Source organism: Nuphar pumila, chromosome 9 (genome assembly GCF_984573655.1).
Source record: "Nuphar pumila chromosome 9, dmNupPumi1.hap1.1, whole genome shotgun sequence".
In the NCBI taxonomy this organism is placed as follows: Eukaryota; Viridiplantae; Streptophyta; class Magnoliopsida; order Nymphaeales; family Nymphaeaceae; genus Nuphar; species Nuphar pumila.
Window position 1 is genome coordinate 3,770,839 of NC_143257.1, and position 144,179 is coordinate 3,915,017.

Genomic DNA, 144,179 nt, shown 5'->3' on the forward strand with positions numbered 1-144,179 from the left:
TACAAATATTGGTAATGTTTTGAAATTTATATATGATTTCATCATGAAAATTTCAAAAGCTAAATTAATGCTGAAATGTGGTATTTTGAAAATATCACCTAGTTTGAGAATAGCATATTTTTATTAAGATATTTACGTGATTACACAGTTGTTGATCATGTTATATCCTTGTGTCTGTGTGTGTGCATGCACACCAATACTTTTCCAAGTTTTTCCATAGAAAACCAGATTTTCAAAAATATTTTCACATTTTCTATTGTAGAAATTGTCAGGAGAACACAACAATAGCCCTATCACTGTATACTCTGTTGGATGAAGACCAGTGTTGTGAGAGGCGTACGCCTCAGTACCTGAAGCGTACGCCTCAGAGGCGAGGCACACGCTCAAGGTACTGAGGCGTTGCTGTGATGCGCCCCTCATCAACCTCCGACCAGTTGTGACCACCGACCACCGGAGTTGCTGTGCTGCAGCTGCTGCTCAGTCTTCTCTGACCACCGGACGACCGGCATATCCCTCGCTTCCGTACCAGCTGGGCGGGTGGTCCTTCTCTTACTGCCTCCCCTCCCACCGCTTCACTTCCATTCCAGTTGTGAGAGGCGTACGCCTCAGAGGCGAAGCGCAGGCTCAACGCCTCGCTTCGCCTCATCGCATTTAACAACCTTGATGAAGACACTTGATAGTGCAGGGCTTGAAAACATGATGAGCTGCTCGTAGTTCAGCCTGTTCTTAGCTTATAAAGATCTTGTCAGAACTCGTAAAATAGGGTTGCCAAGCCAAACATGGACAAGTGGTACTCAACTCAGCTAGGCTCATACAGGTTTATTAAGTAGTAATGAATATATTCTAGATATATCTCATATCACATACTGTAGCTAATCAAAGTGTTTGGCTCGCAATCAATAGGTTTAGAGTTCAAATTACAGAACAAATGTTTACTTTATGCCCTTATATAACCCTTGCCTCAGGAAGTCACCACGCCTGGGCTTGTGCAAGGGGTGACGTCCATGAGATTTGAACCTAGGCCACTGGCCTAGGGCCCATCTCAGGCTATTATTGGATTTTTTCATGAGAATGATTGGAAGTTGTTACAATCTTTTGGCAGTTCTCCTAAGAGTGAAAAAAATACTAGTTAAGATTTGTTTTTCCTTCTTACCTTCTATTAAAACCATTTAGAATGCAAGAAATACAGGATTAAAACATTTTTCCTTTTTTGCTATGCAATCTGTTAGGCAAGACCACCACTGATTAAAACATTTAGAATGCAGCTATGAGCTGTGGACCCATATGGATTTAGGTTGAGTAATGGTGTGAGCTAGATTTGATGTTCAAATTTTAAAGCAAATAAGGAAATAAAACCTCCAAACCCAGCCTCGCCATGTTAAGATAAATAACAATCATAATGTAATGGTAATTATGAGCACCACATGCCCACAAGAACTTTGCTTATCTGGTATGGGTAGGGCTGCCAACGGATGCAGTTTGTATCTGGTACTTGACCCGAACCCATATTTCATAAGCTGGTTTTGTCATCTAGAACGGATCCCACCATCTTATCCATCTCGTATTCAATCCTAGCCATCCAACCAACAGTTAGCATCAGTCCAAATTCTCACTGGGATGTGGACTAATATTAGTCATCCAGATGCATCAGTTGGATGGTTAGGATCAACATAGATCCATTGACATCATATGTAAAAGATGAGATCCTTTTTTTTTTTTTCATTACCTAACTACCAAGCTTTTCCCAATTCTAGAAACTTTTTGGTAAAAAATCAAAAAGAAGAAAGCCAGTTCAGTAAACTAGAGGGATGCACTAGCATAATTCGATCCTAATTTGAATCCAGGTAGTTGTAGTCAACCCATATCCGAACTGTTTATAGCTAGCTAGCGAGCGAGCGCGCGCGCGCGCGCGCGAGAGAGAGAGAGAGAGAGAGAGAGAGAGAGAGAGAGAGAGAGAGAGAGAGAGAGAGAGAGAGAGAGTATAACCATCAACATTACGAGACATTGAACTTGCCAAAAAGACAAAAAGGCCTAAGACATGCCAAGAAGCCCAAAAAAGAAAAATAAGATACAAAATACAAAATACAAAATACAGGTAATCGACGAGCATCACCCTGGATCCGGAGGGAGCCATGGTGAAAGATTGTGCTGAAGATTAGGAAGGCTGATGCGCAGAATGACATACACGTCTGCCAAAATAAGATTCACTAGTTTATTGAAAACAACCGGAATATGCCGAAAAATGGCGCTGTTTTGGGTCATCCAAACGGCCCACCAGGACGAGAGAAGCCAAGTTCGTCAAATAATCCGCCATTTGTTACAATGGTGAACTGGATGAGGACCCCACAACAAGTCGATGGCGGACGATTCCTAGCGCACGCTGACCACCAGCTTATTCCAGGTGACCTTGAAGATGTTTTGAAAAACAGGGCACTCCCAAAAAAGGTGAAACACAGATTCTTCGGCCGCCTCACACAACACACATTTACTCAGAAGATGAAATCCGATGGATTTGAGAAAGTTGTCAGTCTGCACCCGATTGTGTAAGATGAGCCATGACAGGAAGCATGATCGAGGAGTTGGTCCCTTGCCCTAGATAATGCTCGTAAAGAGAGAGAGAGAGAGAGAGAGAGAGAGAGAGAGAGAGAGAGAGAGAGAGAGAGATGCCACTGTAACCAATGTCTCACGTGAATCCAACTACAACTTTGTGGATTCAGTAAAGCAAACAAAATCCAATTAATAATAGAATCGGGATTCTGTTGGCGATTTTCCATCCGAATATGGAGGATATGATTTACATGTAAAGAGTTGGATTTTGGTGCTTGCCTTCTCAAACCGGAGTCCGAATCCGATTATCTGAAAAGACTGGATTGGAAGGGTTGGCCAAAAGATCCGTGTATCTCTAAACCTTGGATCTCAAATTGAAATTTGTGATCTGACCAATCAAACGATCCCTTTAATTTTATTGTTGTTTTGGCCCACGTTGGGAAAAATTAAAGTCAAGTGAGTCAGGTGGATATTTTCTGACCTGCTCGGTTCCTCCAGTCTTTTAAAAGTAGTTGCTCTTACGTTGGAACAATCACCAATTTAATTGGGAGGATGACACCTTGATCCAAGTTAACTGATAGGATTAGCTTCTTCGGGTCCATTTGGATGTTTACCAACACTGGGTTAGAAACCCAGTTTTCGAGATAGGTGACTTTTGTTAACGCCCAAAACCCAGTTTCCTAAACTGGATGTGAGTCATAACTGGGTTTTGATTCAGTAATTGAAAACCAGGTTAGGGTGGATTATTGAGTGAGTCCAGATTATGGTGAATTGGATTTTATTAGTCAAAAGCTTACATTGGGGCTTTTATATATATATATATATATATATATATATATATATATATATATATATATATATATATATATATATATATATATATATATATATATATATATATATATATATATATATATATATATATATAACACCCATGGGTAGCCGGTTATAGCCCACGAGCTGGCCCAACCTGACCCAAGATTTTGTCGGGTCAAGTTTAAAGCCGGTTTGGGTCGGTCTTTCTTCTGAAAACTAGGCAAAGATTTGAACTCACCAGTCAGTTTCCATATCGTTAGTTTGTGAACAAAGCTAATGCAGATTTGGGTAATACTTGTGCAAGTGAAAAAAAAAAACATCATCTAACAAATGTTTACATTATACATCATCAATGAGAACATTCCTTTGAAGTTCAAACTTATTTCACTTAATCTAGTTATTGTCATCTTGCTTGGTTTTGAATCAAGTTGTTTTTCCCTTGATGGTCCGAAGCTACTGATTTTATGCAGCACCTTCAAAGTGTTGGTTTGCAATAAGCAAGCATGGTGTTGATGTATTGCTGCCCATGATTATACTCTAATTTATATCATGAGAAATTGCCTAAAAGTTTTAAACTTTAATTTCTTCTGATATTTTTCAAAATATTGCGATTTTTTCATAGAAACATAAATATCGCATTTTAAAAATGATATTTTCGTTTTTATTAGCTATTTTTCATAAAAATGCATGTTTTTTTATTTTTAAATATTTTTATTTATATTTATTTTAAAAAATATTTTTTATTGATGATATTTATATTGAAATATTAAAAATGATATTTATTTTTTTATAAGATATTTATCATAAAAATGCATGTTTTTTATTTTTTAATATTTGTATTTATATTTCTTTAAAAACCATTTTTTATTGCCGATATTTTGTAAAAAGAAAACATGAGTTTTTTACAAAACTTGAAAGAGTATGAAGATTCAGTTATTCCAATAATGGTTTCTTATTTATGGGCCCAACAAAAAATGAGCTTACTCTTAAAATAAATTTTGCTTGTTTGCTGCTTCACAGTGTGTAGGGTTGTATGCTCGAGTTGCTACCTGGATCCTGTGTACAATAAAACTAGTCTATGATTCACTAGTTTTGCAATGCTATAAATGTTTAATGCAGGGCTAGGTCTATGATCCTGGGGGCGTTTTTTTTGTGTAAATATATATAAACAAAAAACACTTTCACAAAGTTTGCATTGACAATTAATCACGGCAGTTGCCCATTTGGAAAAGCTATTGCCTTCATATCGCAGTCACAAATATCGACGACATTTGGAAAATATCGTGAAGTTAACACCACATTAAGTGAACAAGGCAAGATTAGGGATGGCAGTGGACCGGGGGAAAGCGGGGCCCCGCCCCGCCTCGCCCCGTTTGGACCGGGGATGAAGGGTATGAAACTGGGATGGAGGCAGGGGTGGAGGATAAAATCCATCCCCGCCTAATCCCCGCCCCAACCACTTTTCCCCGCAATATCTCCGCCCCGCCCCGCCTCATCAACGTTTGGACCGGGGATGAAGGGTATGAAACAGGGATGAAGGCGAGGGTGGAGGATAAAATCCATCCCCGCCGCGGAGGTGGGGCGGGGGTGGAGGATAAAATTTTGAGGCGGGGCGGGGGTGGAAACCTTGTCCCCTGCCCCGCCCCGCCCCACTGCCATCCCTAGGCAAGATGGGGTTGGGCAGACCCCTACCCGTTATACAATGGTACCATTACTATTCGAGCTTACAACCTCCCAACACAAGGTGACGTGCACTAGCTGCTCCTACCAAACAAGTGGAGTCCATTCTTTTACCTTTAACAACAAGATATTTTAGTTAAATTTAAAAAACTAGACCTTGATGGGTTGTGACTTATCTGCCGTCATATTAGCCCTACACCACCTAAAACAAATATTGGTAATGTTTTGAAATTTATATATGGTTTCATCATGACAATTTCAAAAGCTAAAATAATGATGAAAATGTGATATTTTGAAAATATCACTTAGTTTGAGAATAACACATTTTTATTAAGATATTTGCGTGATTACATGGCTGTTTACAAAGACTAGTTGGTCCTGATCGAAAAAAAATTGGCTGATTTAGTGAGTCAATTTACAATCACCCAAATCGTATCTTTACCCTTGCGGGTTCTAGATAAACCAATCATAAAATGTATCATGATAGCTTCCCACTTTCATTGAGGGATCTCAATCTGCTGCAATAAACCACTAGATCTCTCATATTCTATTTTCACATGCTGACAAGTCAAGCATTTCGAATCATAAGTCAAGCAAAGACCCACTGTTGCTTTCAATTCTAGGTCATAAGCAATGTAGTTTCTCTAATTAACCTTTAACTGACGGGATGCATACACGATAACTTTTTTATGTTGCATAGAATACACCCGAATTCTTGAACTTTAATGGATAAACTTTTGGTATTTTAATAGGTGAAGACAATATTGAAGTGGGAGCAACACAAGAATATCGGTAATATTAAGAGTTTTCTTGAACTAAATGAATACTACATGCATTTTATATAGAATTTCTCACGGATTGCTCTATCGATGATGAAGCTTCTTCGTAAGAGAATGAAGTTTGTATGAAACGCCAAGTGTAAGTGTTACGACAATGAAGCCGTACACGATACTTCAAGTACTAGGTTTTAATGATGAACAAGTGAATCAACTGCAATGAAGAAAAATGACAAGAATTGAAGAAATCAATGAAGAATCTTTGAAGACTAGTGTGCAAATATAAATTTCATTAAATGTCTTAGATTCTTATAAGAGCCTTACTTAGAGTGCATGTTTCAATTGCATTTCACCTAAAAAGTCTTTAGAAAAACTTTTCTAAAAGAACCCTTGATGAAAATCATTTTAGAAAACTCTTTACTTAATTTTTCATGTTTATTAGTCGACCAACAGACTCACCTGTCGACCAACTTTTTTGCGTTAATTATTCAAAACAAAAATGTCAATTTTCTGAATTAGTCGACTGAAGGTTTTCATAGTTGACCAGACAGAATGCTTGATTTCTAAAAATTTAGCAGCAGTCGACTGAAGGTTTTATCAATCGACCGGACCGAACATGTGTTTTTAGAAAAATTTAATAGCAGTCGACTGAAAGGTTTTTCAGTCTACTGATGATATTAACAGTCGACTGAAGGTTTTATCAATCGACCGGACAAAACATGTGTTTTTAGAAAAATTTAATAGCAGTCGACTGAAAGGTTTTTCAGTCTACTGATGATATTAGCAGTCGACTAACTTTTTCTTTAGTCGACTAAGTTTCAAAATTAAGAATTTCAAACGGCTTTGTTAAATACATTAGTCGACCGATGATAATTGTCAGTCTGCTGATATTTGAATTTCAGTCGTCTAGTTTTGCCGTTTTTTCTAAAACTTTTAAAAGGCGTGTCTTTTCATTTTTCAAACGATTTGACCATTAAAAAATGACTGCTTTGACACCTTTTTATACCCTCAACGTATGAAATGTTTCAATTATAAATATGAGTGCATTCCACACTCAAAAACATCAAATCCAATCGAATTACTTTGAATTACAAAGATCAAATTCTTTGCTTTTCACTCCTATTCATTCAAGTATTCGTTTTCTCACTCACTTGATATTTTCACTCTAATTTTTAACTCAAATTTCTTTGAGAGACAATGAATTCGTGAGTTGAGTATTTGAACAACCTCAAAAGCCAATCACATTCTATTTGCATTCATAAGAAGGACTCGTAGGTTGATTGTAAGTTGATTATTTTATTTTTCTGTAAAAGGAAAGGACTCCTTGGTTTAAATGAGTTGTTTGCTTTCAGTATGATTGTTACTGAAAGTGAGACTGAATTTGGTCTGTATGTTCTTGTTGTTACACAAGGTTGATAGTGAAAATCTCAAGCGAATTTTGCTTGGGGACTGGATGTAGCCGAACCAAGATAAATTCTTGTGTTTTTTGTGTGATTGCTTTGCGAATCTCAAAATCCTTCAAAATTCCAAATATGATATTTAAAAGCACTATTCACCCCTTCTCTAGTGCTCGTTGCCTCGATCCTATAACACTTTCAATAAGAAGAGTTTTTAGGCATTTAAAGAGAAGCTTACAACTGCACTACCATCAGGGCAATCTAGCTTTGTTGTATATACACTACCCATACTAGATAAGCAAAGCTCTTGTAGAAATATGGTGCTGATAATTACCATTACATTATGATTGTTATTTATCTTAACCTGGCGAGGCCGGGTTTTGAGGTTTTATTTCCTTAATTGCTCTAGATTTGTACATCAAATCTAGCTCACACCATTATTCAACCTAAACCCATATGGGTCCACAGCTTATAGCTTCTTCCGAACTTGAATCAGAATTAGATAAGATTGGGTTTTGAGTCTTACTTTTAGACCCAATCCAAAATCGGGTCTAATAAGACCAGATTAGAACCTACCTGGTTTACACCCGCATCTAAAAAGCCCATCAATTCTTTTTTCACTTTTATATTTGTCTCTTTAGTGTACTGTTTTGTCTTTTGATCAGTGATCTTGCCTAACAGATTGCATAGCCAAAAAGACGAGTTTTAATCCTATATTTCTTGCATTCTAAATGATTAAAATTGAAGAAGGAAAAAACAAATCTTAGCTAGTATTTTTTCACCCTCAGGAGAACTGCCAAAAGATTGTAACGGCCAATCATTCTCATGAAAAAAAATCCAATAATACCTTGAGATGGCCTCTAGGCGGTGGTCTAGGTTCGAATCCCATGGACGTCACCCCTTGTGAAAGCCGAGGCATGGTGGCTTCCTGGAGCAAGGGTTACATAGGCTATGCTGATAGGATAGTGGTCCTAAGTACCCCAGGCAAAGCCGTGGCTAAGTCTCTGGTTGTGGGGGTGGTTTCTCTTTTTAAATATAAAAAAAGTTATATATTCTTCAAAGAAACTATGATCATGATCATGATCATGATCATAAAATGGGCTCCGATCCAAGCTGAAAGATCTAAAATCGAATATTTCTTAAAAAAAAAAAGGTACAAGATTTAATAACGGTTCTGGTTAAAAAAAAGCAAAGTAGACTTGTAATTCTGCCTCCTCCCACCTTTAGGATGTGCAGTAGTACTTTGGACAAAAAGTGAGGCACAAAAGGAGACATGAATGAAAGTCTTCGGCTGTCATAGCATTAAAGGAGGCAAATAATCTACACCTCTAATACTACAACACTCGTGGGCCTCCCTTCGTTCCCTTGCTAAATAACATTGATTCAACTCTTTATAAAGTGATGGAATTATTTATCAATTTTCGATATGGGATTGTAAGTTTGTGCCACGCATCACATTTGTATCATATATGACCATTATTTTAAGGTGAATTGGGCTTAACAAGTTTAATCACGGGCAGCAATACATCAACAGCATGCTTGCTGCATAATGCGCTGCACAAAATCAGTAGATTAGAAAAAATTCATTCAAAATCAAGCAAGATCTCAAAAACTAGATTAAGCCAAATACGTTTGAACTTCTAAGGAATGCCCACATTGGTGATATATAATGTAAACATTTGTTCTATAATTTGAACTCTAAACCTACTGATTACGAGCCAAACGCTTTGATTAGCTACAATATGTTACGTAATATGAAATATATCTAGAATATATTCGTTACTACTTAATAAACCTGTGTGATTCGAGCTGAGTTGAGTACCTGTTGTTCCATGTTTGGCTTGGCAAACCCTATTTTACGAGTTGGAACAAGCTCTTTATAAGCTAAGAACAGGCTGAAGTAGGAGCAGCTCATCTTGTTTTCAAGCCCCTATACTTGGACATTGGAAGGTATTTTGGCATGAGGCACACAAGTTGTTAAAAGAGAATGTGCAGCCCAGTACTTGTTGAAATGCATATAAGACCAAGTGTCTTCATCCAACAGAGTACAGTGATAGGGCCATTGTTGTGTACAATCTACAATGTCACAAATTAAACTGATTCTCCAGACAATTTCAACAATAGAAAATGTGAAAATATTTTTGAAAATCTGGTTTTCTAGCTGGGAAAAAATTGGAATGGATCCAGTTTGTATCGGGTACCCGACCCAAATCCAAATTTTTGGGTAGAGGCATGGAAAGTGCCGGCTCAACCCTAACCCCACTCAAGCAATATGCGAGTTTGGTTTGGGTCCTCATCTTTGCTGGGCACTCGACCCGACCTGGCTTTTTTGCTGAGTGGCTGACTTTACCTGAGTATTATATACATATTTAATAAAAATAATTTTTTAAAATTATGCGAGTCCATGTTTGAGATTCTATTTTGGTGACCCAACAAAACCCCAACCCAGTTATTAGTTAAATTGGCAGGTCTGGGACAACCTTGACCAGGCCCTTACCCGACCCTTTGACAGCCCCAGGTATTGGTTACTTGTAAATGTTACCAAGCTGAAGGGAGGTCATGAGTTCAAAACCCACAGGTGTGTGTACCTTGCTGCTAGGCCAAAGCTTGAAGTACTTCCTGATGGGCATGGGCGACCGGGTGTTTTTACACTAATGAGCTCGTGAGTGAGAGAGAGGTGGTTTTCTTCTCTTACCCAAAAAAATTAATACCACCTAGGGTGTTGACTTGATGGTGAAGCCAACTAGCTGGGTCCAAGGCATGGCGATGTAATCGACATTTGACCGAAATTAGTTGGACTCCATAGCCAATGTCATATCGGATTAATAATAGATCCAACTCGATAATGAGAGTTTTGCACCTGAATTTGAGTCCAAATCCAACCACCATTTGAATCTGACTAAAATCTAAACGGGAATATGTATAAATGTTGGATTTCAGGCTAGTTGGATCTATTACAGTTTTGGGTAATACTTGTGCAAGTGATAAAAAAACATCATAGAACAAATGTTTACATTGTATATCACCAATGGGAACATTCCTTTGGAGTTCAAACTTATTTCACATAATCTAGTTCTTATCATCTTGCTTGATTTTGAATCAAGTTAGTTTTTCCCTTGAGGGTCGGAAGCCACTGATTTTGTGCAGCAAATTCAAAGTGTTGGTTTGCCAGCATGGTGTTGATGTATTGCTGCCCATGATTAAACTTTTGAAACCCAATTCACCTTCAAATAATGATCATATATGAAACAAATGTGTTGTGAGGTTACAATCCCATATTGAACATTGATAAAAAATTCTATCACTTTATAAGGAGTCGAACCAATACATTTTAGTAAGAGAACGAAGAGAGGCCCGTGAGTGTTGTAGTATTAGACATGAAGGCATGTCGTTGTCACGTCTAATGCTACAACACCCAAAGTCTTCCAATCATGTCTCCTTTTGTGTTTCTCACTTTTTTGTGCAAAGTAGTCCTACTGCACATCCTAAAAGGTAGGGGTGGCAATTTATGACACGACCCGCCAACTCGCTTCTTAGCCGGGTTTGGGTTTGGCTTAAACGGGTTCGTGTCGTAAACGGGTCGACCTGCCTAACCCATTTATTAGACGGGTCGGGTTCATGTTAGGGGTATGCCAACCCGCCAACCCGTTTAATAAACGGGTTAGGCGGGTCAATCGGGTCAACCCATTTACCCGAACCCGCCCACCAACCCATAAACTTTTCAACGTAAAACTCTAAACCCGACCCACCAACCTGTTTACCCGACCCGTTTATTAAACGGGTTAACCGTGTCGTGTCAGGTTACCCGTCTAATAAATGGGTCAGGTTTGTGTTTGTCACGGCCGACCCATTTTAATAAACGGTCGGGTTCATGTTGAGGTATGCTGACCCACCAACCAGACGACACGACCCGCCAACCCGACCTGATTGCCACCCCTACTAAAAATTAATAAAAAGGAGGGGAAGCCACATAATGGCTAGCTAGAACGTGAAGTGGTAGAATTACAAGTTTACTTTGTTTTTTTCAAACCAGAACCGTTATTAATTTTTTTACCTTTTTTTTTTAAAAGAAAGATTAGATTTCAGATCTTTTACCTTGGATGGAAACACATTTATCTTTGGTAGCACAATAACAGTTTATTTGAAGAATATAATATCTTTTTTTATATTTACACAAAGAAACCACCCCAAGACCAAAGACTTGGCTGTGCGCTGGCTTTGCCTGGTGCACTGATACTATCACTGTCATGACAGCATAAAACTGTTTGCCCTAGGGAGTCACGATGCTTGGGCTTGTGCAAGTAGTGACGTTCATGGGATTTGAACCTAGACCACTTGCCTAGCGGCCTAGGGCCCATCCCACTATGTCAAACCTCTTTGGGGGCAAATATAAAAATAAAAATTCAATTAGATTCTTCCCATTTTCTAATGGCCATAGGGACAGGATCGCAAAGATCCATATTTTTTCACCAGTAAAACAGATTTAGTGAAGGTTTCAATATTGAAAGCTTAAGAGTACAAGCATGGAGACATGGTCATACCCTTTTTTTTTTAGTTTAATTTTCTAAAAAATGGAATAAATTTTCAGACATGCTTGGTTTTCAAGACCCTTTTTTTTTTAATTTAAAGACATTGTGATTAGCAAAGGCTTCGTTTGGATCCTTCAAAAATGATGATCTCAGGCTATTACTGTCTTGAAATATTGGATTTTTTTATGAGAAATATTATTGGATGTTGTTACAATCGTTTGGCAGTTCTCCTAAGGTTGAAAAAATAATTGTAAAGAATTGTTTTTCCTTCTTATCTTTAATTGCAACCATTTAGAATGCAAGAAATATAGGCTTAAAACTTTTTTCCTTTTCTGCTATGCAATCTGTTATTCAAGACTACTACCGATTAAAGGACAAGACAGTACAATAAGCACACAAATATAAAAGAATTGAATGCGCTTTAGATGAGGGTGTAACCAGGTCGGGTTCGGTTCTTAATGGACCCAATTTTGAATTGGATCTAAAAGTAAGACCCAAACCCGATCCAATCTAATTCGGGTTCAGATCCGGATGCAGCTGTGAGCTGTGAACCCATATGGATTTAGGTTGAGTAATGGTGTGAACTAGATTTGGTGTTTAAATTTAAAGCAAATAAGGAAATAAAACCTCCGAAGCCAGCCCCGTTAGGTTAAGATAAATAACAATCATAATGTAATGTTAATAACAGGACCACATGCCCACAAGAGCTTTGCTTATCTGGTATGGGTAGGGCTGTCAATGGATCCACTTTGTATCGGTTGCCTGACCTGACCCGAACCCAAAATTTTGGCTGTAGGCATGGAAAGTGCCGGCCTGACTCAAACTTGACTCGAGCAATATGCGAGTTGGGTTAATTGGGTCATGATTTTTGCTGGGTACTCGACCTAACATGGCTTTTTTTCTGGGTAGCTGACTCGATCTGAGTACTATATATATATATATATATATATAATACTACTACTAATAATAATAATAAGAAAAAGAAGAAGAAGAAGAAGAAGAAGAAGAATAAATTTATAAATTTATGCTGGTCCGGGTTTGAGATTCTATTTTCGTGACCCAACAAAACCCCAACCCAGTTATTAGTTATATTGGAAGGTCCGGGTCTACCTTGACTCGGCTCTTTCTCGACCCTTTGACAGCCCTAGGTATATGTAACTCGTAAATGTTGCCAAGCTGAACGGACGTCATGAGTTCAAAACCCACTGGTGTGTGTACCTTGCCGCTAGGCCAAAGCTTGAAGTACCCCCTGATGGGCAAGGGGGACCGGGTGTTTTTACACTAGTGAGCTCGCAAGTGTGGGAGGTGGTTTTCTTCTCTTATCCAAAAAAATTAATACCACCTAGGGTGTTCACTTAATGGTCCAGCTAACTAGCTGGGTGTATGTACCAACCGGGGCTCCAGTTGTCTGGTAGGAGCAGCTAGTGCACATCACCTTTTGTTGGGACCTCGCAAGTTCGAATCCCAATGGTTTGTATAACTGGTAGAGGTCTGCCTAACCCAGCTTGCCTTAAAAAAAAAACTAGCTGGTTGTGTTGCATGGTCGAAAATAGTGAGATAAAGAAGAGCAATGTCATATTCTTGCAAGCTAAATACTGAATTCATGATTATTCACAACAATAATCACACACATCTCAAATTCTCTCGGTTATCCTGCTCTCTCAAAATACTCCAAGACTTTTAAATTTTGAAGGACTAATGGGATGTCAAGGGTAGGATGTAATCCAACATCTGACCCGAATCTGACTGCAAGTAGTTGGACTCCATAGCCAATGTGGGATCCCATTAATAATAGATCCAACTCGGTATTGAGTTTTGCATCTGAATTTGAGTCGAAATCCAACTAACATTTGAATCGGACTAAAATCCAAATCCGAATATATATAAATGTTGGATTTCAGGCTAGTCGGATCTGGATTAGGTTTTAGCTGATCCCATCCAATTCGAAATCCAACTCTGGATCTGATTAGATCAGATCCAAGTAAATTGAATCCAGTAGATCCAAGTAAATTGAATCCAGTAATGCCTATCTGAGCCGAGTCCGACCTGTTTACATCCGTAGAGGACTACATGTTCAATTTAAAGGTATGGCTTGACATGCCCTTCTAAATCTCTTATCCCTAGAAAACCAGATTTTCAAAACTATTTTGACATTTTCTGAAATTTTTCTGGAGAATGAGTTTTGTGACATTTTCTATTGTAGATTGTACACAACGATGGTTTGCTCCTAGTTCAGCCTGTTCTTAGCTTATAAAGAGCTTGTTCGAACTCGTAAAATAGGGTTGCCAAGCCAAACATGGACAACTGGTACTCAACTCAGCTAGGCTCATACAGGTTTATTAAGTAGTAATGAATATATTCTAGATATATCTCATATCACATACTGTAGTTAATCAAAGTGTTTGGCTCGCAATCAATAGGTTTAAAGTTCAAATTCTATTGCTTCCAGCATTACAGCAATGCATTTTTTCTGTAGATGGGACAGCTTGAACTTGGATTAATAGGTCTAGAGTTCAAATTCTATCACTTTCAGCTTTGAAAGAATGCATTTTTTGTAAAAGGGTAAGTTTAAACTTGGTGTGTTTAGTTCTAACAATTCATAAGCTCAAAATTAAGCTCAGCTCACTACAAAAATAAGCTGAACTTGAACACCTCATGTTTAGTTCGTTTGGCCCATTTATCAGCTCTCCATTTTGAAAATAAAATTGCCAACATATATAAATGAACACATATGCATGTGCGCGCTCACACGTCACACATACTTACAATTACACATACACATATACACATACATAGATGCAAAAGCTCTTGTGAACACACACAAAAAAAAACTTCAAACATGCCCTTTATCTGCATTTGATCCATTAGAGTTGGCACTGTAATAGGTCTTATGATGGCTGAGAAATATGTGAACATTAATCTTTGAAGATTGTGAAGATAGTACAGAATGCAATTTGTTTTAATTATAGTTATGATTTTTTACAGGAGTTTAAGCTATGATCACATACAAGCAACTGCAAGGAGTCAGAATCAGTCAATGAGCATGTTTGTTTTCCTGGTTATCTGATTTGTGGAAAGACTAAAGTAAAAACTACAGGAATGTTTAATTTCTTTTTTTAATTTATAAAAGAACTGTTGAGATAATCATCACCACTTATTCCAATGAATCTTTTATGCTTAAATTTTCTGTTTTTATGTGAAGTGCATGTGAGTGACACCTCGTCATTCTCTATGTATCTGTTCTCTTCTGATTTATGAAAGTCTGATTATTTTTCCATCAAAAAAGATAATCATAACCACTTATGACTTTGAACAAAATAGGGGTTCAACCTTAATCTTCACCAAGTTTTAGATTCTTAAATTCTTTCTAATTTTGGCTCTTAAACAAAACAATGTGCCTCCTAACTTCAATAATTGGCACAAAAAATGTGACTCATAACTACAATATATAATTGGCAAACAATTGACTCATCTTTATACATGAATTATCCAAGAAGAAGAGCATTAAATTGGACTATTGTAGCAGTTGTGTCTATCTCAAGTACATATCAATGAATGGCACCCACACGGCCATTTTTTTTCCTGGCCACTTTCTCAGACCATGCCTCATCACCATATTCATTATTATCCCAACAACCGAACCATGAGTCCTACTAGGTCAAGTTCCTACCTGCTTCGGACCCATTTATATATCAATATTGATCGAGTGGATTGTATCTTTTGGCAATTTCTTTGGTTTTTTTATTTGTTTGCAGTGATTAATATCTTCTTCTAATTAGGGTTGAGAAATTAACTAGATGAGCTACTTGTGGTTCGACTTGTAAAGATCTTGTTTGAACCCATGAAATAGGCTCGTCAAGCTGAATATGAACGAGTGCTTGGCTCGGTTCGACACGTATAGGCTCATTAACTAGTAATAAATATTATATATATAATTTATATTATACCATATAGATGGTTGAAGTGTTTGACTAGAAAGCAATAAGTTTAGAGTTCAAATCTTATTGTTTACAGCTTTAAAATAATATATTTATTATTTTGTAAATTAACCAGATTAAGCTTGGCTCCGAAGGTTTAGAGTCCAATTTTTATTTTTTTTAACTAGCTGGCTCGAGTTTGGCTCCTTTAATCCGGGCTTGCCATGAGCTCGAGCTCCACTCAGCTTTTGCGGCATGAAATGAGCCAAGCTGGAACACCCTCTGTTAGTTCGTTCAGCTAGTTTACCAGCTCTACTTATGATGCTTGTTGTGGGGGTGAGATGCTCTTGTCCAGATGCTTAGAATATATATTCAGGGGTTATATTTGGTGCCTTTGAAGGTACCAAATTATATAGAACTATTGAGCAAAAAATCATAGGTTCAAGCTTTATCAACTCAATCTGACCACATATATGTGTTTGCTAATTAAGGATCAAACCATGAATAGTGTTATTTCTATAAAAAAATATGATTTTTTGAGTCATGAAGTTTTAGTGCATTGTAGACTGTTCATTTCTTAAGCCCTTAAAAAAATGTGCTTATGTGACATTCATATGATTCAAAACTCATTGCTCACTAATTAAACAAACATTGTAGATCGCACCCATCAGATTTAATTTACACAAAAAACTAAAACGTATGAATTTCAGCTCAAGAGTTTCATATAATTCGGTGCCTTCAAAGACAACGGATATTAACCCTATATTCCAACTCTTAGTAGCTTATGCCTATGTCCAAAACATGCTGGTCACTGAGATGTCTACCACCAATTATTGAACGACTCCAAAATGGTGGACCTTAGAAGGCCCAAGTTTGTCAAATGAATGGAATATGGTGCATTCATACTGGACCCAATTAGTGGCGTGCCCTATCTTCTATCTTAATTTGGACCTCATGCTATGCAAGTCTTCCTTTGATGTTATCATATCTTATATTTAAATGGGTCAATCCCCTTTGGGATTGATTCCTTTCATTTTTTTTTTTAGATAATCCAAGGAAAAACCTCTCATCACCGATCACACATTGGCTTGCCTCCAGTTGGTAAAACCCTTGAGGTCTCTTTGCCCACCGGGATTCCACCCGTGGTTTTGAAATTGTGATGTCCTGTGAACTTGGTGACATTTACAAGTCAGCCCCTACCAGATGAGTTGAGCTCTTGTGGGCATTGATTCCTTTCTTTTAGTTAATATATTTCTTTTGGAAAAAGACAGAGTTGTTAGCCAATTTGCATCATGCAGATTTTGAGGCTCATTTAATTGGTTGTTCTTTACATAAATGAAAGAGGTGAACTGTTCCCACTTCTAGGATTAACTAGGGGTGGCGAAACCTGACACGACCCGCCAACCCGACCAGCCTCTTAGGCGGATTCGGGTTTGGAAAAAACAAACCCGTTTAATAAACGGGCCGACCCGCCTAACCCGTTTATTAAACGGGTGGGGTTCGTGTTAGGGGTATGCCAACCCGCCTGACCCGTTTAATAAACGGGTTAGGCGGGTGGGTCAACCCACCAACCCGACCCGCCAACCTGTCGACCCGCCAACCCGACCCATGAACCTGAGAACCTGTTTACCTGACCCAACCCATTTATTAAATGGGTTGGCGGGTCGTGTCGGGTTACCCATTTATTAAACAGGCCGGGTTCGTGTTTGCCACAGCCAACCTGTTTAATAAACAGGCCGGGTTCGGGTTGAGGTATGCTGACCCGCCAACCCACCAACCCGACACGATTGCCATCCCTAGGATTAACCATGATAGCCTTTCATCAAGGTGAAAATTTGGTTTATATTAGTGCACATACTGCAAATCTTCTGCAGACATTTTGTTTTCTCCTTGGAGTACTTGTGCTGGGACGATGCATATTCAAAACCCAATGATACAGTTGTATACCTGGTAGGATCTGTGTAATGCCTTCAAAAAGAAGAAGAAAAGTACTTCCCTTAAAAAGTGGAGTGATCACCTTTTAAGTGATTGCACCAACCAAAAGGGGATAGCGTCCTCTTCTTAAAAGTAGCTAATGCCACTTACCTGGGCTCGTGTTATGCATAATGATGTCAATGGATTGTATTTTATCTGATATCTGATTGAATTTGACTTTGTTTAGACAGATTTGATAAGCAGAAACCATATTCGATTATAATCGGATGCTGATATGGTTTTGATTCTTTTTATCAATTTCGATAAACATCTAGATTTGATGGATATCCGAGTTCTTTTACATGTAAAAAAGTGGATTTGGTATGAGCTTCTCACCATCCTAGTCCGAATCTAAATCTGACTCTGTCTAAGTCACATTCAGATACTTGGATCTAGTATTGGCCACATCAGACCCGAATGCAAAGTGTTATTGAAAATACAAAATTTTTTTATGTAGCATGTTATTTTTTCTCGTTTTGATCAAGGGAGTTTCGTGTGAACTGGCAATGGTGATGCCATTACCTAATTTTTAGAAGGAGATGCATGAGATTGCCCGATCCATATTTTGGGCTCAGAGCACAACCTAGGGACAGATAAGTCTAGCATTTTCTGTTATTCCAACCTTGTGAAAAAGGATTTCAGAAAAGAGATCTCAAGCCTAGAGGCACGTTCTTAAGATCGTTATCTTTAGAACTTCAATCGCCCCACTCCGGAAAGTCCGAAGATGCGAAAAGGGGTTTGATGCGACTGAGTTCCCAGGATACAACTAGGCTTGAACCTCCAGAGAGTCACTGCTTCGCAAGGACAGATGATCTCTACCACACTTGTACTCTGCAAGCCAAATCGAGAAGAAGAAAGAAGAGGATTTTGGAGAGTCAGAAAATTCTTATCCCTCAAAAGACGAAAATAGAATATATTTATAAACTTTTAGAAAGGCCAAAACGTTTTGCGATAAATGAGATTAATGGTCATAAATCTGACGGTTTGAAAATAGGATGAAAAAGTACCTGAACGGTCACCCACCTTTGACTGTCAATCAAAGGCCTCCAAAACCGCCCAACAGTCACAATGCAACATTAACTCGATATGCATGCAACTTAAAGCTTTTCAGTGCACCATCAAAACGCCACATTGCGCCTCAAGCGCCCTTGTGCACGCGTGTGTGCGCGTGTGCGCAAACGGCGCGTCCGTTGCTGCGCGCAACAACGTCCGCAATCCATCTAAAGAATCAAGGCTTACCAAAGTAAAGAATAGATAACAAACTCTCTATTTAAACATCTTGAAAAACTTTTCTCTCTTAGATATGGGACTAAACTTTTTCAAAACACTTTTGGTAGTTATCATTAATATTTTAAAACTTTCCTAACATTTTCCAGCCTAGTGACACAAAAAATATAACATCCTAAAATTCAAATATTGAATAGAGATAGCAAATGAGTTGAGTTTCTTCTTATATGTACACCGAGAAACCGACCCCAGGATCAGAGACCTAACCATGCTGGATCTGCCTGACATACTTACGATCACTGTTCTGACATCGTAAAACTCCTTGAGCTTGCCCCCAGAGATTTGTCACACTTTGGCTTGCACAAGGAGTGATGCCCATGGGATTTGAACCTAGACTGTCTGCCTAGTGGCCTAGGCCCCATCCGACTGGGACAAACCCCTTTGGGAGGAATGACTTGAGCATGAGATGTTCAATCTTGGCTGGTATTTGTGGTGGGCATAGGCCAAATGACCTGATTCCAGGCTAGAGCTTAATAAAAAAAATGATAAAAAAACCTTATTCCAAAGCGGGAGTCCAATAGGATTTGCATGTAAGAATGCAAATGGTTCGAATCCGCAACTAAATACATGTGTGTAGTGGGATCCAATTGGATCTGAAACAACCAAAATTTGCAAAACCTCCATCTTGGTTGTCACATGTTGCATTCCTGTTAAAGACTGAGTTATGTGAAAGGAAATTCCCCAAAATTGCACTATTGCATAGTAAAATAAGCAAAAACAATCCTTTTCAAACCAAAGGCTAAAAATGATATTTTATTACCTAATATGTCTTTTCTAAAAACATGGGACTTTTCTGAAATTAGGCAAAAGCTGGGTCTCCAATTGGAATTTTCTTGGAGAATAATGTTATGCAACGACTAGGAAGAACCAAATTTTGATGGTTTAAAAATTGAATATCAAGAGAATATTTTTCACATAAAATGCATCACAAACGAGGGTGGTTTTTTTAGCTAGTGAAGCTTTTTTGCTCATACCAAGTCAAGACAATCAATCTTTTGTCATAAAAAAGAAAAGGGTAGGCCAATCAATTACATGATAGGAACCGGTCACTCTATCACTCGAATCAAATAAGGGTTAGGCCAATCAAATAGGGGTAGGCCATGAATGGCAAGAGAAAAGCCTATGTCCCCCCCCGACCCCCAATCTCCTTTGGCCAATTCTAGTTTATTTACTCTCTCTCTCTCTCTCTCTGTGTGTGTGTGTGCCAATCCTAGCTTATTTACTCTCTCTTTCTCTCCTTTTGCCAATCCTACCTTATTTACTCTCTCTCTCTCTCTCTTTGTCAATCCTAGCGCTAGATCTGATCTTGATGTCGGTTTGTATTAGGACCTGGAGGCATCCGGAAGTATTTGTTAAGGAGGAGTCCTTTGCGCTAGATCTGATCTTGGGGCCGGTTTGTATTAGGCGCAGCAAGAGGTGGAGGTTCATCTGGCGGACGTGGTTGCTTACCTCTTGGTGGTTTGTTTGGATGGCGCGAAACGATGCTCATTTTCGTCATATTCGAGTTAACATTCAAAACCTGATGCATAAAACTTTGGTAGATGTTTATGCGATCTTGCGTATGCATCTTAGTGATCTTCCACTCCCTCCTGCTGATGCTACCTATCCTTTGTCACACTCTGGGCACGCGGCTATGGCGTGAGCCCATTTTTATCTGTCTAATGTTCTTTTCTTTTGTGCTTTCTTTATTTGTTTTGGCTTTTGTTCTTGTTCAGTTCATGGGTTCAACATTTTGTTGATCTTCATGAGTGGTAATGTTGAATTACTTTCGGCTCTCTGTCAATCCTAGCTTATTTACTCTCTCTATCTCCTTTAGACAATTCTAGCTTATTTACTCTCTCTATGTCACTGACCAATACAAAATACACATGAACTCATGCTGTTCCCCCAAATATTCCTTTTTGCCAATGGATATCTCCAAACCGATATTAGGTGTGGATTGTGTACCCAACCACAAAGGGGTACAAAACAAGTCATAGAGTCGGTCTAACAATCATTTTATGAACGCTTTTTTTTCCTGACAATGACGTAGATGGCATGAGCTTTGGATGGATTCAAGAGGGTTTAAAGGGTCTTAGGTATTAAATGGGTCAGTTTAGCTAGGTAGATTTTGGGTCAGATTTGGATTGAAAAAAATAAGGCCAGAACTAGATTGGAGCCGGGTTTGACACTTCAAACCAATTTGGTTGGCTAGGTTCAAAGGGAAAATGACCAAATGGGGTTAACCAAACGGGTTTCTAAACCAATTTGTGTGGTCAAACAAGGGATTAGTGACGGCTCCAAGTAGTCACTATAAGTAATAGTGATGAAACTTATAGTGTCGGACACTAAGCCATCACTATTACTTATAGTGACGGTACTTTCTGTTTAAGTGACGGATTGGAGCCTGAAAATTTAACAAACAATGAATCAACCGAGTTCGAACTCAGTGGTTCAAGATCGCAGTGAAAGTTTAACAAACTAGGAATCAGCCGAGGAAATTAGAAAATTCAAAAATTTATAATAAATTAATTGAAAGCAAAAAAAATGTTGAAATAACTTGAAATAAACTGAAAACAAACAGATCTAGATTTCAACTCAACTGCATACTTTAGATTCTACTTACGTCATCAATATATAGATAAGGGATTACAATCTTTATGATTTCAAATATTTGTCTTATTAAGCACCGAACTAGAAAAGCATCCAAATTCTTCTAAACTGAGAAAACGAGATACAGATCATTTACTTAGATCCAATATCTATTACAAATTATCAAAAACATGAAGTAAATGACACAATGAACCCTGATCGCTTGGCTTTGCTCCTACAGCAAGATGTAGCTGAAACTGAGAGTTGGGAGAGCCAACTCACTTCCATCTCCCCTCCCATTTCTCAAATCTGAGGCCTCAACTAGCGATCGATCAGTATAGAGGATTCAGTGAATCCCCATCTCCCTCTCATGAATTCCAACTCTCAACTACAGCCTAAAATGCACATTGGGCACAATCAAGCATGTGGAGATGCAACTGCTCTTTATGCATTTGATTTATTAAGCTTCAAATTGTAATTGGTGAAGATGGTGTAGAATGCATTTTGTTTTTGTACTAGCATTTTTTTAACTTGTAATGAGTAATCCATATATATGGCAGAGAAAACTGCAATGGACAGTAAGCATACAATGGGCATGTTGGCTTTCTTGGTTATCTGATTCAAAAGGAATGACTAAATCAAAAACTACAAAACTATTGAGGCAATGATGAGCACAGATAAGTCGTCCAAAGGAGGGTTGCAGTCTCAATCTTCTCCAAGTTTTAGGTTCCAAAATATTTTTATCATTTTGGCCTCTTCTTACAACAGAAAGAAAAGATTAAATGTGCCTCCATAACTACAATAATTGAGACACATACACACGACTCATCATTGTTAATGAGTTATCCATGAAAGAGAGGATCATTGCCTTGTAGTAGTTGTGTCTATCTCAAATTCATATTAATGATTGGTACCCACACGGACATTTGTTTTTTCCTGGTCACTCTCTCAGACCATGCACCGTCACCATCTTCATTATTGTTATCACAATTGAACCATGGGACCTACTAGGTCAAGTCCCTACCTGATTTGGTGCCTGACCAAGTTGTGAGCATAGTTAGCAATATGTCACCTCTGGAAGGATCACCTCCCTGATTGGCACCCACTGTTATATGGGAGATTTTGTACACAGATTTACTGTAATTTTTTACAATTAATGAACTGGTCCTAACCCCAGCTTGACCATAAAAAAACAAAGTTAGCAATATGTTAAATGGAGCAAAAACTGTCAAATACTGAATACATCATTTGAAAGATCTCACATTCAAAAAGACGGCATAAAAGAATGAATCGCAAAAAAATCGGCAAACAATATTACGTACGGGTTCAATTTGGTTTTAGTTTTGTAAAATGGGGTAGAAAAACAGACATACATATGAGATTTTTCTATGAGAAACAAGTTAGGATATATAGGAACAATGAGATTCAAGAACCATTATGATCTGAATTCAAGAATCTGTAATTGTTTTTTTTTTTTAAGTATTTTGTTTAAATATAAGTTTTCATGTTCTAAATGCTTATCTCAAAAAAACGTGTTTTTATGCCATTTTTTTTGAAAAAGACAGTTTCAACTGTTTTTCTTTTTTGAAGTTTTATTGAAAGGAACACGTTTTAAATGGAGTTGTGAGTGGCTAATGGTTTTGAGATCAGACCCATATCAATCTTGATCAAGTCACTTATATTGCATCTTATTATCATAACAATTGCCTTGTTTTTTGTTGGATCGCTTTTCGGATCATGCAGTTTCACAATCAACATCATGAAATAAAGCAGGAAATACAACAATATTGAAATCATGATTGACAGTCGATCAAAACAAGAATAGGGAGCAAGCATGACGGTTTCTGCATAAAACCAAAATCCAGACAACAACATATGCACCGAACACAATAAAAACAAGAAAATCATGTTAATACTGTGTAAAAGGCTAAGACGTACGAAAGTACTCCTCTTAGAGAAGATTCGCCCCCACATACAGTGCAAACAGGGTCCAACGTCCTTCCCCCAGGATACAATAGCCTCGATGATCAGAACGGTGCACTCCGACAGATCATCCTTCAAAAACAATATCTACGAACCGATGTTGTAGACAAACCCCTTTCGGGATAACTCAGGAGAGAGTGAGAGCAACAGGGAAAGAGAAAATTGCAGAGCTCTTCTTCAAAAATCAGTGCGTCTAGGATCTGCGTAACCCCAACCCTAGTTAAAGAATCCAAATATCCACAGAAACTTTGAGCAAAAAGATACTTTGGTCTTGATAGGATATGGCCCTAAAGGGCAAATTACCCGAACCCGGCTTGGGTCGGCGGGCAGGCGCGCACATGTGTGTGGTAGTCATCCCAACCCCTTGTTCTTAAGAACAAGTGTAAGAGTTTACATGTGGGTTATAAAGCCCACAACAAACTCAAACACCATCAATATGGGACTATTCTACGTCATCAAAACCAAACTTTCTCTAAAACACCCCACGTTTCTTCTTTTGAATTCTCTCTCCCCTCCCTTCTTACACCTAACATTTTTTTCTTCTTGGCTAATAGTTATTAGTATGCATTTGAAATTTGTAGTTGGAGTCGTGCACTACTCATGTCAAGGTGTGTAGAACATACATGGCGATCCCTGTTGATGTGCAAATTAATAGAATATATTCCTTTCTTTCTAGTTTGTTCCTACCTTCCTTCCTCTTGTGTTAATACTTTATACACATAGGCGGAGCTGGGGGGGGGGGCTGGCGGCAGGACTGGGCTGCTGCCTCCCGAAACAGTTAATTTTATTTTTGTAAAAGCCCAGTCCTAGCCCAGCCCTAAATGCAGTAAATAGTTTGATTTGTCCATATGAAATAGATTTTTATTAATAATTGTAGCTATTTTTTATTTTATCTCAAAAAAAAAAAAAAAACGGGGGCGCTGCCCCCGAACCCCCAACTATCAAACCAGTTTTTTTTCCTAAACCCTTGTTTGCGCCCCCCCCCCCCCCCCCCCATGAATCCTAGCTACGCCACTGTTTATACATACTGAAAGTTGAATGAAAACAGGAGTCTAGTCTATTAAGAGGATTGAGGTGTAGGAATAGAAAAGACTCTTTTCTGATAAAATACAAATCCAATGCAATATCCTTTCATTTATTTATTTATTTTGTCTTGAGAAGATTTTTCATAGCATGATTTGACAATGGACTCAAAGAAAAGAACTGCTAAAGCAAGCAAGGCCTCAAATTTTAGCTCAATGGTTGATGCCCATATTCAAAACATGCTGATCATGGATATGTCTACCAACAATAATTGAATGACTCCAAAATGATACGTGTTAGAGGAGCCAAAGTTTGAGAAATGAATGGAATATGATGTTTCCATACTACTGGACCCTATTTGGTGGCGTGCCTTATCTTCTTCCTTTGCACCTTGTGTTATAAAACTTTTCTTTTTGATGGTTGGCCATACAGCTACCCATCAACATCTTATTTATTGGCTTAAATCCCATGTAGTTTTCCTTTCTCTTTTTTCGTAGTTATTTGTTTGGAAATGGAATAGGTGGAGGACAAGTATCAGAATCTAAAGAATTTGAGGCTGGTTTTGATTATTCTTTACATTATTGAAGGAGACCCTTTTGAAGTGGTTTCCTTTTTAGTGTCAAGGTGAAAAGTTTGGAACACATATATGGTAATTGGAGGTAGGGGTGTCAACAGGTCGGGTTTACCTGGATCCGACCCGTACCAAACCCTATAGGGTCTGGGTATGGTGATAAATAATTAAAAAGAGCCGATTAAGACTTGGATCCAGACCCGAAGGTCCGATTATAAATACATGGATTCGGGTATAGTTTGTGAATTTTTTTACCAGAGCCGATTAACTCATTAGCTATATGATCTGTAATTTTTTCAAAGGAATACTTAAAAAAACACCTAATGTCTCAGCTGTTGTCCAATATTAGGGTTATTGCATGTAGTTGCCTACTTTATCTGAATGCATTTCAAATAATCACTTGAAATATAAGATAATATTTTTATCTTTTCTCGTTTTCTTTTTCTGAATGAATTAAGCAAATATTGTGATTGTACTGATCAGATGCGAGAAATTGCACCAAAAGATTTTCAAATAGAATATATTGTCTGGGCTATATGCACCCAAATAAACTCGAGCAGGTGCAATGTAATTACACACTTTTAGTGTGCTGCTGCCCTTGATCATTCTCCATCATTGCTTGAGCCCCCCCCCCCCCTACACACACACACAGCTGACAGGTTGTATCTCAAAGATGGAGGGTGAATAAGTGCAGCAGCACACAAAGTGTGCAATCACATTGCACCTGATCCTCCCTCAATAAACTCGGTCGGGTTTACTGGGACTTGACTCGTACCAAACCCTATAGGGTCCGAGTATGGTGATAAATAAGAAGACCTGATTAAGACCCGGGGTCAGACCCGATGGTCCAATTAATACATGAATCTGGGTATAATTTGTGATATTTTCCTATTAAAACTGGCAATTTTTCAATGTAAAAATGATAAAAAAATAGTATTTTACCAGGTATTGACCGGGTCTGGTTCATGTAGGTCTTATTGAGTCCGGGTATGGTTTCTCTTATAGTGGGTCTGATTAGACTCAGGTCTGTACGTACCCGATATCATACTCGAAAATCGAGGTCAAGTCTGGTTTCACCTGGATCTGAACCAAACCCGACCCATTCACACCCCTAATAGGCACCTCATTATAAAGGAGGGTAGAGGGCGTAGAGCAAGAGCCCTCCTGTGAGGTCAATTGTACAGTTGATGTGTCCCGCATAAAGAGCCAATTGTTCCTTTCTGCTTAGGCAGTTAGGGGCTATACAAGTTATCCTTAATTCATTTTTATTAAACAACTCATCTTATGGCAACTTATAATTCTTTGTTAAATAAATTCATAAGTCATTTTAGGCAATTTTTGACTAAACCAAAGTCAATTAATTGATTGTAATGACAAACATATTTTTGAAACATAACATATAAGGTAGCCGGTTAAATGTAATAATGAAAATTGTAGGCAGCATTTTGTAAATAGATTATAAATTAGGTGTCTTTTTTTTTTCCAAAAATGGCGACAAGTGTTCACCTTCTTTAAATAATAAATACATAGAGAATAACTTTTGATAGAAAAAATGGTGAAAAAATCAGGTGCAATATGATTGCAGAAATATTTCTGCATTAAGCACCTGATCACCCTCCATCTTGAGGACATGGCCTGTCAAGTGTGGGACCCAAGACCTGATGGAGGGCGATCCGGTGCTTAATGCACAATTTTTTGTGCAATCTTGTTGCACCGAGCCGGACTCTAAAAAAATGCACCACCCCACCCACTTGCCTTTTTTTCTCTTTTTTTTCCTTTTCATTTTTTATCTGTTAGACTAACTCTATGACTGGTTTTGTACTAAGGGAACCAGCTCAGGGTGTGGTTGGGTCCACACCTAAGATTGGTTTGGAGTCATCCATAGGGCTTGGGTTCAGTTTCACACTATTCATCTAGGGTTACTTTTGGCCTAACACCTACTTGATTCCAAATGAATCTAATGATCCAGTGACCAGTTCATATCATGTGATTGATTGGCCTGGCCCTTTTGCCCTTTTTTCTCATAAAAGATTTATGAGAAAAAAACATACATGCAAGAAGGTTTTCATAAGATATGACAATCAATGTTCTACAACTTTCATAAATATTCAAGCCAAAAAATTTACATTTTCATAAAAAAATGATTGCTTGTTAACTAGTAATAATGAATATATTTTACATGGGTTTTTTACGTTATAGAAAAGTAAATGGTTGGAGTGTTGGACTTGTAGGCAAAAAGTTAAGAGTTCAAACCCTATTGCTTACAACTTTGAAAAAAACATTTATTTTGTATATTAATCAGTCAGTTTAAGCTTGGAACAATAGATTTTGAATCAAAATTCTATCATTTGTAATTTTGAAAAATTCTGTTTATTTTTGCATTTAAAAAAAAAACAGTTTACTTTTGCCTTTTTTGAAAAAAAACAGTTTATTTTTGTAAACCAGCCAGCTCAAGCCTGCCCCAAAGGGGTTTAACCTAGTAGAAAGTGTTCTCGGTTCAAATCCCATGAGCATCAACCCTTGCACAACCTGTACTGTGACGACTCTCTAGGACAAGGGATAAGCCCACAGAGTTTTAGGCTGCCAGGACGTCTCTTCATTCCTAGTTTAGGGGTGTCAACCCAACTTGGACAAAACCCTATAGGGTTCGGGTATGGCGACAAATAAGAAGACCCAATTAAGACCTGGGTCCAGACCCAAAGGTCCGATTAACACATGGACCCGGGTATAATTTTTGAAATTTTATATCAGATCCAAACCCAACCAGAGTTCCGATTAAGACCCACAAATTTTCAATGTAAAAATGGAAAAAAATATTATTTTATCGGGTATTGTCCGGGTCTGGTTCGTGCAGTTACTATCGAGTCCAAATATGGTTTATCTTATAGTAGACCCGATTAAACCCAAGTACAGATGCATACCATACCCGAAAATCAGGTTCAAGTCTGATTCTACTTAGGCTCGAACCAAACCAAAAGTGGGTGGTCATGTTTTAGTGTGAGGTTTGATGTTGTCAGCAAGGACGAGAGTGACCGCAAGCGGACGAGAGTGACCGCAAGCGGACGAGTCACGGCTGCCAACCAACCCACATTCCACGTGGGTCCCACCAATTGACACTTATAGTCAAATCCATGCATGGTCCCCACAGATGGTGAAAGGAAACCGGATTCCATCCCTTTAGGGCAATGTTGTCTGTATCGGTATTGGCTCTGAATCGATTTGCCACCGATCCATCTGTATGGGCCGATACCGATACTCAAGTGAATCCTTCTGTTTCGGACCAAAATAATAAGAAATTATTACGTATCAATTATAACGTGACACATGTTAAAACCATTAAAAATAATTTTAAATGTTTTTTAGTATTTTTTATATTTATTAAAAAATAGCCGATTCAGGCTTGCAGCTTATATATCGATTTTTTGCCGATACACCCTGATACTTAACATTGCTCTAGGGTAATTTACGACACATGTGTGCACATCATAGTGACAAATATCGTGAGATTTATAAAAATCTTGCGATAATATCGCGAGAAAATTCCTGAAAGTTTAAAACGGTAATCTCTCGCGAGATTTTTAAAATCTCACGAGATTTATGAAAAAACATAAATACCGTGATTTAAGCACGATATTTACGTTTTAAACAGCTATTTATCATGAAAAAACATACATTTTTATTTTTAAATAATTTTATTAATATTTTCTTATAAAAAATAAAATTTATATTTTTTAATTTATCTTTTTTATTGTCGAGTTTTTGCCAACAAAAATGTGAGATTTATAAAAATCTATCAATTTCTTGTGAGATTTTGAAAAACGAAAAATTACCGTTTAAAACGTTTGTCACTATGGTGCACATCCATCCTAAAAATAGGAATTTATGAGAATTTAAAAGTTAGTATATTGTAGGCCATTCATTTTTTTCAATCCCTACAAAATCTTACGTACATCTTAGAATAATATGATCTAAGCACCGATTTCTATTAACTTAAACACTTGAATCACATTTGGGATCATTTTTTTTGTAAGGCAAGCTGGGTTAGTCCGACCCCATCCAGATACCTCTTAAGCCCCATGTGGTAGAGGAATTCGAACCTAGACCTTCAGCTTGGCATAGGACCCCGCTTACCACATGGGATACTACCTCGGTGGTATCTAGGTGCGGTTTTAGATTAAGAGAAGAGATGGAGTGTTGTGGTCCGGAAACTCTCGAGAGCGAAAAATGTGTTTGTGTTCTTGGAACCTAATTACATTACCCAAACACTTTGGAGGACTTGGTATTCGAGAAGTGGACGGATGGAACAAGGCTCTTGTTGGACCAAGCGGGACCAACTCTACTTTGTTGGATCCAGTATGGTTATAGGGTCTCACAAATGAAATCCCAAGAGACACAAAAGTTAGTGGGCTCATAACTCATGAAAAATCTAAAAACATATGCATGGAATTATATATTAAACATGAGCAGGGAAACAGCTACCCAAGGGCGGTGCTTATAACCCCCTGCGTAGTAAGGAGGGATCCGAGAAAGTCGAATCCCCCTTGACTGATGCCGTCTCCCAAACACCAATTCGCTTCTCCCTTCTTCCCGCATTGCGCACACCGCAACCCTAGTGAACCTAGGTGGGTCTGGACACATCTACATGGTCCCCCTTCTAGTTGGTCTGCACAAGAGCAGATCAGGTCTAAGAAATCTATGACATAAAAGTGAAATCTGAAGAAGGCACCTTGGATGCCGTTCATCATCAAGATGACCAACACCCCCATACCCATCAGAAAGATTAATGGTCCCTACCTACATAAGCCTTGCAAGGCTTCATAGTGCCATTCAATTTCTAGAGTGGAATCAATTGAGGAATAATTGATGGCTGAAAGTCATCCAGAACATGAAGCTTTTGGTAGGTTTTGGGCGTTGTTCATCTTGATGATAAGGGCATCTAAGTTGCCTAGGGCTGTCAAGGGTTCAGTTTATATCGGGTACTCAACATAACCCGACCCGAACCAAATTTTCTAGGTATGAGCATGAAAAGTGCCGACCCAAATAATATTCGGGTTCAGCCGAACCTGACCTGAGCACTATGCGGGTTGAGTTTGGGTCATGATTTTTGTCGGGTACCCAACCTGACCTAGCTTTTTTGCTGAGTATCAGACTTAGGCAGGGGCGTACCCTGATTCCATATGAAATAGATTTTTATCCATTTTTGTAGCCCAGTCCAGTCCTAGCCCAGCCCTGACTGCTGGGCTAGGACTGGACTTTTAAAAAAAACAAACAAAAAAAATTAACTGTTTCGGGAGGCAGGACTGGCCCCCCCTTAGCTACGCCCTTGGACTTAGGGATGGCAGTGGATTGGGGGGGGGGGGGGGGTGCGGGGGAATGGGGCCCCACCTCGCATCCCCAATCTTTCTAAGGGATGACAATAGACCAAGGGGAAACGGGGTCCCGCCCCACCTTGCCCCCCTTTGGACAGGGGATGGAGGACATGAAACAGGGATGGAGCAGGGGTGGAGGTTAAAATTCTTCCCCTTGCGGGGATGGAGGTTCGGATTTTGAGACAGGACGGGGTGGAGACCTTGTCCCCCGCCCCAGTCCATTGCCATCCCTAATACTTGAGTATTTTATGTATATTTTTAATAAAAATAAATTTCAAAAATTATGCGGGTCCAGGTTTGGTATTCTACTTTCATGACTCAACAAAACCCAAACCCGGTTATTAGTTATATGGGGGGTGCTGACCCATTGACAGCCCACTCTCGTCTGCGCACCTAACGCGGTCAACATTTTTGGGTCATTGCAAGCGCTACGGCACGGTCACTAGTCAATTGGCATGGTCCCAATCAGGTAGTGGTGTCATTTGGTTGGGGTTGAGCTGGATCCAATCCTTCTTGAAACAAGTTGGATCCAACTGGACCTTACAGGTCTGAAGTCCAGACGGAGTATAGCAAACTCCCTACTGTTGGAACTTGAAATGAGCTGGACCCGGTTGTACTCAACTTACTTGGTTCAGGTTTTGAGCATTGTTTGGATTTGGGTCGTTCTAAAAATTAGTTGGCCCAGTTCAGACCCCACCACAGACGGGCAATCTATAAGACACTCATCTTATGAAGTCTTTTTTCTATTGGATATCAGCAATAATTCTTTGAAATTTACTGTACTGTAGTTCCCACTTACCAAAGCCAAACAGCTCCATAGTGTCAAATATCGGCCTTTATTTCTGAAAAATGCCAAAATTGCTAAATTTTGCCTGGAGTTTGGGCTGTCAACGGGTCGGGTTTGGTTTGGACCCAAGTGAAACCAGACATGGACCCAATTTTTGGGTATGGTATCGGGTCCCGACCTGGGTCTAATCAGACCCACCATAAGAGAAACCATACCTGGACCCAATAAGAACTATATGAAACAGACCCGGTAAAATAATATTTGTTATCATTTTTACATTAAAAAATTGCGGTTCTTAATAGAAACTCAGGTTAGGCCCGGGTCTAGTACCTATAAAATTTCACAAACTATACCCGTCTCCATGTATCAATCGGACCGTTCATGTCCAGACCCAGGTCTTAATCCGGTCTTCATATTTATCACCATATCCAGACCCTATATGGTTCGGTATGAGTCGGGTCCGGGTAAACCCGACGCTCTGCCCCATGATTCACCCCTAATCGATTAAGGCCCCTCAGCTGCCCCCTTGCCAACGAGCCAATCTGGCTGTTCACCTCGGGTATTGAACTCGTGACATACTTCAATTGAATCCCTTAAACTGACTTACCTTGCCAGGTATCGTGTAGAGCCCTCATAAGTTATATTTTGTGCCATACAAAATAATAATTATAATCTGAAATTAAATATTCTATTTTCTACTATATTTTAATTAAAAAAATTCAATATTTTGCCAACAAGAATATTGCATCCGTAGAACTAATTTTTTTTGCTTATTGGAAGAAAAACTACCTCGCTTACCAACTTCATTAATGTAAAACCCCAAGTCAAAAAACGGGGAGTTTTTGAAAGTTTTCATAAATCTTGTATTTTTTTTGGCAAAATCTTTGCAATAAAAAAAAATTCTATTTTTTAATAAATATAAAAATAGCTTAAAATTAAATTCTTAATATTATTTTAATGGTTTTAACACTTGTCATGTTCTGATTGATATGTGATATTTTTTTTTTTAATTATTTTTTGATCGATTCAAAACGATATACTTGAGTATCGTTATCGGCCTATACACCTGAATCGTTGGCCAAACAATACGGCGGTCCGATTCCGATACGGACAACATTGTAATTACCAACTACAAATCCACCATGAGGTAATTGGAAGTTTGGTTGCTGATAGGAAAGAAACTGAACTTTGGAATGGCATGCATTTTGACTTTCCATGAAAGAACAAAAAATCCTAAATTGCTCAATAATTGAAGGGATACCAATTTCATAATTTAGTGCTACTGAATCCTCAAGTTAGGCCACTGATCCCTACCTGAGTAGTAGTAGTGCAGAGTTTGTAGCTTTACTTTTGGAAATAGGAATTCACACTAGGAGTTCCATCATTCAATATTTACTACACAGTGTGATGATGGCAATTACAAATATTTTTAAAAGTGAAAATGTGATTTGAATAATTTGAACATTTTTTTGAATTTATAACCTGAAGAAACCGGTCTCGTCACGAAAACCTGATCGCGCTGGCTCAGCCTGCCATACCTACAGTCATCGTGTCGGCAGCGTAAAACTCCGAGACTAGGACCCCTGCCCCTGGGGCCTATGCTACAAGTTGAATAATCTGAACATGATTTTGGGTTTTGTAACTTGTCACATTTTGATTTGGATTGAAAAAATACCAAGTTGCATATGAAAGGATAAAGCAAGAACCTTCCTCATGCAGCCTAGTTCAAGTGAAAATTCTAGAGTTTGTGAACTAGTGTTTTTTTCCTAATGCTAGTAATCCAAATCTTGAATATATTTCATGAATTTGGTCATGTTTCACCTTTCCCAGCATTGTTTGAATGCCCTAATTTTTAAGACAACTTTTCTTAGACCACATCCCTACATAAAGTATAAACATGGTTCTTTATATACCAAATCAACTCTAGAATCAGACAAACTAATCCGGCATATGTGAGCATTATTCACACACAACAGGGCAGACCAAGGCAATCAACCTCTGGTTCAAAAAACCGGTTCTTGGTTCGCAAAGAATCACCCGACTCACCCCACTTTGAAAGGATATCAACTATTTTGGTGCAGTTCTTCTTCACCCCACTTATGACCTAACTTTCCTTATTACTTTCTTGCGCTGACCAAGCGAAACAACCCGAGCACATGACTCGGCAAAGGATCCGCCTACTTGGTTTGGTTTCTTGAGAGCAGGACATGTTCAGGGTTCTTAACATCCATTCGAATCCAATTTGATTTTCCCACTCTAGTTTTGAATTTTATTGGATATTGGACCTATTGGAGATCTAGTTTAGAACTAGAGTATTTTCTCCTCCATATTTATTTTATTTTATTTTATTATTATGTTTTTTATCCTCACCCATAACCCACACAAGTCATAGCCCTACCTATGCCATTTGAGGTCCCCATACACCAAGAGATAGTCTAAGACCTGCTACCAACATGTTTGAATAAGTTGGTCGTATTGTTGGGGGCCATGGCATCACAACCAAGACTGTGAATAAGTTCCAATAAGCCTTGTTCGTATAGCTAGTGATTTTGATTCTCAAATAGTAACCCTATTCTTAGGTTTTAACAATTACTACTAGAAAGAAATACTCTCTCTCTCTCTCTCTCTATATATATATATATATATATATATAAGGTAACATGGTTACCTAGGTAAACTTCAAATATGGTTAGGATTTTCTTATCATCTCTCTTCATAATAACTTGATGACAGGATTTTCCCAATCTCCTTTGGTAGGATCTTTCCTAATCTCTGTCTCTCTTAATTAAAAATTTTCCTACTCTCATTGGTGACAAAGGCATGTAGCAAAGTTTTCACACAAGTTTCAAAAAGACGTCTACACAAAGCTAAACTTGCATCATTTTCAAAAAAGTTTGTAATAAAAAATATTTATGCACAACAATATTACTATAACTGCACACATACGCACACGCAATTATGATATTATCACCAATTTCTAGAAAGATAATGGCTCTTTGCTGTCATTGATTAAGAAATCAAACCACATTTTTCTAATCTGACTTGCATATACATTAAATAAAAGAAAAAGGGGATTTTGTTTCCCTACAAAATACAAATCACTTTCTTAATCACAATAAATCACTCCCAATGAGACCATGGTTGTCCCCCCAAAAAGAGCAACCAAAGTCCAACCATATAAAAAGGCTCAAAACCACCCTCCCCCAAATCAACCCACTTTATGATATTTCCAAGTAGGGATGGCAGTGGGGCGGGGGACAAGGTCTCCACCCCCGCCCCGCCTCAAGATTTTATCCTCCACCCTTGCCTCCATCCCAGGTGGGGAATGGATTTTATCCTCCATCCCTGCCTTCATCCCCCTTTCATGTCCTCCATCCCCGGTTCAAACGGGGATGAGGTGGGGCGGGGATATTGCGGGGAAAAGTGGTCGGGGCGGGGTTGGGGCAGGGATGAGGTGGAGATCGTGGCGATGGCGGGGACGGGGCGGGGCGGGGAAAAGTGCACTTCCATCCTCGGACGGGGATAGATTTTAAACTTCGTCTCCGCTTCCATCCCCGTTTCATACCCTTCGTCCTCGGTCCGTCCAAACGGGGCGAGGCGGAGCCTCGCTTTCTCCCGGTCCACTCTGTTTCCAAGCAACACTAGACAACTTAAACCTTCTGGGTTCTTACCATATATGCATATATGTATATATATATATATATATATATATATATATATATATATATATATATATATATATATATATATATATATATTCAATAAGTCGGGTTAAATCAGACTCCACGGGTACCAAACCTTATAGGGTTAAGGTACGATGACAAATAAGAAGACCTAATTAAGACCCGGGTCCAAATCCAAAGGTCCCATTAATACATGGATAAGGGCAAGTTTGGATTAAGACCCATAACTTTTCAATGTAAAAATAAGTTAGGAGACGATACCATACCTGAAAATCTGATCCAAGTCTGATTCTACCTGAATACGAACCAAACCCGACACTTTGACACCCCTATATATATTCCCCATCTTGTCTACAAAAATAGTCCAATTTTCCTCACAAAAAGACCTCCCAATCTCCACCATCATGACCCTCCCCCAAATCCCACTATGGCCCATCTATCTCCTCCCCCTCTTCCTCCTCCTCCCCACCTCCACAACTTCCCCCACCAAAACCATTTTCCTTCCCCTCCAAACCATGAAAATCCCTTCCCTAAACCTCCCTAAACCCACAAACAAGCTCCTTTTCCACTACAACTACAGTTTGGTGGTTCCCCTCAAAGTGGGCACTCCCCAACAAGAAGTCACCATGGTGGTTGACACAGGAAGTGAGCTTTCCTGGCTTCAGTGCCAGCCTTCTCACAATCTTACCACCATCTTCAATCCTACGAAATCTGCTTCCTACCATCCTCTTTCCTGCGATTCCGACGCCTGCAGGAACAAAGCGAGGGATCTTCCTTCCCCAACCATGTGCGATTCCAACAGGCTCTGCCACTTTTCCCAGGCCTACGCCGACGCTTCCACGAGCGAAGGCACCATTGCCACCGAGACCGTCTCCCTCGGTGGGCTCACTTTCTCGAGCCTAATTCTTGGCTGCGCCACCTCGAGCTACAGCTCCACTCAGGATGATAAGCCCACTACTGGGCTCATGGGTATGAACCGAGGCGCGCTCTCCCTCGTCTCTCAGATGGGCTCTCCTCGGTTCTCTTACTGCATCTCGGACCAGTCGTCTTCTGGGGTGTTGGTCATTGGTGATTCGGACCCAGTCTTGGCTCGGTCGCTAAGCTATACGCCCTTTGTTGGCGTGTCCATGCCTCTGCCTTACTTTGACCGGGTGGCTTACTCGGTTCAGTTGGTCGGGGTCAGGGTCGCCGGTAAGGTTTTGTCGTTGCCCAAGTCGTTGTTTGTGCCGGACCACACCGGCGCGGGCCAGACCATGGTTGACTCGGGGACTCAGTTCACGCTGCTTCTGGGCCCGGTCTATACCGCCTTGAAGAATGAGTATCTGCAAAGGACTAGGGGGTTGCTGAGGGTCTATGAGGACAGTAACTATGTCTTTCAGGTATACTTACCCACGAAAAAGCTTTTAACAATCCTGGAAAGTTCTATTTTCATATGACTTTTTTTTTTAACACCTCTTTCTCTTGAGAAATGTTTCTTATAATAAAAATGTACTTTTTACAAAAGCTTTTTCAGAAAAAGTCTCTGTCTGAAAAATCGTACGATTTCCCCACCTTGTATCACTTTTTTTACATCTTTCTCACTTTATAACGTGCTCTTAGGGCATGTTTGGAAGAGAAAAAACTCTCATAGAAAAAAAAAGTTTTGCCGAGAGTTTTTGATACGAATTTTTTTTCGCTTGTTTGAGTAGCATAAGAAAAACATAGTGAAAAAATGTGAAAAAAACGAGAGAGGAGGAGGGTGGTAGTGAGATGGTGGGGTGGTGGGAAGTATAAAAACAAATTCTTAAGAAACATTTTTCCATTACCATTAAGGGAGGAATGTTTTCTATCAAAAAATTACATGTTTGTTTTCTTCATGCTCTTCACATTATGGCTACAATTTTTTTTTAAACGCTCAGCTATTTGTGCATTAAATCATGTTTTAAATACATGTTTAACACTTAAAACTTTGGGCATCGATCGCTTCACGTATCCATTTTCTTACTATAGTAACTATGGACTTTCAGGGTGCCCATGACCTCTGCTATAGGTGGAGCGGGCGCGTGCTGCCTATGCTGCCGGCGGTGGTGCTTATGTTCAATGGGGCGGAGATGGCCGTCGCCGGAGAGAGGCTGCTGTACAAGGTGCCGGACCGGGTTGGGGTCTACTGCTTCACGTTTGGGAACTCGGACTTGGTCCCTGTGGAGGCATATATCATAGGGCACCATCACCAGCAGAACATGTGGGTCGAGTACGACCTAGAGAGGTCCAGGCTGGGCTTTGCACCGGCTAGGTGCGACCTGGCCGGGCAGAGGTTGGCTCAGGGGTTAGGGGCTTAGACAGATGGGTTTGGGCTCTTCTTTTCTGCACCATCTGTTTATATTTTTTTGGTTTGGTGAGAGGAGATGGATAAGTGTGGGCAAGGGAAAGGTTTTGATGAGCATGGATCAGGTAAAACGTTTTACATACGTAAATTGTTTTATGCAAAACGTTTGGTGCAACAGCTACACCTCATCTGTGCGGTAGGACCCACAGCCACTTTAATAGCAATCGAACAGGTGTCACTTCTTCTGTTGGTGTTTTACTTGGATATGGTAACCTACCCTTTTACCTGTTTCACTCCATTGGTGTTTTCATCCACTTCTTTTTTGTATATTACAAATTTCATGATCATTACATTGTTCACTTGTTTGGGAAATTCATGGTGTTTTGGGCCTTTTGGGTTTTGGTTTGGTTAGTGGGTGTCAATGGGTTGAGTGTAACTCGTACCCACCAGTCCCAAACCCTATTGGGTCAGGTTAGAAACCGGCTTGGACCCAAAGGATCCCATTAATATATAAAGTTGGGTATGGTTTGTGAAATTTCATACCAGACCTGGGCTTGACCAGAGACCTCACTAAGATATGTAATATTTTAATGTAAAAAAGATAAAAAAATATTATTTTATTAAGTATGGTTAGGGTCTGGTTCATGTAATCCTTATATGATTCAGGTAGGGTTTCTTTTCTTTTTTATACTGTGACATATGGACATGGACATAGACGTGTGCTCAATACCGAAAAGGGATATGAATGAACATTTGTTTTAAAAAAGTAGGACACAAAGGCTCCATGCCACTAGTTCAAAACTCATGGGTCGCCTTCCTTGCTGCAAGGCTGAAGATGGTGTACGTGGTTTATGGTAGGGGTTTCATCAGGTCGGTTTTGACTCGAAACTGACCCATACCAAACCTTATAGGGTTAGGGTTTGGTGATAAGAAAAGATATCTACTAAACTCAGGTTTGACCCGAGAGATTCATGATTTTTTCATAAAAAAAGATAAAAAATATTATTTTATCAGTTATAGAGGGGGTCTTTCATCTAATCCTTGTGGGTGCAGGTATGATTTTTCTTATAATAGACCGGACCCGATACCTGCATCTCAAAACAGATTTGGGTAAGGACAAACCTGAGTCCAAACTAGATCCGATTTTGCGTTGACACCCATAGTTACCAACTGAAGGCCAACCAATGCACAGTCACTGAAGTGCAAATCACGTGATCTGTCAAATCACTTTTAAGAAAGTGATTTGACATCTTCACCATCCATTGATATTCATATCACAGGGACCTTATCGTCTTTTGTGCATATTGTAGACGGTGTAAATGTCAAATCACTTAATATTAAAGTCATTTGAGCCCACCCTCCTGCGTGGCTGCCACATGGCCTGAGGAATTGGGGTCCACTTGTTAATTGGTGACACAAGGAACTATTGCGCATGCTTGGGTGGTGGCCACCATGTCAACATCTCTTATCGGTGTGAATGGGCCCATATGTATCGTATCACACAAAAAAAAAATCGATAAAATAATCAGCTAATTGTTAATAAATATAAAAAATAGTTTAAAATTAAATTTTAATATCATTTTAATGGCTTTAACATGTGTCACTTTCTAATATTTTTTTAAATTATTTTTAAACGGTTTACTTGAAAATCGATATGGGTCAATTCACCCGAATCTTACAGGTCCAATTCCGATACTAACAACATTGCTTCGAACAACCACTATCGATATCTGGGCAGCTGAGATCTCCCATCACACATCAACCATCAATATTTTCAGGGATCTTTCAGCCAAACCGGTGAAGCTGACATGAAAATCTCCAGCCACTGACTTTGTTTTTCAGGGACAGGTAGTTGCCTACCCTAACATCTCATCATACTGAGTGCAAATATGTAAATTTTTTTTTTTAATTTCTTTTGAAATCCAAACTACAGATGTGATGTACATGCTTGGTTTTGTAGGAACTGGCTTTTGGATTGTCCTACTGTGAATATGAGTAGGTTATTATAGGCAAGGTTGTTAAATGCGATGAGGCGAAGCCAGGCGTTGAGCCTGCATACGCCTCAGGTACTGAGGCGTACGCCTCTCACAACTGGAATGGAAGTGAAGCGGTGGGAGGGGAGGCAGTAAGGACCACCCGCCCAGCTGGTACGGAAGCGAGGGATATGCCAGTCGTCCGGTGGTCGGAGAAGACTGAGCAGCAGCTGCAGCACAGCAACTCTGGTGGTCGGTGGTCACAACTGGTCGGAGGTTGATGAGGGGCGCATCACAGCAACGCCTCAGTACCTTGAGTGTGCACCTCGCCTTTGAGGCGTAAGCTTCAGGTACTGAGGCGCACCCCTCTCACAACACTGATTATAGGGTTTGGATTTTTCTTTTTATGAATTTTAGGGTTTTAAGATCAACCACCCAAAATTTTCATGAATATTCAAGGTTAAAAAGTTTTATTTTTTTCTTCAAAAGAACGTGATTCAAGTGTTGGTTCCTAACAAATGGATCATGTTGGTACATCTGAAGGGTCAGATTTGTAAAGAAAGCACTGAAAGTGCCTTGTTGAATACAGTTCATATCTATTCCAGATTTTTGATAAAAGTGTCTTGTTTTTTTTTTCTTTCTGACAGGTGAAGCTCGTTAGTCAATCTTGATACAACTCACGGGACAATTTGTGAATTTATTTTGTTTTGAAAGGCAAGATGGGGTTAGGCAGACCCACCAGTTATTATTCCTGGTGATTTTGAACCTGCAACGTCCCACCACAAGGTGACCAGCTGCACTGATAGCTCCTACCAACCACCTTGTGAATCTTTCATACACTGAATAAGGAAAGATGGAGAGAGATTGGCAGTGTGTCATCAGATTCTGGCATATTTAGAGGAATATATATTTTTTGTTTGGCCCAGTGACAGATTTCTCAAATCAATCCTTTGTGATCCATGATTTCTCAAATCAATACTTTAAAGTAGCCTTCAACAATCATCTCCAAATAGAGCCTAAGGGAGCATTTACGTGTTACGAACCACCTTTCCTTTCTGCGAAAATGGAATTGGGCCACCCCTCACAGAAATCCTTTCCGCTGAAAGTGAGGGATTCTCGTAGATTTTGAGCTCCTTTTCCGCAAGAAAAAAGAGTGCCCAGTTTGTTTGGTCACGGTGAGACCCAAGAAAATGCATGCCCGTCAATGCATTTATGCGAAAAAGCTTCAATTTCCTTGACACGCAAACGCCTCCTAAAAGCTTCTGTCAATTAGCTATGGTGATGTCATTAAGATACCAATAGAGCAATTGTGCATGCTCCTTGGAGGTTGAATGAGATAGCTAGATGGTTATAAGCAATGTTGTCGGCATGTATGGGTAGATACATATGGTATCAACAAAAAATCGGTATGCTTCACTCTTGAATCGGTTATTTTTTAATAAATATAAAAAAATATTGAAAATATTTTTTTAATATTATTTTAAAAACTTTAACATGTGTCACAACATTCTGGTTGACATGCATGTAATATTTTTTAATTATTTTTTGGCCGATTCAGAACAATTCACTCGAGTATCGGTATCAGCAGAATTCACCTGAATCGTTGGCCAAACAATATATGGCCGATACAGATACTGACAACATTGGTTAGAAGACACTACTACAGCCACGTAGAGGTCTCGAGTTCAAATTCCACCAAGGTTAGCTTCCAGCTTGCTGATAAAAAAGAAAAAGAAAAAGAAAAAAGAAAAAATTGTAGGCAATCCTTTGATCCCACCAACTATGATGGCCAAGCTCACGAATGGTGAGGGACTCTGGCTTGTGTGAGTCATAGATCAGGGTGTGCCCCTTCCATGGCTATTGCCTTGGAGAGCTGCATTTGCCCCACATAAGAAGTAATCAATGACTCGCCAAACACTTAGAAAGCTCATTTGTCGGAAATGTTCATTTGTTGGTATTATGTTTCATGTGGAACGGATTTGCATTCCATGTTCTTTAGTCAGTCAATAAAATTTCTTATGAAAATATTTTCCTACTTGTAATTGTAAAGTTCTTTAATTTAGTGTAATGCTTGCCTGTGATTGTTAGTCAAATCAATAATCTTGTTCCACAGTTCAGATATAATTAGAATTAGGACGCTTCTAGCAGGAATAATGGGAAAAGATTTAGTGTGATTGGAAGAAAGGATAGAGAAAAAAGCATGTGTGTTATTCTAATTGAGGGGACAGATGAACTTTCTTCCATCTGTCTTCTTCATGGCAAATTCATCATTTTCTTCCTTTGTTGTCTTGATTTTTCTGTAACTTTTATGCTTTAGCATTACAAATTCACTTACATCGATATTTTCTTGTATATTTTGCAGAGCATGAAGAGTTCAAGGAAAACCTAGGGTGGGACCCCATGACCAAGAACAAAACTGAAGATTACTGTTATTTTCTTTGTGACTTTGGAAGTGACTGCAAAAGCTATACCAGAAATTTGATATACATGTAGAGTATTAAAGCCAATATGACCTCTTGTTAATGGGCAAATATATAAATGATCTTGTTTGTTGTTTTCATTCTGCCTGCAACAAAGTAGGACTGCTTTCATCCACAAAATCCACTACCGATTGTTGGAATGGGTGCATACAAATGGCGGGAATAAGCTAGCACAGCTTCATCCCTTGTGAGAAGGTTGTAATTGGTGTTTAATGTGAAGGAATAAGCTACCATATACTCTCGCTCTCCCCAGGGGTTGGAGGGAGGTGTAACCCTGCTTTCATAAGAAAGGTTTTTGGTGTTTAATGAGTGGGCCCGGCCACATCTTCATCCTTTGTGAGAAAAAAGTTCCTTTCATAACAAAAAGGCCAAAACAATTGCCTCTTCAGCTTTCAAAGCAAAATGGTTGAAATAGTTTCAGCTAACCTAGCATGATCTAGGAGCATTGGGTTCAACTCGGCTCGTCGGCTAGTAATAAATACCTTTTACACATTTTATATCACAGAGTGTAGATGGTTGAAATGTTTGGCTAGCAAGCAATGAGTTTAGAGTGCAAATCCTATTGCTTGCAGCTTTGAAAGAACACATTTATTTTGAAAGAGGCTTAGTAAATTTAAAGACTAATTTTTTTTATTATTATTAAAAAAAAACCCATTGAATCAACAATTGGAGAACCAAACGATGAAATATTGTAATGCCCTGATCTGGGACTTCAAGAATCCAAGTCCAGTTGGTATTACTTCTCAGAGAAAAAACATAAAACATGGATACTTTTTTTTTCTTCTAATAACTCAATTTCTTTCACAAAGTTCATCATTCATAACATGCAAAAATAATGATTACATAACTATTCTATGACAAGAAAATAAACTAAGTATTCTTCTGCAAAATCAGAATAGCCGATCATATCATGCCAGTGCAACTGTAGCGAGATCTAAGCCTCTAGTCTGAATTTAGTTTTCTACACACTACACAAGATTTGTGTGTTTTATTATTTTTTTCCTTAACTCTCTCAATCAAATACTTACTCACACTAAACTATAACACTAGGTTGGCTATACCGGTCATAGTCGTCTATGGAAATAACAACCCATGTAGAACACTTCAATTATATAATATCGACCAAATTATGAATCATACACTCCTAGTGATCCTCGAATCAGCAGATACTATAGTGAAACAACAAGTGGGACCCCATCGATAGCTAATCGAGAGGTCAAACTCAAACTTGATCTCGGCATGGTTCATGCTACATCCTAACCATAATGGCTTTCAACTATCCATGGTAGTCTAGAGTATCAAATACTGTATGAATATAACCCTAAGTCATATTTTAAGTTCATTATATTGAACCTTACTATCAAGTATGTGTTTCACTCATTCTCCTACGAGTGATATTGTGAAATAATCATAACATATCTCACTCTCAACCTCAGAATGACATTAGGGTTCACACCTTGTATCATAGTAAACATGTAATGAAGTAGAGTCTCTACATCGTTAAATCACCGACGGCCCACTCTCCAAGGTGCCTGCACTCTAACCGCGAACCAGGTAGCCCTTTCCACAGGTCGCCACTTTCGAGATTTAAAAAGTTATGCATGTTCATCTCAATATAAAATTTACATGATATGACTAGATTCAAGGGACTCAAGACTAATCAAAATCTCATTACAATGCATGTTATTTACATATTATGACATATATATGCTACTATAAAAACAATCTCTTTCTAATATGCATGACATATCATGACTAATGTGTGCATATTAACATGTCATTGCAAGAATCTCATGCATGGTCATTTTATGCATATTATGCTCACAATCAGAGCTACATTTCTAATCATATTAATATACAACATCATGCAATGCAAAATGGTTTATTTGCAACTAAGATTACTTATAATATCCATTACCTCGAATATGAATGCTGTGCTCTGGTCACAATCGAGTCTCAAGAGGCTCTAACAATATGATCTCATCATCACACAAGCATGATCATATTAATACTAGGGGTGACAAAACTTGACCCGACCCGCCAACCTGCCTCTTAGGCGGGTTCAGGTTTGGCTTAAACTAACCCGTTTATTAAACGGGTCGGGTTCGTGTTAAGGGTATGCCAACCCGCCAACTCGGCTACCCCATTTAATAAACGGGTTAGGCGGGCGGGTCAACCCATTTACCCGAACCCGACCCGCCAACCCTCCCGCCAACCCTCCTGCCAACCCGTTTACCCGACCCTGACCCGCTCGCTAACTCGCCAACCCGTTTACCCCACCCAACCCATTTATTAAACGAGTTGGCAGGTCGTGTCAGGTTACCCATTTAATAAACAGGTCGGGTACGTGTTTGCCACAACCGACCCGTTTGATAAACGGTTCGGGTTCGGGTTGAGGTATGCTGACCCGCCAACCCGCCAGGTCAACCCGCCAACCCGACCCGATTGCCACCCCTAATTAATACTCATAACTTTTTTATATTTTGACAAAATGATCAAAATACCTCTCCTGAGTTGACTCATCAAAACTCAATTTTTATGCCCCTAATTTGATGAGAACTATAGTACAAGGAGATTCTCCTCTACGATACGAGTCTAATGCACTAAACCTCACTCAATTCTAAGTTTGAAGTGCAAAGTTAAGTTCATTTTATTTAATCGGATATTGGGTACACATAAGGGTAATTTGATCATTTCAACTCTTATGATTTGACCTGACTCATTCTAGGTTAAAACAGGTTCGGTCTGAATTTAGAGTACTCAATTTACTAAACCTAGTTTCAACCCACCTGAGTTTGGTTTTAAAAAAACGCAATTGGATTCTAAAAAATCATACTAATCGCAAACTTGATTCAAATCCAGTTTTGAAATAGATCCAAAACTATTACACTAGATCCAGAACTGATCCAAACCATATCCAGTTCTGTTCTAAATTCAATACTGATCCGAACAAGATCAAATTCTGATCTTGATCTAAATTTGTTAGACGGGATCCAAACACAGATTTATCTGGATCTTGTTCAATTTGGATCGATCAAGACTGATTGGATCAAATTGGTCCCAGATTCATTTTGGTCCAGATCAAACTAGATCCAAACAGAGAACCAAGATCTAGTCAAACCCATCTTGATATGACCGAGTCAGTCCGATTCGGTACGATCGAGTCGAACCAATACAATTTTTTTTTGTTTACCTGGTTCGGTCTAGGTGCAACCCTGCACTCAGATCGACTCAAGTCGATCATCAAGGTAAAAAAGGATGAAAGGGGCATGATTCCTTCCGCTTTTTCTTATTTTTTGAAACTGAGGGGCCGACAACCAGAGCCGGCCCTCTCTATCTCTCAGCAACAAAGCCGACAACCATGGCTACCAGCTTATTTTTTTTTCTACAACTCATAGGCAGCCATGACTGCCGACCCTCTAATCACCTGAAAAAAGAACAAGAAGGAGAAAAGGACATACTTGTTGGTCACCGTTGATGGTTTTGGTAAGTTCCTCCCCTCTCTTTACAACTCTTTCTCGTTTTCTATTTTTTTTTCTTCCTCACTTTCTTGCTGTCACTCTGGGTGTTGAGGGGCAGCAAGAGACGCACCGTGAGAGCTTTTTATAGAATCCTCACGATGAGTGAGGATAAACCTCACCCATCTGTCGATCGTGGGGAGTGAAGTTTATCCATATCCCTCCATGCGATAATGGGGAAGGCAGTTCTCGAAAATGAAGAACCGACTTTCCTTGATTTTTTTTTTAACTTCCCCGACTCGACGATCTAGTCGGGTGGTTTTACAGATATCATTTGGAGTTCAGTTCAGTACAGAAGAACAAAATTACAGGAAAATTCAGCTGAAAAAAATAGAATTGCAAAGACAAATGCTGAATTACAGAAAAACAGTGAGCTGAAAATTAACGAGGCATAATGATGTAGAACAAAATTGGCGGTGTGATGAAAATCACTCAATCCCAACAAAGATATAGGAATTAGCAGAAGAACATGGTTCCAATCGAAATAGAGAAACCAAAACTGAAGAGAGCATGACAGGGAGACGTGTGAAAAAGAAAAACCCTACAGAAACAGGCCAATGAGGGCTTGTTGTTCAAAAATTTACAGGATCGCTCTGTTACTCCCAATCCAATCCAAAGTTCATCCAGGAGCGCTTACCTTTCAAGTTAAATTGTGCCACAATGAGGACGTCCCTAGGGAAGATGAATTAGTCCCAGGTTAAGCTGAAATCTCCCCATGCAAGATTCAGCAGATGCAAATTCGATTTTCAAAAAGATGCAAATTTGATTCTTCCTTAGAATACATCTACTTTAATCTCATCTCAATTTTCTGTACTTGATCAATTTTATTATTTAAAATTTAAAAAATATAATTTTTTAGTTAACAAGCTAACTTGATTTCAGCTGGGCACGTGGATCATGATAAAAATGAGCTTGAACACCCACTGTTCTGTTCATTCACCGTCCTTACCAGCACTAACAAAGAGTATTTTACTAGCTTTCAATGAACCATTTAGTGAATGTTATAAGTGGGGGCATGTTTGCTTTGGTGACAAGCGAGAAAGTAGAAGTTTGAAAAAGTAGAAACTGAGATTGTTGGTAACAAGGCCAACCTTTCACAAAATTCAAGGCAAATTCAAGGCAAAACAATCATAGTTAGCAATCACACTTTTTCATGTTTCACTAACCTTGAGAAAGTATAGCGATTGTGATTTACGATCACAGGATCCAAGAATTACAGGGCAGTTGCTTGTAAAAATGGAGTCATCAAACCAACTGGGGCTCCGCTTGTTTGATAGGAGCTGTTAGTGCATGTTACAATGTGTTGGGACGTTGCAAGTTCAAAACCCAATGGTATGTTGTGTAACTGGTTGGGGGGTCGGTCTAACCCCAGCTTGCCTATAAAAGAAAAAGAAAGGAATCTTCAATGATTTTTGGAATTAAAATTTCAAGGCATTGCTTGTCTTGAACCATGTCACAAATCTCGTTCGCAGACTTTTGGTACTATGGGAAATTGATATTTTCTAGAAAACCTTAAGAAAAAGCTCATATACATCAATATATAACATATATTAATCCGAAATAACAAGGCAAAAAAGTCATCTTAATATTAGCTTAAAAATGTGATATTCAGCATATGAAACAATTTGAAAATATTGTGCCCTTTGAGGATAACATCATTGCAATATTTTAAAAAAATTGGAGGAATTTATGACCATGTCTAACCAAAAGTCTCCAACTTTGATTTCTTTCTTTCTTTTTTCACATAGGCACCAGATTTATGTTTAGCAGGTTCCAATTTCAAATATTCAAGATAAATACACAACCTAGAACATGTGTTACATCCTCAAGAGAGAGAGAGAGATTGTGCCCAAATTGACCGAAAAGATAATGAGACTGAAAATTCTAAGCGCATACAATCAGAGTCCAAGTCCAAAACCAAAATGACCCAAAAAAGCAGCTAAATTGATTAATATTGGCCTTGCAAAACCGGTTATCATCATTGGACGCCATCTACATCAACACTTAGGAAGATCGGACGGTGGCGGAGGTAGCTTCTGGCTAGGTAGCTCTCCATCTAAAACCACCCAAGCCATCTTCAAACCCCAACTAGTATGCACCTCCAAGTGGCAATGCATGAACCATACACCTGATGCCATGCAAGCAAATGTTAATCAATGACAATGAAAAGAAATTGTTTAAAGGTTTATATATATATATATATATATATATATATATATATATATATATATATATATATATATATATATATATATAAGAGAGAGAGAGAGAGAGAGAGAGAGAGAGAGAGAGAGAGAGAGAGAGAGAGAGAGAGAGAGAGAGATGTATTTCTCTATTATTTTACCTGGGTTGTCAGCCATGAACCGAATTGCAACCCATCCTCCACTCGGCACAGCAATCGTATTGCGCTCCATAGGATCATCCAAATTGAAATTCATGGGATCCTTGTTGGGAGCATAATTCCCAAACCCTTGTCCCACCACAAAGAAATTGAAGCCATGAAGATGAAGGGGATGGCTCTCAACCCCTAGAATGCTGGTATCTTGCATCACCAACTCAACACTGGTGTTGTATTTGAGCACCACCACCTTGGTACCATTGATAACATGAGTGTTGTTAGGTGGAGTGCCAGTATAATTGAAAGGAACAAGAGGTTGACTAGGAAAATCTTTAGTGTAAACACCAGCAGATTGATCAAAGAAGTGAGCTTGAAGAAGTGCAGTAGTTGGAAGATCGAAAGAGACATTGTTGACAGAGGCAGAGAATTTAGTTCCATTGGGACCTTGACATGTTTGGTTTTTAGGACAAGGAAGACTGCCAAGCCCCACTGTGAAGAAGAAGTGCCGATCTACGGTCCGAGGAACGTTTGCCGGAAACTTCACGCTCGCCAAGCTTCGGAACTTTCTACTAAAATTAACTGCAAAATTAGTGTCATTTACAACAGGAAGGGTAGGCATGATGAGTGGGAGTTTGGAAGAAGAAGATGAAGGAGAGATGTAATGGTGGCCTTGCTTGGTTTTGTATTGGAGGAGTCCTACTGTGGTTGAGTTGTCAAAGGTTCCTTGACCAGTTACATAGGGTCTAGCAGCCATAATGAAAGTGGCATTAGTGGTATGTGGCTTAGTTTGGAGTAGGACGTTTGTGGTCTGTCCTGGAGTAATGACAAGGACATCGGCTTGGAAGGGCTTCACATAGATGGCATCACCTTCTACAACGGTGAGGGTGTGGTTGGTAATGCTAAAGAATAGCTCTTCATTGAGTGCAGCATTGATTAGGCGAAGGAGGTATGTCTTGCCAGGAGTGACTTTGAGCTTGAAAGTATCTGCCAATTATGAAAACAAGGTAAAAAATATCATCAAAGAACTTTGATTAGATTACCTTCAGGCCTCATATGTTTCATGCATTTTTCTTGGGAAATTGCTGAGCTAGCAATATTTTTCCTCCCTTTCCTACCATAGGTGAAACAAACATCAAATTTTCCAAATTTTTCCACCACTTTTCATTTCTAAATCCTTCTATACCTCCTTCATCATATGTATATTGGGTTAATGTTGAGTCTATTAATTAATAAGGGTCATACATACTTTGTAATGAGGATTACTGTTTGCAATGAATCTTAAAATTTGACAGTTCTAAAAATGGTGACGTATGATAATGTTATTTCACCTTTAGATGAACAATTGTAAAGGAGTCCAGGGCGACCATTAATGGTGTAAGAATCAGAGACATTAGGGCCTCCACCAGTGCTCAAAGCTTGTGCAATCACAGCCTCAGGGTCTGCATTCCACCATTCTCCTGTTTCACACATCTTACACAAATTAAAATCACATAAGAACTTAGATTGCAAGATATCATTTTCAAGGCATTTATCGAATCGAAATTCGAGCTCAATCAGGCTATGTTTGGGAGACTTGAAATGGGATGGAAACACAGTTTCAGTGTGTTGCCAAAATATCGTTTTGCCAATGTAGGATGTTGAAAGATGGAGTTGCCAAAAACTTCCTCTCCCTGAAAGGTGTTGAAATGTGGTGTTGGAACTGCCAACACCAGTCCCAATGCATTGTTTCTGCAACGCCACAACCAACACCTCCTATTCAAGGCTTCCAAACATAGCCTTAATGAAATTCTTAATCGAGACGTGCTTGAGTTGAAGTTTTGTGCCCAGGTGGCTTGATATAACAACAGATGTTTGACAACAATTATAAATTTTACAAAAAAAATTGTATTTTGTTATTCATACATATGTTTTTATGTATTAAAAATATTTTTTGCATTTAAAATTTGAAAAATGTTTGTCCTTGTGTATGACTTTCCATTCAAATCATGTATTCATAACTTGAATATGGAACATCTGTGCCTCATGCGTATCAATGACACATAGAGTAGGAATGATGTAAGAAGAATCTGGTAAAGGTATGTTACCAAAGATGATAGGAACTTCTTTGTGAGGTTTAGGGAAGGGGTAAGATGTGTTGTGCTGAGGGAGGATGACCAAGGGTCCATAAATGCTGGCCCTCATCCAAGAATCATGTGCATGGTAGAAGAGAGTCCCTCTCTGGCCTGTGATGGTGAAGTTGTACACATAAGTTTGCCCCATTTGAATTGGACACTGTGTTATGTAAGCAGGGCCATCTGCCCATGCACTATTAAGCTGTCTTACTCCATGCCTGCTCAAAAAAACAAACATCAGTCCCTTTGATGGATAATATTTGGATCTATAGCATGTCTTTATAGGTGCACACTAGAAACTATATAGACCTACTTGACCAGCCAGTTTCTTTTATTTAGCCGATCTAAACTCAAATACTGGCCAAATATATATATGCAAGCAAATATAAACCATAAAAAACCAAGAAGTTCACAGATTACTTACCAATGTATGGTAATGTTGTTGCTCACATGATTGATCACCTTAACAATAAGTCGGTCCCCTTCACGCGCTACAATTTTAGGGCCCGGAGACTTGCCGTTAATGGTTACAACCGGCTTAGTGCGGCACAAATGTGTTATATTTTTCAGTTGTATCTACACAAAATGCGACAATCATCAAATAAAGATGATCTCTCTGTGTGTGTGTGTGTGTCGTTCATGAAAATTGTTCAGTACAAAATACCATTTTTGCATTTTTGCATTAACACAAAAACATGTCATGTGATTGTATCAAGGTTGAGAGCTTTAAAATCATCCACATCTTACTGAATATGCAACACTTCCCGGATTAATGACACAAAACGGTCGTGTATGTTTTAGCTGATGATATATTTTCGATGACAGATCTGGTGATTTGACAAAACACATTTTTTTGTAAAATGATGACATCAGCACTATTGGTGGACCCCACTGCTAAGAAAAACCATAGTTTGTCACATGATATGGGGATTACCATAGTCTGAAACCCAATGGGTGCATCCCTTTGCCACAAGGTCGAAGCCACCAGTCATCAGACTGGTGGGTCAATATAATCCTCTAGGATTGAGGCTCAATCATGGCCTTCAGTGCATATAGAGTCGACAAAGTCGGATCCCAATATACCAACGGGTGCTCCGCTTGTCTGGTAGGGTCTGCTAGTGCATGTCACCTTGTGTTGGGACGTTGTAGGTTCAAAACCCAATGGTATAGTTGTATAACTGGTAGGGGTCTTGTGTTGGGACGTTGTAGGTTCAAAACCCAATGGTATAGTTGTATAATTGGTAGGGGTCTGCCTAACCCCACAGCTTGCCTTTCAAAAAAAATAAAAGATACAAAAGATCAAACTTAAAAAAGATATCTGCTAATATAAACAAACTAAAAATCAAGAAAAAAATTTGCAAAACCAAAAGATAAAGAATACAAGGTAAATATTCTGATAAAATCATAAAATTTTAAAAGAATCAAGACGTTTTGAATGTTTTAAATAAATGACCTAGTATCGTGATATGGCTGAGATATTTGTCTATAAGGATCCAAAAAGGGTGAAAGCAAAAAAGGAAGAAGGTTGTGGGGGGCGTACGCGGAACAAGTAGTGGCGGGTGATCCCACCAGTGGGCTGAGCACATGCAGGGTATGACCAAACACACATTGCCCAAACTAATATTGCCCCCACCAAAACACCCTTAGTAATGAAACCCATCTCTCTCTCTCTCTCTCTCTGGACGTTGTAGTGCTGAAGAGTGGAGACTTCTTGCAGATTATATAGGCCAGCACACTAAGGTGACTTGATCATAATGATTAGGTATGACAGAAAAATCAGTGTTGGTGTTCAGGTGGCATTGGTTCATGCAGTTCTGTATGTTTGTTGGGTTGACCTTTAGAGTGAATCCAAAGAAAAAATATTTTAAAAAAATCTATGTTGGATTTCAAGTTTCCATCTTTCTTTAGATATCTCCAATTTCTTCAGGAACCTATTTGGTGAAGAAAGTTGGTGCTGGTTTTCCATCCATTTGCCTGTGTTGACAACTCTAATTGAAAGGACGGGTACTAACCCACCACCACAATATCTAGTGCACTGTTGTTTGGTCTTGCCATCAAGATCACTATTTTTTTCTGTCATTAGGACTTAACTATAACCATATTGGTTTTGCTTCTAATCAAGTTGAATTAGTTACTGAGAAAATATTGGCTACGTACCCGCCCGTGCACAGTACCCTCTAGTAGATACCACCCGTTTCTTAACATTTTCTTGGTTTTTTTTTGTGAATCAAGCCCTATATATATGGATATAATCTACATGGTTTGATTAGTTAAAATCATGTTCTAGATGGTCTGGTCGAGTTGTATAAACAGACTTGGGATGTGCATTATTGAATACCTCTCTCTCTCTCTCTCTCTCTCTCTCACACACACACACACACACACAGATAGAGATAGAGAGATTTCTACTCAAAAAGCGGTTTCTATAGGGATGTTGCTTTGGGCTATGTCAGCAATGTGTTTTTGGTCTGAAGTAGCATCTGCTCAGGCTTCCCCAGGAGTTACAAGGCACTACCTATTCCGTGTATGCTACCTTATACCTCTTGTCTTTACTAACAGTGGCTTAGCTGCCACTTCACCTTACTCCAATTCTGATATATATATATATATATATATATATATATATATATATATATATATATATATATATATATATATATATATATATATATATATATATACAGAAAGTTGTAGCTGCCTATTACTTTCTGTGCCTAACAGAAGTGAACCAGTGCTAAAGGTCAAAAGACCTTTAGTGGTGCTTTTGAAGTGCCACTAAAGGTCTTTTTTACTTGTAGTGACACTTCAAAAGTGCCACTAAAGTTCTTTTTACCTTTGTCGCCATGTGATGCTCAGCGAAAGTCTAGTGGCATCTAGCAGTTTTCATCCACTGTTACTCGAGAGGGTGTTGCGTGTTCGGGGGGTGCACTGCCACATATAACCTGCCCCCCTGTTACTCGGACATGCTTCCTCCGCTGATCGCACGTGCAATCAGAGGTAGGCATGCGTTAAAGGGAAAAAAATATCCTTTAGTGGCAGTTGCGATCGTTACAGAGTATTCTTTTGCCCAGCTTATTGGCAGCGGTCAAAAACTGCCATGCACCCATGTCAATGCCAGTCGTGTGTTCGACCGTGCGTCAGACATTTTGGGGATCTGATATTACCCTCCCCATATATATATAATGTTAAACTCAGTCGCAAATGTAATTTACTTTTTTGTTCTTTAAGTAGAACAGGCACTATTTACCTAATCAGACCTGCAGTGTGAAAAAGAGAACATGCTTTGGATCAAGTTGTTTCAACGCGAAAATTCAATCTGTTTTTGTAAATTTAATACTTTGACTTTCAAATTTTGTGAAATTGCTTAATTTCATGCCACATTTTTGCTTAGTGCCAATAGTACCAAGGTTAATTTATATAATGTACTCTCTCTCTCTCTCTCTCTCTCTCTCTCTGCATGACATCAACCTGAGTTCCCAGATCTAAAGCTAGCATGACTTATAGCAATCCAGCTATACGTAGATGGACAATTGCATGAACACAATATTCAATAGAAACTGGATTCTTTTTCCTTTCTTTCTTTACATTGTATGCATTTTTTTTTGCAGATACAACTCCAAAACATAACGAGATTGTGCCATACTAGGCCTGTGGTTACCGTCAACGGTCAGCTTCCAGGTCCCAAAATCGTAGCTCGAGAAGGGGACCGAGTTATTGTTAAGGTTGCCAATCATGTGAGCAATAATATTACCATACATTGGTATGTATTCTGAAAATACTTTAGTGCTTCTTAAAAAGAAATACTTTGATTTTTGTCGAGAACTTCATTTTTATATGCACTTTGCATACATATCTCCATACAAAAGCTTTAATGGTAAGATTTTATATAAAATGGTGAAATGGAAAGTAGGAAAAGAAAATTGCCCTCTTCTTGCTCATTTTGGAGGCAGTGAAGCATGTGCAGTATCAATGCTGGCTACATATTTGCTGGAAGGATGCCTTTAATACTCAATAATATAAAATACCAACTTCTGTATTTCACCATTTTGAAAGCCATTTCTCTAGAATTGAATACATCGAACCCTACCTAATAGGACTTCATTCTCCATTTTCTTGCCTTTTGCTTTAAGAATCATATGATGTGATAGTGTGTGATCCTACACCAATTTTGTGTACTTAAAATTTCATTGCCCTCAAAACTCTGTAACAAGAGGATCTAATTAAGCTAATTAAGCATGTTTGAGCGCCAAGTCCAAAATGATTTGTGTTATCTGAAAATAAAAGTGCCCATGTGGAACATATGCTCCATCAACTTAGATCTAGCAGACATGGATATTCATATCAATTCAACTAAATCGTAGACCAACTAAATCCTCTTTACTAGGGATGCTTGAGTTCTATATTGGTTATTGAATCTCCAAACCTTGCTCTAAGATGAAAATAGTTAAACTAACAGAAGAATTTGTTTGTTTAATTGAACAAGCATGGAGTACGACAGCTCAACAGCGGATGGGCTGATGGTCCTGCTTATATAACACAATAACCAATCCAAAGAGGCCAGACTTATGTATACAATCTTACCATCACAGTTCAAAGAGGGACAATTTTCTATCATGCACATCATTCTTGGTTGAGAGCTAGCGTTTATGATGCATTGGTCATCCTCCCGAAGCATAAGGCCACCTACCCCTTCCCCAAACCTCACAAAGAAGTCCATATCATTTTTGGTAATATTTCTTCATTCCAATCACATCATATTGCACACCGTAGGTATGATAAATAGCATGAAAATTTTACCCTCATAATACTGAAGGATATATAGGGAATAGAACAGAAAAGAAAAACGCCAACCAGGAAGAGAACACAACAGCAGTAAAAAGATGCAAATACAAATTTTACTCTATTAACTCAACTTTTCTCTACATGAAGAACGTAAGTAAAGACTCTTATTTAAAAGAAAAAATAGCATAAATACCACTACACCACTAACCACACAAAGACCACTACATACGGTTTTCTCACCTTTACTAAGCACTAACACCTAATTTTGAGGACTCATTTTGACGTGAACTTAGGAGGCTCCCATCCAATACATCCAACTCTTGAACGTGAGCATTGGATGCTCTTAACCATTACTTAACATTAACCAATATTTCTCCCCTTTAATGTGAAAGTCTCTACACACCTACGGAATATCTGAGCACCAGAAATTTTGGAGATGACAGGGCATTTGTGAAACCATCAACAACTTGTTTATTTGTAGAGCATTTCTTCAACACTTCACCTTTTTCAACTGCATCTCTTATGAAATGATATCTATGCTCGATGTGCTTTGTTCTACCATAAAAGACAGGATTTTTTGCAATAAAAATTATAGACTTATTGCCACAGTAAAGCTTAGTTGAAAGTTTATGTTCCACACACAGATCTTTTAAAACACACCTCATCCCGATCGCTTGACAAGTAGCGGATAATAAGGCTATTGAATTTTGCTTCTTTGAACACCATGACACAACGCCTGAACCAAAACTGAACACAAAACCACTTGTACTTTTTCGATAGTCCACTGGATCTGCTCAATCATTGCCAATATATCAAATTAAATTAAAGTCAGTAACATACTTATAAAAAATTCCATAATTGGTTATTGTCCGAATATAACGAAGAATCCTTTTTGCTGCACCTAGATGTTGCACAAATGGATTGTGCATAAATCTTGAGATCAATCTGACTTATAATACAATGCCTGGACGAGTGTGCGTTAAATACATCAATCCACCAACCAAGCTTCTAAAATATCTTTCATTTGCTCTTGCCATTCCATCTTCCAGACTCAATTTTTCATTTGAATTCATTAGAGTTGCACATACTTTGCAATTCAACATTTTATATTTTTTTAGAAGATCCAATGCATATCTCTCTTGAGAGATGAAAATTCCTTCATCAGATTACATGATATGAAGAGCAAGAAAAAAATACAACCCCAAATCTAACATTTCAAACTCTTTCATCATACTATCCTTAAATTCTGCAATGATTTTAGATGAAGCACTAATATTATCTACATAAACACTAACTATAAGCAATTTTTTCCCATTCACTTTGACATAGAGCGTAGGTTCACTATCACTCATTCGAAAACCATTTTGATAAAAGAATTTATCAAGGCGACTATACCACTACAAGAAAAATGCGTATTAGCGATGGACGCTATCCGTTTCCATCGCTAATCCATCATAGATTATGTCGCCAATGTGTTTAGCGATGGATTCACGACAGATAGCATCCGTCGCATAATCCTAGTCACTAAATTGCGACAAAATTTATATGTCACCAGTCTGTCGCTAATTAGCGGCAACGTAGTGATGACTTATTTCCGTCGTTGATCCATCGATAATTAGCGACGACATAGCGACAGATTATATTCGGATATAATCCATCGCTAACTTGACGTCAGCAAGTTAGTGACGGATTAAAGTCCGTCGCAAACCATCGTCTGATTGAAATTGGTGATGGCTTGACGACAGAAATAATTTGTCGCTAATCCATCGCTAATTTTTAAAAAATTAAAAAAAAAGTTTGAATTGTGAAACTCGAGAAAATTTTCTCGTAACACAATTCATATAACCTGCTTATAAAAAACAAAATATATATACAGGTGAAACACAATTAACACAGGTTCTAAGTTAAACAATCAAATACAATCTTTGCCAAGTTATAATTAATTACAAGTACGTCAAACAAATTAAATACATGAAACTAATCATCGTTAAGATTCAAGGCATCATCCTCTTCATTTTCTCAATCTACCCCTCCCTCCATACCTCCGTCAACTCCTCTACGTTGATCATCTTCAGCATCCTACAAGAGAACCAAACTATTAATATTTATAAACAAAATATAAATAAAATGCTCATATGTGTTATAAAATAGTAAAAAATTTGCATAGTGATTCAATCATGCTCATATGTGTTTTAAGACAGTCAAAAAACTTGCATATTGATTCTATCATGCTCATATGTGTTCTAAGGCAGTAAAAAAACTTTATATGTGATTCAATCATGCTCATATGTGTTCTAAGGCAGTCAAAAAACTTTATATGTGATTCTATCATGCTCATATGTGTTCTAAGGTAGTAAAAAACTTTATATGCGATTCTATCATGCTCATATGTGTTCTAAGGCAGTAAAAAAACTTTATATGTGATTTTATCATGCTCATATGTGTTCTAAGGTAGTAAAAAAACTTTCTATGTGATTCAATCATGCTCATATGTGTTCTAAGGCAGTAAAAAAAACTTTATATATGATTCTATCATACTCATATGTGTTCTAAGGAAGTCAAAAAACTTTATATGTGATTCTATCATGCTCATATATGTTCTAAGGCAGTAAAAAAACTTTATATGTGATTCTATCATGCTCATATGTATTCTAAGGTAGTCAAAAAACTTGCTTGTATGTGTTCTAAGGTTGAAATCTAACGACATGAAACAAATGACATAAATCTTTATACCTGATGGGCACCGAAGCTCATGTTGAATGCAGACGAAGTTCTCCTGTCCTGAAAAAAGTTGCATAACTTTTTACAAACAATGTTGAGAATGACTTCATTTAAAAAAGTTGCAAGCATGGATACAGTCACATCAAACATGGCAATACACTGAAACCATTTATAGCATATCAATGTCAAACATGTACATGCAGCAAACACACTCTAATATCCTGCTAACTACTACCTCATAACTACATTCAAATATAAATATTAACATTAATGCAATAACTTGATCTATGTAAGTATCTAAGAAATAAAACATGATCATTCATTAAATAAAAAATTAACATTAACATTAACAAGATGAGGAATTTCTTCTTCTTCTAAAATTATAAAAAATAAAAAGCTAATTGTCACTTCTTCTTCTAAAATTTTAACAAGATGACAATTTATGCATTTGGTGATAACTACCACTTTTTAAAGAAGCTAATTGCCAAATCTAATAATTTGCAGCTTATGCCCAAGTGTGAAAAACACAGAGCCTCCTGATGTGGATTGAACATTAAAAAATCAAAGGCGTGGATTGAACATCAAAAAACCAAACACATCAATATCCAAGAAAAACAAGCAAATAAAAAGCCAGAGAGAAAGAGAGCAAATAAAAAAGACAGAAATTCATGTTTTTTTTCTACAACAATGCTAATTATTTCACTTAACAATTAACTAATTGCTATATTAATAACTAACTAATCTAATTAACTAAACAACTAATGAAGTAATAAACTAACACTAACACTATTATTCAATCCAAACATAAAAAATTAGTAAAACACTTAGTAAAACACAAGTAAAAATCAGTAAAACAAATAGTAAAAATATGCAATGGAACTTAGTTAATACAGTAAAAAAATGTAATGAAACTTCAGTTACCATTCAACAGAAAACAGTAAAAAACATAAATAAAATCAGTAACAAACAGTAAAAGCATTGTAATGAAATTCAATTTCATTCAAATATTGAAATTCAGTAAATCATAATGAAATTAATTTAATATTCAGATCATTCAGACAGAAAATATAGCTTAATCAAATCAACATTCACCAGATTTCCAATAATCAAACAGAAAATGATTTCATCAAACAAAGATAGTAAAAAAGAAATGTGGCATATTTCACTCATAAGACAATGAACAAAAAAATAACTAAAACGACCATGTCTAAGAACATCCAAAAAATTGCATCTAACTCCAATATACAAGTATTAAGAACAACATCAAAGAATTCTGGGAGAAAATAATACTAAAGCAATGCTAAAATCTAAAACAAAAAATATTATCAAAATGTGTACTCTGAATATTTTCCAATAAAGCATATTTAACCAAAACGGTTCATATCTATACAGAAATGCCAATATATCATTTACATCCATAATGAAATGTTAAAATATCAAATAAAAGAAAGAGGATCTCAAAATCATGTCCTCCGCAACAGAATTAACAATAATCTATAAATCTGAGATAAATAATGGTAGTAGAAAAAAAATATCGTATTCCCTAAAAAATTGATTAGTGCTATAAACAAATTACTTGAGAGAGAGAAAAAATCTCATATTCCCTAAAAAAACATTTCATCCAAGAATCACATTTTGACGCATCATAGAACACAAATCAATCCAGATATCTTTCAATCACACACGTCAAAACCCAAGAAACACAATCCCTGTCTATTTCCAAGCAATAATCACGCAAATAAAAAACAAAAATAGAAGAATCAAGATCTAAACTAGAAAAATAAGAATAAGAATCAAACTAAGCTTACGTCGATCAGAAGGGCGATTCTCAAAGCGGGAAAAATGGAACGAGGTTCAAGAATCTCAATCCGTAGAGATCGCTAACAATGCGAGAGACGACGAGAGAGCCGTAGAAATGGAAGAGGATGGATTGATCGAGAAGGGAGAGGAGGGAGTCAGCGTTAAATAGGGGAAGGCGAGGAGGCACCGGTGGAGCTACCAAAAAATGGGCGACGGTGGTCAGACAGGAGGATTGGCGGAGACGGGCGATGGACTAGGGTTTATGGTTTTGGAAAAAATCAGAGAGAGGGGAGTCAGCAGTTACCTAAGCCGAAGGAAGGGAGGGGGCAGTAGCCAGAGAGAGGGAGGGGGCGGTCGACGGAGAGTGGCGCGAATGAGAGAGAGAGAGAGAGCGATGTGGGTGAGAGCAAAAAAAAAAGATCGATTTCGTGCCCTATAACATTTTATATCGACATTCATTGACAAAATATTTCCGTCGCAAACTCTGTCACTAACTAGCGACGTGATATTTTCCATCACTACATCCGTCGCTAAGTGCGATGGGTTTTACGACATAAAACTTTCATCGTGAATCTGTCCCTACTTAGCAACGGATTTGGTGACAGAATTTTTATGTTGCTAATTTCGTAAATATTTTGAATGTTAGCGACAAATGTTTTTCTCTCTCTAATCCATCGCAACTTTGCTACAGAAAAAATCCGTCGCAAAGTTCGGTCGCTAATTAGCATTTTTCTTGTAGTGTATCAAGCACGCGAGGCTTGTTTTGACCTGTATAGAGTATTTTTTAATTTATAAACTTTTTCTGCTTTTCCTTTAACAACAAACCTAGGTGGTTGGTCAACATACACATCTTCTTTCAGAAAACCATTTAAAAATGCAGCTTTAACGTCAAATTGGTAAACCTTCCAATTAAATTGAGTTGCAATTGTAAGAATGATTCTGACTGTTTCAAATCTTACAACAGGTGAAAAAGTTTTGGTAAAATCAATTCCATATTTCTGCACAAACCCTCTAGAAATTAACCGTGCTTTGTACTTTTTAACATTTCTATCAGCATCATATTTTACCTTGTAGATCCATTTTACTCTAATTGATTCCTTTTCAGGTGGCAAATTGAAAAGCTTTCATATGTCATTCTTCTTGATGACCTTCATTTCTTCTCTCATTGCATTTATTCATTTTTTATCTGCACATGCTTCATCATACAATGATGGTTCTATTGCAACAAAAGTGAAAGCACATTTATAAATATCTTCTAAAGAACGTACCTTTTTGGGAGGAGTCTCATCATCAAGCATGCACTCAATGTTTTTTATATTTTGATCTTTTGAAAATTCATCTTCCATGTCTATGCTTCTGATGATGATGCTACTTTAGCATCAAAATGATTTGATTTTGTTGTAACTTCAGCAATTTGCAACTTCAAAGTTTCATTCTTAACCCATTCCCAACAAGCTTTTTCATAAAAAAATGATGTCTCTCCTTATAATCAACTTTTTAGAAGTAGGATTAGAAAGACGATACCCTTTAGTCTCATTACTATAACCAACAAAAGTGCATTTTTCACTCTTTTTATCTAACTTGGTTTTATCTGAAGAATCAATCAAGGCATACACTACACGTCCAAACACTTAAAGCATACTTACATTTGGTTTTCAATTCCACTAGGCTTCATATGGAGTTTTGTTTTGAACCGCCTTTGTTGGAGAAATATTGAGAATATGCACTGTTGTGTTGATGGCTTCGGCAAAAAAATCCTTAGGCAACTATTTTTCACTCAACATGTTGCATGCCATTTTCACCACTGTATGATTTTTCCTTTCAGCCACTCCATTTTTCTGTAGAGTCTTTCTTACTGTTAACTACCTACAAATACCATGGTTTTTACAAAATAAACAAAACTTGTCAGATATAAATTCTCCTCCTCTATCTGTGCATAGTGTTTTTATAGTTTTTCCTCCTTCATTTTCAATAAGAGACTTGAACTCCTTAAATCTATCAATTGCATGAGATTTATAAGTAAGAAAATACACCCAACTCATTCTAGTGAAATCGTCAGTGAAAAGCAAAAAATATTTGCTATCATTAAATGAAAGAGTTTTTATAGGGCTACAAATATCAGCATGAACTAATTCAAGAGGTTGCTTAGCTCTCCATGCCTTCTCAACTGGGAATAATGATTAGTATTGTTTACCATAAACACACCCTTTACACACTTCACTTGTACAATCAATGGCTGGTAAACCGACCACCATATTTTTCTGATGTAAAAATTTCTAACCATTAAAATAAAGATGCCCATACCTCATATGCCATAACTTAGATTGATCAAGAGCATTTGCCATAAAGGTGTAGTCATCTATCTTGATTGTTTTAAGTGGAAACATTTTATTTTAGACCATGTTAATTTTTACAAGAATTATACCATTCTTGTTTTTTTTATCTCACAGACGTCACTTTCAAATAAATGAATGTAGCCTTTTTTAACCAATTGCCCCACACTAAGTAAATTTGGGCCAAACCAGGAACATAATACACTTCTTTAATGAGTTATTCTTTACCTGATTTTGTTTTGATATATAGCGATTGTTCCTTTTCTATTGACGTCCACTTTATTATTGTCCCTGAGCTACACATTCAACTTCACGGTCTCATCAATATTTTTAAAGAGACTCCTATCGCCAGACATATGGTTACTGCAACCACAGTCTACAAACCACATTTCACCTTTGCAACTATTAGCATTCATACATGCAAGAAACAAATTTTTATTTTCATTTACAAAATTTGCTTGTTGTTTTGCCTTTTCAAAGCATTTGGATTCAATATGACTAAACTTCTTGCAAAAATAACAATGCTTTCCTCTAAAATTCTGAATTTATTACCTTTTTTGCTAGATCATTCCTTTGAAAAGTATCATAAAACCTTCTTTGACCTCCAGCACGTTCATGAAAGGTTCCTCTAAAACCTTCTCATCCTCGACCTCTTTCTTCACTCCTTTGATTACCATTGCTATTCTTTTCTTTTGAAATTTCTACTTTTGTTAGAAAAGCCTGCTTCACCATTTTTTCTGATGACTTATTTATACGATGTTCATAGGCTAAAAGAGACCCAATTAGTTCATCAATAGAGTACACAGACAAATCCTTGGATTCTTTAATCGTAGTAACAACATGGTCAAATTTAGAAGGGAGACACCTCAAAACTTTTTCAACTATTTTTTGATCATTTAAGACTTCACCAAAAGTCTTCATTTAATTCACAATAGTGGAGAGCCTAGAAAAAAAATTTGAATAGACTCCCCAGTTTTCATAGAAAATGTCTCAAACTCTCTTTGTAAAGTTTGAAGTTTAACCGTTTTGATCTTTTTATCCCCATGAAAATTTTGCTTCATAAGTAGCCAAGCTTCTCTTGACTTTGTAGCCTCGGCAATTGCTGGAAAGATGGTCTCGGACATGGCCTGCTATAATACTAACAATGCCTTCACGTCCTTCTTTTAGGCTTCTTTTACATCAGATTTTTTTGTCAATTTTTTTGATGCCTTAGTTCCTTCATTATTTGCATAACCATTCTCAACTAACTCTCAAAAGTCGTGTAAGATAAAAGATATCTTCATTTTAATATTCCAAAATTCATAGTTCTCGCCATTAAAAATCGGTACTAACGATTGAGATACATTAAGGGCATTAGAATTATTTGCCATACCAGTTTGCAGCTTTAATTCACTTAAAGATTATCTTTCCAAACTCCATTGGAATAGAACATAAATGAAAAATGCCAACCAGAAAGAGAACACACCAACAATAAAAAGACGCAAATAAATAATTTATTCCATTAACTCTACTTTTCTCTATATGAAAAAACGTAAGTAAGGATTCCTATTTAAAAGAAAAAATAGCATAAAGATAAGAGCAACAACTACTCCACTAACTAGGCAAAGACCACTACATACGGTTTTCTCAACTTTACTAAGCACTAACATCTAATTTTGAGGACTCATTTTGACGTGAACTTAGGCCTCTCTCATCCAATACATCCAACTCTTGAACGTGAACATTTGATGCTCTCAACCATTACTTGAGCATTAACCAACAATTACAGCATACTTGGTGATGCAGGAGCGGAGCAACGTGAAATCCAGGGCGATGAAATTCATCTGGATCTAGCTTTTTAGTTTATGTATTATTTTGGGGGTGTTTTATTTAAAATTAGACCTTTCTTATGCAATGGATCCTATCTCAAATCCAATTTTAGAACTGGGATTTTCTTTTTTTACCATATAAACACTCATTATAAGGATTATTATGGAGTTAATTTCTTGATTGAGACTCTTGGTATTTTCCTTCAATGTATGAATTATTTTATTGCTCAGTTTCCATTGTTCCTGCTTTTCATAGTATATATCCCATTAGAGTTAGTGGAGACTTCATACTGAATTTTCATGTATGCAGAAGAATGGTGGAACACAGACCCGGAAGCAGTGATTGCCCAAGCTTTGAAGACTGGTGGTGGCCCTAATGTTTCCCAAGCTTACACTATTAATGGTCACCCTGGACCACTTTATAATTGCTCAAGAAAAGGTAAAATTTCCAGCCATGGGCAAACATCTTCTTTGTCAACTACCAAGTTCAGGTTAATGCATGGAAGTCTTCTGAGACATGAAAACTTTCATGAACTACCCCATGGACTTTCTTGAATTTGATCACATTTTTCTGAGGTAGACAAACATATCTATCACAAACCAAAAATCAAGTCTCTAAGCTTGAAACATTGCACTGTCAACTCGATTGAGTTGTTCAAGCCTTCTAACTCAGTCATGTTCCTTTTAAAGTCTAATGGAGAAAGATGGTCCTTACAAAGCACATCTTACTGCTCCTAATTCCATAGAAAAATACAGCAAAGATTACTTTAACTATTTCTTTCACATCCCAAGGGATTGCCCAATAATTCAATAAAACTGTTTGCAAAAAAAAAACATGAATTTGCAAAAAAACATGAATTTGATCTAGATTCAATACACAGTATAAAAAGGTGCATGGCATTCAAGCAGTGAGTCACAACAGCAGATGGTGGGTGATCAGAAGGAGCAGCACACTTAAAGCGTGCAATCACATTGCACCTGATCTCAATTCCTTAATAACAGGTGAATGATTTTACTTTCTGCTTTATGTGCTTTGCAGATACATACAGGCTACGAGTAACTCCTGGCCAAACATTCCTACTCCGTCTAATCAATGCAGCCTTGGATGAAGAACTCTTCTTTAGCATTTCCAACCACACCCTTATAGTTGTAGAATCAGATGCCGTCTATGTCAAACCCTTCCAAACAGATGTACTCATATCCCCAGGACAGACCATCAATGTCCTCCTACATACGAAGCCTTATATCAACAACGCCACATTCCTTATGGCTGCTGGGCCTTATGCAACTGTTTCAGATACTTTTAACAATTCCACCACAGTGGGACTCCTCCAATACAAAACCAAACAAGGGCACCACTACATCTCTCCTCAACTTTCAAAACTTCCACTCATAATGCCTTCTCTTCCAGCTTTCAGTGACACTAAGTTTGCTGCTAATTTTAACAGAAAGTTTCAAAGTTTAGCGAGTGCAAAGTTTCTGGCAAACGTTCCGAAGACTGTCGATAGAAGGCTTTTTTTCATAGTAGGACTTGGAACTCTTCCCTGTCCTAAGAACCAAACATGTAAAGGTCCCAATGGCGCCATGCTCTCTTCTGCTGTCAACAATGTCTCATTTGTTCTTCCTGCAACTGCGCTGCTTCAAGCTCACTACTTCGGCCAGTCGGCCGACGTTTACACGCCGGATTTTCCGAACCAGACCCTTCTTTTTTTCAACTACACTGGGTCTGCCCCTAACAACACTGTGGTGATCAATGGCACCAAGGTGGTTGTGTTGAGCTTCAACACAAGTGTTGAGTTGGTGTTGCAAGGTAGCATCATTCTTGGAGCCGAGAGTCATCCCTTTCATCTTCATGGATTCAATTTCTTTGTAGTTGGACAAGGTTTTGGCAACTTTGATCCAAACAAGGATACACTCAATTTCAATTTGGTCGATCCGGTGGAGCGACACACATTCAGAGTGCCAAGCGGAGGATGGGTTGCAATTCGGTTCTTGGCTGATAATACAAGGAAATGGATGAAAAGCAATGGTTGTGGTGCAAGTTCTGATCGTTACTAACTCGTATTGTTCTGGTCCATATGAATGAAATATTACCTAGATCCAAGCCAGGTACCAGTCAATCATATGCATCATAGGCCCATGCTCAAAGCCAAGTCTGTTTCATATCCGGCCATTTTTTCTGGTCTGGCAGAAGCTGATTTAAATTTGGGACATGTTAGATTTGTCTACAACCAAACCATCTCTCTCTCTCTCTCTCTCTCTCTCTCTATATATATATATATATATATATATATATATATATATATATATATATATATATATATATATATATATATATATGTTGGATCATTTTTCGGATCACACAGTTTCACAATCATCATCATGATATAAAACATGAAATAAATCAAGAAATACAATAGTGTAAATAGCATGATTAACAAACGCCCGAAACAGTAACAGAGCGCAAGCATGGCATTTTCTGCATCAGACCAAAATCCAGACGTCAGCATATAAACAAACATATGCACAGAACATAAAGAAAACAACAGGAACATGTTTAGTTTATGCAGTAGGCTAAGGCATACGAATGTACTCCCCTTAGAGAAGATTCGCCCCCACATACTGTGCAGACCAGGGTCCGGCGTCCTTCCCCCAGGATACAATAGCCACAACGAACCGAACGGTGCACTCCGGCGGATCGTCCTTCGAAAACAGCCTCTTCGAACCAAAGTTGCAGAACAACCCTCTTCGGGATATCTCAGGAAAATGAGAGAGAGAGAGCAACAGAGGATATGGGAAATCGCAGAGCTCCAGCTAGAAATCGCCTGTCTCAACCTCTTCGTAACCCCAGCCCTCACCACGCTTTTATAACCCACGAACGGTTATGAAACGTGGAAGGACCCGTTACGGATTCTGAGGAGACGTGATCCGTTAACGGTCTTCGAAAGATCGAGACTCGTTACGGAATCCGAAGCATCATAACGGGCACGGAATACGAGGAGTCGTGACCCGTTATCCATTCCCATAACCCGTTACTGAATCCAAAGAAACTTTGGGTAAAAAGATACTTGTGTTGATTGGATATGGCCCTAAAGGGCCAATTACCCGAACCCGAACCCGAACCCGAACCCGGCTCGGCACGGCACGACACGACACGGCGGGCGCGCGCGCGCGCACGTGTGTGTGTGTGTGTGGTGGTCATCCCACTCCCATGTTCTCAGGAACAAGTGTATGAGTTTACTAGTTGCTTATAAAGCCCTCAGAAAACTCAAGCAAAAGCAATATGAGACTATTCCACCTCATCAAGACCTCTATCTCTAAACAACCCATTTCTTCTTTGAATTTCTCTCCCTTCTTTCTTACACCTAACATTCCCCCATAAATTCAAAGAATGAAACGGGAGGAAACCAAGGTGCAAAAAGAGACATTCTGCAACAAGACATATCATGCTTTCAGCAATGGTACCTTCCGGTTTGAACCACTACCTTAGTTGACTAACTTTACCCCCACAGGAACGAAGTGAATTGAAGTCTTGAACTTGAACATTTGGTGTAGGAGTGTCCATCAGCAACAACATGATAAAGGTTCTGGTTGTAATCTTTAGGGGCGGCGCGTTAATGGCCATGCGCCCGAATCCTGTTTCATGAGTGACTTCAGGAATAACCCAATTCCTTGAACTGCGGCCACACAGTCACACTCACATAGGTGGGCTTCTCCAAAGATGCACTGCTAACATCTCGCCTAGAAGGCTTTGAACCCATTCAGAGTTTTAACTCTTTCTTAACTTGTAGCTACAGCACCTTTCCAGAGTAAACAGGGGAACAAACACAGATATAAGGTATCAAATTTAATAAGTTGCTATCCAGTTCACCCTACAGCTTGTTATTACCACATTGAACCTACTTTGTGGGATCTCCACTTAGATAGGTTGGGTTTCTACTGTAGATGAACTACTGATGGGTTTCAGTCCCATCCCCTCTCTGGATTTTAGGACTAAAGACTTATCTAGTCCTTTCGTTAATGGATCAGCTGTGTTCTCTTTGGATCCAACATAGTCCACAACAACCACTAACTGAGACACCAGTTCCCTTACAGATTTTATTCTGACTTGGATGTGTCTCCTCTGCTTTTGGTTATATTTTGTGCTTTTAATCTTTGCAATAGTGGCCATATTGTCACAATGCACAGATATCGCAAGAATTGGCTTGCACATTAAAGAAAGTTCCTCAAGAAGTCCCTTTAACCATTCAGCTTCCAATCCTGTAACATCTAAAGCACAGAGTTCAGCCTCAAAAGTAGACCGAGACAAGATTTTCTGCTTTATTGATCTCCAGGCGACTGCGCCGCCACCCAAGGTAAATACATACCCTGTCACGCCATAACTGCCAGAGTTCATGGCTATCCAGCTTGCATCACTATATCCCTCAAGAACTGCAGGGAATCTCTTATAATGCAAACTCAAAGAAATGGTTCCTTTCAGGTATCTAAGTACCCTGTCCAATGCCTTCCAATGAGTGCGATTTGGACAACTTGTGTATCTACTTAACTTTGTCACAGAGAACGAAATATCCGGTCTAGTGCAATTTGCAAGATACATCAAACTTCCAATAATCTGGGAATACCTCAATTGAGACACAGAAACACCAGTCGTATTCTTATGAAGAGGGATAGAAGGGTCATATGGAGTTGCTACAGATCTCCCTTGGTTATAACCAAATTTCACAAGTACTTTCTCGACAAAGTGAGATTGAGAAATGGTTAACCCTTCAGCTGAACGAGTCAGCTTTAAGCCTAAGATCACGCTTGCAACACTCATATCCTTCATATCAAACTTACTACTAAGAAACGACTTTGTCTCATTAACAATTCCCATATTGGAACCAAACAGTAGAATATCATTTACATACAAGCATAAAATAATACAACCATCACTTTTAACTTTACAATAAACACACTTATCAGATTCATTGACAACAAAGCCAAATGATAAAATAATATTATCAAACTTTTCATGCCATTGTTTAGGGGCTTGTTTCAGTCCATATAATGACTTAACAAGTCTACAAACTTTATCTTCATTACCAGGAGCCACATAACCCTCAGGTTGATCTATATAGATCTCTTCTTCAAGATCGCCATGCAAGAAAGCGGTCTTCACGTCCATTTGATGAACCGAGAGATCATAAATGGAAGCCAGTGCAATAAGCACTCTAATAGTGGTCATCCGGGTAACCGGAGAATAGGTATCAAAATAGTCTATTCCCTCCTTTTGTTTGAACCCCTTGGCAACCAGTCTCGCCTTGTACTTGTCAATGGATCCATCTGGTTTCAACTTCTTTTTAAAGATCCATTTGCACCCAATTATGGAACTACCACGAGGGAGGTCAACCAGTTCCCAAGTACCATTAGAGATAATGGAGTCCATTTCACTCTTGATGGCATCTTTCCAATGCTTTGCTTCAGGTGAAACCATTGCATCTCGAAAAGTGGGAGGATCATCTTCGATAAGGTAAGTGATAAAGTCACTTCTCAAATCCTTGGTAATCCTTGGTCTCTTGCTCCTTCTAGGTTCAACCACTTCCTCAGACTCATCGGGTCTAGGATAGGAACAAGATGGTTCTACCCCCACATCTGTCATCCTTTCCACATGTTCGGGAATAGAACCAGAAGTTGAAGGTATATCTAAAGAAGACAGATTCTGAGGTACACCAACTTTCATGGGAAATACATCCTCAAAGAATGTAGCTTCTCGAAGCTCTACAATAGAGTTAACATCTATGCCAGATATCTCAGACTTAATTACTAAGAACTTGTAGGCATAGCTGTTCTCTACATAACCCAAAAAGACAACATCTACTGTTTTAGGACCCAGCTTCTTCCTATTGTGCTCTGGGACAAGTACCTTAGCAAGGCATCCCCACACTTTGAGGTATTTTAAGCTAGGTTTCCTATTTCTCCAGAGTTCAAAAGGGCTACTATTCTTATGCTTCTGAGGTACTCTATTCAGAATATGGCAAGTCGTATTCAGAGCATCTCCCCACATATAGGTAGGTAATCCAGAACTCCCAAGTAGAGTATTTATCATGTCAGTTAGGGTTCTATTCTTTCTTTCTGCAATCCCATTGGATTGAGGAGAATATGGAGCAGTAAACTCATGAACTATTCCAACAGATTTGCAATATTCATCGAGTTTATTAGAGGTATATTCTCCTTCTCTATCAGACCTCAATCTTTTAAGTTTTCTACCAGTTTGTGTTTCTGCTTCATTCTTAAAGTTAAGAAACTTATCAAAAGTTTCATCTTTTGATTTTAGCAGATACACATAACAGTATTTAGTGCCATCATCTATAAAAGTGATAAAATACTTTTTATGATTTCTAGTTAACACTCCATTAAACTCACAGATATCTGTATGCACCAGATCCAATATTTCAAAATCTCTAACAATCGTATGGAATGGTTTCCTACATTGTTTTGCTTGCACACAAATTTCACATTTTTTAGTTTTATCAATGGAATGTTCAGGAATCATTTTCAAGTTCATCATGCGTTTCACAGAGTTGAAATTCACATGACCTAATCTATTATGCCATAAGTCAGATGATTCTATGTTATATGCAATATTAAACAATGAATCAAAAGAAACATCATTTTCTAATTTATCACTGCAAACATGTTCAACACGAAGTTTAAATAAACCATCATCTAAATACCCCTTGCCAATAAAAGTTCCAGAATGTAAAATAACAACTTTATTACATTTAAAGTTAAATTCATAACCCTCTCTAACAAGACATGAACCACTTAGAATGTTCCTTCTAACTACAGGCACATGGTGCACTCTGTGTAAAGATAGAACTCGTCCTGAAGGAAACTTCAGATCCACGCGTCCAATCCCTAACACCTTTGCAGCCGTTGAATTACCCATAGTCACGGATCTGCCTGCAGCAACCTGGTATGAGATAAAGACAGACTTATCAGCACAAATGTGCACATTAGCCCCAGTGTCAACCAGCCACTCTGTTGGCTCATAGACGTGATAGATTTGCGGGTTAACAGAAACATACCCAGTACTGGTCCCAACGACCTCAGTCACCATGTTGACTTGAGGCGTTCCTTCTATGGTCCCATGAGCTTTGACCTTCTTGGAAGGACATTCTTTAGCTTAGTGCCCAACCTGCCCACAGTTCCAGCACGGTTTGTTCTTTGCCTTTTTCTGGATTTTGGCCTTAGGTTTAAACTGGTTTTTCATTGCAGTTTTTGATTTTTGTCCTTTGCCCTTAAAAGCTCCGGTCATCATGTTCACCTTAGGCGGTTCAGTTGGCATTACGATCTGTTTCTGGCTCCTATGCTCCTCTTCAATGGCAATGGCTACCATAAGATCATCTAGAGAAATTTTCTCTCTACGGTGCTTGAGAGACATACCGAAGTCTACCAAAGACTTAGGAAATTTCTATACGATGGTCATAACCTGAAACTTCTCAGTAAGTTTGATTTCAGCCTCAGCCAAACTATGGAGCAGTAGCAGAAACTCGTGTGCCTACTCAGTGACCGACTTGCCTTCTACCATCTGATATTTCAGAAACTTGGCAACGGAGTACTTTTCAAGACCTTGGTCTTCGGTATTGTACTTCTTGTCAAGTTGATCCCATAAACACTTAGCAGTGGTAGACGAAGAACAGTACACATCGAACAATGTGTTGGACAGAGCCAACAGTATGCAACCATGACATATACTGTCATTTTCTTTCCACTCTACAGCTGCAGTAACTGTAGCAGGGTCAGGATTAGTATCAGACACCGAAGGGCAGTCGACTTCCAGAACATTCAACAACCCTATCGTAGTGAATCAGATCTTCATGTGTTGCTGCCAACGCTTGAAGTTCTGTCCGGCAAACTTTTCCGGCATACCGGACATGTCCACTTTTGGTACAAACGCAGAAGAAGACGACATGCTTAGAATCTTCTCTAAGACTGTTGGATCATTTTTCGGATCACACAGTTTCACAATCGTCATCATGATATAAAACATGAAATAAATCAAGAAATACAACAATGTAAATAGCATGATTAACAGACGACCGAAACAGTAACAGGGAGCAAGCATGGCATTTTCCGCATCAGACCAAAATTCAGACGTCAGCATATAAACAAACATATGCACAGAACATAAAGAAAACAACAGGAACATGTTTAGTTTATGCAGTAGGCTAAGGCGTACGAATGTACTCCCCTTAGAGAAGATTTGCCCCCACATACTGTACAGATCAGGGTCCAACGTCCTTCCCCCAGGATACAATAGCCACAACGAACCGAAAGGTGCACTCCGGCGGATCGTCCTTCGAAAACAGCCTCTTCGAACCAAAGTTGCAGAACAACCCTCTTCGGGATATCTCAGGAAAAGGAGAGAGAGAGAGCAACAAAGGTTATGGGAAATCGCAGAGCTCCAGCCAGAAATCGCCTGTCTCAACCTCTTCGTAACCCCAGCCCTCACCACGCTTTTATAACCCACGAACGGTTATGAAACGTGGAAGGACCCGTTACGGATTCTGAGGAGACGTGATCCATTAACGGTCTTCGAAAGATCGAGACCCGTTATGGAATCCGAAGCGTCATAACGGGCACGGAATACGAGGAGTCGTGACCCGTTATCCATTCCCATAACCCGTTACCGAATCCAAAGAAACTTTGGGTAAAAAGATACTTGTCTTGATTGTATATGGCCCTAAAGGGCCAATTACCCGAACCCGAGCCCGGCCCGGCTCGGCACGGCACGACACGACACGACGGGCGGGCGCGCGCGCGTGTGTGTGTGTGTGTGTGTGGTGGTCATCCCACTCCCATGTTCTCAGGAACAAGTGTATGAGTTCACTAGTTGCTTATAAAGCCCTCATAAAACTCAAGCAAAAGCAATATGGGACTATTCCACCTCATCAAGACCTCTATCTCTAAACAACCCATTTCTTCTTTGAATTTCTCTCCCTTCTTTCTTACACCTAACAATATATAGACACACACACACACTTAATAGAAACCAAGGGTGCAGGATGTGTCTTCCCATTCATAAGTCAGCATAGTTTGTTTAATGCAAATCCTACTTGGATCATCTTTTTTGGATCTAAAAATATTTGGTACATTGTGCGCATCCATCTTTGAAAATCTTTAAAAATTCTAAATACACATGAAAGTCACATGATTCAAAACTTGTTTTCTACTAAGAAATGTATGTAGATCATATTTGTCGGGTTTGATCGACAAAAGGAACCCAAAACTTATGCAAAAATTATGGTTTTTACTAGGTGAGCATATTTGCACCCAGAGCTTCTTATAATGACTATATATGTGCATGTGTGTACATATCACTAGCACTATAAGAAAAATGTTAATTAGCGATGGGCATTTGTGACGGAAATAATTCGTCGCAATTTTGCGATGGATTAGCGAGATAAAATTAGCCGTCCCTAACATTAGAATTAGTTACAAAATTTGCGATGAAAAAATTCTGTCTCAAAATCCATCGCTAATTAGCGACGGCTTAGCGACGAAATGTAATCCGGCTCAAACTCCGTCGCAACTTCACGACGGAAAAATTTTGTCGCTACTTCATTCTAATTGACAATGGATTTTGAGACAAAAATTTTGTGTCGCTAAGTCATCGCTAATTTCCCCCTTAAAACCCTAATGCGAGCCCCTTTCTTTCCCAATCTGTTTCATCCATCGCACGTCGCCCATCATCTCTTCCTTCTTCCCTCACTCCTCTCTCATCGCCGTGTGCCATCGCCCATCGCCCGTCACCCGTCACCCGTCACCTCCTCCTTTCCTCAATCCTTCTCTATCGTTGCTGTGTGACAACATCGACTGTCGCTCGTCGCCCATCGCCCGTCACCCATCACCTCCTCCTTTCCTCAATCCTTCTCTATCGTTGCTGTGTGACAATATCGACTGTCGCTCGCCACCCGTCGCCCATCGCTCGTTGCCCTGTGCCATCGCCGCTCACCTGTCACCTCCTCCTTCTTCCCTCACTCCTCTCTCGTCGTCGTATGTCATCGACGCCCATCATCCACCCCCATTGCCCGACCACTGCCGTGTGCCAACCTCCTCTTCTTCCTCCCCCTTCCCGAGTCCTCTCCTCACCTCCTTTCTTCTCCATCTGCAGGCCGCCGGAGTGACGCCATCACCGACCTCCTCTTCTTCCTCCCCCTCCCTAAGTCCCGCCCAATCCATCGCCGATCTCCCATCCCATCTTTTCTTCCCCTATTTTCTTTTGTCCACCCTGCACCACTGCTATCATCGAGACGCACTTCATCTCCCTGACGAGTGTCGACCCGGAGGCCCTCCACTGTCGCGACTCTCATCGGCTGGTACTAGATTCCCCATTGGCCCTTCTTTGTGTTTTTTTTCTTCTTTTTCTTTTCTGCCCTTGTTCGTGCGAGAATAATGGTCAACGATCGTGTACCAATCGGTCTCCATCCATCTCGTCGAGCCTCTGCCTTGTATTCGCCAATCGTGAAGATCTGTTCGGGTGACGAAAAGTTGGTCATTGTGTGTGTGTGCAGCTGTAGTGTTCTCTCCTTCTGAGAAGGATGAGTAGATTGTTTGGTATTATATTGTTTTGTATATTTATGCTTTGCAGGTATGTAGCTGAGCTAATTACACGATGCTTAGTGCTAAGCATCGCATGTAGCTAAAAATGCAAAGCAAAAAGAAATAAGAAAAAAATGCAAAGGCAAAAGCAATGCAAATCAGGCAAATACCCGTGGTGAGTAAGTGATGCAAGCGCATCACATGTTATTTAGTTTCTTGGATGCAACACTTTCCTGCTCATACATTCACTTAGTTGTGGATATCTAGGATTGTTTTGCTGGAGTTTGGAGATCATGCTGAGCATGATTTAAATGTATGAGAATAGAAGTGCTCTTATTTTTGTAGTTCGAATTTCATGCTAGTCATGATAGTAGTTAGCAGGATATTGGAGTGTGTTTGTTGGAGGTACATGTTTGACATTATTGTGATATGAATGATTGAATGTATTGCAATGTTTGACATGACTATCCCTGCTTGCATGAAGTTATTTTCGATTTGATTATGTATTCTATGTAAAATTGTATCGTGAAAACATGTTTAAATTGAATGTATCGTGTTTATGAATGTGATTTCATCTTTCTAAATATCTTTGTGATATATATATATCCAACAATGCATAATAAATTTGATATTTTGTTCATTGATGCATTATTATGATTCTCTTTTAACTGGTGAAGATAATATCCATAACATTATAGGATAAAATGGCTGCAAGCCATGAATGGATGTACCGTAGGATAGTTGATAATGAGGTGTCACCTGAATATATGGATGGTGTTTATAGTTTTATTGACTTTGCAACGATAATTGTCAGTACAGTGGATCTCATCGGTCGAATTAGGTGCCCCTACACGATGTGTAAGAATAATCAATTTGTAGAAGCTCATGGCATTAGACATCACCTATACAGGAAGGGTTTTATGAGTGGTTATCAGAATTGGACGCTTCATGGTGAAGAATTTTGAAACAATTTTGACGTATGGGTGGATGTAGTGCATGATAATCCATATATGAATTTGATATTTAATGTTGTAGAACCAAAACTGGGTTCTGCTATGTGTTTTAGTGATGTACTAACTGGGGTAGAGGAAGAAGCAACAAATGATGCAGCTAGTAGATTTTATGACTTACTTAGAGATGTTGATGAGCCACTGTGGAATGGTTGCGAGCGTTACACTATCTTGTCTGCAGTTCTTCAACTACTGAATTTGAAGTTAGAGTATAATTTGAGTCAATCATGTTTTGACCATCTGTGCTCTATTGTGAAGACTATGTTGCCCAAAGATGAGAAATTGTCATAAAAATTCTATCGTGCAATGGTTATGGTCAATGTTCTAGGTATGGGGTATCAAAAGATAGATGCTTGTCCAAATCATTGCATGTTTTATTTCAAAGATCAAGAAAATAACAGATCATGTCCATCATATGAGAATCCTCGGTTCAAGCCAAAGACAAGAGGCAATGCTAGCATGAGGTCAAAAGAAATGTCATACAAGTCAGTCCGCTACTTCTCGCCCACCCCTAGATTGCAACGATTGTATATGTCTTCGAGGACAGCTAAACACATGAGATGGCATGCAAATAAAGTTCGACATGATGAAGACAAGATCTCACATTCTATTGATGCGGAAGCTTGGAAGCACTTTGATCGTACTCATCAGACCTTCGCAATGAAAGTGAGAAATGTTAGACTAGGTTTATGTACATATGAATTTAATCCATTTGGGGGTAGATCAACCTCATACTTGTGTTGGTCAGTATTTGTCACCCCATAAAACCTTCCTCCAAGTTTGTGTATGAAGCATCAAAAAATTTTCTTGTCTCTATTGATCCCTAGTCTGACCTCTCCGGGCCAAAATCTTGATATATATTTAAGGCCATTGATTGATAATCTGAAAATACTATGGGATGACGATGTTCTCATATACGATGCCTACAAAAAACAAAACTTCAATATGAAGGTTGTTGTTCTATGGACAATTAGTGACTTCCCTGCGTATGGTATGTTATCTCGTTGGAGCACACATGGGAGGTTGGCATGTTCATACTGCATGGAGGATACAAAATCTTTTAGATTGATGCATGAAAGGAAGTTGTGCTGGTTTGATTGTCACCATCGATTTCTACTTAACGACCATCCATTTCGATGACAAAGGAATGTTTTTCGAGTATGTATAACTGAAATAGAAGGTTCGCCTACACGGTTGTCTGGCATAGGGATTTTAAGACGATTGTGATACTTTTTATATAGACTGACAGATGCCCGTAGTCTGATGCCCTTCCTTAGATTTGGGAAGGATCACAATTGGATAAAGAAATCTATATTTTGGGAACTAATATATTGGTCGACCTTATTGATACAACATATTTTGGATGTTATGCATGTAAAAAAAAATGTGTTCGATAATGTGTTCAATACTGTAATGAATGTGAAAGGAAAAATGAAAGATAATCTGAAGTTCTGTATAGATTTAAAAGTAATATGTAAAAGACTAGAATTGGAACTCCAAGAGTACAATGACAAAGTACTGAAACCAAAGGCAAGGTACGTGCTTGGACCAGATCAAGTAAAGTAGGTATGTCAGTGGTTGAGACTGTTGAGATTTCTAGATGGATACGTCTCTAACATTGCTCGGGTTGTAAAGATAGATGAGAAACAATTATATGGGTTGAAGAGCCATGATTGTCATGTCATTATGCAATGGTTGATTCCCCTAGCATTCCATGATATGTTAGGCAAACCTATATGGGGGGTATTATCCGAGTTGAGTAGATTTTTTAGAACATTATGTGCATCAGAAGTTGTAGTATCTAAGGTAAAGAATCTCGATGATTCTATTGTCACTACTATTTGTCAGCTAGAGAAGATATTTTTGCCAACATTTTTTGATGTTATGGAACATGTGATCATACATTTGTCGTATGAACTTAGGGTTGGTGATCCTGTGCAATATCGGTGGATGTAGCCATTTGAAAGATATATTTTTATTTATACTTTTCTCTCTAATGATATTGAGAATTTGTTGTATTACAAGATGTATATTGTTGACAGATGCATGTTTGACCTCAAAAAAAAAGGTTGAGAATAAAGCAAGAGTGGAGGGTTCAATTTGTGAGGCGTACACTTTAGAAGAGATTTCAAATTTCTTATCTATGTACTTTGAACCTCACATTTTAACACGTTACACTTGCCCACCTCGTAATGATGATGGAAAACAATTTACTATAACTGACAAACTATCGATATTTCAACCACTTGGCCATGCCTTTGGCAGTTTCCGATCAAGACTCTTGGAAGATCGAGAGCAAGACTCATTACAAATCTATATCCTTTTTAATTGCTCAGCGATCGACCCCTATATTGAGAAAGTATACTAAATATATAACACTAAGTTCTATACGTGCGTACATGGTTCGGTAATATAGATATTTATTAAGTTCAGACGATTTGATCTAAAGTTGCAAAGAGAACTTCCACATCTCACTGATTCAGAAGTACAGAAAGAATATGAAAATAAGTTTGGGGCATGGTTGAAAGAGTTAGTAAGGACAATGACATGCATTCTTTTCGTGTAAACAATAATATGTTACTTAATTGGTCGTGATTACAGTCATTGTTTATGCGTATAGGTCCATCATGGTGATGTTAATGATCAAGGAATATGTGATTCACAAAATGGTTTGACCAAAGTTTTGCAATGTTACAACAAGTACATCGTAAATGGTTATCAATTTCATACAAAAGAATATGGTATAAATAAGTCAATGATGAATAGTGGCGTGTGTGTCAAGGGTAGCAGTTATGGTGAAAATAAACTTGACTACTGTGGTGTTATTGAAGAAATAATGGAGTTGACTTACTTAGGCATAAATAACACGATAACTTTATTCAAGTGTCATTGGTTTGATCCCACAACAACAAGAGTTGACAAAGCCTTAGGCATTGTGGAGGTGAATCATAAATCAAGGTTTGGAACATATGAACCATTTATATTAGCCTCGCAAGCTCAACAAGTTTATTATACTTCATATCCGAATACAAGGAAGTCAGATAGAAATGAATGGTGGGCGATTTGCAGGGTGAAGTCTAAACTATACCCCGAGTATGATCAGTTACAGGAAGACAAGATTACTAAAGAGGGTGATTATTATCAATCAGATGATATGTATGACTTCTCTTATGGCCACAATGTCACACATGATTTGCATGTCACATCTCCATTGTCCGATGACACATGTATGAAAGAATGTGATCCAAATGATATACCAAGTAGATGGATGCCTAATGATGACGACGACGAAGAGGATAAAAAGGAGGAGGAAGAAGAAGTAGTAGAAGAAGAAGAAGAATATGAAAGTCAAACAAGTGATAAGGAAGCATACTAGAGCTAGTGAAGTACATCTTGTAATACATACCACATCAGTTTCACATATGCTCTTATTTTTGTAGTTCAGAGTCCATGCAATTCATGGTTGTAGTTAGCGGGATATTGGAGTGTGTTTGCTGCAAATACATGTTTGACGTGACTGTATCCATGCTTGCATAAAGTGATTTTCGATTTGATTATGTATTCATATTTATGGAATTGCATATCATGTTACATTCCATGCATAGTTATAAAACTGATTCATGTAGTACCTTTAAATCTTTATATTTCATGCATATGTCATGTCCATGCTAAGATCAATAGTTATATAACTGATCCAAATAACATTTTATTTGTTAGAATATGGTTCATGAAGGTCACAGTGGTCGAGCACCTAGTGGTTGAGGACCAACTGGAGGATGTGGGACATCATTAGGTAGATGTCTTTGTGTTATATTTAAATATAAGAATTCATTATGTTTTCTCTTATATATTGATATAAAAATTGTTACTTGTTAATTGTATTTATAGGATCTCAGCTCAGTGATAGCCAGTATCAACCTTCATCTTCATGTAATCCTTCAATAGGTCACTACAAGAAAAATCTTAATTAGCGACGAATCTTTGCGACAAAAAAAATCTGTCGCCAATTGCTGACGGATTAGCGAGAGAAAGATATTCATCGCTAAAATATCGATTTTAGTGACGAAAAGTATTTTGTCAATAATATGTTATTAATTAGCGACAGATTAGCAATGAAATTTATTTTGTTGCCATATCTTTTGCACTGTAGCGACATATCAACAACAGAACTATTTTGTCGCTACGTACTCGCCCAATAGTGACACTTAGCGATGAAAATAGGTTGTCGCTAAGCCGTCGCTAATTTTTCCGTATATCCCTAATTTTTTCTCCTTCTTTCTCTTTTTCTATTTCCTCCTCTTGTCTGCCCGCCTCTCGTCGCCCCCTGACCCGCCTCCCATCGCCCCCGGACCATCCTCTCATCGCCCCCCGGCCCTCCTCCCATCGCCGCCCGACCCGCCTTCCGTCGCCCCCCGACCATCCTCTCATCGACGCTCGGCCCTCCTCCTCCTGTCACTACCCGACCCGCCTCCCATCGCCCCCCGGCCATCCTCCCGTCGTCCCCCGGCCATACTCTCGTCGTCGCTCGACCCTCCTCCCGTCGCCACCCCCAGCCATCCTCCCATCGTCGACCGACCCTCCTCCCGTCGCCGCCCAGCCCTGCTTACGTTGGCCTTTGGTTGGCTTCTAGTTGCCCCCTGACCTGTTGCCTGTCTGCTCTCTCTATCTTCGCTATATTTTCTGGCCGCCACTACCTCCTCCCGTCGGCCCCTGACTGGTGACCCCTCATATAGAGACCCCCCCCCCCCCTCTCTATTTTTCTTCTTCCTCTTCGCTCCTCCAGCTCGGAAAGGGCCTCTGCTCTGCCGTTCTGGATTTTCGGCAGGTGAGGCCCTTTGCCTCCTCTCGTCAGGCAGGGGCCTCGACCCTTGCTGCTCCGGTCTTTCCAGTAGGCAGGGCGAGGCACTGGCTCTTCCCATCTAGCGGGGGCTTCGGCTCTGCCGTTCAAGATTTTTGGCAGGCATAGCGAGGCCCGGCAGGCAGGGCTAGGCTTGGCATGCCGCTCGTGTTTTTCGACAGGCAAGGGGCGAAGCCCCCCTGCCTCTGTGTGTTTCTGATAGGCAGTGGGGGATCTGCCCCCTGCCTCTTTGATTTTCGGCAGGCGAGGACCTTTGCCTTCTCCCATCAAGCAGGGGTCGAGGCCCTTGCCGCTCAGGTTTTTCGACAGGCAAGGGGTGAAGCCCCCCTATCGCTCATATTTTTCGACAGGCAAGGGGCGAAGCCCCCCTGCCTCTGTGTGTTTCAGACAGGCCCCCTGCCTCTTTATTTTTCGGCAGGCGGAGACCTTTGCCTCCTCTCGTCAGGCAGGGGTTGAGGCTCCTGCCGCTCGTGTTTTTCGACAGGCAGTGGGGGCTCTGCCCTCTGCCTCTTTTGTTTTAATTTGTTTTGATTGCCTACTTTATTTATAGCATTCAACTAAGTTTTTGGTGTGATTTTCAGCAGGTTTTACTGTTCTTTAGTAAATATAAGGAGCTATGAGCACTGTGCTTGTAAAGGATTTCTAGTAAAAAAGAGTTCAAATCGGGTAAATACCCATGGTAAGTAAGTGATGCAAGCGTATCACATGCTATTTAATTTTTTGGATGCAACACTTTTCTGTTCACAACTCACTTAGTTGTTGATATCTAGGTTTGTTTTGATGAAGTTTGGAGATCATGTTGAGCATGATTTTAATGTATGTGAATAGAAGTATTCTTATTTTTGGAGTACGGATTTCATGCTAGGCATGGTAGTAGTTAGCGGGATATTGGAGTGTGTTTGTTGTAGGTACATGTTTGACTTTTTTTTTATATGAATGATTTGCATGTATTGCAATGTTTGATGTGATTGTATCCATGCTTACATGTAGTTACTTTCAATTTGATTATGAACTTCCATGTGAAATTGTATAATGAAATCATGCTTCAAATGAATATATCGTGTTATGAATAGTTTGCACATGAAAATATTAAGTTATTAATGCATGCATCATAGTTCTTGTGATTGTATGACATTATATATATATATATATATATATAGTGTGTGTGTGAGTGTGATATATATCAAATATATAACATGCATCATATATTGCATGATAAATTTGATATTTTCTTCATCATAGCATTCTAATGATTTTCTTTTAATTGGTTAGGATACTATTCATAACATCATACAATAAAATGGTTGCACACCGTGAATGGATGTACCGTAGGATAGTTGACAATGAGGTATCATATGAATATATGGATGATGTTGAAAGTTTTATTGAATTTGCAATGACAAGTGTCAGTACAGTGGATCCCACAGGTAGGATTAAGTGTCCTTGCAAGATTTGTAAGAATAATCGATTTGTAGAACCTCATGGCATTAGACATCACCTATACAGGAAGGGTTTTGTGAGTGATTATCAGAATTGGACCTTTCATGGTGAAGAATTTAAGAACAATTTTGGCGCACGAGTGGATGTGGTGCACGATAATTCATATATGGATTTAATATTTGATGTCGCAGGAACAAAACTGGGTTCTGCTATGAGTCCTAGTGATGTAACAATTGGGGTAGAGGAAGAAGCACCAAACGATGCAAGTAGTAGATTTTATGATTTACTTAGAGATGTTGATGGGCCACTTTGGAATGGTTGCGAGAGTCATACTATCTTGTCTGCAATTCTTCAACTACTGAATTTGAAGTCCGAGTATAATTTAAGTCAATAATGTTTTGATCGTTTGTGCATAATAGTGAAGAGTATGCTGCCTAAAGATGAGAAATTACCACAAAATTTCTATCGTGCGAAGGTTATGGTCAATGCTCTAGGTATGGGGTATCAAAAGATAGATGCTTGTCCAAATCACTGCATGTATTTCAAGGATCTGAAAAACAATATATCATGTCTGTCATGTGGGCATCCTCGGTTCAAGCCAAAGACAAGAGGCAATGGTAGCACGAGTTCAAAAGAAGTTTCATACAAGTCGCTTCGCTATTTTCCTATCACCCTTAGATTGCAATGATTGTATATGTCTTCAAGGACAGCTAAACACATGAGATGGCATGCAAATAAAGTTTGGCATGATGAAGACAGGATCACGCATCCTGTTGACGAGGAAGCTTGGAGGCACTTTGACCGTACTCATCAAAACTTCACAATGAAAGTGAGAAATGCTAGACTCGGTCTATGTACAGATGAATTTAATCCATTTAGGGGTAGATCAATTACATACTCATGTTGGTCAGTATTTGTAACTCCATACAACCTTCTACCAAACTTGTGTATGAAGCATCAGAATCTTTTCTTGTCTCTATTGATCCCTAGTCCGACCTCACTTGGCCAAAATCTTGATGTATATTTAAGGTCATTGATTGATGAACTAAAAGTACTGTGGGATGACGGTGTTATCACGTGCGATGCCCACAAAAAACAAAATTTCAATATGAAGGTCACTGTTCTATGGACAATCAATGACTTTCCTGCATATGGTATGTTATCTGGTTGGAGCACACATGGGAGGTTGACATGTCCATACTGCATGAAGGACACAAAATCATTTAGATTGACGCATGGAAGGAAGCCATGGAGGTTTGATTATCGTCATTGATTTCTATCCAGCGACCATCCATTCAGAAGACAAAAGAATGTGTTTTGAGCAAACACAACTGAAATGGAAGGTCCACCGACAAGATTGTCTAGCATAGAGATTTTAAGAAGATTACGATACTGTCCAGATGTATTAACAGATGCTCGTAGTCTGATGCCCTTCCTTGGATTTGAGCGGATCACAATTGGACAAAGAAATCTATATTTTGGGAACTACCATATTGGTCGACCTTATTGATACGACATAATTTGGATGCATGTGAAGAAAAATTTGTTTGATAATGTGTTCAATACAGTAATAAATGTTAAAGGGAAAACGAAGGATAATTCGAAGGCCCGTATGGATTTAAAAGTAATATGTAAAAGACCAGAATTGAAACTCAAAGAGTATAATGGCAAAGTACTGAAACCAAAGGCAAGATATGTGCTTCGACCGGATCAAATAAAGTATGTATGTCAATGATTGAGACAATTGAGATTTCTAGATAGATATGTCTCTAACATTGCTCGGGCTGTGAAGATTGACGATGGACAATTATATGGGTTGAAGAACCATGATTGTCATATCTTTATGCAACGATTGATACCCCTAGCATTCCATGATATGTTAGACAAACCTATATGGGGGGTATTATCTGAGTTGAGTGGATTTTTTAGAACAGGAACATTTGATCATACATTTGCCATATGAACTAAGGGTTGGTGGTCCAGTGCAATATCGGTGGATGTACCCATTTGAAAGGTATATTTTTTCTTATATTTTTCTCTTTAATGACAAATATTTCAAATTTGAGATGTATATTTTTGGCAGATGCATGTTTGACCTCAAAAAAAAGGTTCGGAATAAATAAAGAGTAGAAGGCTCTATTTGTGAGGCGTACACTTTAGAAGAGATTTCAAATTTCTCATCTATCTACTTTAAACCTCACATTCCAACACGTTACACTTGCCTACCTCGTAACGATGATGAAGAACAATTTATTGTACCTGACAAACTGTCGATATTTCAACCACTTGGGCATGCATTTGGTAGTTGCTAATCAAGACTTTTGGCAGATCGAGAGCAAGATGCAACACAAATCTATATTGTTTTTAATTGCTCAGCGATCGACCCATACATCGAGTAAGTACATGTAGACATAACACAAATCTAAATCCTTTTATGTTCTATATGTGCATACATGGTTCGGTAATATAAGTATTTGTTGAGTGCAGACGATTTGATCTGGAGTTGCGAAGAAAAGTTTTACATCTCACTGATGAAAAAGTGCAAAAAGAACGTGAAACTAAGTTTATGGAGTGGTTGAAAGAGTTGGTAAGGATGATGACATAAATTGTCTATGTGTAAACAATACTAAGTTACTTAATTGGTTGTGATCATAAATTGTCTTCTTCATTGTTTATGTTTGTAGGTTCACCATGGTGATGTTAAAGATCAAGGATTATGTGATTTACAAAATGGTCCGACCAAAGTTGTGCAATGTTACAACGGGTACATCGTAAATGGTTATCGATTTCATACAAAAGACTACGGTATAAACAAATCAATGATGAATAGTGGCGTGTGTGTCAAGGGTAGCTGTTACAGTGAAAATGAACATGATTACTACGGTGTTATAGAGGAAATAATGGAGTTGACTTACATAGGCATAAATAATATGGTAGTTTTATTCAAGTGTCATTGGTTTGATCCAACTGCAACAAGAGTTGACAAAGTCTCAGGCATTGTGGAGGGGAATCATAAATCAAGGTTTGGAACATATGAATCATTCATATTAGCCTTGCAAGCTCAACAAGTTTACTATACTTCATATCCGAGTACAAAGAAGTCAGATAGAAATGAATAGTGGGCAGTTTGCAAGGTGAAGTCCAAACTATACCCTGAGTATGATCAGTTACAGGAAGACAAGTTAATTGAAGAGAGTGATTACTATCAATCAGATGATATCTATGACTTCTCTTATGGTCACGATGTCGCGCATGATATGCATGTCATATCTCCATTGGTCGATACTTTATTCATAGAAGAATGTGATCCAAACGATATACCAAGTGAATGGGCAAACAATGAAAAAAAAGAAGAAGATAAAGAAGAGGAGGAAGATGAAGAATTTGAAAGTCAAACAAGTGATGAGAAAAAATTCTCGAGCTAGTGAGCAAAATCTTGTAATACAAACCTCTATTGAATGTATTGTAACGTGTTTGAATGATTGGAATGTATTGCAATACTTGATGTGAATGATTTGAATTATTTGAATGTATTAAAATATATTGCAATGATGTGAATGATTTGAAGGTATTCCAATGTTTGAATGTTATACAAAATTATTTTTTATTCTTTGATTATGTATCTTCGATTCGTATCGAGTTATGATTTGAATGTATTGTAACGTGTTTGAATAATTTTGATGTATTGCAATATTTGATGTGAATGATTTCAAATTATTTTAATGTATTACATGACATTTTTGATTTGTTAGAATATGGTTCGTGGAGGTTACAGTGGTCGTTCATCCAGTGTTAGTCAGTCTCAACCTTCATCTTCACGGGCTGCTTTGATAGGTATATCATTTAACTAATTGTATACTTGATTAGTTTAAATGCGTATTCTGAGAATTTCTAACATATTTTTCTATAAATGATGTTTCGTCTATACATGATCTACCTACACCAGTTGTTCATATATATATATATATTGTCAATTTTATAAGTATTGTTGCAACCTTGTTAAATAATTCTTTTATCATTTAACTTCACAGGAAGCAGAAAAAGAAGGCATTGTGCCATATAAGGATGTGTTTGTTGAAACACATAAACGTAAGACCACGGGAGAGTTCACATCAGGGAAGGCGAGAACGACAATGGTATGTATTTATTGTATTAATAATCATTGTAATATACAAGTTATTATAGACATTGTAATTCTTAATTATTAATTCATATTGTAATCATTACTTTGTAGGAGTCATATGAGTAACAGATGATAGAGCAATATAGCGATGACTCCACTCAGCATCCACCTTTTGATCCTGCAGCATGGGTGACTGCAACAGGTGAACCCAAAAAGGGTCGTGTGATCGGGTTTGGGAGTGATATGAACACCTCACCAGTCGTTGCTTCTTCAGTCACTGCTCACAGAGTTCTCCCGTCAGCATCAGCTCAAAGCATCCGACTGGCCCGCCTAATTCTTGGGATGGTATACGCCAGCTCGTTAAGAACACAATGCGTGACTACTTACATGAAGCAATTTTCGACATTGTCTGTAATGAGTTGAGTAGTTTTTTCAGAACAGAAGAACTTCGTCTGCAGGTGAATCTCAGGTATAAAAGTTTCATGTTATGTATTGTATGTCGTTAGATTTTATGTTACTTTGATTGCCTTAACTTATGTGCATTGCATATAATTTATTTCAGTATATTTTGTTTATCAATACTAACCTTTTTTTTCTTTTATAGGTTGGCGCTAATCAGCGTAGTGGAGTTGAAGGCGCAGATCGAGACAATAAAGAAGTGGACGCACACAATCTTGGCGATGATTAGATTCATGTGTTGTATTTGTTGCACCTTCTTTTTGTTTAAAAAATTTAAATGTTCAATTGTAAATAATTAGAACTTGCAAATTTTATAGTGGATCGATTAATTGTTTTAGTTTCCTTTTATATGTATTTTGACGTGTACTTTGTATTTTATTCACAAGAAATATAAATTGTACAGGAAATACAAATTGTATTATGAGAAATTTTTTCTCGATATTTATGTTTTAAATATTTTTTTTATTTTTTTCCCTTTTTGTGACAGATTAGCAACGGAAATATCCGTCGCTATTTGGTACCGCTATGCAATTTAGCGATGAATTAGGGACGGATTTTAATTCATCGCTATTTACTAGCTGGTCATTGTTTTTGCAATGGATCTTAATTCGTCGCTGGGTTCGTCACTATATTAGTGACAACATTAGCGACGGATATTAATCTGTCACAAAACCAAAATCTTTTTATAGTAACGACGACTTTGTGATAGAACTTGTCATTCGCTAATTCGTCGCAAATTAGCGACAGAACGGGCGACAAATAGTTTTTGTCGCTAATTAGCGACTATAATTTTGCGATGAAAGTCATTCGTCGTTACTCTGACGCTAAACACGTTAGCGATGGCTTAGCAACAAAATAGCGATGGAGTAGGGTCGTCGCTAATTCACTGATTTGTTGTAGTGGGTATATCATTTAAATAAATGTAGAGTTGATTAGTTTATATATGCATTATGTGAATTTCTAACTCATTGTTTTGTAGATGATGTTTCGCCTGCATATGACCCATCTACACTAGGTACTCATACACATCATGAGACAACGCCGGATGCAATGTCTTCTCAGCCTGACACAAGATGACTCATTCAAATAGTGTATATCAATAGTTGACCATAAGTATTACATTGTCACTTGTTCAATACTTATCTTATAAATAGTATATTTTGATAGTTGGTTGTTAATGTGTATCAATTCACGTGCAACGCGAGGCTCGAGCTATAAGAAGTAATACGAGAAATTAGGAAGTCACTACTTCAACATCTACCAGAACTGATCGCTCGACGAAAAGAGTACCCGAAGGAGGTGTTGGAAAGATTATGGTCCTCATTCATGGTATAAAATCGTTTATCATAGCTAATGTGTTTCATATATAATTTTTTATTATAGTCATGTGCACTAACTTTCTGAAATTATTTGTTGCTAAGAGGAAGATGGCATGGGTAGTTTTGGATGGAAAGCTACCCAGCCAGAAGTTGCCTCCTCTATCGTCGGATCTTCCTAAATGTTGATCTCAATGATGAAAGTGGATGATGGCTTTCATTTGGGCTTTCTAACCTACACTTTTTTTATGTAGATTTTTTTTTCCGGCCACAAGGCTTATAATGAATGTAACCTTCTAATTTTTATCTATTTTGTATAACCAGTCCACCCTCTTAGCCGATCAACATGAAGCGGATCATGCTCAACAATTTTCCAACTATAATCAAGGGATATCAGGAATCCCAGGCGCTCTTCATGATCAACGAGATTTGGCAGTTGTTGATATCAAGGGATCAAAATCTGATATTAAGGAAACAAAATCAGTTAGAGATATTAATGAATCTCAGACTGATCTAGAAGTCGTTATGATCAAGGCTAAAGATGAATTCAAAGGTGGTGATTCTATAAATGGGTTGTATATAAAAGGATGTAACCATCTCACATAAAATGACTGAATAAGACTCTATTCCTCCCATGGACGTAGGCTCGTTAGCTGAACCACATATATTGGTTTTCCCTTTTTTATTTTTTATGGTATCAGAGCAGTGATATCTCACTTTTCGCAGTATTCATGGCCGACCAAACTCCTTCTTCCTCTCAGCAACCCGCAATGAAGTTCTCTTACCTAGCCACGCTCAATGTGGCAAATTTTGTTTCAATAAAGCTTGGTCGTTCAAATTATCTGCTATGGCGTACGTAGGTGCTTGGCCTCATCGAGAGCCAGAATATGCAAAATTTCATCAACAACGATGTTGTGGTTCCAGCTAAAACCATCATTGCAAACACATCTATCAAAGAAAATTCGGATCACATATCATAGAGAAAATTCGATAGATTATTGCACGGCTGGCTAACTGAAACCTTATCCGAAGAAGTCCTCGGGTTCGTAGTTGGACTTGAGACTGCGGCTCAAGTTTGGACAACTCTTGAAGAAACGTTTGCATTGGATTTCTAGGAACGTGAATGTTGTCTTCTTCAGAAACTGTGATCTCTCTGGAAAGGATCACAGCCTTTATCTGAATATATAGCAGGATTCAAAACCACATGTGATGAATTAACAGCCATCGATAAGCCTATTAATGATCGATCCATGGTTTCTACTCTTTTGAATGGTTTAGGTCAAAACTATGAGGCCTTCATAACAACCATGATGAAACCACCTATCCCAAACTACAAACAAGTGGTAGCTTTGCTTCAAAGTCATGAAACCTTCAAGTCTTTACAAATCTCCAATTTGGGAACCATGAACTAGAATGCTGCCTTCTATACTAAAAAATAAGGAAATAATTTTTTTTCAACAACAAGAGAGGAGGTCACCAGAATCAATTCAGTTCAAGAGGTCATGGATTCCAATAATATGGGCAGCAGAATTCATGCCAAGGAAATCAAACTTCCGAAAATCAATCAAGAGAAAATCAGAATTTAAACAATAAAAAGGAACAAGGTGTTGTCTGCCAGATTTGCTCTAAGACAAATCACTCTGCGATTCGATGTTAGCATCGATTCAATCAAGCTTATCAAGCTGGAGACTTGCCCCAAGCTCTTGCAACCATGAATGTCTCTGACTCACAGGATAGTGCTTGGTTCCCTGACACGAGAGCCACTTCTAATATTACAGTCGACCCAGGTATGCTTCGATCCGTGACTCCCTACAAAGGACATTAACATGTTATGGTCAGAAATGAAGATAAGTTGAAAATTTTTCATGTTGGATCTACTTTCATCCCTGTTCATAATGGTTGATTAAGTCTTAAAAATGTCTTAGTTGTGCTTGATATTAAAAAGAATTTGCTCTCTATAAGTCAGCTTACCTTCAATCAGGATCTCATATTTAAATTTTACGATGAAAAAATTGTCATGAAGGACAGGAAATCCAAGAACATTCTAACAACGGGACATAGACATGGCGACTTATACATTCTTCAACCAATGGTGCAAGAAGCCTATTTCTCTATCGGACAAAGGGCAGCTTGGCGAGACGACTGGCACAGGCGTCTTGGACACCACAATATGCAGATTGTTGATTTTCTTTCTAAAAATAAGTTAATTTCATTCATGATAAAGACCTTCCACGTGATACCTTTTGATGAAACTAATCACATCACTGATTAGGAGTGCACCAACCAGTAAACATGAGCAAAACAATGTTGATAAATTAGCAAAGAAACTAAGGTTTAGTGAGAGAGGCGATTTCACAAGCCTCCTAGTGTGGTTAGTAAGGTGGTGCATGCCCCAAACAAACATGATTTCACATAGGCATTCCAAATGCCTCAGGTTAGCCTCCAAGGACCATCCCACCTCATGTGCAACCAACACTGGCACAGAAACCTACCTTAGACACATTTACCTCATGTGGCTCTAAAGATCCCATGTCTATGCAGTCTTTTAGGACCCTGGAAAGAATCAACAGGGATTACCGGTTGACTTCCTCAGCTCTATTGTCTTGATTACACTCCCCTTTGTTGCTTGGTTTCCAGGTTCATAGCTGCGTAGCCACATTCATGAGAGAAGCACTGCTATGCCTTCTCAAATTTTTGTGGTGAATACCCCATATCCCTCTAACTGATTCATTCATAGCCCTCCTTAGTGGTCCCTCCCCATTGATGGTTGTCATCCTCACGACCCATTCAAGCTCCCCTCTCTCTCTCCAAACTCTCTCTTTCTCTAAGAATCATGTTTAAATTCCTCCCTCTCTCTGGCTACATTTATGTATATAATTTAGATTTCAAGTTGGCAGGACTGAGTTTACCACATTGTAACTTGTCACTCATAGATATCAATGTATGTTTTGATAGGACAAATATCATTTCAAATTATAAGTTCAATAGAAATTTTTTCTTTTATTGGGCTTGGCCAAAGCAAAGCCCATCATCTCCAACCAGACATCGGTTAGTCTCAACTCTGAAGTGCCTACACTAAGCTTCGACCTTGTAGCAAGGAATGTCTCCTATGTTAGTTAACAAACCATGATCAACTTTTAAGCATAAACACAAAGCCTGCATGGGAAAGACATATAGGACTTTTATTAATTCTACATATAATGACCATAAGCTTTTACCTTTCAAGAAGGAAAAAATAACATATGGTAACTATGGCATGAGTGTAGCCCCAAAGGGGTTTGGCATAGCAGGATGGGGCCTATGTTGCTGGACAAGCGATCTAGGTTCAAATTCTCTGAGTGTTATCTCTTGTGCAAGCTGAAGCATCAATTAAAGAGATATTGCATATGCTAGCGATACTAATATAGATTATCAATGATTTTCTAACATATGTCAACTTATTAGGGTGGTCTATGGAGAAAAAGCTTGTGTATCTAGTTTTTAACATTGATACAGAATAAGATATCTTGAAGCTCAACAAAAAGGCATGTTACATGGCATACCGTCGATTCTTACTACACGATCACCTATGGCATCATCAAAAAAAGGAGTTCGACAATAAATTGGAGCTTAGAGGGCCACCAAATAAATTATCTGGAGTTGAATTCGTGATAGAATTAAGTAATGTTACTGCTGATTTCAAAAAAGTATGGATTAGTAGAAAATAAAAAGAATGTGATGACAACCAGCAATATCTAAATTGAACAAAAAAAAGTATTTTTTTTTACTGCTATATTGCTTAAAACAAATTTTTTCGACTACTATATTGGTTATCACTGAAGCTATGACACAACTTAAATGAAATGTATGTTGAGAAGAACATATGTGACAATATCTTATATACACTGCTCGATGTCAAGGGAAAAACAAAGAATAATAAAAATGCACAGAAAGATTTAAAACTCAAAAAGATACATAATCACTTGCACTTATACAAAAGTGGTGTAATCGAACAAACCATATGCACAATATACATTTTTAGTGAGCGTAAAAATGAGTTATTTGATGACGACTATGCATCTAACATTGGGCAATACATGAACATAAACGATGCTAAATTTTTTATAATGAAGAGTCATGATAGCCAAGCCTTCTTTCAGTGCCTACTTCCTATTATAATTTGTGGATAGCTAAAGAAGATAATTGGTATGCCTTTAATCTGTCTAATAGATATGTTCAGACTGTTGTGTGCAAGTATGTTGAGAAGAGATGCTTTAATGTAGATAAAAGAAAATATTTCAGTAATCTTATGCGCTTTGAAGAAGATATTTCTACCCATATTTTTTACCATCATGATACACCTAGCTATTCATCTATCATGTGAGATCGAACTTGCTAGACCAGTATAATATCGTTGAGCGTATCTGATTGAGAGATTCTTTTGTAGATTAAAGCGAATTGTGAGGAATAGAGCATGACCAGAAGCTTCAATTGCTAGGGCATATATTTCAATAGAATACACGCTTTTTGCTCAATGTATCTTAGTTATATTGATACTAGATTTAACTGTCAAGATTATCATGATGATAGGCCGAACATGACAAGGACACTCAGTTTGTTTGTATTCCCACATGACATTTAAGTGAAAGGCAGAGACAGTTTACCAACTATAGTTTAAGATTTGGAATATGCGGGAGCTCATTGGTAAGTGCTAGACAATTGCATTAAATGTGAGCCATATCGAAGGTGTGTATCCCTCATGATTATGGTTATAAATAATACTTAATATGATAGTTGTTATAGAGTGTCACCAACATATATATTGGTGAGACTGTATAACAACTATCATATTAAGTATTATTTATAACCATAATCATGAGGGATATATATATACACACATTTAATGCAGAGAATACAAGCAAATAATCTACAACTTATGCAACAATATGCAAGAAGCTACAATATGACATGACTAGGAGTTCGCAAGTTGGTTTCCACAAAATGATGATGTTTTTTCATAATTACAAAGTCTCGCAAAATGACCTGAGCATGAATGACAGTCCTATTGAACTTATGATGTGAATGAAATCAAGTTTCATATATAGTCTCGAGGTCAAGACCGTAGCTCTAAGAATAGTGGGGTAATGGTTACGTGTACAAATGATATAGACGAGTCTAATGTAAACTATTATGGTGTTCTAAAAGATATTATTGAATTTAAATATATAGAACAAAATTAAGTAAATATGTTAATATGAGATTTATTTGATAATATTCATATGCGTAAGGACAAATATTTTACATGTGTCAATATATCTCACCAAACATACTAGAAGGATTTTTTTATTTTAGCCTCTCAAGCTATACAAGTATTTTATATTAGAGATATCACAAATAAAAAAATACATATAGCGCATACGATAATACCAAAAAATGTGTACAAGATTCTACCTTCTTCAGCTGAATGGAATGAAGAACATGATAATGATGTGTATCAAGAGGCTGATTACGGAAGGGTTGATTTATTACTTTACCACATCATTGATGAAGATCCCATGCCATTACACCGAGATTATTGAGAGCATGATTGATAAATATTTCTATATGAATGATAGTAATGTATGTTTACCTAAATAGTAAATATTTTTATATGATTCAATTCTATAGTGTAATCTAATCTAATAATGTTTGTATGAAATTAACAGATTTCAATATATTCATGACAAGGGTATGGGCGTTCTTCCTCCCTCAGGACCGGTTCACCACCTGCCAATCATAGTGAACACCTAGATGAGATCGACTTTATATCATAGGTAAGTTATTAAGGGAGAAAGAGGTGCCCCCCACAGACCACATGCCACTGTAGCTCTAGAGCAGTTCATGATGGCCTTAGGTAAATATTATAGTAATTCTTTAGTACAATTAACAATTTATTACTATCATTTTTATTAATATTTGTTTATTAATATAAATTAACAACTATAGAATCTTTGTAGTGCAAACATGGAAAGAACAAATATGTAGACCACCACAAACAAATCAAGCAATGAAAGACTTCAGTAACTATCAAGCTTAGGACGCAAGTTATAGTGCAGGAGTGCTCCTCTACATTCTCTAGGAGGCTTTTGTGCATCATTAGGGAGCAGGTCATACTCATTGAAAACTCATGAATGAATGTCTCAGACAACAAGAAGATGTTTATGCGTGAGGCAGTTTATGTAAATATATTGCCTAACTATATTTTGATAAACAAACTAATCTATAAAAAAAATGTTACTAACTATATTTTGATAATTTGGTGCAAAAAAAGTTTGATTTAGACAATGATATACATGAACATCAGGCGTGCATGGAGAAGCAACTTGTACTATCATACTCAAGGGTTCGAGAAGGTTTCCACAAGTATTACCAGAAGTTTAAAAATCATGATATAGCATAACAACATCCTCGTGAGGGATGTCACTCTAGAGTGTGAAACTGATTTGCAAGTTTTTTATCGAAGATTATTAAATCATAAATATTGAATATATATTTATAAGTAAATAAATGTTCAAATTTTTAGATTTTTCATCTACTAATTGATCTTCCTTAGGTTAACAACAGGCATCGAAGAAAAATTTGTCAAATAGAGCAAAACAAAGTGTCCTACATACCAGTGGATCATTTTTGTACCTCCAGAGGTATCATATGAGTATAAATTTCTTATTTTCTAAATATAGTATAGTGCTAAAAATGTTTGATCTACTAAATTCTTAATTTATTATTTGCATATTGAAATAGACGACAGACAAAGAGACATACACACATTCAGATTACAAGATATTCATCTGTAGCAAAGCAAAAAACACCTTTATAAGTACATCACATTTTGTAGTGCCACATTCATTTATTATATTTTGTATATTATCATTAGTTACTGATAACCAATTATTAATGATGTACGGATGAAACTATCCTTGAAAATTGAAAGTTCAATATCTTCACAAGGAGGCTCATCAATGATGCAGCGAGACATCTTCGTGGAGCACTACAGACAAGTAAGGGGGATAGGTGCATTTGTCATTTTATTTAAACCATCATTCTACAGTTAGGTCTAAGTTTTGGAGCTATTTTCTTCGCAAGAGGCGATGCAAATGGAGCTTGAACAATTGAGAGAAAAATAAATGATGAACCGAGAAGAACGAGACTGAGAAAGAGTAGAAAGAGAGCGAGAAAAATAGGATATTGAGCGAGAGAAGCAACTAAAAAGTTCATATACAAGATACATGCCTTCATGGATGAGCATAAAAAGAACCCCCATCCTATATCCAAAAAATTTAAACTCTCTTTATTTAACTATAGTTTTCTACTTTGTTACAATTTCTAAACTTTTTTTTTATGATCTAATTGTTTTGATTCTCTTGTGATGGTTGTATAAATTTTCTCAACTCTCTTTGTTTAACAATAGTAAGAAAAATGCTATATAACTTTGAAAATGTGTATATCCATGATACAAATTAAATTTTGATTTATATGAATATTAGAAGTATATATGTTTATTACAGACTTGGAGAGAATGTAGGGGGTGTGGGAGTTTGTATTTGAAGTGTATTTGTTGTAGGCTTAGAGATGATGTCGGGGGGTTGTATTTTTTAAAATGTACTTAAAGTGCATGTTTGTTGCAAGTTTTTGTTGAATGTAATTTTTTTTTTTAAAACTAATTTTTTGTTTTTTTGTTTGCAGGTTTATAGCTTATAACAACGAGCTAATTCTCCTCATTATAGGCTATAACAGTGAGATCCTTATCTCGCTGTTATAGGTTATAACGAGAAGACTAGTACCTTATTATTATAACCTATAAGTAGCTTATAACGATGAGTCGAAGATCTTGCCATTAAAACAATCTCGTCGTTGAAGATTGCTACATCGTTATTGATGTTTCTAGTTTCGACAAGATTCTTCATTGGTGTTGGTTCACCATTTAACGATGAGCTATAAATATCACCATTATTACTCAACAATGACTATTTTTTTTCAGCGACTTATCTGCGATAATTCTTGCCGCTATAGGCCTATAGCAGCAAGATATATCGCCGCTATTGACCTGCATCCTTGTAGTGGATGCAACCAGTTAACCTTTAGCTCTTCATGAATTGCTAGTCCCTCAACCACCGGAGCTTGAATCTAATTTGCTTCTAACGATTTGGCTAGTTGTCTACCCATGTCAAAGAAATGGGAGCGTGATCGGATATGGAGTGAATGCCCATGGTAGCTCTATAATCATGAAAACACTAGAGCCATGAGGAAGCGATCAAGCTTCTTTATGCATGTGCAAAAATACCATTCTTTTAAGGATATTTTTTCTTATTTCAATAAGGTGGATGTACAGCGACATTCAACTTATTGAAATAACAAAAATATCCTTAAACGAAATAGTATATTTGAAAATGCATACTTTTTTTTAGGCAAAGTATCTTAATTTGGAGGAAAATAAAATGTCACACGTTTTCAAAGAAGCTAGTACTTTACAAATTTGAATTTAGAAACTGAAAATTACTTTTTTGACCCTAAAATATAATCACTTACTTTTAAAAATACAATTGCTTTTATGGTCATTTTGATCATTTGAATAAGCTAAGTGCAATTAACGTTAAATAAAACTAGTTATATATATATATATATATATATATATAAGAGAGATAAGGGAATAACAGTGACACACAGTATCTGCTGTTACGCCAGACAAAGGAGCACGACTGATCTCAAAGATCAGCAGAAAACAAACAGATTGTGCAAACATACACTACTGCCAGTAAAGGGTTTTTTCCGTCATGGTTGACTGCTGCTAGATGGTGTTTTTCCACCAGATTAAGGGGGCAAGTTATATCCCCTCCCCCCCCAACACTCACTGTAGCTAGGGTCCCGATTGAGAGGCACTCAGTTGGGTGCACGGGACCCCATACACTAGCAGACGAGCGTATGGCAGGTCCCGTACACCCGACTGAGCACCACGCGGTGCTCAGTCAGGACCCAAACATGCACTGAATAGTGCATGTTCGGGGGAGAACACACAACATCCTCTCCCAGATTAATGTGGAGCAGGTTATATGTGCACACACACACCCCAACATGCACTGTAGCTACAGTACATGTTCAGGGTCCCGACTAAGCACCGCATGACACTCAATCGGGTATACGGGGGGTGCCGTACACCGCCGTATGCAGCTTGCGGGTGGTACGGCAATGAATGACACTCCCGTACACCCGACTGAGTACCATGTGGCGCTCAGTCGGGACCCCGAACACGCACTATAGCTACAATGCGTATTGAGGGAGAACATGCAACACCCTCTCAGATTAATGTGCAGCGCATGTTCGATGCTTTGTTCAAGGTAAGGGGGTTCGACGTTTCGTGTGTGTATATATATATATATATATATATATATATATATATATATATATATATATAGAGAGAGAGAGAGAGAGAGAGAGAGAGAGAGACTTTTACAATAAAAATTTGATTTCTTTTCATTCATGCAGGGGAGGGGCTTTAATTCGGCCCTAAGACATTATTTATTGCTTACAATTTGTTTTACAAATTGGAACAAAAAGGCGCAATTAAATGATACTCAAAATTGAAAGAATACATTCAAGCCATGCCTTTGTCTGAAAAACAATTGGGCTAACTTCAAAAGATTTGGTTAGAAAAACCCTAGGAAAGCCATCATCAACTTCCATCATGGATATCAACATTTGGGAAGATCGGACGGAGGAGGAGGCAGCTTCTGGCTGGGTAGTTTTCCATCCAACACTACCCATGCCATCTTTAAACCCCAACTCGTGTGTATCTCTAAGTGGCAATGCATAAACCATACACCTGATGTCATTCATGTGAATAAATATCGAGTTTTATCAGCACAATGTTAAAGGGAAAAAGAAAGTTGAAATTATGAAACGAAAACTCAATCCTATTGGCAATAGTAAAAACTAGATCATGTGAAACATGATTCAAAGGTTACATCTATGTAAGAGTATACCATCATGTCAGTGTAAAACTCCCAGGGCTAAACAATCAACCCAGGGAGTCGCCAAGCTTTTGGCTTATGCAGGGGGTGATGCCCATGAGATTTGAACCTAAACAGCCCGTCAAACGGTCTAGGCCCCATCCCACTACAAAATCCTTGGGTGTATTATACCACCATAAGTTATGCTAACTGGTATGCCATAAAACTCCGGAAGACTTAGGCACGAACAATTGCCAAATGAGCTAGTACCATTAATGACAATGGTAACTGCTGCTAAAGACCCCTTGTCTTTAAAGCGGTCAACCACTGCTTGCACTTACGCTGTCTATAGTAACTAGCCAAATCTACCATAATTCTACATCCATAATGCATGAAGCAAAATTGTGCACAAGTTCCAGAAGAGATGAACTCAGGTACCAACCACTCTTGTCAGTATCTTGGCGAAATCGATCGTTCCGGGCCGATTCATATCCTATCAGCACACAATCGATTCACAATGAGTTTTGAAAATCTATTCGGGTCCAATACCAATACTGACAACATTGGTTCCAACTTAGACATCTGGTTGGTTCTAGTCAAACCGAGCATGACCAAAATCCAGATCCACTTCTGCCATTGGTTGGATCAGAAACAAATTTGGATCAGATCCAACCCAGATACTAATGGGCAGGCCTTGAACCAGAATCATGAATTCTCCTCTATTAGTCCTTTACCTGGATTATCAGCCAAGAACCGAATTGCAACCCATCCTCCACTTGGCACTCCCAATGTGTTTCGCTCAACCGGATCGACCAAATTGAAATTGAGTGGATCCTTGTTTGGGTCGAAGTTCCCAAACCCTTGACCCACTACAAAGAAATTGAATCCATGAAGATGAAAGGGATGACTCTCAGCTCCAAGAATGCTGGTGCCTTGCAACACCAACTCAATACTTGTGTTGAAGTTCAACACAACCACCTTGGTGCCATTGATCACCACAGTGTTGTTAGGGGCAGACCCAGTATAGTTGAACGGAAGAAGAGGCTGGTTCGGAAAATCATGCGTGTAAACACCGGCAGACTGGCCGAAGTAGTGAGCCTGAAGCAGTGCGGTTGCAGGAAGAACAAATGAGACATTGTTGATAGCAGCAGAGAGCATGGTGCCATTGGGGCCTTTACATGTTTGGTTCTTAGGACATGGAAGAGTTCCAAGTCCTACTGCGAAAAGAAACCGCCTATCGATGGTCCGCGGAACATTTGCCGGAAAGTTTGAGCTCGCTAAGCTTCGAAACTTTCTATTAAAACTAGCAGCAAACTTAGTGTCGTTGAAAGCAGGAAGAGTTGGCATTGTGAGTGGGAGTTTTGAATGTTGAAGAGGAGAGATGTAATGGTGGCCTTGGTTGGTTTTGTATTGGAGAAGTCCCACTGTGGTGGAATTGTCAAAGGTTGCTAGACCAGTTGCATAAGGCCTAGCAGCCATAAGGAATGTGGCATTGTTGATATGAGGCTTGGTGTGAAGTAGTACATTGATAGTCTGTCCTGGGGATATGAGGAGTATATCTGTTGGGAAGGGTTTCACATAGACTGCATCTGATTCTACAACTGTAAGGGTGTGGTTGGCAATGTTAAAGAAGAGTTCTTCATCCAAGTCAGCATTGACTAGGCGAAGGAGGTATGTTTTACCAGGAGTTACTCGTAGCCGGTATGTATCTGCAAAGCACATAAAGCAGAAAGTAAAATCAAGGAATTGAGATCAAGTGCAATGTGATTGCACGCTTTAAGTGTGCTGCTGCATCTGATCACCCAGCATCTTTCCCAACAAGACTTTAAAAGGAATATGTAGAGACTTGAACTCAATTTAGTTGATGGTGCAATGTTTCAAGCTTAGAGACTTGATTATTGGTTTGTGATAGATATGTTAGGCAACACCAGAAAAAGTGATCAAATTTAAGAAAATCCATGGGGTGGGTCATGCATGAACTTTTTCATGTCTACAAGACTTCCAAGCAATAACCTGCGATTGGTAGTTGCCAAAGAGGATGTTTGCCCATGACTGGAAACTTTACCTTTTCTTGAGCAATTATAAAGTGGTCCGGGGAGACCATTAATAGTGTAAGCTTGGGAAACATTCGGGCCACCACCAGTCTGCAAGGCTTGGGCAATCACTGCTTCCGGGTCTGCATTCCACCATTCTCCTGCTCACAAAGTTATCATAAATGAAAATTCAGAATGAAGCCTCTACTAATAGTAACTAATTTAGCAAAGAAGTTGATAGTTGATATACTATCATTTGTGTGACAAGGTCAAGACCAAGTATACTGTAACATGAGTGCAGAATTTCCATGCTATTTAATTATCATTACCCACTGGGCACAATAGAATCTGATTGGAATGAATAAATATTACCGAAAATGATAGAGACTTCTTTATGAGGTTTGGGGAAGGGGTAGGAAGTCTTATGCTTTGGGAGGATGACCAATGCTCCATAAACGCTAGCTCTCAACCAAGACTGATGTGCATGATAGAAAAGGGTCCCTCTTTGTCCTGTGATGGTGAAGTTGTATGCATAGGTCTGACCCCTTTGGATTGGGCATTGTGTTATGTAAGCAGGGCCATCAGCCCATCCACTGTTGAGCTGTCGAACTCCATGCCTGTTCAGTTAAACAAACAAATTCTTCTGTTAGTTTAGCTATATTCATCTTAGAGCAAGGTTTAGAGATTCAATATCCAAATATAGAACTCAATCATCCCTAGTAAATAGGGCTTTAGTTGGTCTACAATTTAGGTGAATTCAGATGAATATCCATGTCTGCTAGATCTAAGTTGATGGAGCATATGTTCCAAATGGGTACTTTTCTTTTGAGATAACAGTAGCCATTTTGGGGTCAAGTACACAAATGTGAAGTGTAATCACACATATCACATCATATGATTCTCAAAGCAAAAGGAAAGAAAGTGGGGAATATTGAAGTCCTATGAGGTAGGGTTTCATGTTTTTCTATCCTGATGTACTCAATTCTAGAGAAAAATGATTTCCCAAATGGTGAAATAGAGAAATTGGAACTTCATATTATTGACATCCTTTCAGCAAATCTGTATCCAGGACTGAACCTAAAACATTTCATACTGCATATGCTTCACTGCCTCCATATAAATCTATTATCAGGAGGGCAAATTCCTTGTCCTACTTTCCATTTCACCATTTTTTATAAAATCTTTAACATGGAACCATTAAAGCCTTTGTCAAGGTTGAGGGTTTCTATCCCTAATGGACATATGTATGCAAAGAGCAAATAAAAAATCAAGCTATCAACAAAATCAAAGTTTTTTTTTTCTTTTAGAACTAAAGTAAAGCAATGATTTTTCAGAATGCATACCAATGTATGGTAATATTATTGCTCACATGATTGACCACCTTAACAATAACTCGGTCGCCTTCGCGAGCTATGATCTTAGGACCTGGAAGCTGACCGTTCACGGTAACCACAGGCCTAGTATGGCACGCTCTCGTTATGTTTTGGAGTTGTATCTGCACAAAAAAAATACATGCAGTATAATGAAAGGAAAAAAAATCACCGGTTTCAATTGAATTATTGTGTTCATGTAATTGTCCATGTATAGCTGGATTGCTACAAGTCATGCCGTCTTAGATCTGGGGTCTCAGGTTGATGCCATGCTATCAGACACTGCTTTTGCAAGCGAGCAAGCTTAAGAGAGAGAGAGAGAGAGAGAGCATGGGTTTGTACATTGTATAAAGCATGGTACTGTTGGCAGTACCACACTATCTACTAAGCCGCATCCTTAGCATTGTGATGCATATTTCATGGATCAGACAGAATACTAAGTGAAAATGTTCCATTAAATTAGGAAATTTTAATGTTTTGAAGTACTTTTACTAAATTTGGTAGTCAAAGTATTAAACTTTACAAAAACAGATTGAATTTTTTTAATTGTTTATCTTAAAGAAAAATAAATAAAATAAATCTGCAACTGACTTTACTAAACATTTGAAATATATATATATATATATATATATATATATATATATATATATATATATATATATATATATATATATATATATATATATATATATATATATATATATATATATATATATATATATATATATATATAGATAGATAGATAGATAGATAGATAGAGAGAGAGAGAGAGTAACGGGTCGGTGCTAAACCCGTTTGGTGCTATACTGCATGCTAAATAGGCTTTTCAGGCTTTTTTCATTTTATTTTTAAATTCTGACCGTACAGATGTGATCTATGTACTTGATTTTATAGGGATCAGCTCTTAAAGCGTTGATTCCAATACATGGGTGGGTTTTTATAGAGTTCCAAAAATCAATGGTCCAAAATCTTTGTAAAATTTTTAAGCTCCAAACATCATTTTAGAGAAGCTGAAAAACCCATTTAGCACGTCGTTTAGCACCAAATGGGTTTAGCATTGATCCATATATATATATATATATATATATATATATATATATATATATATATATATATATATATATATAGAGAGAGAGAGAGAGAGAGAGAGAGAGAGAGAGAGAGAGAGGAAGCGTTGGATGCACAAACACACTCAGCATCTTGTAAAAATGGCCCTTTAGAGTCAGTTTCTGACCGCCGCTTAATCTCCCAGCAGAAGCGTGTGTGTTGCGTCCAAATATCACCAGACAAATTTGTTGTATGATGATACATCCTACTATATATATATATATATATATATAGTTTGTGTGTGTGTGTGTGTATCAGAATTGCAGTGCAACAAGGTATAGGGAAACATACACGGAATAGGTAGTGCCTGGTAACTCCCGACGAATCCTGTGCAAATGCTGCTTCAGACCAAAAACACATTGCTGACATTGCCCAAAGCAACAACCCCATAGAAACTGCTTCTAGAGTAGAAATTCCCATCTCTCTCTCTCTCTCTCTCTCTCTCTCTCTCTCTGAGGTATTCTGCAATGCACATGCCAGGTCCTTTGATGCTTATGTAGGGAAAAGCTAGGATCAACTTAATGGTTAGGTGAGCACTTAGAATTGATATTTCTCCCGTCACCTTCTTACCAGGTGTTCATTTGGTGGCATGTTGGTTGGGATGCCTTTGGAGTGAGTGCAAAGAAAATTATCGCATAATTAAAAATATAAGCAGATTTGTTTTATGTATTCTCTTTTCCTGTACTCATTTCGTTCTTGGAATTGATTGGTCCTGAGGTTATTCAAAGAGAAAGATTGACAAACCATGGAGTCAACCAAGTTGGCGATTTGTTTTTGCATTATGGTTGGTTGTTGGCGTCATTAGTGCATAACAAACTTGAATTGACCTTGTACCTTGTTCATTTCCTTCACCTTTTATGGCAAGTCATGGTCTACTTTGTAGTCTTCCTAAAACCTTATCATATCATAATTGCTTTCTTTTTCTAATAATCATGTCAGATTCTCTCCACTTTCATTAATAGAGTTAAGCGAAATTTGTAAAATGGGTACAACTTTTTTCCAATAACTCATTAAATGCAACTATCTTTTGAAATTTTGCAAAATGCATCGAAGATTTATTCATGTAGATTAAAGGCAATTGCTTTTACATAAGTTCATCTACTGTTAAACCTATCTTGGGTTGGTACCAAGATTTTATCATACCCTCCAAGAATTTGAATCTACTCTAGTCTCATATGCCAACCTGGGTTTGTGAGGCTTATAAATTAGGTGGGCTTTGATTTGATATCTTGCACACTCAAATTTTCATTTTTATTGTTCTTGATATATCTTTAAAATGTATTGGCTCATGCCACAACAAATTGGTTCAACTTATGAAAGAGTGAGTTCGAAGTTTGAAAGGGAAGAGAGAAAATGATAAAAAAAAATTAATAATCATATTGGAGATTTGGCTATAAATTTAATTCAAAAAATGCTCTTTTTTTTAATTAACCATAACAAAGCTTAGGTGAATTTTTGTAAATTTCAAAGCATAGGTGCAATTTTGAATTATGCTTAAAACTTCTAATTTGGAAACTACCTTAGAGATAATCATGTAGTCAAACGGGGGCTACTAGGGATGTAGAACGAGCTCAGCTAGCTCGGGCTCTACCCTTTTAAGCTTGGCTCAAGCTCGTTCATGAAAGTAAATGAGCTGAGCTTACACAAGTTCATGGCCGATCTACATAAACGAGCTGAGCTTGATCAAGCCACTAAATTCAATAAAGCTAAAAAATCTTGATTAATTAGGTTCATAAAAATAGTATATATAAAATATGTTTGCAAAAATATAAACATTAGTTAGTGTTTTTCTAATGGGAAGGAAAAAAAGTATATATAAAATATGTTTGCAAAAATATGAAACTTTAAACACCATTATTCAAGAATTTTCTATGTTTCACCCAGACAAGGAAAATGTGGTCCCCACTGAAATTCTGTATAGTGAGAATTCTCCTGTGGGATATCCAGATACACCTAATGGAAGCAACCACGAATAGGAATTATTGCTCCTTTGTTTTCTGTTCCTCTTTTGGTTGCATCCATTAACATTGAATAATGAAAATGGCATCGAAATGTAGCATATAAAAGATTCTTGAACCAACTTACTATAGCAATTAAATTTGAGAGGACTCCACCTATTTGTTAGGGGTTGATGAGGCATCACGAATTTTAAATGCACGGTTTATATCATTCGCCCTTAAGTTGAAGCTGGGTGTACTCCGTCCTGGGTAAGGGAGACTGGGATTTTACGACAATGAACTCAATGAATGAGGTGGTTTTTCTTTGGTTATATATCTCAAAAACATGTGACAAAGGCATATATTAGAAAATTTAGTTGGGTATGACAAAGAGCTTGAACCAGGTAGGCTCGAAGGCACATGTTAGACACACTATCTGTAAGCATAGTTGTCCCACTTAGGATTCAACCCTTAATGCAATGGATATATGTGCAACTTCGTTCTTAGGATATAGTCAAGCTTTTGCCTATTTGCAAAGGTCGGCTCATTCCCTACACTGGTGACATTGATCAATTGAACATGAACTTTCTTGAATAGCATCTTAATTCAAACTGGTAAGAACCTACAACTTAGCTAGATCAAAACCTAGGACACACACACACACACACACACACACACACACACACACACAGAAAAAGAGAGAGAGAGAGAGAGAGAGAGAGAGAGAGAGAGAGAGAGAGAGAGAGAGAGAGAGAGATCACTAGAATGAGAGTAGGAGAGAGGAAGAGGGCATGAGCTAGAGAGCTCATAGGAAAGAGTAGAAGAGAACTTGAGGTGATAAAAATGAGAGGTGAAGCTTGGGTATATATATATATAAGCCCAAGCTCTAAAGGCTAGGTATAAATGCTAAAACCTAGAATCAATGTATCTAGCTAGGCAACCAAAATGACTAGTCAACAACAGCTAAGGGCCTAGGCATAATCAACAAAAAAACAAGTTAAGACGCATCCAAAATGACCATGCCGAGGTCAATAACATATAAAAACTATGACATTGGTCAAAAGTCAAAGGGTCAAAATCCATAGGGGCGAATATGTACTGAATCTTTAACCAAAAACATCCTCATGCAAAGACTTTGGACCATGTCAAGGACAGCTCAAACAGTTACTTCGAGTAGGTCAAGCAAAAATCTCATATTAATTCTACACCATAGTTGATAATATTTCTATATTATAACTTTGAAATGTATACACTATAATGTTCTTTATGCTATATAAAGCAAAAATCTCATGTAATAGAATATGATGGTGCTATGTGTAAATATATGATAAAATTCAACTATCTTTTATGTGTAAGGTTTCATGCTACACTTATGTTTATAAACGACATATATGAATTAATAATATACTATAAAGGCATGTGCATGAATACATGATCTCAATGTGTAATGATGATGTATGTAAAACATGATATGTATGAGTTGTATGTTTATTGCTTGTGAATGAGCATACGGTTCAAGGAACCATCACGATGTCATTGGGCACTAATGTGTAGATAATATTGTTGTGCATTGAATACTATGACGCATGTGAGCCATGTTTGTAGGATTGGTAACTCGTTTACAAGCATGGGTCGAATAAGAACTCATGGGTGCACAAGGAATAAGAACCCACGGATGCACAAGGAAGCACTATAATTTGAATAATACATACATATATCCACATCCTTATATTGTTATGTTTCCCTTCACTGGCGAGGTGCTCATATGGGCTAAAGGTGTCAAAGCATTGTAGAATGGGTTTGGGTACATATAACAACATCATGACATGATTGTTGTCCTAAGAGGGTACTTTGGCTACTGAGTCATGCTTGCCTCATGAATCGAGGTACATGAAATGATAAATTATTTGGTCAAGAAAAAACTATTTAACTCATTCGCATTGATGGTCTACCTTGGAGAGGGTAGATGGTACAACTTTGAGTGACACCAGTACATGTAGATTCACCTACATGTCTTACTAAACGTTTATGAGAGCGATGGCATCCCTTTTGGTCTTCAGCGACTCGAAGTTAGGTTGGTCGGTGTTGTCTATGTGCCCTAGGTGACGTACTCCAACTAATGTAGATAGTTCAGGTTTGCAGTCCTTACTGAACATCTAGCCTTTGCAGAAATCCTCTCGACCATAAGTCACCTACTTTGGATATCCGATCTATTAAGCATTAATCCCTTTTCTTTCCACACTAATAACATAGTAAATCCTTGAAGACTCGTAAATCTGGATGGGAGTGCCCAAATAGTCCTAAGATAAACAACAACAACTAAATGAATTTTTGTAGGTTGGCATGGATTATTCTGTCCATATGTGCTGTTTGGGCGCAATGTTGAGAATTTGAGGGAGGACATTCCTTGGAAAACACCTTGAATCTATCATGCCATATTTGTTGAAGGTGGCATGGCACTCCAGTAGCAACTGTTGTATTGCATGCCATCGATCGAGGAACATCATTCCTGATTGGTGAAGGGTTATTGTTTACATGTTGGATGTGGTATTTACACAGGCTTATTTCGGCAAGAGTTGCAAAAGAAGTATCATTTGAAGGTCTGTGTGTGTGCTCAATTGTGCATTGTTGGTTATGTGATGGATCTTTTGTTCTTGTCTTTAGAACTCGCCATGTGATCCCTGCATGGTTCATTGTTGCATGCATTGGTGTGCACTTTGTCAAGAACAACGGGAAATGAAGGGACACCTGGATGACGATGTTGTTACACCCATGGCCATTGTAAATCCCCCGCCTGTGCAGAAAATGTAGCTGCCTACTTCAACAACAAGCGAGAATGGTGTCGATCAAGCCCATCTGGAGATGCAAGCTTTGTAGTTCGAGATGTAGGTGCATTCATGCATGCTACATAGCACTGTTGTGAACATCTCTTTTTTTTTTTGTAAATTTTGGGCATAGAGCACATGGAACCCATCCATCTACCTGTCTTTGGCGCCACTTTTCCGTACTTCAGAAGAACATGGTAATTGTAGACTCAGTTGTTTTCTTTGTTTTCATGTACCTCAATCATAGAAAGCATTAATACATGGATACTTTGGTTCATGACTTCATTCTAGAACTTTATATTATGAGAAACATTTTCCTTGTTTAATCAACATTTTATGGATGAAATTCTACAAGCAGCTGATGACAATTATGTTTGTCACCATGTCATAATTTTGTAGAACTTGGATGAAACTGTTGAGAGTGCTGCAAATTTTGGGTATGGGCCTACTGTGCAGCGTAAACTCCTGGGGCAATCAGCCTTTTGTCCAAAGGTCATTGTTAATGACTGGACATGGGTCTTAGCCACTACAACCTTATAAACAATGAGGTCGGCCCATTGAAATCCCTTTTCACAGTCCTATCTGCAAATGGTAATGGGGGTTTGTGTGAAATGGAGGAAACAACTGAAAGAAGACTATCGAAATGTGGTTGTTTTGTTGACCGTGTCCACACTGAAAATGTAACAAGTGTTCTAGATGACTGCATGTAGGATCAAAATTTCAAGCCAACATCCTCCTATTCCCATGTCCGCAAAGTGAAGGGTGCCCTGGGAATGAAGTGAAAAGTAACAGGTATGAATCTCATTTATTGAAGGGAGAATGAAGAGAAAGGTAACATGTGTGAACCTCATTTATCGTATCGACACTCGACCATTTAAATCATTTTACCTTAAGAAAATGAAAGCACATGTTTGCAATCCTATGAAATCCTTTCTCATCTGAGAAAATATGGCTTACTTTCTCATGCTAGAAAGTGTTTCACAGGTTTGCAAATGTGATCTTAAGGAGCGTTTGTTATATTTTCACCCAAAGGAAGCCTCTTTTGTTTGAAAGGGCCACATTGGGAGGAAAGTGCTTCCCAATTGGGGGAGTGGGGGTTGTTGAGTATGAACCCATTTTGAGAGGAAAGTTGTTTTTCTGCATTAGTAAAGGTCTGCAGAATTGTGCTGAGACATGATGTGTCTCACTCTTCATTTTTTTTAACTTTTCAGCTCTGCGAGAATAGGCGAACGAATATCGATCCACATAAGAACTGTTGTGTTTGACTGAATTGTACTTTTCTATTTATTTATTTATTTTTTGTGTGTACAAACTCTAAAATTTTATTTATGAAGTATATGAAATCATTTTGTGATATTCAAATTGTAATGGTTTGACTCTAACTCTATGAATTGCCCAAGTTTAAGGATAGTTTTAAATTAGTTTGAAAATGTCTCCCATTATGTTTAAAAAAAAAACCTTAAGATAATGTGAGGCATTACAACCCTTCTAGATCATCAACCATTTGCATGGCTCTTAATGAGGCCCACTATCATGTTCTTCATATCTGGAGTCCAACATAAAAAATTTCAAGATTGGATGTATGCTTCTTGATGGGTTTCTTGTGAGCCAGGTTGGGTGAAAATTAACATATATTCTATGAGATTGAGTAGTTAGAGGGTTGGGTTCACCATCCAGGATCACAATACTGTATCAATCTCAGGTTTTGTATTTGGAGTTGATTCCATGATAGCAAAATTTGAGCCTTAGTCCGAGTCATGGGAAGGTGATTGTTGAATCATCAAGATGGGATATTGTGTTGTTGACGAACAAGCTTCTTGAAGGTCAAGCTGCTTTGGTTTTGACTCATGGTGTGGAAGATTTCTTGGTTAGATTTGAGTGTACTCTTTGTACATGAGTAACAACACAGAGAAACTACGTTCCAAGGAACCTAGCCCATCTGGAATTCTATCTGGAGACTAAAATCTAGAAGGATAAACCTCTTGATTGGTTCCCTTTAGTAAATTGATATTCTATAATACATTATTTTTATGTAACTGGTAGGGGTCTACCTAACTCCAGCTTGCCAATAAAAAAATATCATACTTTGGATAAAATAAATTTAAGTGTAAGATTGATTTTATCATAAAAGTTTTATATAGTAGGCCTAATTTGGTCACACCGATCCATGAGTGTGTGTGTGTGTATATATATATATATATATATATATATATATATATATATATATATATATATATAATGGATTGGTACCTTATGATTTTTGTGCCTACCATAAGTGGATAGGAGTTTTTAGGTTGTCTTTCAAACATTTGACCCTACAAATATGTTTTGCATGATTGATTTGCTAGGAAATCACTCTTTGATCATGTTTTTTCTTAGAAAAAAAAATTGAATTTATAAGCATTGAATATTTTTTTAAATTATAGACCATGGATTTTTTTATATTATAAAAATGTAACTTGATGTTGGAATCAAACAATTCAATAGTCGATTCTCATAAAATAAAGCATGTAGATCACATCTGGATGGTTAGATTTTAGAAAAAATATAAACAATTTGTCCAAAACCTAGAAACAATTAATTTCAATATGTAATAATGTCATGATCTTACTAATGGTTGCACTCCACCCATACCAAGTATTAGATGGCCCGCCTGAGCGCAAGCGCGAGTGTGTCTTAGTCTTCTAATATCAGATCCAGTACTAAACTACAAAAAATAAATCAATTGACGACATTACATAAAAAAATCTTTAATAAACAGCAGAAACATTATTTTGAATTGAGTTAGAAACTTTGGTGAGTTATATAAAAACATCTTTACCAAATTATAAACTAATCTAAAGCATTCATTCAATAAAAATCATTTATGGGTTCAGTCTAAATAAAAATAAACAAGCATTCAAGCAAAATTTTATCGAAATTCAATAATCGGTTCACATGGCACCATCGTAGCATCCTGTAGCTGTAGCTGCTCCATCTCATTTATTTTGTATTTGTATGTTATAAATATAAGGGTCAGGCTTCAATGAGTCTCACTAGGAAACACACTAACAATGCATACATACACAACACTAAGAATACATGTATAAGAATTCGATAATCATATATCACCCAATTTAACAATCATTATGCATCCAACTCCATAATTACAATAGTTAAGTTCAGGGAACATGATATCAATACATGTTATAATTGAATATCAACATCATCAAATACATGCTTTCAATACAAATATAATTATAAATATAACTGCATAATTGTAAAGTAAACATACTCAACTAATGCATTATTTTTCTTGTTTAAAACTCTATTAGGTACATGAAGGGTAAACCGTAACCTAGTTCAGACCACTCATGTTTTATTATGCTATGTATTTTAATTTAACCGAGTGACTGACTAAGTCAGAATTCCACTAAAGGCAGTCCAAAGCTGATAGAAGCTCCCACCAATGGCACATAAAAAAGGATCGATCATATAACTCTATAGAGCTAGAGATATACCACCTAGGACACACTAGTAATCCGACTCCCTAACTTCCTAGAATAAAGACCAATTAAGAAGACTTTGCTCTCATAAAAGCATTAATAATGTCTACATGAGTTATATCAACTACCCTCTCCAAGGTAGGCATGAGATCTATGATCGCACGAGTTCGGTAATCAATAATTCCGGCAACCTATGCCCAAAAATCATAAGGTATGTGATGATCTTATTAAGGTCATAGGTTAGTGTAGCTTATTCACATGAGAAATCAACCCATTCTATATGTCCTCGCTTTTTTTTTAGAAACAATACTCAATATGCAACTTATGTGCAACATGTGTGTATATACTATTTTCCATAATCTCATGCACAATTATACATGACATACTTTATTGACATTATATGCATATTCACATTATGTTGCACTTAATCATTAGCATACGCACATCATAACATCATAAACATAACATAGTCACAGGTTGTTGTGAACACCCCAAATTTTCCAAAAAATCCAAAAATGACCTTTTTGCCCCTGACATCCGCCCTCTGAATAATCGGGTAAATTTTTAACCAAAAATTTCACTCATCCCTTGGATTCGTTAGAATTCGGACCCCAAGTCTTAGCTCTGACCCAATTTTGATCCGAATCGGATCCAAACCCCATCTTGAGAAAAAAAATTCAAAAATAAAAACCCGAATTCTCAGAAAACTCTTCTTTTTTTAAATATTTCTCAAAAAAATTCAAAAATCTCTCATTTTCTCTAGTTCTAGAAGTTTTATACAAAAAATTTAGAAAATTTCAAGAAAAGAGCAAAAATAAATAAATAAATAAAAAAATAAAAAAATATATATATATATAGAAACAAAAATCGTTTTTTTTTTTTGAAAACTTCTTTTTGAAAAATAAGCCTTTTGACAAAAACCAGTTTTTGCAAAAAACCTTTTTAAGAGAACCGGCCTTTGAAATTTTTTGATAAAAAGAACCTCCTTAAACGAAAAAATCGTTTTTAGGGTTACGGAGGCCTTCTCTCCTTCTCGCATCGGCTCTCTCTCTCTCCATTCCTTCATCTCCTTCTCTCGCCCAAACACTCGATAGAAAAAACCCTCCATCTCCGAACTCCCTTTTCTCTCCCATCGTCGATTCCCAACAACCTTCCTTCCCGAATTTTCTTCCCCTTCCTTAAAAAGGCACGCAAGGAACCCCTTTACCTCATCCGTTATCACCCCTCCATCCTTCTATCATCAGATTTTTTCCTCTCTTCTTCCCTTTCCTTTTTTTTTCCTTTCCCTTCTCCCCTGATTATCTTCCCCATCGACCAAAGGAGGTCGATCCTATTGCAAAAGCTCCATCAGGCGATCTTGATTAACCCTGCAACAATGAACAAAGGCTCGATTCGCCATTGTAAGGGTCATTTCCCTCAGCCTCAGCGACAATAATAAAAGTCTACGGGAGCTCGTTTTGTTTCAGCTAAACTGCAATCGGGAAACGGTCCGTCTCGAAAGCTATGGGTCTTCAACTCCGACAACACAAGTGAACCAACACCACTCTGAAAAGACCTTCGCACCTTCAGCAAAGGAATCAAAGAGAAGCATCATCCGATCAATCAAGCCATGGCCGACTAAGGGGAGTCGATCAATCCCAAAGCCACCGGTAAATGCTCTCCCTTGATTATAAAATTTCCCTTCCATTCCAGAGCATCGCCCTGTTCCTCTTTCGTTTCATCACTTTTTATCTCCGTAAAGCAGAATGGTGGGGATCAACCTGCCTATAGCAGGATCAATCCCCTCCCGCTGCCACATCGATGGAGTCACTGGACTCCAACACTGGTTTTGTCCCTTTAAAAAAAAAAAATTTTTTTCTTGACACCTGAGTGACGTGAATGTCAATCTATTCATCTAATTCTTCTTCTTTTTTTATTTTGTTTTATTTTTATTCATTTTATTTCTGTTGTCTTTTATAAACACTTTTACCCATTTAGGCTTCGCGCGATTTGTTAATTCAACCATTCTTGCCTCATTTTGCTTTACAGCACATGATATTTACTTCCAGTGTGGTTCATCGCCTCTACTGGGATTTTCAGTTGTTCTGCATTATTTAGCTTCACCGATCTGATAGGCATCTTCGTTATCAACTATAACTCGTTTACATTTTAACTCTAACAATCGGCATTGTATTTTGTAAACCTATCTGGGATAATACAAGCTAAACTTCTTGCTAGTCGCATTCTCTAAATCAATCACGTTTCAGATATTATAGCCTTTAGAATTTTTCCCCTTTCTATATCAAGTTTTAGATTGATTATTTAAGATCCAATTTCAGTATCATAGACTATCCGTCATCATTCTAATTATGTTCTTATCTGTAGCGTTTTTTTTTAAGTCTTAATCATCTTAGTTGTTTATGGCATTTTGTATATTGTTATTCAGCTAAACTTGAGGTGATTGCATACTATTTTTTTTTTTTTTACCTTAGTCATACATCCCCTGATTCTTTGATGATAATTGTATTACTGTGGACTCAAACATCCTCCATTGTTGAAGACTATTTCCTCGTATCATTTTTTTCATTTACCATATTGATATGCGTTTATTGCACTTGTGTTGATTCTGTTAATATCTGCATCATTTTGCCTCGTGGGGCTCGAGTAGCTTGATTTTGGTGCGCATCCCAAACCCATTGCATTCTGATTCATGACACCCCAACTGATAGTGTGGGGAGTCAAAAGGTCATGGCATACTGTCACGAACTACAGTAAGTTACCTAAACTTGATACCTCTGGGTTCTGTTGCTGATTTACTGCATTTTGCTTTGTATCATATTCCTAGTCCTGTATCATGATATCATTTGATTCAACTTTGTGGTAGGTTTGTCTGCGTTGATTCATTGTGAATGCCTGCATTCGATTTGTTATGAAAATCTTATGTTATTTGCCTTTGATTTGCTGTGGGGAGTGCCAGGATCCCTATTCTCATCATGAGTCTTTTTTTTTTTTGAAATACTTTACTAAGAATAAGCGGATGTATCGAAGGCTTGAAATCTTAATTCATGCTTCCAATTGTTTCCTTCAACAGAAGAATGTTTCCAGCCATGAGCCTTTCAGGAAAGCTAATAGATGTGCTTATTTGTCATTATTAAGTTTGTCCTTGTCTGTTAACCTGAAAGAATTCAGCTCATCATATTGCAATTCGTGATGCTTGAAATCGGGAAGTTATAACCCATCATGAATTTTGATGCTGGATGATCCTAGGTCGATCAGCCTCCACCTTGTTTCCTGTATATTCACTGCCCAATATGCTACCACTTTTTTTTTTTTTCTGCTTGATGAAAATTCGTTCTAGGTTTATCCTGAAGATTTTAGGAACTAGATTTTATTTTTAGATGTTGTTTGATATCTGTAAAAGAAGACGTTAGATTCCATTCAAGTATTATAAGAAGACCAAAATCATGCAAGCTTCAAAAGCAAAGTCATCCAAGCTAAGTAAAGCTATTTTGCTAGCTAGGAAAAGGGAAAGAGTCAGCCTGTCAAATTACATTGACCAAACTGGAATGTCTTATCCAATTGCTGAATGGGGATTGAATCAATGCTGAACACAAAAGGCCTTGTGGAGATTTGAGCAGTTGAGTCCTAATACCTACAGGACCTTGATCTGAGAAACAATCCCAGGTAGCTAGCAGTATAGGATCTTCAGGTTCTGAAAGTCGCCCAACATTGTGATTCCATGACTGATGTAAGGATAAGAATTGTCGTTTTATAGAATTTTAAGGTTGCAATAGCCACATATTTGACCGTTTGAGGTCTCTTTCTCTTTTATGATCAGATCTGTATATTCTGTTAGTGTAAAATTGTTTAAAGCTTCATTAGAATTGTATCTATTTTTACTGATAAGGTTAATACTGTATCCTTCTTTTTTTTTGAAGTTCAGCAAGCCATGTTTTCATTCCCCACAACTTCAACTCTGCCATCTGCACCTCATTCATTATGTTTATCCCATTTCCTGCAATGTTCTCATTAGCCAACTCCGCTAACTAACTGGTAAGAAATTTTATTGTTGCCTCTTGTTCATTACTTTCATTGTAAATTTTTTTTTTCCACGAATTGCGGTTTTATATAATTTCATAGTCTGATGTATTATAAATGGCCTCACGTCTCATTCATATATCATGTTCTGAGACTCCATCTTGGTAGTTAATAACTGTTTTTAATATAGGTCCATTGGTGAAAGTTCTGAAATGTTTTATGTTCAACATATTTCTTTTCGGTTCAGCATACCCCTTTGTAATTATGAGTGATAAAAGCTTCATAGTGCTGAATGATTCAATCCATTAGACCCCTTTGAGATCCTTTCCTTTTTTTTATTATTTATTTCACCTTATGAAATATAATTTGGCACATTCACTTTACAGGTTTTGATCCTTTGTATGTCTATCCCATTTTCTGATTTTGACTTTGATAATTTTAAAGTGACAGTGGTTCACATTGAACCACTGTGTCCCTTTTCCTCTATGGTAGTTCATCAAGAACTACCCTAGCTGCCACACTTCACAATGGTTCACCCAAACCATTGTGGCCCTCTATCAAATCATGGCAGTTCATCCTGAACTGCTATGATTTTCTTCCTCTCTTCACAGTAATTCATGATCGAATTACCGGGGTCTTGAGCCTGTTACAGCTGTTCACATAAACTATCACAAAGACAGGCCCTTCACAACAGTCCTTGATTTGTTGTTTCCTCTAGGATTCTTACAATAGTTCATTTTAAATGATAGTGATTTCTACTGCCATTTATATCAATTCGTGATAGGCTGCTATGGCTCTTACCTGTGTATTAGTCCAGCGTGAACTATCGTGGCTGTTGACTCCCATGGTGGTTCATCCTGAGCCACTATGGCTTTTGCCTTCTACAGCAGCCATAGACAGCTACAACCCTTCACTACATTTCTTACCTCACAAGTTATTGTGTATACCCTATATGTGTGTGTATATATATATATATACGCATATATGTCATTTCCCATCATTTTCATCATGTGAGCATTTTACCATAGACCGCCATGTGACATGTGCAATTTTCCTCTATTTTCATACTAACCAAGTGTTTTTGCAGGAAATATGTGGAAAATCTCATTAGTTGGAGTCATAAATTCAATTTCATGTATTGTAATAGTTAGATATTAATGAGAATTTACATTTTTTTGTTTTAGATAGAATGAATGAGCATCATAAATATCATGAATCACTTGTTCTCATATTTTCTCCTTTGCCTTTCTAAAATTTCACAAATGGTGAAACACGAATGGCACGTGCACCATTTCGTAAGAGGTAAATCAATCCTAAGTTGATGATCCACATCAATGGCCATAGTCAGGGTGTGGACAAAACTTAGGATTTTTATCTTTTACGAAATAACACTGGATCCGTTTTCAAAATTCATCATATTTTCCTTAAATATCTTCTTCTTTTATTAGAATTTAACTTAAAATTAATTCAAAATATATACCAATGGCCATAGTCAGGGTATATTGAGAGTTAATTTCATTTTAAATTCTATAAAAGCACCAAATGTATTTTATTCTTCACCTGAATTTAAATATAGGTTATTATATAATACATTCAATGACCATAGTCAAGGATGCATTATATCTTCAATCTTATTTTAAATTCATTTGAAGAATGAAATAGCTTTTCAAAATCCAATTTCAAAAATTTAAATTCATTCATCATTTAGGATAGAATTGCATCATATTTCCGAAATTTCCTCTTCAAAAACTCCAAGTAAAGTAAATACTTTCTTCAAATCTACCTTCAATCCTTATCAAATCCAATTCATTCTTTCAATTTTCAAAATTCTATTTCATTTTTTTTAAATCTCAAAGTTCAAATCTAACTTTGAGATTTCAAATTCATTTTATATTCAAAATCCAAATCAGATTTCAAAGTTCAATTTGACTTTGAAATTCCAAATTCATTTACATTCAAATACTCCAAATCCAAAGTTCAATTTAACTTTGAGATTCCCTTCATCTTTTAAAATTTCAAATTCAAACTTCAAAAATTCAAGGTCTAATTTGACTTTGAAATTCATTTGAATATTCAAGATTCAAATTTTAAATTTCATTTTCCAAGTTCGATTGAAAACTTGGAAGTTCTTAAATTCAACAATTTCAAATCCATTTTAGGATCCTGGATTCAACATTCATATCGGATCTCAGACTTCAGATCCAATTCCCCCCTTAGGATCCAGAATCCAACTCTACCTTTGGATCTTAAACTTCAGATCTAATTCCTCTTTAGGATCCAGACTCCAATTTCACTTTGGATCTTAGACTTCAGATCCAATTCCTCTTTAGGATCCAGAATCCAATTTCACATTGGATCTTAGATTTCAAATCCAAGATCCATCCTAGGATCCGGAATCCAATTCTACTTTGAATCTTAAACTTCATATCCAAATCCATCTTAGGATCCATAACCCAATTTTATATCGGATCTCAGATCTCATATCTTAAATCCATCTTTAGATCCAATTCCATTCCCAATTCTAGATTTCAAATTCAATTCCATTTCAAGTATTCATTTTCCTTTCTTAAATTCAAATTCAAAGTCCATTTTTGACTTTGAAACTTCATTTCATTTCGTTTCAAAGCTTCAAGTCCTTCTTTCTCATTTATTCTTCCAATCCTGATTTACTTCAAAAACTTAGAACTCCTCTGATCTATCTCAAGTTCTAAGTTAGATTTAAGTCATTTCTTCACTCTTTTATCAGATTCATCTCAGAAAACTTGGAAAATTTCAAAAAACCTCTTTCAAAAGAAGCATACATTCTTGCATTTACACAAGCATGATTCTTTGTGCATTTTTAGATAGAATAAATTCTTAGATTATATTTAGGCAAAGCAAAAGGCGCAGATTCGATCCTTGGTTCGATTACCCCTGGTAAAGGCGCTAGGAACGGTCGAACCTCGTACCGACGAGCGGATCCCGTCTCCCAGTTTTCCCGCGAATATTTCAAAAACAGAGGCGAGTAATCTTTTAAATCTTTTCAAATTAAGGTCAAGTGAGACCGCGCAAAATAGTTCCTCTTCTCTTTCTCCTTCTTTCTTTTCTCTTCTCTTTCTCTTTTCTATATTTTTATTCTTCTCTCTTCAAAAAGGAGGAAAATAAGAGGTCGAAAAGCAAAAGAGAAGGAAGAGAGAGAATATTACGAGAGAGGAAAAATTTTGCGATGATCACAGTTGTACATCACAACATTATGTACATTTACAACCTTGTATGCATCTCATAAACACATGTTGCATGTCATATCATCATATTACATATCATGTCATCATACAAATATATAACTCTAACATGTTGTCTATTTAACCTTGAAATAGAAAATTTTAGCATATGAAACAACATATGTTCATAATCGAATGGACAAACATATGGCATCATTAGAACCACACACTATATTCCAACAAGTAGTGCGTCTATATAGTACAGTTCTGGAAGTAATTCATGTTCAACTGGTTCACTTTTAGAATCATGATGTATACAAATAAGAGTTCCAAATTCAAAACTTTCATTGATAGAAGTTATGAATCGATGTAAATGCTATCACGGCAAGGATATAATGGAATAAAATTTAATTTTTTTTACAGTAGACGTGCTAGCTGACTATGGCTGCAAACCTTGGTCTAATCGGATTCTGGATTAGGGAGAAACAAATGTTTTACTCAAACTAGTTTTATGTTCCCTGAATAGACCTATATGGTTCAACTTTACAGAATAACCCTCAGTTCACAAATTCACAGAATGAGATAAATTTTAAAAATTTTATTGTGGTTAAATAAATGTTTCTGGTACAATCTCTCATATACTTCAGATCTAAACTCTATCGTATTTGTGAATTAAAATTTATGTACTACATCTTATTTATGTTCTTGGACAAACTATGTTTCAGAAATTCTAGATTCTAGAATTAACTTTCATGATTTTGAATTCACAAATTATAATGAATTTGTGCACCACATTTTTACCGTAATGAATTCACAAGACTGTTAAAAAAATTGGCCATAAACATAAAAGATTATGAGAAATAAAATCAACAGAACTGTGTAGTTATTACAGAATTTTTGTAAGGACAAATTTTGTTCTGACTTGCAGAGGTCGTATCTCCCAACCCGAACTCAAACGAACCCATTTTTTTTTTGAGACTGCTCCTACATGTCAAAAATATTTTTCTAAAATTTAATTTTTTTTTATTCATTGTTTTTTAGAACAATAAAGTTCTTGAAAACTAGTTATAATAGAAATAACAGGACAACATGCTTTTAACATAAATACCTCATTTATTTCATACTTTTCATAAAATAAACATCAACATGCTTTTACATGGTTTAATTCAACATAAAATCATTATCAACATGCAAATCAATCTCGGATCTAACATGAATAATATTCAAATAATGTTGTACATAAAATTTAACACATAACAAATCTCATAACTCCAGTAAGAACCGTTTTTACTAAAGAGGGCTCCAAGACCCAAGATCGGTTTTCATAACTATGGTTTTATTTTTTCTTTTGAATATAAATTGATTGTGCACCACAAATATCGATTTTAATAGAGTTCTAACATCATACATGTTGATCATATTAAATAAAACAAACATCATATATTTAGAACCATCAAACATGATTCATAGTGTTTGCCCAAAATAGTTTTTCTTAAAAATCACTTTGGAGCTTCTTAAAATCTTCAAACCCATATCATATCAGTCTATGCGTGAAACAAGGGCTGATATCATGTGAATATACACATGCATCTTGGCACTATGAATACATCACAAAGCCAATGTGCATCTACCTTGAGAATTGGTTAAAATAAGAAAACCTCATAAACAGTTGGGCTATTGGTAGGCTTCACCACTGTGTCCACCTTCTTGATCAAGTTGCACATTCAATGGTAATAACACCACCTATAAGGTCTCTTCTAGGGGGCGTGAGGAAAGGGAAAGAAGAACTAAAAATAATAATTACAAGAACTACCAAAAGAAAGCTAGGGAGAGAAAGTGAGTAAAAGAGAGGGATATGAGGGGGTGAGTGAAGGGGTCTATCTATAGGCCCTCTCCCCCACCTTGGGTAGAGTCCCTATTTTCAAATAGGCCTCTTTTCCAAAATCATTGTAGGACGAGAGAGAGTCCAAGTTGGTCTCTAAGTCTTTCAAATAAGACTCTAAATCCAAGGAAGACTTCTTAATTATTTAGGAGAGTCGAAACAAATTATCTCCAATCCTTTATGGAGACCCTATTATTTTATTGATTCTTTGACTTAAATTATTTTATTTAATTAATTAAATATTAAGGAGGAAGGTGGGGACGTCCCACTCCCTTAAAGTGTGTAGAGTTCATTCCATATAGACTCCCTCACGCTAGGTGGGGCCCACCTAAGGGGCATCTCACCCTATGATCCAATTCAATTAATTAGATCCAATTCACATTAATTAAAAATCCAAATCAAATTTATCAAATTAATTCACATTGAATCCCAAATGGAATTTCAAATCCAATCTGAATCCATGTCAAATCCTAAATTAAAACTTACACAAATATTGGACATAAAAATTCATCTTTATTTATTATGAATATTAGAGAAAATTCTTAGGTATTACAGTCAGGTTGAAGGGTTCGGTTTGGGCATTGTTTGTCGGGCCCTTAGCTATTCTGTATTTACCGATTTTAGTCATTTTTGTAACACTTATTGCTCCTTTTTGTGCATTTCAATTGTAGGCATCGCCTAGGTCACGTCCCCCCGCATTCTTGTTGCATTCAAAATTTATCATCAAAACATTGATCTTTAGGTTATTTTCTTTATCATTTTTTTGCTTCAACTACTCACCTTGAAAATAACTTTCTTTTTTAAAGAAAACATTGAAAATAATTATTGATATACATAAATCAAGACCGAACCGACCCTATAAAACAAATCATATTTGTTGCTGAACATGGTCATGTTCTAAAGCGTATTGGCCAATTGACAAAAAGTAATATAACTCTATGATATTTATCTTCACACTTTTTTTTACTGTTACCACAACTATTAGGGCCATTGTTGCCAGTGTCATTGAGAATTGGCCAATTCAGGCCTATTTGTATTGTATCGGCCCAAAATTGTTACCACAACTATTAGGACCATGGTTACATTGAGCTGATTTTTTTTTAGTAGTTTTTCAAAAATAGTTTAAAATATTTTTTAATAACTTTTTTTGAATTTTTAATGTTATTTTAATATTTTTATTGTTGGTAATTTCTGCTTTCTTTCAATTTCTATTGGTTAAAAAATGGCCGATTCAACTCAATTCAGTTCAGAGTCTCAATCAGCCACATGGTTTTGAAAATTGATTCAAGCCACAACATGGATTTAGGGGTGTCAACGGTCGGGTTTGGTTTGAACCCACACTACAAGAAACCTGTGGATTAGCGATGACCTAAATTTGTCGCTAATCCGACGTTAATCCGTCGCTAAACAGTTTAGCGACGGATTAGCGTCAGATTAGCGACGGAAAACTTTTATCGCGATTTTTTCGACGCTGAGTAGTGCCAAAACTTATCCGCCGCTAATTCTGTCGCTAATTTGCGACAGATATGATCCATCGCGAGTCCTTCGCAATTTTAAATTAAAGATGGATCATATCCGTCGCTAATCCGTCGTTAAATTTAAAAAAAAATAAAAAAAAATTGCTCGCTGCCGGCGCGTTCTCCGGCAAGAAGCAATTTTTTTTGCATAGAACCGGCACGTTCCGGCGTCAGGACGCTCTTCCCTTAACAATCGCGATGAATCGGCACTGCCTCCAGTTGCATCTTCTTCACCCTCTCCCTCCGCCTCTTCCCTTTGCTCTACGACTTCTTCATCCTCCTCCTCCACGTGACCACCATCGTTGCCACCACATTTGGCTGCGCGTCGGCCACCAGCGCTGCCTCGCACACACACTGGTACACCTCCCACATGGTGTCAACCGTGCTGACGGCCATATTCGAGGGGTCGGTGCTCATCTTCACGCAGACGAGAGACTTCCTGCAGTCCCTCAAGTCGTATGTCAGAGAAGACGACGGGGAGGTGATACTCAAGCTCGCGGGGGGTCTCTGCGTGCTCATATTTTGCTTGGAGTGGGTGGTGTTGTGCTTGGCATTCATAATGCGCTACAACGCCTATGTTGTTGAACCGACGCGTTCCGGCGTCGACGACTCCGACAGGCTACAGTGGCTCCCCAACAATAGCCTCCTCTTCGTCGCCACTCTCTTCGACTCCGGCAAGCTCCAGGTTTAAATCGAACGGGAGGGAGGGAAAAACAAAGGGAGAAAAAATTTTGAACGGAGGGAGGGAAAATTTCGCGCCTCAGGTGGGACGAAAATTAGCGACGGAATTAGCGAGGGATTTTTTTTTCCCCTAATCTGTCGCTAATTAGCGACGGATTAGGGACGAAAAAATTCCCTCGTTAATTCCGTCGCTAATTAGCATTTTTTGTAGTGTTTTGGCGACAAAAAAATGTTGTCGCTAATCCCTCGCTAATTAGCAACGGCTTTAACGACGGAAATATTTTCGTCGCTAATTTTACAAATATTTCAAACGTTAGCGACAAATAGTTTTCGCTCGCTAATCCGTCGCAAATTGGCGAAGGAAAAAATCCATCGCAAATTTTCGTCGCTAAGTAGCATTTTTCTTGTGGTGTCAGATAGAACCATACTTGAACCAAATTTTTGGTTACGGTATCGGGTCAAGATTTGGGTCTAATCAGGTCCACTATAAGAAAAATCATACCTGGACCCGATAAGAACTGCATGAACCAAACCTGGACCATACTCGGTAAAACCATATTTTTTATCATTTTTACATTGAAAATTGCAAGTCTTAATCCGAACTCGGGTTGGGTCTGGGTCTGGTATAAAATTTTACAAACTATACCCGGGTCCATGTATTAATCGGACCTTCAGGTCCGGACCCGAGTCTTAATCGGGTCTTCTTATTTATCACCATGCCCTGACCCTATAGGGTTTGGTTAGGGTCGGGTCCGGGTAAACCAGGCCGGTTGACACCCCTACATGGATTTAGAAACTTAAACTTTTAAAAGTGTACTATGGTTGGAATATCTACACCAAGCAGTTCGGACAAAAATTTTATATCAAATCATATCAAATCCCAACTTTGGCTTTGACATAACCGAGAAGAAACTTCAAAGTTCTCACAAAATCCAACAGAATCGTGAGTCAAGATATCTCATTGTGCAAACTGTACGGGCCATTATTTTCATATATGAGTTGAGCGAGAGCTGGATATCACTATGGGAGAACTTGAATGCAATCTATGTCACAAGCTTACAGGTGCGATAGGACAGGTCACAGGTTCAGTCAGCAAGTTTGAGATTTTTTTTAAAAAACTTGTGGACACAATTTTTTTTAATTTTTAATCAATAAAAGTCTGCTTTTTAATATTTTAAAATATCTTTTATTGAAATAATATTAAAATTATTAATATTACATCCATACATGTCAGTGCATATGTCCCTGTGATAATGTCAAAAGGAAACAAGATAACTGACAGGCATCTCACAGTCACCAAGTAAAAGACAGTAACAAATCAATCTTATCATTTGTAGCATGTAGAAATTCTCTTTTGGACATTTATATGGTGGAGGAGCTACTTTCCCAATGGTAGCACAGAAAGTAGGCCTACAGTGTCTCCCAAATTAGAATCATAAAGTTTGTTGGTAATTTCTGCTTTCTTTCAGTTCAACAGAGTCCATCCACTTGGAAAACAAAATCATTTCCAACACTCAAATGCTTTTCCTTTGTCATCTTTTGCATAAAAGATGGAATTGCTATTCAATTTGACTCAAGTTTCATGATCTAGTTTGCCATCTCATTGGTAAGACTTTCTTTTCTTTTTGCCTTACGATAATTTGCCGTTTCTTTTTGCTTTTTTGAATTCGTCCTTACCTACACCTATTGGAGGGTCAAACATTTCTTTTCAACTAATGGAGTATCTTCTCCTTAAAATAAAGGCACTTTTTTTTAATTATAACCCGAAAAAACCGCACCCGGCATGAAGACCTTATCGTGCTTGCTCAAACAGACATACCTACAAAGCCAACAGCATAAAATAAAGGCACTTACTTTTGATTTTACCGGCCATTATCTTCAGGGCAAGTTGGTAGGAATGCTTGTGAGTGCATGTCTCCTTTTAGTGGGATGTTCCAGGTTCAAAACTCCAGTGGTATGTTGAATAATGACTGATGGGGTCTGCCTAACCCCAGCATGCCTTTCAAAACAAATCTTTGTTGGGCAAGGGATGCGCTGCGGTTTTATGCCACCGGAGAAGTGACAGTAGGTCCAGCACGGCCAGGTCTCTTGCTCCGAGGGTGGTGAAAAAATCTGCAGGCTAAAACGGTGTGGAAGTTAGAAAAATGGTATTTAATAGCAGCACTAGGGTTTGGTATACTTCACAAAAAGTAGCATGTGGGCTGTGTTTTTCCCTAGCCTTCATTTTCTTATAAATTAAGAATTAATTCTTTTTAAGATTTATAAAACTTTCCTTTCAATTTTAGTTTAGATTAGAACTAACATGCTTGTCACATTCTTTTGAAATAGCCTCCCAAAAGTTCTATTTCAAATATAATCCATGTTTTTGAAAGGAAAGTATAAGCCATGTTAGCAAAACTGTATCTAGAAAGGATTAATACTTTCTAATGTGGTACTTAACAAAATCGGCATTTGAATGATAGGTAGATTATGGCCTGATTACATCCTGCTAGTTTGAACTAATATTCAATATAAAAACGTGGGATTTATTTCAATATGAGCCATCCATTGTTACGAATAGATAAGGCAAAATATTTTCCACTTCACTACCAGGTGCAATGTTCATTCCCTCAGTAATAACATTAAAAGGATTTTTTTTTTGAGGAAAATGACCTTAAAAGATTCGGCATTCTGCCCAGCTCGGTAAACTTATTGAGCCAAAATAATGAATTCTTCCATTCCACAGAGGTATAATCAACAAGAACCTTCAATATATTTGAGTAAGATAAAGCCTCATTATGTATCAATTTTTCTTGATGATGAGGAACCTTTACCGAGAACTGGACTGCTTAATGGGCCCGCCCCCTGCAAGGTAAACCTCAGCTGCGGTCACCAACACCAAAGCCCATACCAAGCCCACCAGGTAAAGGCACGGCACAGGGATATCAATTGCTCAAGCGGGCAGGTTATATGTTCCCCCCAGGAATGCACACTGTAGCTATAGTGCGTGTTCCTGAGCGCTGCGTGGTACGCAATGGGGATGTAGGGGGAGCCCATCCTGCAGGCTAATGTACGATGGTGTATGGCTCCCCCGTACACTCCACTAAGCGCCACGCAGTGCTCAGTGAGGACCTCGGAACACGCACTGTAGCTACAGTGCATCTGGGGGTGCACACACAACACCCTCTCATTGCTCAAGAACTTTTATGCTGTGACCTAACAAAATATTTGAATGTGTGGGACCTCTGTCCTAGCAGTCCCATAATCTTTTATTAGGGTTTTCTCTTTCTCTCTTATGATTGTGTGTGTGAAATTGATTATATATATAGGTATATATTTAATACATTCTATTGTATCTAGATATATTCACCATGGTTGATTTAATGAGAATCAACGCTTGGGTCATGTATTTTGGATGGAGAAACATGTTCTTTTGTATTTTAATATATATGGGGGTTAAAGTTTGCAGCAATTGTTTGTGTTTTCGAATCACTTAGCAAACTTCTTTCTTTTTTTTCATTTTTGTTTTTTTTTGTGTGCAACTGACCCATGACCCATGGATGTTATCTACATCATCTTTTTAGTAAGAACTAGCTTTTGAAAAAAATATATGCTGGAATGCACCTGTGTAGAGGTCTCTGCAGTAATTCAAAATCAACGGCTCCTAGAAGCACAGATTTTTTCCGAATCAATAGAACATCTTTCTTCATCCAAAAACATTGATCCAAGGATTAATTCTCGCTAAATCAACTCGGCTGAACACATCTAAGAGACTGGATTCAGTAAAAACAAATTGGATAATGAGATTCCAACTAGATTACAGACATAATCGATTGTATTAAATATATATATATATATAGAGAGAGTGTGTGATTGAGAGAAAACTTTACAGAGAGTCATTCGCTGTCTACGTACAACGTCAAAGGCAGTATTTTTCACTTGGCGGTTGGCACATTTCACGGATTAATATGCAGTACAGGAATATATCCATCGACTGGGTAGCAGGTACATCGAGAGCAACTCTTCACCTTCATCAAGCTTTCGTACCCTAAAGCTTCATTACAATATTGCCCATCTTTTTGTGGCATGAACATTCAGTTTTCCACGCTACTTGGTTGTGGAATTTGCTTTTCTAACAGGCACTGTGAACAAACCAACCTCAACGTCTCGTAACTTCATTTCCTGATAAGAACAGCAACCTATACTAACCAAGCAATATGCAATCTACAGATCTCTCAAGATCTTGATTTCCACTGATGGTAATCTAAGGACTAAAAGCATGGTTGCCACATAAAGAAGGAAATAGGGAATGGAGGGAGCGGCCATCATCAGGATCAGAGTGTCACATTGCTGTGCCATATCAAGTGTCTGCCTGGCTGCTTGAGGGGCAAGTGACAGATCAAAGAAAAAGGAAATCCAAGCATTGAAGCACGCCTGGTCCGTAGGGTTGGAAAGGCCAAGTAATAGTACCTCATATGGTTGAGCCTTTTGTTGATGACTTGCACCCGGAAGAACACAAGACGGCGTGAGCACGACGTGTTGATGCTTGTGTATCTTGACTGCTCTTGTCACCCAGTCTGCCAACTTTGAAGATTGATGGTTCAGATTAAATGAACCGTCAAGCCCTATATTTTTTTTCAGAATAAATAAATATGTGTATATATAAGAGTAGTGTTTTCGACTCTTATGGGTAAGGAACTCTTTAGTGAAAAATGTTTTTCTTTTTTTGCACACCTGGCCCCATATATGATCTAGATATTAAGTTCTGATGCTTGCTTAGGATATTTAGGTTCCTGTTACAATCCTTTCGTAACTGTGCACAGCTTTGTCAGTGTCTGATTAAAGACAGAACCCGACTGCAATGTTTATTATAATTAAGACTGCTTAAAAATAGAATTGATTGTCGTATAACCGACGTCAACCAAATACAAATCCAGTCTTTACGTCCCATGTATTTTTTAAAAGAAGAGAAAGAAGAAGGTTTCACCCACAGAAACACCAGAATTAATGTGGTTTGGTTTTGCAGAGAGACCTACCTCCACGGGAACTCTTCTCTCAATTATTCTACTTGAGAGAGAGATTAAACTTTGTATTCTTATTTATAGAATTACATCAGAGAATAAGCAAGATTTCATCGATCTTCAGCTTGCCTAATTATTAGGAGTTTGTTTACATATCTTTCGTCCAACGATGTATACGTCTTCTTGAATCTCATTCATACTGACATCTTTTAGTAGGATTGACAATATCTTCATATTTTCGATCCTCGGTCATATCATTCTCTTAATTTGAGGGGAGTCTATGACACCTTCCATGATTATCATATCGCATTTGATAGATTTGTTTCCATGACTGTCTACACTGCTAGAAACTCTACCTATATTGTTGTCAATGAGATGATCCCTATCTAACAGCCCCCCACAAGTTCAACAAGGTTGAGGTTACGTTGAGCTTGGCACATAGTAACTTGAATCTATATGTGGGAAGAGGCTATGTAAATATATTTGTGATTTGATCTTTTGTGGAAATGTATTTGACTTGCAATTGTCTTTTTGATATTCTTTCTTTGATAAAGTGAATGTCTATTTCAATATGATTGCTCCTACTATAAAATATGAGATGAGCCTCAAGATATGAAGCTCCAATATTATCGCACTATAAGGTAGGAGGCATTTTGAATTGAACGCCTAATTCTTGAAGAAGATCCTGAATCCACATTATTTCTGCAGTTGCATTTGCTAGAGATCAGAGACTAAACTTTTTCTAATGTGTATAGAGAATCTTCCTTTAGATATTCTGTCATCTGGGCATCCTACCGAATCTCCATCTGAAAAAGCTAAAATATTTATATCCTCTGCAGCTTAAAGTATAATTTAATAATGTAAGATTCCTTTCAAATATTGAAGGATACATTTAACTGCACTCCAATGAGTATACGTGAGGGCATGCATGAATTTGAAGACTTTATTAACAACAAACAATATATCAGAACGAGTCATGGTAGCATACTATAATGCTTTAACTATACTTTTATATAAAGTTGGGTCTTTGAATGGTGCTGGTTTGGCTCCTTGTTGAATGAGATTGAAAATATATTTTTGTTGAGATAGAATCATAGAGCCCTTTGATCGAGTAGTTTCAATGCCCAAGTAGTGAATTGGTTGCAAGTCTTTTAAAGCAAATTCGGTACCCAGTTTTGAAATCATTTTTTCTATATGATATGTTAAGCTTCTCATAATGATAATATCATCAACATATACAATCATAAACACCATACACCTGCCTTATAGATAAATGGAGAAGTGTCAGATTTGGCACTAATAAAACCCAAAGAAAACATATATGAACTTAATTTTAAAAACCAGGCCCGTTCGGCTTGTTTTAATATGTAAAGACCTCTTTAAAGCTTGCAAACATGGTGAGGATATTGTGGATCTTCAAAACCTTGAGGTTGATCCATATAAACATCTTTCGAGAGAAAGCCGTGTAAAAAAACATTCTGAACATCTAACTATTTGATAACCCAATCCTTACTGATGGCCATAGATAAAATGATGCCAATGGCTGTAGGCTTTACAACTGGACTGAAAGTATCAAAGTAATCTAACCCCTCAACCCCTTTGCCACTAGATGAGCATTGTATCTTTCCAAACTGCCATCTGCCCTATGCTTCATCTTATAAATCCATTTGCATCTATAACAACATACTTGGCCATTTCTCAAGGAACCATGATCCATGTATGATTTTTCATTAATTTTTGATATTCTAACTCCATAGCCTCACACCATATGAACTTCCTTAAAGTATAATGGTTCATGATCTTGGAGAAGGACGTCCTTGAAATATCTTAGGTTCAGAAATTGGGCGGTAGGTAGCTTGAAATATCTTAGGTTCAAGAGTTCCATCCTGAAATGTCGTTATCACAGGATGTGTTCTAATAGGTGGAATAGGATTCGGACTTTGGGACACGAGAACTTTCAATTTCTGGGTGTTCAATAGATGGATAGGAATCAGTCACTGATTGGTCCATATTTGTATTGGGAATGATGTCATTTGAAACTGGTGGAAGATCTAGCTAGGGAAGGTTGAGTCTGTTAATTAGGTTGAGATTGAGGTATGTCAACTATAAGAGGTTTAACTATAGGAAAGCGGATTAATAAAGGTGTTGATGATGGGTTTTGGTCTTTGGTTTCTTGTATTGAGGAATATTGATTTAAAAAAAAAAAATGCTTTATCAAATACAATATGGTGTGAGGTGTAAATCTTTTCACTTTTTATATCCATACAATAATATCCATGGTCGCATGGAGCATACCCAGAAAAGACACATTTTGTTGATTTATATTCAAGTTTATGGTGTTTATATGGCCTTAAGCATGGATAACATGCACTTTCAAATATTTTTAGAAACTGATAATTTGGCTTGGTTTTGTGTGAAACCTCAATGGGAGATATGAAATTCAAAATCTTAGAGGGGGTGTAATTTATCAAAAACGTATGACCAGAATTTAGATAGTACCTCTCCTTACACCATAGCATCGACAATATATTGATGTTTGCCTTCCGCTACCCCATTCTACTCTTGAGTGTGCAGACTAGGAAAGAACTTACATGGTGCCTGATTTTTACAGGCGAGAACTTATATGATTCTTGATTTCTCTAGTCAAAATACCTGACTTTTCATGCGAGAACTTAAACCAAGGTGCCGAATTTTCAGGCAACGAAAGGGCAAACCCATCAACAATAAAGTAAATCGGTGACGTTAGTCATATTTTCTCTATCATGGCTAAAACACGAAACGGTGCTAAATTTAGAGTCATTTACGTTTTTTATCAGAAAAAATATTTTCCCTCAGTTGTCACAATTGAATATAGGTAAATATATTTTTATTTCAAGCTTTGTAAATTAGCTACCTATACAATCGGTTATTCCATATCCGAGTGTCTTCTCCTCTCTCTTTTGCCATTTCTAAGCCAATTCTAATAAACTATCATTCGACCCAACTGTCTTTTCTTCATTTTTTTCCCTTAAAATTTCTATCTGCTCTTGTGCACATACGTTTTGCTAGTATATATAAAGTTTTCAACATAGAAGCATGAACTTTTTCAATTGGACTTTTTTTTTTTGTAATGTCAGCTATTGACTTATATAGTTTTGAAGCTTTTGAAAAGATTGCTTATGCAAAAACATGCTTTCAACTAAACAACTACATGTATCAGTGGGGTTTAATCTACAAAGACATCAGGAAAGGGTGGTTTCCACTATAAGAATAGTACAATAAATTGTACTCTTTCACTTTACTACTGGTTGAGTCCCCTGCGTGGCCAGAGGGGTTTGTGAAGGCGTTGGTCCCACTTGGATCTGCACTTAAACCAAAGTGCCCAATCAAACCCCTGTGGTTTATGGAAGTATCCATAGCTTTCAGAGGTGGGCCACATAAGGCATTGAGGTCGTGGCCCACCCAGGGCTTTTTCTCGCTTCGGCAAGGGTTCATCATTATAAAAAATAAATAAATAAATTGTAGTGTATCTCTCTCTCTCTCTATATATATATATATATATATATATATATATATATGTGTTAGGTGTAAGAAGTGAGGGAAGAGAGAATTCAAAAGAAGAAACATGGGCTGTTTTAGAGAAGGTTGGTTTTGATGACGTGGAATAGTCCCACATTGATAATGTTTGAGTTTGTTGTGGGATTTATAATCTACATGTAAACTCTTACACTTGTTCCTGAGAACAAGAGGGTGGGATGACTACCACACACACACGCGCCCGCCCGTCGTGCTGTGCCGAGCCGAGCCGGGTTCGGGTTCGGGTAATTGGCCCTTTAGGGCCATATCCAATCAAGACCAAAGTACCTTTCTGCCCAAAGTTTCTGTGGATATTTGGATTCTTTAACGGGTTATGAGAAATGATAACGGGTCATGACTCCTCGTAGTCCGTGCTTGTTATGGCTCTTCGGATCCCTTTAACGGATCTCGACTCTTCGATTTCCGTTAACGGGTCACATCTCCTCGGATTCCGTAACGGGTTCCTTCCACACTTTGTAACCATTCGTGGGTTATAAAAGCGTGGTTAGGGCTGGGGTTACGACATATCTGAGATTGACTAATCTCTGAAGAAGAGCTCTGCGATTTTTCATTTCCCTGTTGCTCTCTCTCTCTCCTGAGTTTCCTTAAAGGGGTTTTCTGCAACTTCGGTTCGTGGAGGTTGTTTTCGAAGGACAATCTGTCGGAGTGCGCCGGTCTAATTGTCGAGGCTATTGTATCCTGAGGGAAGGACGTCGGACCATGTTTGCACTGTATGTGGGGGCGAATCTTCTCTAAGAGGAGTACTTTCGTACGCCTTAGCCTTTTACACAGTATTAACATGCTTCTATTATTTTTATTGTGTTTTGTGCATCTGCTTGTTCATATGCTGCTATCTGAATTTTGGTTTTATGTGAAACCCGACATGCCTACTCCCTGTTTATGTTTCAATCTGCTGAAAATCATGATTTGTATTCTGCTGCATATTATGATTTATATCATGTTTTGTATCATGATTATGATTGTGAAACTGTGTGATCTGAAAATCGATCCAACAATATATATGGATTGGGTTTTATCAAGATCTGACTTGTACCAAACCATATAGGGCTAGGGTTTGGTGATAAACAAGGAGGTCCAATTACAATCTGGGTCAAATTCAGAGGATTTGATTAATATATGCAGCCGAACATGGTTTGTGAAATTGCATACCGAGCCTGAGTTCCAACTAAGATGCATAATTTTTCAATGTAAGTAAGATAAAGGATATTATTTTACCGGGTATGGTCTGGATCTGGTTCATGCAATCCTGGTATGGTTTCTCTTATGGTGGGTCCAATTGGACCCAGATCCAGATCTGATGAGAGTATCTCAAATCAAATCTGGGTTTGGTCCCACTTGGATCTGAAACAAACTGGACCCATTGGCACCACTATATATGTATAATGGGGGAGTAGGTGCTACAAAAATTTGGAGCCTTTTTGGGTGTTAAATCTGAACCCACAGATATAGACATGGTAGATTTGCTAGAAAATGATAATTGGTTTGTGTTTTTTTATTAAAAAACATGAATTTCAGTTTGAACTATGAAAATTTATACACTTTCGATTTTCACACCATATGAATACCATGTGTCAGAATGGGATGATCCAAGAGTTCATTCCTTTAAATTCAAGCATGTAGAACATATCTAATATAATCAAATTTAAAAAAGCACAAAAATAAAAATAAAAAATTTCATAAGCCCAATAGGCTGGTGGTAAGGCATGGATCCAAGTAGACAGTTTCTCCCTCTCTCTCTCTCTCTCTCTTATATATATACAATCTAGTTGGGATTTAGTGATGCAATTTGTTTTGATTCAATATGAAATATGTATTCAGTGTGAATGAATTAGTAAGAATGGAGCCTTGAATTATTTTTTTAATAGAAAAACACTTGCTTTTAAATAGAAAATATTTGATGCATTCATGAGCGTTGAACTTTCCATCATCCAAAAAATCTGCTGTTATGTCAGAATCCCACAATTCAAATGTCGACCCCCACTAAATGTATTTTTATAACAACCATGGGCCAGATTTACTCTCTCTCTCTCTCTCCAACAACTTACAGTATTAATATTTCAGGTATCAAAAAATCATATTCTGAGATCGAAATAACAAATAACACGATCCAAGCTCCTTATCAAACATACCATGCTGAATACATCTATGTGCTCCTATTGAGTTGATAAAGCCTGAGCTAGCTCAATACTTCTGTTTCTTCAATAGCACCAAATATTAACCCAAACTTAAATAGATTATAATAACTTTTTTTTCTCCTGACGTCTACTTAAAGAAGTGCTATAAAACCAACCAATTAAAATTCCTCACCACTGCACTCTACTGAAGTCGCCCGTCTTGGTAGCTGACATCAACAACCTTTATTACTTTTATCCTTAGAAACAAAAAGAGTTTATAACTCTTTTTTTAAGAAATACAGTATTTTACTTCTTTGGCATGAAATGAAGGATTGCTGGTGTTTTGAAAAATTACACTGGCCAAAAACTTGGTTTGTTATTTTGTAATAATGTACAGTTCAATACAATGTCTACATGTCATAATCTGTACCGCGTTTGTATATCGAAGATGATATATGAGTTTGACATAAGTACCCTAAATATATTGGAAACTCACAATATTATCCTTCACTCTATTGATTCTCAAAGTTTCTACTTTTTGAAGGATGTTATTAATAGCACTTATATGCTAACCTATCAGTTTCCATTAAATTACTTTGCTGCCAATTCAGCTGAGTTTATTCCTATGAGTTGGGCTGTTTGCGAAAAATAGATGGGAGTAGTTGGTAATTTAAGTATGAGGTTGATAGTGGCAGCAGCGTGAGGAGAGGAACTAGGAATCATTCGTAAGTAGCATATATCCCAAGGAGAGATCCTCCTCTCTAAAAAGAAAGGAAAATGGTGCTCAGGAAATACTCATAGACGAAGCACAAGTCCGTCGCTTCACATCCTCAAGTGTCACCATGAAAATGACCGAAGGTGGTGTGTTAGCCAGAGAGAGAGAGAGAGAGAGGTGGGCTTAGTGATTTGGGCAGTTATTGAGAGATAAAGAGAGAGAGAGGCAGTAGGGTTTTTTTATTTTGCAGTCAGTAGGGTTGCTTATTTTGCAGAATCATAAAGAGGGAGAGGGGTGATTATTTATTGGGTAGTAACAGAGAGAGAGAGAGAGAGAGGGAGAGAGAGTCAGTGCTTATTTTGCAGAATCATTGACAGTCACAGAAGGAAGGATTATTTATTCTTTGTAGTGAGAGAGAGAGAGAGCAGGATATTTGTTTCGAACAGTAATTGAGAGAGAGAGAGAGACGAAAGCGACATCGATGGTGTGAGAAGGGAAGGCAAGGAAGGGTTTGCAGAAGGGATTAAAGGAATTGGTTGTTTATGGAACAATGGATGGAGATGTGCACTGTTGTAGGTACAACTCCCTGACACATCCAACCAATCACTCCCATTTCTTCATTTCTTTTTGATACATATTTTTCCTTTTCAGCAATACTGCCAAGTTATTTTATTGACACTACCAACTTTTTTCTCCTTAATTCTGTAACTTTTTTAAATCTCTTTCCTCAAAACGGTGGAGAGCAGAAAGAGGGAAAGAGTGACTCTAATTTCAACAGTTGAGATGTTCTTTACTTCAATTGACACTAGAATAATGTTATTCTAATGGCAATGGCAACCATCAAGGTTATGATTCACATCCTCATTTCTCCTCACCTCTTTTAACCTTCTTGCAAAACTAATATCCCTCAGTTTTTTATTTGTTGAAGGGTGTTTCTGTCGTTTTATTCCCCTTATGGCATGGCTTCTTGTATTTATGCTCAGTGACTCTGCTTGCAGTTGGAGTGCATGTAGCAGAACAGCACCTTTCTCCTCTCTGATCTCAGTCTAGCTCAAAACTGTTGCTTGTCCCATTTGACTCACCTTATGTTTCCCTTCTCCTTGCCCATCTCTCTCTCTCTCTCTTCCCTTCTTTCGGGAATGACTTGTTTCTTCCTTTCTCTATTACAAATGCTTGATACTTGCACAGTTGGTTGCACCATGTACAGAAGTCTGCATCTTCTTTTTGCTAAATTCTACTTCTAAGGTCTGAGATGTGTTGGGATATTTATTTTTCTTCCATTTTTCTTCATGGATGGTGAAGAAGCAAATATAGCAGTCAGTTTTTTGCTGATGAAGCATCATCAAGATTCACAAATCCAAGGGCGTAAACTGGTCATCGGCTTGATCAACAAAAAAAAACGTTTTTGCATAACATATGAGCTTGCATAAAATACAAACACAAGAAATATTTGTGATTTTCCTTTTTTAATTCTTAAAATTGTGGGTGAATATAACGAGGTTGCCCTAGAATCCCTTGAGATCGATGGGAATCTTGATGATGCTGCATTGGCAATAAATGACTAAATCTCTCAAGTCAGACAGGGCTCACTGGGATTCGACACGTCAAAAATAAAAGAAAAAGGTGATTTGTCTTATTGTTATAAGCAATCTCTGTGCCCGTATGCCCGTTTTTGGTTGTGTATCTTTGGTTTATTGAAATCTCTCTGTTCTTACTTCTTATTGAGCTTCTCTGAGGGAAGTCATGTTGCTGAGGGGTTGTGGTCGTTCTTCAGAAGATTATTTTGTTCCGTTCATGATTTCTATCTTAAGGTGATTTTCTTTCAAATAACTGATTACCATCCTATTTTCTTTATGTTTCCAAAACAAAAATAAAAAAATTGATGGTCATTCTGATACAGTTAAGATGATTTTCTTTCAAATGATTGATTACCATCCTGATTCCTTCAATAGTTATGGTGATTATTTTTCTTTTATATGATTGATTTCCATCATGTTATGAACAACACCATTTTGTGTTGGGACTTAAACATTCCCACACCACATCTATCCATCGTAAGATCCTCCCTTTTTTCACAGTTTTTCTTTCCTTTACAACTTGCAGCTTGTTAACCCTTCAGTTTTAAGTTTTTTTTAACCTTTTTTTTAATAACTAAAATGAATGGTTTCATGCTGTATTCTGTATGTGCAATATGTAATATTTACATGTCTTTGTATAGATGACATTAAGTACGAATGTGTGCTCTCTCTCTAAATGATGCTACATAATTTTACTGCTTCTATATACTATGTTGCATCTATATTCTCTATGGAATTGCTACTAGTTCTCTATTTCTTTGAGGATTATTAATACGCTTTAGTTTGTGATACTGATAACTCTAATAATGGTTGGTTTTTTCTTTCAAAAAAAAAATCAATGGTTGGTTAAAATGGTCCAAGCAACAGCTAAGTTGCTCTCTGTCTTTACCTTACACGTATTGAGGCGGTGAAATGTGAATACAGACTAAGTGTGCTGCTGCACCTGAACACCTACGATCTGCTGTTTGGCACCTCAGCTGTATCTTAAAGAAGGTGGGTGATCAAGTACAGCAGCACACTAAAAGTGTGCAATCACATTGCACATGATCCTCCCTCACCTTACACCCACGATCCCGTGTGTGTATTCTACTACCTCTACTCTCAAATGAAGCGACACTTTTGTTATCATGTAGCAGCTGCTGTTGACAAGATAATGTTTTGTTCTTGAATGTGAATTTCTGGTAGAGATATCACGTCCTTTGGATATATGATGGGACTTTGCAAGAGTGTAGAGGCATCTTTATGGATCGATCGAACTCTATGCAAGTAGGAATTCGAATAGGTACACACAATGTTGATCTTCACAATGTGTTTCAATCCTATCTTTTGCATTTTGTGAGATTCTAAATGATATAAAAGAATAGTGTAGAGAGAATGGTATGAATGTATGGCTTGGTTACATCTTTCTCTCAACTGTACTGCAAATTCTAGCGTTGCTTTTTTATTGATCTTGCAACAACTTATACACTATAATTGTTGCTTGTTTCTTTTTGTAAATTTGTTTTCATACGTTTTCTCTGCCTGTTACAGCAGAGCTATTGTTAGATATAATGTATCCTTTGTATATGGTTGATGTGCTCCTTATGACTTTAATCTCAAAAATGACAATTATTTCAGGAAGAAAAACGTCCCAGGCAAGACAAAGCTGATTACAGATGAACTTGTAAGTATCGGGGTAATGTTTGCTACCTTCTTGGGTAAGGAAATCCCCAGTGAAAAAATGTAATATTTTTGGGTTTTTTTTCAGCTCTTTTGCACATCTGACCCTCCAGATGTGATCTGCATATTAAGTTTAATAGAAATTGACCTTTAGATAATGTTTTTCTGATGTATATGTTAGATTTTACGAGGGTTGAAAAATAAACTGCTTACCATGTATCAAAATTTTAAACCTCAATAAAACATATTTTTACATCGGAAAACTATGTTCTAAAGGTCAATTCAAACTATTTCGACCATGCTGAACACATCCATGAGGTCAAATTTATTCAAAACAACTCCTTCCTATGAGTTCCAACTGGGGGGTTCCTTAGCCATGAGTAGCAAATGCTATTCCTTAAGTACCTATATATGTTATGCTAATTCTTATATCCATCTCCATGTTCTTATCCCCATTACTGCGTTTGGTCTTTAGAATGGAAAGCCTAGTTTATGAAAATAAGAATTTTTTGTTCCGGGACAACTAAAACACCAAAACAGTATATTTGAAATTTATCTAACTAATTAACCTGCTTTTCGCTTTTCTTGTTTGCCAGGTTTCAGCTATCCTAGGTTACCAAACTTTGAATGGAAATGGCTGCGCTGCATACCAGCCAAACCAACTGAACAAAGGCTGTTGGGGGCTCGGCTCGTATAGGTCTCGGCCGATGTTGTAGGTCTCGCCCACTTTGGGCTCGGCTTGTATCATAGAAAAAAATTTATTTGTTCTATAGAACTAGAACAATGGGTTCAAACACTGAACCACACTAAACCCCCTTCTTGCAGGCCATCTACCTCACTGCCTTGTCTTGTCGATCATCTGTAACATATGTTAAATCACATCTTTTGTCTCTACGGGAGCTCACATGAGCCAAGCCAAACCAAACACGCTTTGTTCATGCTCAGCTTATTTATGTTAAACGCCTTCCCTTGTGGCTTGGATTGCTGAGTCCACTTGACAAAGACAAAAAAACTGTGTGAGCCAAACTGAGTATTAGCCATGAGCAACTTGGTTCATTACCAGTCCTTGCTAGGTGCACTAGCATTGGACTTGTTCTTACAAGTGGGAGCAGATCTAGTGTTGGGGGCAGAACACCTTGTCCCCAACCAAGGGGAGCCATGAGTGGCTGTCCCGTGGGGCCCCAGCGTACCACATGCCTCCCCCTTCTATTAAAAGGGGCAAATCATCGCCCTTGAACACTGGACCACGCCTCCTTACAAGCTTTCCCCATGTGGTCTATCAACTCCACCCCATATCTGATATTTGTATGTAGCAATTCATGCCAATAATTTTTACCATTAAAAAGCAATTCATAACAAAGTAACTGAGATGCCAAGTTATTTGCCACAAGCCTACTTACTGTGCAGGTGTAGCACTTTCTTGCTGACCAATTGAGTATTTAATTTTCAGGTGAAACTATGGACTTTTTTTTTTTGAAGAAAAAATATTGTATTCATATAATTGGAAGTATTACAGGGAAGGGTGATGAGGTCTAGGTAGGACCCAAGGTCTAGAAGAAAAGGTTCTCAGTCAGTGTATCTCTCCCACACAAGATACACTGACTGAGAAGGTTGAAGCCCTGCTTCTTAAGTTCTTATATCAGTCAGCAACTTGTCATGTAGAATCAGCCAAGCCGTGAGGGACCCCCTGATGGCGAAAGCTCGGTTCCATACTGTGCTGGTGGGAAGCTATTGGACGTTAGGTGGGCCAACCATCCTGCAACATGAGCTAATGGTGAACTGGCCATTATAAGAGTGCTTCCAGCAAGGAGCATCAGCTGCATCGGATGGCCTTGGAGGGGACAAGTCTTTCATGAAGCCCATCCATTCCTTGAAGACTAGCGCAAGAGATTTCTTCGTAGTTGGATTTTTCAACCAAATTGTTTGTCCTAGTATGAAATAATTATATCTTTTTTGCTCATGGGGGCTCAATAAAAGGCCAGATATAAGTCTCTCAAACAACCATCTTCTCGCAAAGCATCTTTAACACACCCTTCCAATATCTCTAACCATTCGACCCATTTTGCACCGCCTATCCAACTCCAAGGCCAGCCGTGTAACTTATATTTGTGCTTAACTACCACTATAAGAAAAATCATACCCAGACCCAATAATAACTATATGAACCTGACACGACCATACCCGGTAAAACCATATTTTTTTATCATTTTTACATTGAAAATTTGTGGGTCTTAATCGGAACTTGGGTCAGGTCTAAATCTGATATAAAATTTTACAAACTATACCTGGGTCCGTGTATTAATCGGACCTTCGGGTCTGGACCCGGGTCTTAATCGGATCTTATTATTTATCACCATACCTGGACCTTATAGGGTTTGGTTCGGGTCAAGTCCAGGTAAACCCAACCTGTTGACACACCTCCAAACATTTCAAAAAAAAGATATGTCGCAAGACCCACATGTTTGCAATATTATCTTTTTTAGCACATCAAAAAATGAGGATATCATCAACAAAAAGGATATTGGAAAAGTGAGGGAATCCTGGCATATCCACACCATGTAACAGGCCACCCAATATGGCCGAATCGATAATGTAGGTGAGGACCTTTCATGAAGACAATAAAGAGCAAGGGTGACGGGGTCACCTTACCGTAATCCCCTATTCAAGTTAAAATTTTGTACCTTGCATCCCGTTGAAGTTGATTGTCATAGTTGAGATTTGAATAAGTTCTTTGACCCAATTACACTTGTCACCAAAGTTCATCTTCTTCAAGCATGAGTAGAAAATCTCATTGTACTGTTTCAAAGGCTTTGGTAAGGTCCAGTTTTAATAAGAAAGCCTTGAAACGTGAGCAGTGGATAGAGTGCACTGCCTCGTGACCAAGAACGAACCCCTCATGTAGCTTCCTTCCTAAGATGAATGCATATTGATTTTTGGAGATGATCTTATCCACTACTAGTTGTAGTCTAATGGCCAGCCATTTCAAAATGATTTTGTAGATGATTTCACTTAGAGCAATTGGCCTAAAGTTATCAATGGTGTTCCGAGACCCATCCTTAGGTATGAGCACCATGATGGATCTGCCAACTGCTTTGGGAAGGGCAACTTTTGAGTAGAATTTATGAACGAGACATATATCATCCTTACACACTTCCCAAATTTCATGAAACACTTCAATAAGGATTTCGTCCACCCTTGGGACTTTACCCAAAGGCATGGACCAGACCACCTTTGTCATTTCATCTTGGTCAAATGGTCTAGAAATGATGCTCACTTGTGCCCTATCCAACAACCCAAGATTAAGCATAGGTATTTTTTCTCGAACGGACTGGTAATGAACTCCAATAGAGTAAATAGAGTAGCTCCTTGGGTGCCATTACAAGATAAAAAAGAGATGTGATTGGTTCTTCTACGAGCCGAGGCAAAAGCATGAAAATCCCTTGGGTTGATATCACCTTCCCTTAGCCAATTTATTATCGATCGTTGCCTCCAGCAAACCTCTTGTTGTATTCGCCATATTCCTTAATCATGTATGTTATTTTATCATAGTTTCATTTTCAGATTTGTGGTATCGTCAATTCCATCCACTTCTCCCATCAATTTCTCAATGTTGCATAATTCATGTTCTCATGTATGGTGTTCTTAGAATCCTGCCTTACCCTTATCCTTGGTACATTGAATAAGGTTCCTTTAACAAAATCTACCTTCTTTAGGATTGGTTGTGCTGCCCACTTTCCTTCTTGTGCAACCCAAGTTCGAATCGGAATCGACCCTTTCGCTGCCGCCAACCAATGTCCCAACATAAGATTATTGTGGCATGATATCCAACACCTTGAATTGGCCAATTTGGGCATGGGCATCATGAAACAAGTTTAGGAAGTTTCAAGAGCACAAATTGATCGAGTCTCCTCATAATAGGTAGGTGGGCATTACTTGTTGGTCCAGGTTTAGGGGCTATCTTCCATGTTAACAGCATGAAGATTGTTAGAAAGCATGAAATCATTGAATTTACGCATGAATTTCGAGCATGGATGCAATCCATTTGAATCAGCTACGCTAATGTTGCTCTAAAATATCTACCAATGACCCAAGGAAGCATAGAGCGACCAATCAGATTGTCCATTTCTCTCTAAAAAGACTGGTTGAGGGCACTCGTTACTGGTCCATAAACGAAGGTAAGCCTGAAAATGATAATTGAGTTCTCAAAGTGATCCTGTTTGAGCCAGTTTGCCAAATATGCTTGCTTTTCAAAACCACCCAACGGACGCAAATTCCTCATGCCAATCTTCATTTAAAAAATAGAATTTTGTTACCCGTATCGTGAAGGGTTCTGGCTCAAGCCTCCCTTGCAGCCAACAATGCTGCATTTTCTTCAATGTCCTTATGTTGTCCTTAGCAACGGGGTTCAGTGCTAGACCAGTGCACGTTATGATAGCATCCAATGAATCCATAAGCTGCAAGTTCTAATCAGTCTGTCATTACATTAACCAGGGCAGCTGTAGCTGGCATTTGAAGATCGATTCGTAGCTCCTTGGTGGACGTTTGAGTTGAGCTTTTGGCACATGGTTAGTTTGAAATTTCATCCCAGAAGGCAATCAAAGAAGAGAACATTTGAAACTCAGTCGAAGTCCTCATCCTGCAGTAAGGAGGGTAGCGGACCGGGGCGGAGGACAAGGTCTTGAACCCTGCTCCGTCTCAAAATTTTGCCCTCCATCCTCCCACACGGGTTTTGATTTTACCATTCCTTGTTGCATATCTTCCTTCAATGGTCCAAACGGAGCCAAAAGAAGATCAACATTATCACTCAACAAAATGTTGAACCCATGAACCGAAAAAATAGAAAACAAAACTAAAATATAGAAAAACAAAAGCTAAAGAAAAAGAAACTACAAGATAAAAAGAAACCACCGATGAGTGAACGTTGTTCAGACGGAAGGAGAGGTCTCTTCAACCACTGAGAGAGGCGGGGCGAGACCTGTTTCTTTGATCATTATGCTGCTGCCACCTTCTATCATTAGAGGAATGGGAGAAAAGAGAGGAGAGCAATGGGAGCTCGCTTGACTCGTTAGATAAAGGAGAGAGATTCGAGAGGAAATTTTATAATATATATATATATATATATATAGGAGTATAATAATAATTTTCTTAATGGAGATCAAGGATGTGGCGGGGGCGGGGGCAACAATAACTCCATCCCCACACATGTTTTGATTTTAACCTCCATCCCCGGTTCATTCCTCGTTTCATGTCCTCCATCACCGATTCTAATGGGGGGTGAGGCAGGGCAGGAAGTCGGTTCCCCAAGTCCACTGCCATCCCTATCCTGCAGGGACTCATAGTTGAAGTTGGTAAGGAACTTTAGGTTCCACGAGGGTTGGACCGTGATGCACTAAGCGGGCCAAGTGAGGTTGCAGCATTTAGTAATGATGGGCGAGTTCCAGCAAACACTGTAGTGAGCTAGATAGGTCGTCGCACACCATGGGTCGACATAGGCACCCTAGACGAGCCAAGTAACATTATGGTGGGATGACTTGCATAGTGGGCTCAGGTGGGATCAAATTGAGGTTCGGTGGGCTAAGGTGGAACGAATTTCATAGTGTGCCCAGGTACGGGCAGATGGACCAAGCTGTCTCGGACAGCCATGGGCTGGGTTTGAGCCATGATTTTAGGCCCGGGTTCGTTAGATATCGGGCTGAAACCCAGCCCGTTTCATGTGTGGGCCAAGCCAGGGCTAGCCCGCTGGCTACCGGGCTTGGGTCAGCCCGTGGGCTACCAGGTCGGCTTGACGGGCTTGAGTTATTTATTAATTTTTTAATTTTAAAAATTAATATTACATAGTAACTTGGATAACTATTACTATTTAACTAATTAGTTGAATGAAAACTTGTTATTTGTTAATTATTACTATTTATCTAATTAGTTACACTAACTAAGAATTGGGTTTTCATGAAAATAAAGGAAAATAAATGGGTTCAGCCCGCTTCACATTGGCTCGACGGGCAAATGGACTTGTCCATGAGCTTGTCTTCAAACCCAAGCCTGTTAAAAACTGGGCCAAAACCCGACCCATCAGTAAATGGGCCGGGCTGACACAATCAACAGCCCGGTCCATTAGCTGGCGGGGCGGCCCTATGCCAACCCCCTATTCGTAGGCGGGGGCGACTTCCATGATGGTGCATTGGTTGTTGGAGAGCCCAAGGACGTTAATGAAGACCTCGGCCTCCATTTTTGGACTGTTGCAATGATGGCCTTGGTCTGGTAAACGGAGGGCCAATGGGAGTGCTGCTGACGGAGGCCCGTCATGAATGCAATCCTTGAGTTCTCGTCGGAATTTTGACGCCGGTTCCGGCGTGCTCGGTGATTTCCCGGTGACCAGACATGGGAGCCTGAATTGACATCCTTCCTCAACACACGGTTTTGCTCCCTGCTGTTCACCATTGACGCCCTTCGTGGTGATGGGGTTTGCCGTTGGTGGTGACTGTTGCAGAGTGGGATCCATAAGGATCCTATTTTTACAGCATCCATTGGGCTACCACTGAGCCCCCTTGATTGAAGAAAGAGGGTTGAAAGAGACCCTATCTTGCTTGAGTGATCTACCAGACGGATCCTGTGGCGTCTCGCAACAAGCCTGTTGTGGTTGAAGATCCATGACCTTTCACAAACAATGAGATCTGGGTTGTTCATGACCGCAGGCAAAGCGCGAGTCATGCATGCAGCTCTTCGCCTGAAGTTCAAGGTAGTACAGAACCTGCACCACCAATCACCTGCTCTGGCTTTAGACTTCCTAGCTTTGCTGCCATTTTGCTCTTGACTAGGGTTGTCAATGGGTCGGGTGTACCCGGACCAAACCCTATAGGTTCCGGGTATAGTGACAAATAATAAGATTCGATTAAGACTCAGGTCTGGACCCGAAGGTCCTATTAATACATAGACTCGTCTATAGTTTGTGAAATTTTATACCAGACCCAGACTCAGGCCCGACCTGAGTTTCGATTAAGACACACAATTTTCAATAATGTAAAAATGATAAAAAATATTATTTTACTGTGTCTGGTTCATGCAGTTTTTATAGGGTTAAGGTGTCGTTTCTCTTATATGTAGATTAGACCCAGGTTCGGACCCTATACCATACCCAAAAAAATTTGGTCCAAGTCTGGTTCCACCTAGGTCCAAACCAAACCCGACCCCTACTCTCGACCCACTTCCAGCCAGGCTCGCCCTGTTCCCGTGCTTTTGCGAAGAACGGAGGTTTGGTGGCTACGTTTACTCCATTGACAACTAATACCTCCCGCAGGATACGCTTTATATATAAATTCAGTAACATCCTGGGTGAGGAGTGCACATTCGAGCAGACCAGCATGGAACATCTGCCGTAGATCTTCAAAGAATTCAAAATTTAGTGCAAGCGGCGATTTTCCCAACCTCCAATCATATGACAGCATTGCATGGGGACTACATTTACAGATTGCAAGCCCTACCATGTGATGGTGTTTGTTCGCCCCCGATGATTCACTGAATCCCACGTCTGTGTTCGGGGGGTCGAATGAGAACCAGGTATTCATGCACATGGGGCTCGTATGCCCGTGTATGTTGACATAACTTTGCATCGGACTCTGGTGCTGTTGCAAAGACTTAATCACCCTTACTTGCTTTTCTTGCCCTGAAATGATGGTTCGAGGAAATGACAAAAATATCCTCTATTCAAAAGTTGTGAAACGACCGTTCGAGAAAAGGACAAAAAAGTCTTCCATCTAGAAAGTTCGAGGAAATGACAAAAATATCCTCCATTCAAGAGTTCTGAAACTCCGGTTCGAGAAACGGACAAAAAAGTCCTCCATCCAGAAAGTTTGATGTTAACTATTTAAAGTGGAGACGTTCTCTATTCATTAAACTCCTGCGCCATCTGCTGTAACAGTAGCTCCCATTATCAACCCAAACTTTGCCTTCGTCTCCAATCGAGTTTTCCGCCTTGTTTTTTATCCTGTTTTACAACACATTGTCGTCTTCTCGTGCCTGCCTTGTGTTACAAAACATTCATGTGTCTTCTCTTCATTTTTGCTATCGTTAGGCATCATGGAAGAAAGCAATGATGCACAAACATTCCAACCAGTGCCATTAAGGCAGTGTGAGTAGCTTTTCATCTCATCATGCTATCGATGAAGAAGGCATGTCGTCTGGCGTGCCATTAAGGCATTGTTTGGTTATTACAGGTATATCATGTTCTTACGATGGTTGGAAACTTATCGATATTTGTAAGACGCTGGGACCTGTTGACAAGAATACTTGTTTACAAATGCTAGAAAGGCCTCTACCCCATCAGGTATCCTACATTAACTCATTATATGCATTGTATTGATTTGTTTGCTATTATGCTCAATTTCTTTCTTATCGATTTGTAATTTATTGTGTGATATATTTATCGATCTTTTAGATAGTATGGTTTTGTATTGTCGAGTTGTAAGTTACACACATGTAAGATATTATATATTATATAATATGTATTTCTAAGATATTTGTACACAGACTTTGAAAACGTATGCGTGCGGAAACACATCGTTACTTGCATGTGGGGGGGGGGGGGGGGGGGGGGGGGCGATTTTCGTAGGCATGTCGCTGCTCTCTCAGCAACTTCTGTTGGACTCGCTTTTGAGCC

The 144,179-nt window shown here is 38.0% G+C and overlaps 3 protein-coding genes and 1 pseudogene across 4 annotated transcripts; 2 read left to right on the forward strand and 2 right to left on the reverse strand.

The window, feature by feature from the left end:
* Window positions 1-35,373: 35,373 nt before the first annotated feature.
* Window positions 35,374-41,686, forward strand: LOC149828240 (aspartic proteinase PCS1-like). 2 transcript variants are annotated; one of them, XR_016434261.1, is made up of 3 exons: window positions 35,374-36,289; window positions 36,917-37,483; window positions 41,551-41,686. XR_016434261.1 is itself a non-coding variant. In XM_090017471.1 (2 exons), the coding sequence occupies exons 1-2, from the start codon at window positions 35,426-35,428 to the stop codon at window positions 37,226-37,228; spliced, it is 1,176 nt and encodes a 391-aa protein (XP_089873597.1). In that variant the 5' UTR covers window positions 35,374-35,425; the 3' UTR covers window positions 37,229-37,505. The 2 variants fall into 2 exon arrangements, 1 of the variants encoding a protein (XP_089873597.1); XM_090017471.1 differs by lacking the exon at window positions 41,551-41,686 and having other exon boundaries at window positions 36,917-37,505.
* A 5,497-nt stretch (window positions 41,687-47,183) lies between these two features.
* On the reverse strand, window positions 47,184-51,244 carry LOC149828241 (laccase-17-like). The gene is made up of 6 exons (XM_090018135.1): window positions 51,176-51,244; window positions 50,060-50,211; window positions 49,609-49,853; window positions 48,853-48,981; window positions 47,531-48,508; window positions 47,184-47,314 (listed from the first exon to the last, which is right to left on the reverse strand). The coding sequence occupies exons 1-6, from the start codon at window positions 51,242-51,244 to the stop codon at window positions 47,184-47,186; spliced, it is 1,704 nt and encodes a 567-aa protein (XP_089874261.1).
* Window positions 51,245-52,066: 822 nt separating this feature from the next.
* Window positions 52,067-87,058, forward strand: LOC149828242 (laccase-17-like; annotated as a pseudogene).
* Window positions 87,059-97,536: 10,478 nt separating this feature from the next.
* LOC149828243 (laccase-17-like) lies at window positions 97,537-101,710 on the reverse strand. Its single transcript, XM_090018136.1, has 5 exons — window positions 101,633-101,710; window positions 100,208-100,359; window positions 99,237-99,481; window positions 98,897-99,025; window positions 97,537-98,540 (listed from the first exon to the last, which is right to left on the reverse strand). Exons 1-5 carry the CDS (start codon window positions 101,708-101,710, stop codon window positions 97,537-97,539), a joined length of 1,608 nt encoding a protein of 535 aa, XP_089874262.1.
* Window positions 101,711-144,179: the final 42,469 nt, after the last annotated feature.

Coding starts and splice junctions, on each gene's coding strand:
- LOC149828240 (XM_090017471.1), top strand. CDS start 35,426: ATGAAAATCCCTTCCCTAAACCTCCCTAAACCCACAAACAAGCTCCTT. Junction 36,290..36,916: donor ACAGTAACTATGTCTTTCAG/GTATACTTACCC, acceptor ATGGACTTTCAG/GGTGCCCATGACCTCTGCTA.
- LOC149828241 (XM_090018135.1), bottom strand. CDS start 51,244: ATGTGTGTTTGGTCATACCCTGCATGTGCTCAGCCCACTGGTGGGATC. Junction 50,212..51,175: donor CCCGCCACTACTTGTTCCGC/GTACGCCCCCCA, acceptor CATTTTGTGTAG/ATACAACTGAAAAATATAAC. Junction 48,509..48,852: donor TTACAATTGTTCATCTAAAG/GTGAAATAACAT, acceptor CATAATTGGCAG/ATACTTTCAAGCTCAAAGTC.
- LOC149828243 (XM_090018136.1), bottom strand. CDS start 101,710: ATGTCAGCAATGTGTTTTTGGTCTGAAGCAGCATTTGCACAGGATTCG. Junction 100,360..101,632: donor CCAGGCACTACCTATTCCGT/GTATGTTTCCCT, acceptor TTTTTTGTGCAG/ATACAACTCCAAAACATAAC. Junction 98,541..98,896: donor TTATAATTGCTCAAGAAAAG/GTAAAGTTTCCA, acceptor TGTGCTTTGCAG/ATACATACCGGCTACGAGTA.